The following is a 144179-nucleotide window of genomic DNA, read 5'->3' as shown; positions in this document are numbered from 1 at the left end:
GTAAGTTCTGGAGGGCACTTCCCCTTCTCCCCCAGCCAGACGACTTAGCCCCAGGCACCAAGACAGCGCACAGGTGTGCGAACAGCCAGGCCTCATGCAGCAGCCCCAGACTCTGACCAAGTGCGCATACAGCTGAGCCTTACGCAGCAGCCCCAGGCACCACCACTGCTCCAGCAGCCGCCGCCTGTGACCACGCAAGGAGTGGCCACTGCCCCGCAACCCCCCGAGGAGCAGCTGCCCAATGGGCAGCTGCCACCCTGCCACCACCTGAGGAGCAGCCACCAACCATGACCACACAACCCATCATCAAGCCCACCAGTGCAACCTCAGGCTCCACATGACTCAACACCTAGATCCTTTGGAATCGCCAGAAAAGGGACTAATGAAAAAGAGGCATGCTATATGGCAGAAAAAGAATTCAGAATAAGGGTCATATGGTTCATAAACTGGATGGATGAGAAAAATCAACCTATGTAAGAATCAGGAGGAAATAAAGAGTGATATAGCTACAATAAAAAAACAGTATGGAAGCTTTCAACAGTAGACTAGAAGAAGTGGAAGACCGAATTAGCAAATTAGAAGACAGGGAAGCAAAACACACCTAATCTGAACTGAAATTGGAGAAAAAAAATCAAAAGACAGGAGGAGAGCCTGAGGGAGCTTTGGGAGAACATGAAACGAAGCAATACATATAATAGGAGTGCCAGAATGACAAGCAGAGGAGAAAGGGTTAAAAAACCCATTTGAAGAAATAACGTCAGAAAACTTCCCCGATTTGGGGAAGAAAAAAGTCACACAAGCACAGAGAGACCCAAACAATATGAACCCCAAAAGACGAACACCAAGGCACCAAGTCATAATTACAATGGCAAACCATAACGACAAAGAGAGAACTTGAAGGCTGCGAGAGAGAAAGAAAGTTACCTACAAGGGAGCTCCCATTAGATTATTGATTTCTCAACAGAAACCCATTAGGCCAGAAAGGAATGGAACGTAGTATACAAAGTGATGCAAAGCAATGGACTGAATCCAAGAATACTCTATCCAGCAAGGTTATCATTCAAATTGAAGGGGAAATCAGGAGCTTCACAGACAAAAAAAAAAAAAAAAAAAAAAAAAAGGCTAAGAGAGTTTATCACTACCAAGCTAACAATGCAAGAAATGGGAAAGCGACTATTGTAAAAAGAAGAAGAAGAAGGAACACAGGCAGAATAGATAAAAATGGATACAAAAAAGTACCTATCAATAATAAATTTAAAAGTGAATGTCCTAAATGCTCCAATCAAAATACATTGAGTGACTGAATAGATAAGAAAACATGACCCATATATATGCTGTCTGTAAGAGACCCACCTCAGAACAATAGACTCACACAGGCTGAAAATGAAGGGATGGAAAAATATCTCTCAGACAAATGGAAATGGGGAAAAAAAAGCTGGGGTAGCAATACTATATCTGACAAAATAGACCTCAGAGTGAAGGCCATAACAAGAGATACAGAAGGCCACTTCATAATACTAAAGGGATTGATACACCAAGAGGATATAACTCTGGTAAACATATATGCACACAATGCAGGAGCACCCAAATACATTAAAAAAACACACAAAAAAACTTCTGGACCATATTAGGGGAGAGATTGACAGCAATACCATCATAGTAGGAGACTTTAAGACCCCATTAACATCACTGGACAAATCCTCCAGACAAAAAAAATCAGTAAAGAAACAATCCTAAATGACTCAATAGATCAGATGAACTTAAAAGACATCTTCAGAACATTCCACTCCAAAGCTACTGAATATACATTCTTCTCAAGTGCACATGCGATATTTTCAAAAATAGACCACATATTGGGTCACAGGCAAAGTCTCCCCAAATTCAAGAAGGTTGAAATCATATCAAGCATCTTCTTAGAACACAATGGCATAATATTAGAAATCAAATACAATAAAAACAATAAAAAAATTCAAACATTTGGAGGCTGAACAGCATGCTATTAAACAATGATTGGGTTACCAAAGAGACCAAATAAGAAATTAAAAACATCCTGGAAACAAATAACAATGAAAACACAACAATCCAAAACCTATGGGACACAGTGAAAGCAGTCCTGAGAGGAAAGCTCATTGCATTACAGGCCTACCTCAAAAAAAACAAGAAAGACCAGTAATAAATTATCTAACTCTTCAATTTAAAGAATTAGAGAGTAACAAGAAAAGCCCAGAGTGAGCAGAAGGAAGGAGATAATAAAGATCAGAGCAGAAATAAATGACAGAGAGAGAGAAAAAAACAACAACAATACAAAAGGTCAATGAAACCAAGAGCTATTTCTTTGAATGGATAAACAAGATTGATGAACTTCTAGCCAGGCTCACCGAGAAGCAAAGAAAGAGGACTAAATAAACAAAATCAGAAATGAAAGAGGCAAAATAACAACAGACCCCAAAGCAATACAAAAGATTGTAAAAAAAAAAATACTATGAACAACTCTATTCCAGCAAACTAAACAACCTAAAGTAAATGGGAATATTCCTAGAAAAATACGACCTTCCAAAACTCAATCAAGAAGAATAAAAAAATCTCAACAGGCCGGTAACTATGGAGGAAATTGAAGCAGTCATCAAAAAGCTTCCAGCAAACAAAAGCCCAGGGCCAGATGGCTTCACTGGAGAGTTTTACAAAACATTCAAAGAAGAACTAAAACCTATTCTTCTCAGAATATTCCAAAAAATTCAAGAGGAAGGGACATTTTCAAGCTCCTTCTATGAAGTCAGCATTATCCTATTCCCAAAACCAGATAAGGACACTATAAGGAAAGAGAATTACAGGCCAATATTCCTCATGAACATAGATGCTAAAATCCTCAACAAAATTCTTGCAAATCGGATCCAGCATTACATTAGAAAGATCATACACCATGACCAAGTGGGATTTATTCCAGGGATGCAAGGCTGGTACAATATCCACAAATCAATAAACGTGATGCATCACATAAAAAATTCAGAGACTAAAATCACATAACCATATCAATTGATGCAAAAAAAGGCATTTGACAAAATCCAACACCCTTTCCTGATAAAAACTCTCAGCAAAGTGGGAATAGAGGGATCATACCTCAACATAATAAAAGCCTTATATGACAAACCTACAGCTAGCATCATACTCAATGGACAAAAACTAAAACCATTTCCCCTAACAACAGGAACAAGACAGGGATGCCCACTTTCACCACTCCTGTTTGACATAGTACTGGAAGTACTAGCCATAGTGATCAGATAAGAAGAAGAAATAAAAGACATACAAATTGGGAAAGAAGAAGTAAAATTGTCATTATTCACAGATGACATGATATTGTACATATAAAACTCTAAAGATTCCATTAAAAAACTACTGAACCGAATAAATAAATTTGGCAATGTAGAAGAATACAAAATCAACACCCAGAAACCTATGGCTTTTTTATACACCAATAATGAACTCACAGAAAGAGAAACTAAAAGAACAATCCCATTTACCATTGCTACATTGCTACAAAAAAAGTAAGATACCTAGTGGTAAATTTAACCAAAGAAGTAAAGGACCTGTACTCAGAAAATTACAGGAGCTGATAAGAGATAGAGGAAGGCATAAACAAATGGAAGAATATACCTTGTTCATGGATTCGAAGAATCAACATCATTAAAATGTCTATACTACCCAAAGCAATCTATAGATTCAATACAATTCCCATTAAAATACCAAAGGCATACTTCAAAGACCTAGAACAAACTCTCAAAAATTGATCAGGAATAAAAAAATAGACCCCGAATAGCTGCAGCAATCTTGAGATAGAAGAACAAAGTTGGAGGGATCACAATACCAGATATCAAGCTATACTACAAAGCTACTGTTCTCAAAACTGCCTGGTACTGGCAAAAGAACAGACATATAGACCAATGGAACAGAACAGAGAACCCAGAGATCAACCCAAGCCATTATGCTCAATTAATATTTGACAAAGGAGGCAAGAGCATACAATGGAATCAAATCAGTCTCTTCAATAAATGGTGGTGGGAAAATTGGACAGATACATGCAAAAAAATGAAACTAGACCACCAACTTACACCATACACAAAAATAAACTCAAAATGGATAAAGGACTTAAACGTAAGCTGGGAAACCATAAATATCCTAGAAGAAGCCATAGGCAGCAAAATAGAAGACATTTGTCATAGTAATATCTTTACCAATATAACTCCTAAGGACAATGGAAACTAAGGAGAAAATAAACAAATGGGACTACATCAAAATATAAAGCTCTGCACAGCAAAAGAAGCCATCAACAAAACAATAAGAAAGCCTACTGCATGGAAGAACATATTTGCAAATGTTATCTCCGATAAGGGTTTTATCTCCAAAATTTATAGGGAATTCATACAACTTAACAAAAAGAAGATAAACAATCCAATCAAAAATGGGCAAAGGACCTAAATAGACACCTTTCAAAAAAAGACATACAGAAGGCCATGAGACATATGAAAACATGCTCAGAGTCTCTAATCATCTGAGAGATGCAAATCAAAACAACAATGAGGTACCATCTCACACCTGTCAGAATGGCTATCAACAACAAATCAACAAAGGACAAATGCTGGAGAGGATGTGGAGAAAAAGGAACCCTGGTGGGAATGGGAATGCAGACTGGTGCAGCCACTGTGGAAAACAGTATGGTGTTTCCTCAAAAAAATTAAAAATGGAACTTCATTTGACCCAGTAATCCCACTTCTAGGACTATACCCCAAGAAAACAGAAACCTGTCAGAAAGGATATATGCACCCTATGTTCATAGAAGCACAATTTACCATAGCTAAGATTTGGAAACAGGATACGTGCCCATCAGCAGATGAGTGGATTAGAAAACTGTGGTACATCTACACAATGGAGTACTACGCTGCTGTAAAAAAGAAGGAATTCTTACCATTTGCATTATGCTAAGCGGAATAGGCCAGTCATAGAAAGATAAATATCACATGTTCTCATTTGTGGAATATAACGAACAACATAAACTGGTGAATAAAAACAGAGTCATAGAAGCATCAAACAGACTGTCCAACCTATGAGGGAAGGTGGTGGCTAAGGGGATAAGAGATATCAAAGGACTTGTATGCATGCATATGAGCATCACCAATGGACACAGAAGACGGGAGATGAGGGCATATGCTAGGGGGTGGGGCAGCCGGGGAGTGGTCAATGGGGGGAAAAGGAGACTTGTGTAATACTTTAAACCAGTGGTCGGCAAACTCATTAGTCAACAGAGCCAAATATCAACAGTACAATGATTGCAATTTCTTTTGAGAGCCAAACTTTTTAAACTTAAACTATATAGGTAGGTACATTGTTATTAACTTAATTAGGGTACTCCTAAGGCTTAGGAAGAGCACACTCAAGGGGCCAAAGAACCCCATGTGGCTCGCGAGCCGCAGTTTCCCGACCATGGCTTTAAACAATAAAGAATTTAAATTAAAAAATAAAAAATGTAGAAATAAAAGCTCAATCTCTACTAAAAAAAAAAATAGAGGATTGGAATTTGAGAGACTTAAGCATTTGACATCATTTAGGCCAGTGGTTCTCAACCTTCCTAATGCTGCGACCCTTTAATACAGTTCCTCATGTTGTGGTGACCCCCAACCATAAAATTATTTTCGTTGCTACTTCATAACTGTAATTTTGCTACTGTTATGAATCATAATGTAAATATCTGATATGCAGGATGTATTTAGGCGACCCCTGTGAAAGGGTCGTTTGACTGCCAAAGGGTCATGACCCACAGGTTGAGAACTACTGATTTAGGCAATCTTAATGTTTTTCTATTTTTTAATTCATTCTTTATCAAATTTATTGGGGTGACATTGATTAATAAGATTATATAGTTTCAGGTGTACAATTCTACAATACATCATCTGTATATTGTATTGTGTGTTTACCACCCCATGTCAAATCTCCTTCCATCACCATTTATCCTCCATTTTTTAATTTGAAACAAGAGATTAAAGGAATATGCTACCCACTGGTGTTACTTGTACATCAGACATGAAGGGCTATAGATAATTTGGTATTTAAAAGAATATTTGAGCTGAAGTCAAACATGAAAACCAGAAGGCATGGACTTAAGGATAGGATGAGTCCTGGAAGAAGGTGAATATTTTTCTTTTCAAATGATAGCAGTCACCCTGCAACATAAATGGCTAAGAAAAGCAATTAGTATAACGAGTTTTCAAATGTTGTTTAAAATGATCATAGTATTTGAAGGAGTCATAAAGGTTTCATTCATTAGAAAGACTATAAACAGCACTTACATATTTTCAATGCACTTTATGGTCATTATCTAGTAATTAGCAGAAAAAGTTTCTCACTCCATGGAAATAAATGGAAATGTATTCCCTGCCCTCCTTATCATAGAAAATCCCCTGTGGATCTTTATTTAGCTTGTAGTGGACTTAATTCCTTATTTTTCTCAGTATCTAGTGGAAGTCTTTATGATTTGTACTAGTGTATTTACAGAATGATTTAAAACACGCTTAAGAAGTTAGTATTCAAACACCATTAAATATTTAATACTGAAGGGATATTAAAAGTTAGCTTCTGTTTTATGAGGATGGCTTTCAAGAATACAGCAAAAAGTTATTAAAACTGCAGAACCAAAGCGGCACCAAAGGAAGGGCATCGGAGATTAAAATCATTGTCTCAGAGAAAACAATGACTAATGAAAATGTACCGGTCATTGTCCTGCAAGTGAACACAGAGTCAGACAAGGGGTACTGGGAGTCATAGAAAGGAGAGAAACCCACACAATCATTAAATCTCACAGCAGCAATAACTATTTGAAGTTAATTTACAGATGAAGAAACGGGGACTAAGAGGGTTTGATTTAATAGTCCAAACAACAGAGTAAGTCAACGTCAGCACAAAGATTCCAAGTTTATCTGATTCCAAACAGCTATCCTCCTGTTGCCACTACATCATCTCTGCCCTTTCTTAGGTGCCCAAGCAGTGTCTAAAGCTGGGTCATGCTCTAGGGATTCTGTCTCCAGAAGAAGCTGGCATGTCTTCCTATCCCTTTAATGTAAGCTTCAAAACAAGTATGTTTCAAAGTGAGTGAAGTCATAGGATAAAAAGGGAAAACCAGAGTTATATTGCTGTTGAAAATTCTGCTTTGTGGCAGTGCCTCGCGATTTGCCTGCATATTGTCTTGTGTTATTTATACACAGACTGGAACATGGGGCCACATTCACACAGAAAACTGGGATGTTATATGGAGCTTCAGAAATGATTAGCCAGCTGCCAAGAGAAATTCACATCTATTAATTCTTGAAGTGACTCAAACATGGCTTTACACTTATGCTGTCTTTGTAGATTCATGCTCATGCCATGTATCCAAGGGGATATTCTGATGGATTGACCAGAGCTCCGATTTATATAGCTACCATTTCTCAGTGTATTGAAAGCTGCTAAATATTGGAATCAGCTGTACTGACTTCACCCTTTTAGGGAAGTATATTGAATTGGATTCTTTGAGATACTTGTGTTCCAGACAATGAAAGGACCAAATATAAACCATGCCTGACAAGTAAAGAAAAGATGGAGATCAATAGCTTGTTAAAATGACTTTGATGCAAGTTATTATATTTTTTTAAAAAAAATTTATAGAATAATTGAGCTTTGTCATCATCACTGGACAACATTTTTTATATCTTTTCATCATTTAGGGCATATATGTTATTATTATTATTATTATTATTTTAAATTGAACCGTTTTCACCATTGAAATGATTTCTAGTTCAATATTTAAATGTACTCAGTATAGACTGATCTTGGATTCACTGCTTTAATATTCGGAAACGGTGAACCTTTAATCAATCACTTAATATTTATTCAGATTATGTTAATAGCCTCAGCTCTTTCCTACTAGTTTGCTTGTTATAAACAGTAGACTTCAGGTATATGCTACATGCAACTCAGAAGCATGTCTTCATGTTTATTGAGTGGAAGAGGCTATAACAGAGGGCAGCTTTGCTTCCCTGAAGAAGTCTGCCATGTAGTTGAGTACATCAAACACATTACACTAACTTTCAGAATTTTTAACCCATGAAACAATGCACAAGGAGAATGCACGTTTATTAGTCATAAGGTTTGGAAAAAGGAGCAATTTCCATTTTCAAAATTTTATCTTCTCTTATTCTAAATTAATGTAGTTTTAACCTAGGACTCTTGAAGACTACTCACTAGTGAGAATTTTTTATAAATTTAGGATTCATGCAAAAGGTATATTGATAATTATTTAAACTGAATTAAGGCCTTTAAACTCTTTGACATGCTTCGTAGAAAATCCCAAAACAACTAAAGCAGAAGTTTACTCATATTTTCAGGGGAACGTGTGCATTGATTTCTATGTGTGTGTTCGAGTTTGGAAAGAGTGTGGTGTGTAACCTCTAACCTCTCTGTGTTTTTCTGTTAATTGTCTGTTACCATTACATTGATAAAAACAAGAAATAGAAGGAAAGTAGTTATTCAGTACATTTACTATTCATTTATTTTTTGCACTGTACCTGCATAATTAAATGTTATTACATGGTGATTATCAAAGAACGAAAGCATTTTCTTGGACACATGAATTTAAAATATTTTATCCAGAATTGAAATATACTTGGTAGGTACAGCCCTAACCTGAAAACCCCAGTTATTCACTGTAAATAATAGTCTGGGTACTTCTGAACTGTTTTTTACAGTGTTTGTCATTAGGTGGATGTGGTTTTCTTCTATGATTGTCTGGTTTATTTATATTACGCCATCAAAATGCAAGCACAGTTTCAGAAGGTGATATGCATCATGCATATAACCCAGTTCCTCCTTAACACATTTTATAGCATGTGCATCAAACTTATTTCAAAGTAGCTTAGCTTAGCTCTTCACTGACTGGACTGAGAAATTATAATATAAAAGGTGAAAGAGCACAAGACAGACAAAAGAATCATGGGCCACGTGAACCACCTTATATTTTCAAGTTGCTAAGGGGCCAGACAGCCTTGTCAAACTGGCAGTTGCCCTCCAAATGGTCTCTATTCAGCCCTTTGTATATTTTATGCTTATTTTAGAGGCTCAAAAGAGCTGGGTTTATTTGGTAGAATACAATTTATATTTTAGTCTCCTGTGTTTAATTTTCCATTTTCCAAAGTGCACTAAATTTAATAAATCTAAGGTAACAGTTCTCCAGTGACTAGAGGCAATTGTCAACACAACATGCTATTTCTGATTTGTTCAGAGGTTGTGGCACCAATGTGTAGAAGCATGACATTGGGGATATGTAGGGTGTCCCAAAATATGTATACACATACTTTGAATAATTATAACGGCAGTGTTTATTAAAATACATTTTATTTTCAAAGTTAAGCTATCAGCTATTAAAATGTATATACATTTTTGGGACACCCTATATATACACAGTAATCAAAAAGGGTTTCTGTTGCTAGCAAATGGTATGCAATTGAAAATTAAATTATTTGATTTTGTTTAAAATATAAAGCTTGAAAAACTACAATAAAACATTTAGAAATTGAAGGCCAAGGACTAAGGATAGCAATAGAAATACACAAAAAATATATCAATAAATAAATTTTCAGATAGCTCTATTATATGAATGCCTGAATTTTGCTCTGCACAAAAATATAAGTATACTACTTGAAACAGTATGCACTTTATACAGAACAAAAGCCTTTAAAGTGACCCATACCACAGCTTCCAAACAAACTTGGAAAAAAAAGGAGAGGAATTTCTTTTGTATTCATGTAGAGAAGTATCTAGAACAATATTCATATCAGATCTTTTCAGTGTGATGTCAAAGTTTATCTTTAAAGATATTTTTAAATCCTTAATAATATAAAATAAATTTTGAGCAATCTACTAGATAAATATTGTTCCTAGGAATAAGAAATGGTAGTCTCCCTTCCTCTCTGAAATCAATAAAAATATATGAAAAAAATAAAGCTCAGCCTGGTTGAGCATCAACCCATGAACCAGGAGGTCACAGTTGAATTCCAGGTCAGGACACATGCCAGCATTGCAGGATCGATCGCCAGTGGAGGGCATGCAGGAGGCAGCTGATCGATGATTCATTGATGCTTCTCTCTCTCTCCCTCTCCCTTCCTCTCTGAAATCAATAAAAATATATATTTTAAAAATTGTAAGATATCATTAGGGGCCTTTTAACAAATGGTATTTACATAATGGCCTTTACACTCATGTGATCAGTTTCAGTAAGAAGGGTTTGCTTTATTCTACCTGAAATCTAAATAATTTATATAATTATCTTAGCAATTTGCAAAGGGACAACTACTTGGCTTGCAAACTGCTCCACTGCTTTTGATTCAGAGTTGAATCTTGAAATCCAATTTGAACATAATAGCAAAATACACACACACACACACACACACACACACAGGCACAGGCACATCCATCCATAAGAAGATGAATATTTGACATCCAGTTTCTTTTCTTTCATTGGTAATTCTGGGGGTGCCTAAAACATTGGAAAGCTCTCAACTCTGGTGGTTTGCACAGTCTGAATAAGTAAAATAGCACATTGACTCTTCAATATTTGCAGGCTGGAAAAATAAACAATTCTCAATATTAAATATTTAAAATAGCTTTTTAATTGCCTTTTCTTTCTTTGTTTAGGTGATATTTCTTATTTTTAATTTGTTTTCCTGAAAGCTAACTTTCTATAGTTTAGAAAAGATTTTTTTTCTTGAAGACAATATCCCAAAGGGTTTGAAGTTATTATTTTTCTTCATTCCCATATTTTAGCCTACTTAGCCAATTAAGCTATATGTACTCTCTACATAACAAAAAAATAAATAAATGAATAATTATCAATAAGTTTGCAATAATGTTTTAATACTGTTGCCATCCTCTCTTGCCTTAGCAGGGTACTAGATATGGAAGAACAAAGCCACAGACATTGTTCAACCTTTTATTTGTTCCTGTGGGGGGAAAAAGCAATGTTTTAATTTTTATACACTTCACAAATCCTTACAGCATCCTCGACTATAAAATTCAATGTAGTATCACACAAAGTAACCTTTTTTCTCTGTGGGCATTGCCTGCAAAGCAAGGCAAAACTCGTTGAGAAGCAAAAGGAAACATTGGAATCATTTTTTAGAGTAAAAAAGCACTTGGTCAGTAATACTTACCATCGAACACATTTCCAAAGATAGTAGGTCAGTGCAGTAAAGTGCCTCATGTTATTTTCACAGGAGCCTATTCTCCTGGGTAAATCTCAGCTCCCCTGCAAGGCTGCTCACAGGCACTGTGCTTTGTCATCACTCTTTGCTTCTGAATTAGGTGAACTTGGACAGCTTTGGTCTATTGTAGCCCCAAATACTTTATTAATAAAAGTATCACATAATGTTTTAATTATTTTTAGAGAAGTTATGTATTTGGAATGCCAGGGTCAAAAAAATCCCTAAGAGAAATCATTTCTTTTAGAAGTCTGATTATTTGTATTTTAATAGCTTTTAGTAAGACTTTTCATTCAATAGACCTGGTCTTTTACACTTTCCTAGACTCTGTGAACACAATGTTTCTTTAAATAAATCTTTAGCCATACAACAGCAGATATTTAAGCACAAGCAAAATTAAATATCTCAAAAATTTTCAATGTAATATTAAAATTGGATCAGTAAAGTAGTAATGAGTAGTAATTTACACTTTCACATTGGGGCTGTCTTAATGATATCTCACAGTAATCCTTAAAGCATGTCAGTTAAGTGGACACATTCAAAATAAGATATTCTATTTTTAAAGGGGCTTTGTTTTGGTGGTCATGCAGAGAGTTGTTGGACAATAACGTCTTAGAATCTCTCTCTCATAGAAATAAAAAAAAAATAAAGTTAAGAATGCATTTTTTACCCTTAAAATTGACCAATTTAGTAATGTATTAATAATTGATTGCTGCCGAAACCGGTTTGGCTCAGTGGATAGAGCGTCGGCCTGCAGACTGAGAGGTCCCAGGTTCGATTCCGGTCAAGGGCATGTACCTGGGTTGCGGGCACATCCCCAGTGGGAGATGTGCAGGCGGCAGCTGATCAATGTTTCTCTCTCATCGATGTTTCTAACTCTCTATCTCTCTCCCTTCCTCTCTGTAAAAAATCAATAAAATATATATATTTAAAAAAAAAATAATTGATTGCTATCTTATTATCTGAAACTGATAGTTTCTCCAACTTTCCACACAAGTTTCTGTCAATACTTTCCATACATAATTTTTTGAAAATAGCGCAAGAATTTTTGAGCAAATGGAAGGAGTGCTTTCATTCGTGAATGCGTCAGTGTTAAATGATTAATTCACTCAAGTTGCCAGCCATGATCTGTCCTAATGACCACCAGAAAGAATCATGTTAGTAAAGGTCATGATGATATGCTACTCATTTGACTTCATTTTTCCCCCAAACATAATTCAGGAAAAAATGATATAAGATTCCTGCTTATTTAGCAAATGTAATGCCTGTTCTAAGTGCTTTGTAAGTATTTAACTCTCTTATCATTCATACATAATATATTCCATTGTAATGCCAACTACACAGATGTACATTATGAGCCACAAAGAGGCAAGTCTTTTGCCCAGAATCCCTCAGATAATTGGCCTTGGACCCAGGAGTCTACCTCTCGCGGCTGTACCTTGTGGTGCCATGCTGTACCTCCTCATGACTACTTCTGAAAAATCTACCTTCAGGAGTGTGTGTGTGTGTGTGTGTGTATGTGCAGCTTGTTAATCTTAGTAAATTAGGACTTACCCACCTTTGTTTTAAAGTTATATTGAGTGTATTGGGATTTGGGAACATAAGAGACAGGTGATTTCCCATCATGATCAGTAAGTTCAAGGGTGCTGAGATTTTACTACTACCACAGGTCCTGCTTTTGCTCCATTTCTCTCATCCTTTCATCCTACTGTCTCTCTAGAGATTTGCTTCTCTCCTTTGCTCTCCTTAATCCAAAAAGGTGCCATTTCCCCTCCTCACTTTCTGCTGATGACTTCGAAGTCTCTCTTGTTCAGCAAAAACAAGAGAATTAGAAGAGAATTTCTACATGCTCCCACTACTACATCTTTCAAGCTACCTGTGCTGGTAGCAGTAGGCCCTACCTTTCCTAATATTACTATTTATGGACTCCCCTTTTACCTATGTAAGGCCAGCCCTGGGCCTTCAACCCCTCCCTCTCTCAACTCAGAGATATATCTTCAGCAATTATCTCCCCTCCATCAGCTTACAGAAATATTGCACTATCATCCCATCATTGAAAAACACTCCCTTGGCCCTACATTCTCTTCCAGTTACTTCCTCATCTCTCCATCATTGTCTGCTATGTAGCTATCAATGCCCTACAGTCAAAGGCCACCAGTAAAAGACCTGTAGTTCACCAAAATAGTTCAATTACTCAATGCAACAAAGAAGAAGCGAAACGCAGAATTGTGGGGCATCTCAGTAAGAGGGTGTTAGGCAAGACTTAGAGCTTGCATTATATAATTGGGGGAGAGTTTCAAGAAAACAGAGCCTTCTATGAAGTAGCTGTTGTAGGAAAATTCTCAGTGTGAGTATCTTAATCTTATCTAGAAGGCATAATGAATAAAGCAAAGGTAAAATCATTGAGTACATTATACATATTGATATGTAATCAGGGGCTAAGAGATAATTTAACTTCCTCAGTGAAATATATTTAAAGATATTAGTAGTAGTAATTGCATATAAAATTGTAATTATGACTTATCTTTTGCCAGCCAGAAAAGCAGATAAAGTATGGAATCCCCCCCCCCCCCCATTTCATTTTAGTTTGTTAGAATATACTTTGTCAATTTTATTCTCTGATTAAATATAAGCACTTAAGTTTCTTAAAATATTTAATATAAAAATGTTTAACTCATACACTCTGACTTTGTAGAGAAGGTGTTTGACAACAAAAACTTGAGTACCTACTTAACAATGGCTCAAACCAGACATTTATTATATTATTAACAAGTACAATGAATGATAAATAAACCACTGAAAAATCACATCAACATTGTTGCTATATCACCTATAGTTCCACTGTCAACATTTTCTAAAGAAAATTTCTGATCTTTAATAAATACATAGATTTCCAGTAAGTGAGTCTATACCAATCCAATCAGAAAATCTATGTCATTCACATCATGGGATAAAAAGTGGTAATGTTCTTTACAAATTTTATAGACAGTTATTTGAAAAACCATTGGTTTATATGAAAATTAGCTGGTGCCAACTCACACTCTATTGGTGAATATAAAGCATCTCTTAAATTTTATAACAAAAAATATACTGTCATATGGAAAAAGGAACTAGAGCTTAGCAGCAGCTTGGTGATCACCATAGAAACTATATCCACGCCTGCATTGTCCACATTAGCATTGCTATGTGCAAGTCTCCTACTATGTTTTATTTAATCTTTTTTTAACTTATCTTGGCAACAAAGATAATGCTATCTCTACTTAATATTCTGTTTCTACTATAATCACAGATGCCTTTTGTTATTCACTGAATAGATAAAAAGGATTTCACTTTGTGGTCTGGGGAGGCTAAATTGGCCTTCAGGTTGTAGCTTCAGAAAACAATTTGCAAAACGTGCCTTGTAATTCTGAAAGTAGGTGTATTGCATTTATATATCTTTATTTTTTTTAATCTGAAATTAATTTTTAATTCACTTTTAAAATTTCGAATCTTGCCATTTTTAAAAAAATGTTATCATTTTTAGCTTAGTTATCTTAGAGATTTCCATATCGCCATATAGATATACCACATTAAGTTTCATGATATTTTTAAAACTTAATTTTATTGTTGACACCATTCTTCCCCCCATTCCTTTCCCCGCCCCTTTGCCCACCTCCACCAGCCCCCACCCCACCCTCGCCCTCTGGCTATCACCACACTGTTGTCCATGTCTATGGGTTATGTATATATGTCCTTTGGCTAATCCCTTCACCTTCTCTCATCCAGTCCTCCCCACACCACTCCCCTCTGACAGCTATCAGTCTGTTCCATGTATCTATGCCTCTTTTTCTATTGTTCATTAGATTCCACATGTGAGATCTATGGTATTTGTGTTTCTCTGATTGGCTTATTTCACTTAGCATAATAATATTAGGCTGAAAAAGAAAAGTCAAGGAAACAAAGGATAAGAAAGATATAATTAGTATGACATTTGTTTTTGTCTTTTTTTGGGAAAATAGTACATATATTCTTGTCATGCAAAAACTATCTCTAGAAGAATTCCCAAGAAATTATTACTGGCTGTCTGTGGTGAAAAGAAAGGAATTCAGGCATTCCAAGCATGAGTTTATATTTTTTATTATGTTTGATTTTTTAACAGATGCATGGGTGACATTTAAAATAATATCAGAATACTGCTAAAATAAAATTTAAGATAAAAAAAAAGATGGACACATTAATTTGGAGAATATTTCTCAGTTTGTTTTACACTGAGTCTTCCATTAGAAACATGATACATATCAGTGCATCATATCAAAATGCATTTGATAACAGTCTGTCCTAGTTTTAGTTAGTGATCAGGTCATTTGCTAATTAAGGCAGTATCTGGCCAGACTTCTCCACTTTAAGACTATTATTTTCCCTTTGTAATATGTCGTGAGAAGAAATCTTGAGGCTATGTAAATAATAGATTTATCATCATCAAACATACACAGTATTAATATCAATGATAACTTCCTGGCTTCATTATTCCTTCAGTATTTATTTGTTATTCTATTGTAAGAAAGTACTTTTACTCCTAATTTAATTTTTATATTCATTTATGCCAGCATGAATTCATGGATTTTTTAATTTAGTAGCTATAATTCATACTATTAGCACTTATTTTAATATTTCAATTGCAAAAGACAATTTGAAGTGCTTCAAAATCACTGATGATTATAAGTACGTCCTTGTCCAATGTAGAGACCAGTTGAGTCCATGGGGAGTGTCAGCATTACCATATAAAGAATATTATTTACTGGCCTCCATGGTGGAGAATCTCACAGAGGTGCCTGTTTGCACTCTCCTGTAGTAACCCTCGGCATTTTAGATGATGACCATCATTCAAAGATGGGAGTCAAATGAGACAGTGAAACAGTCTATTTAATTTTTAAGTAAAACATCACAATGAGTAAAACATTTTAGATCTCCTTGTTCCTTATGCTTTTGCAGATTATATCTTTTTTAAAAAAATCTATGTCACAGCCTAGGTAACTTTTTTCAACCTATCTTCCAGTTTACCAAGTCTCTCTCATTCAGTGTCAAATGCAGTACATATTCTCTCCACTGAAAGTTTAGCTTCAAAGAATACATTAGTCATTTTTAAATGTACAATTTGGGTCTTTTACAAAAATATACCCCTATCACTGATAACCTCTATTATAACTATAAACCTATTTTCTCTAGCCTCTATATGCCTTCTCTTTTTATGTTTTTGATAATTACAATTTGTGAAAATGCTTGGGGTTTCTGTGAATCATCTTGTATTTCATGATTTTAGCTGTTCACTCATGCTTGATTGAAAATAACCTGGGAGCTAGTGGGACAGCTATAGCCTCAAATGATGTCAGTACCTTTGGGTCCTGGCTTCGCAGATGTCCCACTGTCTTCCACAGGTGTGGCACTGGGTTGACAGCTGTCCATAGCGCAACTTCTGGGGCCCTGTTGGTTTACATTCACTTCCATGGTATCTGCTTTTTCTCTTTTTAAAATTATTTTATTTCTTTTGCAAAGTGTAACGCTTGTTGGGCTTTTTCTTACCCTCTTTTGAGTCAACAATGTAGTAAAAGGTATAGGAATCTACTGAAAGGATGACCCTCAGAATAGCTAGTCTGCCATATTGCTGTGATACTGTCCTTTCCTGGAACAGTGGACCCTCTCACAGATAACAAGCGACAGATTAGAACATAGTGATGAAATGTTCTATTTCAGTTTTCTCAATACTTTGAAACACCAAATTTAATGCCATTTTCCCAGTTAGATTTAATTTAAAGAATAAAGAAGTCCCGCATTCTTTGCCAGGAAGTGAAAGTCGAATTATGATTGGAGAGTCTGATTTTGAAATGTTTCAACTCCCTTCTTATCCTCCCAAACCAGAATACCATTTTTTTGAGGGTTTACATGTTTCCTTGAATAATTTATAGTCATTCCACAAAAATCATAGTGTTCATACTACAAAAAAATATAGCATGAAGTAGTTAGAAAATCATATAATTTTCCTGCTTATAAAAATTTAAACCATTTGCATAATTGCATTATATAATGCAATAAAAAATGTAAAAGTTGACATTTTGAGTGTAAGTATGCTGTACTTCTCAACATTTTCAGTAGTTATATAGTTATTAATATGTTATTTTATAATGCTTGTTCACATGAGATTCACATAACTAATAGCTAAAGTGGAGTTGAAGTCTAATACTCATTTATGAACAGGCGTTCACTGACAAATCAGCACTATCCTGTGTATATTAATCTCCAATAGCTTCTTCACTTATAAAAGCCTATGATAAGCTGCTGTGAGATACTGGAAGTGCTTTCAGGTCATCAAAACAAGAGCACAAGACAGCTTTCACTCGAAGTCAATGTTGTACTAATTCTTCGGGGCGTATAAATTATTAACCACACATACACCACTTGTGACTGACAGAATTATTGAAGTCTCTAGAACCTCATTTTCTCTATTTCCTCTGGATATTGGGGATCTCCCTTAACTTGTCCTCATTATTGCCGTTTAATAGTCTTCTCTATTCTGGTGTGCTTGAGATCTGCAATGAGGCTGGGTCATCAAAGACTGTTCCCTTCCCCTCAGTCATCTGAGCAAGAAAGAACTGAACATTGTTTGTAATCTTGTCCATGCTAAGAGCCTTCATTCTTAATAGTGCGGACTAGACTCCAACCTTTAAAGACCCGATAAAATGACTGTTTTTAGATAGTGGTTTCAATTAATTATGCCAGTTGTCTCTTAAAATATTCCTTCCCAACTGTATGCTTTCCCCCCCTTCTTAATGCATATTTCCCCAAACAGAAATCATCTGTTAACCAAATAACAATAAATAAGGGCTGGGCAATGGTAGGTTTATACTTGTGAGTATGTGAAACAGAGAGATAATAAAGCTGTAAACCTATTTTTGCCCACCCCTGTATAAACAACCTTATTACATGATTTCCATAATTTTCCAATATAAAACCTTACATTTTTACAGTGATTTACAGTTTGCACAGCATTTGACTTAATCATCTCACAAGCCTATGAAACAAATAGAATAGTAGTTAACTCAATTTTCATCATGAAGCCATAAAGTTTCAGAGAACTAGAATGGCATCCAGGGCAAAGCAAAAGTGTCTGGACTTGTCTTCTGACCCAGATTCATGACCACAGATGAAAGGTACTTCCTAGTACTGATGGTCAAAAGGCCAAAGCCTGGTGACACCCCACCATTGATAGTTCACACACCATATTGTGTTAATAATGAGATCGTATACACACAATAAAAAAAAATTGAGGCAATTTTCCAGATAGTTCAGCTAAAGGCTATCCCCTTAGCACCCAAATCCTTCTTATTTAAATTAAATTAGATTCATAAAGCAAATAAAATATTGCTCCCTTCAGTTATTATCAAATTTTCTGGTCTTGCTGCCTAACAGGCACTTGCTAAATGACAATATGCTGGCATTCACAAGGAAATATATTAGACAATTTTTAAGGTCACTTCAAACATACTTCTCAGTGCTCCCCAATCACACACACAAAAATATACAAACAGGCACATGTCCTTTTCAGTTAAACTCTGAGTCACTACAAGTTAGCAAAACAATGAAAAAGTGTCAGCATATCACACACATATGGCTTGATCTGTGGAAGTTCCCTTTCTTGGTAAAATTTAGTTTTTATATTCGTTATGCTGGCTTAAAATTATGCCCCAAACTCCCATTTTGCTTAAGGGATTATCCTACTCCTCTGAAACAATTTCAGTTACACTCAGAAGGTGAATGCTGTTACAACTTTCTTGCTCTTTTGATTATGATGATGATTAGTCAGCTAAAATTGTATGTTTCCCTTGCCAAACTTTCAGACATCATCATCATCATCATATATATGTGTGTGTGTGTATATATATATATATATATATATACACACAATATACATTATCGTTATCAATAACTTTAATTTACTATATACTTAAGATCAAATAAACACCACAGACCAACAGAAAGCAAGATTCTTTATCTATTGTCATTTACATTGCATGTAACCCAAAATAGTTAAGAGTAAGTTAAAGCTTTCTTTCATTCAAATTTAATTAGATCAACCATAATTAAACCTTTAAATATTGTTTCAGAAACAATTAGGGTAACAAAGACAGATTGTAAGTCCATAGATCTCATAGTAAAATTGAAAATTTGAAGATTATTTACAACTAGTGGTTATAAACTAAAATATTTAAACTAGATGGTTTTTGCCAACTGCAATATATTTACCTTAACTTACTTTTGGCTTCTTTAGATTTTACATTTGAGTGTAATGCTAACTAAGTCTATTTGCATGTAAGATTCTTTGGGCATGTGGGCCATCGCACAACTATCACTCATACCTGGTATAACTACACCACTTACGTGAGAATAATTGCTGAAGCCTGCTCATCATCCAGTGTAGTAAATGTAATTGTGCATGAAGTTAAAATAATTTAAAACATTCTCAGAGGGCAGAGTGAAAAGGCATGAAAAGGCAGCTATCATTACTGAAACGTTATTACTGCCTGCCTGTCTTGTAGTTATCTCACCACAACTGCAGTCAGCCTCAAGCTGAGCTTCATATCAAAGGAAAGTTTCCAGGGTTCATCGAGGTACCCTGTCTACTCATTGTCTCCATATAGCTCACCTTTTCTGATTATCTCCCTCCTAATTTTAGTCTCCAGATGAACTTGGAGAATTGCTTTGTGAATCCAGAATGATAATTTAGGCTTGATCTGTGGAAGTCCCCTTTCTTGGTAAAATTTAGTTTTTCTATTCGTTATGCTGGCTTAAAATTATGTAAAGATAACAGTTTAGAAAGGGAGCTTCTGTTGTGGGTGGGGTGTCTTCTGTGGCCCCACCGGTTGCTGGTGGAAGTGGGCTTCTTGCGATGTCATGAGAAAAGGAATTTTCTGAGACTCGCATGGGAGAATGAGTGGCATTTATTGTGTGGAATTAAATTCCTGTTTCCAAGGTCCTCTCTCTCAGTCCTGCCATGGGAGTTCAGCTGTGTCTTCAGCAGAGCTAGAATTAAAGCCAGTGCCCAGAGTTTCAGTTCCATATTTGCACAGCCCAATCCAGCATGAGGCTGGCTTATTTTGTGTTCCCATCTATACTCCATTGTGTGTGGGGTCTGCATGGCCATGGGCCCTGTGGCTTCTAGGGCCACATGGCTATAGAGGGAATACAGATGAGTGCAAGAAAGCAGGAGCAAAGCCGAAGGAACAGGAGAGAGAGAATTCACTTGTTTGGGGATTATGTATTCTCAAATGTTTGCAGGCTTGCATTGCCTCCGCTCCTCTAGCCAATGGTCTCTGTTCCCAGGGCTGATTGACAGACACCTTCCTGTCTCAGCTCTACTTCACTGCACATGTGCTCATCTTCCCCTTTGTCCAGTCCCTTCCCCTAGTGATTTGCAGGGAATAGACCAGTGGTTCCCTTGGAAGTGTGATATTGCAGCTTCCTGGTGAAGCTGCCCATGTGACTATGTTTATAATATCTGGCCTTCCCTTTGCCTTCTGCCTATCTATAATAATACAAGCATAATATGCTAATTAGACCAGACATCCTTCCGGATGTCCTTCCGACCTTCCGCACGAAGCCAGGCAGCAGCTGCCGTGGCTGCGAAGGCCTACTCTTGCATAAATATCATGCATCAGGCCTCTAATTATTAACACTCCGGTGTGGGGTGAATTTCCCGCCAAAATATAAGATGGCGCGGGCAATTATTTAGGTTTCCCGCGCAAAATCAGGGATTTTTATGATACCTATTACCCCAATGGGTATGAAACGGTTCGCATACGCAGGTAGGTATCTTTGTGAACGGCAAACAAACAAATATTTGGTAATACGCAGTTACAATCGGCCCGAGTTTACACGTTTCCCGCACTCCACCGCAAATCTATATGAACCGAGTTAAGACGGCTCCCGCGGAGTACGCGCAATTCACACGAGCCGACTTAACTCGTTTCCCCCACTCCAAGTGTTAATAAGTAGCTCATTACAACAGTAACACTTGCACATATTTCCTTGACATGGATAGTCACAAGTGAAATGGAAATACTTTTTTAAGAAGTTAAATCATTCAAAAACCCGCATTACTTTGGGCATCTTAAGTTTCTATTGATGGCCCCACATGGACAAATAGAAATATGTAAATTTATTGACTTTCTGAACTGTTATCTGCACTTGAAATTATTAAGCCATCACTTTCATATTGAAATGGACCCTCTTCATTTTTTCTTGTAGCTCCAAGAATTTGCTACCAGGAAATAATTAGCACATGCATTTATATTAAGAAGTAGGATAGAGCAAAAATTCCTTCATGTTACTATTTGATAGTCTATTCATTCATATTGCATTTATAATCATAAAAGTTCCTTTTATAAAATAACTTAATCAGTGGAGTGTTGGCGAAAATTTAACAGATGGTGTTTGCTGATTTCCATAGTGGTCTAAATATGACCATCCTGGCTGACTTCAACCTACCAAAATGGTGTCACTCGAAGTGGAGTTGGGAAGAGATGACATCATTGGTTCTTGGGCGTTGGTTCTAGCTGGTTCTAGTACACCACGGAATTTTATTGGCTAGATAATAGGTATTTATTTAAATGTTTTTGGAGAAGCTCCTGACTTGTTTTAAAATTGATTTTTTAAATCGGTCATCTGTTGTAGTCTGTGGTTTTAAAACATAGCCCATCTCTCAACTATTATACCAGATAATCATATATAGTGTCAGATTTCTGAAAAAAAAGGACACTAAAATACAGTCACCTTCATAATAATTAAATTTAGCTAGAGAACTTTGTAGAAATTTTATCATTTTTTCAGTCATGTCAAACATTTTTTAAAAATACCACTCAATTGAGTTCAATACTGTATTGATATAATCTTTCACACATAAAATGGCAATTGGGTATATGCAAGAATTTTAAATCTTTATTTAAATTTTAGTCTTTTCCCAATATATTACTGGCAAATATGAAAAAAAATAAAAACCAAGAAAATATATTCTTTATAAGGAAAGAAAGTAAGGTGAATAATGTGATATTCCTTTTCTAAAATACATTCAAATCTCCATTAAGTGATATGTGCAACAATCAGCAGTTTTGACATCATCCAAATGTACTAAACTATTTTATCTTCTTGCAGACAATAAGGGAGTTATTACAAAACTGTTTTCTCAGCACCCTGCTGATTCAACACCTACCTAATTCCTATACCACACTGTGATTTTATTAAAGGGTAGACATGTACTAGCTTTTTGTTGAAAAAGTTACATATTGACTAAAAGTAATGAATGGGATCTTTTACTCTGTTATAAAATTGGTTTTTCATATATACGTATATTAATACAGCAAGAAGCATATCTATCTAGGCATGAAACAATGTCTACAAAACTTTATTCAAATGAAAGGACTGTTTACGGATAATCAAATTTATTGAATTACTGATTTTGATAAAGCTGAAGGCCACTTTCACATACTTCATTTCAAAAGGTGGGCTGCAAGTTTACACAATCCTACACAGTTTCTCCTAGTGTCATCAAAATGTTGATGTTCCAGTTCCAGTGGTTGTCTTTCAGAAAGAAGCACTTTTAGAACATAATCTTGTATACAGTGTCCATTATCTATAGATTTATTGGGAACCCAACAATAACTCTTTCTAAAAGGAAAAAAGAAACTAAATCCATTCTTACTTGAATATATGCACATTAAACTAGTACTGTTGTTTAATAATAGGTAGAAATATTTAGTCATAAAATTATTCTTTTTGAAGAAGCCCATCACAAACTTAAACACACGTGATCCCTTGAAATTACTCTCCTCACTTTGGCACATCTAAACCAGTATAGAAATTATACATTGCCAGGTCTATTCTTGAAGAACATATTTGCACTGGAGTTTAAAGATGGGTTTTGAAGTTTGTAACAAGACATTAAGACATATTTTAAAAATCAGTCTTTTGCTCTATATGCTTACAGCAAAAGAAGGTGGGGTAAAACAAATTCTCAAAAGTCTTTGGAGCATATAGAACTCTTGACCTCGAAAAATAAATCTCACATCAAAGGAAATCTCACTTCTCTCTAAAATCTTTTTAAAATACAAATATTTCATTCCAATGTTTTGTACGTTCCAATGACTCAGACCAATAACTCATATGTCCTTTTAGCTGTGCTCCTCTCTGAGATGCTCAATTGCTCTGTTTTTTTTTTCTCCATTTCCATGCTTCATTTCCTTCATGGAGCTGTGACTGGCGAAAATCTGCATGTTCTGATGAGCTCAGTATTATGAGGCAGTAAGATGGACCTGAATTTGGTGGAGATTGGAGCTCCAAAATTAATATAAGACCATGTGTCAGATAAAAAAGAAAAGATATTCTCCTGTAAAAATCAGAAGAGGTAATAAAAAAAATCAACAAATAGACAGCAACTTTTTTTATACCTACACAAGCATCTCAAAACGGTTGCACACTTTCAGACTGATTAACCTTTTTCTTATTTGGAACACTTCATATTTATTTACTAAACAATGGTTTACGTTGCCTTAAATCCAATTGCATTGGCTTGTATTAGAGGACTGGGGAAGATTTTTCTAAGAATTTATATTTTGCTAAATGAAATATATTTGCTAAACCAGAGCAATAAGATTCTGCTGGATTCTCTAATCTAGCAAGCGTAAAGCATCACCATCAATTAAATTTGTCCCACGTTTGTATATCCGAGAAGTTGCAGAACTTCTCAATGGAACATCGTGTTGTTCTCACTGACAGTACCATGAAGGTGTGCACAGGGCATCCGTGGTTCACTGACAACACAGGGCACTACTTACTCATAGAGGTTAGGTGCCTTTGCAGGTATTTGAGAGTTGCTATCTATTCACAAATCACTGAGCATTTCTTTTTATCAAAAGCCTTCAACTGCTCAGAGTCTGTGGTCAGTGTGGTCCTTGGATCCATCGAACGACCGTACGCTTCACCAAGGTAGAAACCAAACCATTAAAAATGGAGACATATTTACAACCATTTCTCTAGCAAGGGGAGTTCTTGTTTTGTGTTTTGTAGTCTTTTTTTTGTTTGTTTTGCTTTGACTTTGTCTTCAGTACGTTCCCAAGGAAAGTTCCAAGGCTAGGAGTACAAAGTCTCCTGGCCGGTCCCATACATGTCCGCAAGTCGTTTGAAACGGGGCCCCCAGTCACTCAGGTAGTCATAGTTCTGATCAGAGTTTGAGCTGATGGACTCCAAGGAGCTGAGGGACTCGGCCACGGAGCCGTTCCCTTCAAACGCATACGTCTGCAGGGAGTCATAAGGGGGGGCACAGGGATCCACGTCGGCTTCCTTCAGTCTCTCCCAAATAAATTCCCGAAAAATGACATTGTCTGGGATGCTTTTAAAAGTCGGTCGACTCAAGAACTGAATTTCTGGAGTCACGTCCCTCCGGGTCTTGGTGTCTCGGATGACGTTGAGGTTTCTCAATGCTGCCATGTCAAAAGCTTCCGTGTCTTCCTCTCCTCCACCCTCATCATCGTAGCGAACGATATTCTCTCTGATATCTCTCTCTTCATCGAAAATGAGGGGCTCTTTTTTCCGTCTCCTCATGGTGACGATCAGGAGGATCAACACTGAAAAGCAAAGGGAGAGTTTCTGTAAACGCAGTGACTGTCAAGCTGCCACCATTAGGGCTCTGATGTTGACTCAGACTTTCTGCCCTTTCAAGGAAAATGAATTGGCTGCCTACTTACATGGGAATTCACAGCAGTTGATGTGTTAAATTGCTAAAATGCCTTTAAAATAGAACACTTTAGTACATCAAAAGAAATCGTTTTTCCACACCTGTTCAGAATTGATGCCTCCCTCTTTAACATGACCTCCTAAGCCTCCTCGGTAACATTTGATAGAGCAGAGTGGAAGGCCAGTTCAGGATAAATACAATAATTTCAAAGCTAGGAATCACAAAGGGATTTTTTGAGCTCCTTAATTGCTGGAAAGGCAAAGTGACACTTATAAATGTTTTGGGTATAATTTAGCAGCTGCAATTTCAGAAGGAAATGGATTACAGCATTTGGTCAGGTTCTTTGAAGAAATGCCTAGTACTTGTCTCTGGAACTCAGCTGTTAAATACAATCTGGCATGTCAGAGTATATACAAAGATTAAAAGCTTCTCTCTAGAAAACTGATCTCACTTTTCGTATGAAATACTGAACTTGGTCTTTATGCATTATACTGAGAGAGAGAATATAGGTTGTGAAATTTTCAGCGTTAGCTAATGACAGATTTAAGAAATCAAACACCCCTTTAACATTAGGAATTTTGCTTCTTATAACAAAATGAATAAATGGTAATAAAGCACATGGTTGCACTAGCAAGTAAAAAAGAGCAAGTACCCTGGGCCATGCCCTATCTGGCTCTGCTCTAGTTACCGTGAATGAATGACTACAGAACTGCGAACACTGTAGATTTCATGCCCCTGCATTAAGTTAAAATAAAGTAGAAAAATTTAGAATTTAAAAATATATAAGTTAATGAATTATCACTAGTTATCTATCTACAAATAATGTATGTTTTTAAATAATTTTTATCACATCAGCCAAATTTTTTTGGAAGATCTTAAAGGTACAAAGGTCATTACTCTTAGCATATGTTTTAAAAGAAGTTTAAAATACTTACATTTAAAATATCTTGTGAGGTGTTACTTAAATAATAATGTAAAACCCACGAAGAAGGGTATCAATGTAACACAGAGAAATTAAATGCAATGGTTAGGGGGTAAAACATGCTCCATTCTCCACCTTAATCTGCTTTAAATCACAAACCTTCAAGTACTTAATATTTTTTTTAAATAATTTTATCTTCAGTGAAAAGTGTATGCTTTCTAAAGAATTTGTCTGCTATCTGCTTTTCCAAACATCAACAGGGATGTGTCTGGTGAAGACATTTTTATTGAGCCTCTTTGGAAATAGTTGTGAAACCAACTATTTATTGTGCATTTTCCTCTCCCCCCCCCGCCCCCTTTCTTTTCTTTTCCCACTTCACCCTGACCTATGGCTCAACCATAAGCTTTACTGACAGCCTACAACTTAGAAACTGAGATATATTTCTGAGTTTTTTTGGTACCTTCTCATGTTGCTACGGCACAAATATGCCTATTCTCACTTTTACTCCTACTTACTACATTTGAATGTCTTCAACTGGCTCCATGGCAGATATGCAGTCCAAAATCTTGTGTACAAATAATTCATTTGCTCCCATAAGCAGTCTGGTACGCACCTCCCTTCCCTGCTAAATGGATTCCCAACTCTTGTCTTCTGAGAATTCTCATTTGCACCACTGCAAAGCCTTGTGGTTCTCAAGGTCCATGACAAAGTTACAGATCCATTACCACTACTGTAACATTCTGCCATGGACCTTACTCCAATATGAAACTTTAGTGTCGAGAAGACTGTGGATACAAGTCCAGCCTTTGCCACATGTTAGATGTGTGACCCTGGGCAAGTAACTTAAATGAACTGAACCTAGCTATCCATGATAATTACAGACAACTTCAGTGTTCACAGGGTGGATTCCAGAGGTAAAGAGTCTGGGGAATAATGTAGGTAGAGTTAGCTGAATGCCAGGCCTTTGGTGGGCAGGATTGAATTTTTTTCATTGTGATAAAATTAATTCAAAATTCCATGAACACAGCAAGTGAAGACATCGCATTTCTCCTTTGATCAAAGGAAAATGAAGAATAAGATTAGTTAACAAGTGAAGTTGGAAGTGTACCAAATACTATATGCCAAAGCCTGTGAACTAAAGATTAATGGGAGAAAGAAAGGTCAGTAAGGTAAGAAATGAAGGTCTATACACAGGGTACAGTATTTTATATTCAATTATTGTCTTAGACATGTGAAACAACCCGTCTAGTGTCACTGTCAAAAAATGCAATAATTAGGGGTGAGACATACCACCTCCCTCTGTCAGCTTCAGCCTGTGCACTTCTATAACACTGAGTTCAGTGTCTCCATTGTAGGTAATGCAGCGATTCTCAACCTGTGGGTCGCGACCCCTTCGGTGGTCAAATGACTCTTTCACAGGGGCTGCCTAAGACCATCCTGCATATCAGATATTTACATTACGATTCATAACAGTAGCAACGAAAATAATTTTATGGTTGGGTCACAACATGAGGAACTGTATTTAAAGGGCCAGAAGGTTGAGAACCACTGAGGTAATGGGATTACAAGCCAAGAGCTCAAGTGGCAATTGCTAATTAAGAAAAAGACACATCAGTAAGTTTTAAAACATAGGGATAAATGAAATAATTTTAGATTTAGGTATATAACTTCAGTCTCTGAAAATCTTTACATAGTTCCACAAAGATAAAAGTAATTGTAACAGAAGGAAAGTGGGAGCAAATAAGACTTCTTATTGAGAAATCAGACAGATTGAGACAGAAGGAGAGTGAGTATCAAAGGGGATCATGATGGGTGGGCAGGTGAAAATGAGAAATCTGTTACATATATTAGGGAGCAAAATTGAGGGGGAACCTTTCCATTTGAGTATAAAAGGCCATAAAAGTGAATGAAGATATGAAAATATGTAATAATTAGATACTCTCTTAGTTTAAATCAATGTCAAAGTAGGCAGAAGATGTCAAAATTCTCTTTCCTTCATAAAATTACAATGAATCTTTCTCTCTTACACACACACATTTGACTCTTGAACAGCTATACATGAACTTTTAATTTTTTTTTAATTGTCCAATTACAGGTGACATTTTTAGTTTCAGGTATACAACATAGTGATTAGACATTTATGACTTACAAAGTGATCGCCCCAATAAGTCTATTGACACCAAACATAGTCATTACAGTATTACTGACTGTATTCCCTGTGCTGTGTTTTACATCCCTAACACTTTTTATAACTGGCAATACTTATTCCCTTTAGTTTTTTCACCCATGCAACCACCCCTCTCCTATCTGGTGACCATCAATTTTTCTGTGTCTATGAATTTGCTTCTGTTTATTTTGTTCTTTAGATTCCACATATAAGTGAAATAATATAGTATTTCTTTCTCTGTCTCAATTATTTCACATAATACCCCCTAGGTCTAACCATGTTGCTGCAAATGACAAAATTTCATTATTGTACAGGGGTGGGCAATTTATAATTGTTTGTATGGAAAAAAGACATGCAGGTTATGATAAAGATAATGGGTTTATTAACTCAAAAGAATGTCACAAAACCACTGTATGTTTCTTTTTCTCCTCCTTTTGGCTGCCTCCCCATGTTATTTCTATGTATTAGGTAGATTTGCTACTTCTCCCACTCTTGGCAAGGTGGCCATATGTAGTAGTTATCCTATGAGGCCTGTTCACCTGAGCTGCGGGCTCCAGTTGTTTCCCTTGTGTGGGTTGTGTGTGCTCCCCTGCTGTAGTTGAGCCTTGACTGCTGTTGGCACGTCAGTGGGTGGTATTGATTGACTGACTGACTGACAATGAGGGCTGGCCATGACTACAGCAGAAAAGCTACTGTGTGGGGGCTGGCACAATAGAGTGGAAGTCACTTTAGCAGGACTGTGGTGCCAATGAAATCCACCCTTAGGGTGTGTCATTTGTGCAGCTGGTTAGGTGGTGTGCTGGTGTGGTCTGCAGCTGGCCACCGGGTGTGCTGGTTCTGGAACTGCTTTGGAGGGACTATGCTGTGACCCGAGGGCAGATGTTACTAGTGCCAGGCTTGAACCCTTTGATGAGCATCACAAGATGAGTTGAGATCAGCTGTCACTTATGCCAGGTTTGTTTCCGCTTGGTTGAAGCTACATTCTGAGCTAACACTGGCTGCAGCTCACAGTTGGGAATGACAGTGAAAACTGAGACCCTTCATCACTTGCATCAGGCTTGGAGCGACTTAGCAACAGGTAGAAGACATGATGAGGCCAGCCACTGCTTATCTGGGGACGTTTGAGAGATTTTAGGGAAGTCCACAGCACGAGCTGAGGAAGGCCTCTAGTGTGGAAAATCCACTGGCAGCAGTTCTCGCTGGGAATGCGAGTTGAGTGAGGTGAGGTCTCAGGAAATTACCAGGGTGGAGAAAACTGTTAGCCAGGTTAATGGAGAGCTCAGATTTGGCATATGCCTACTGGTCGGGAGGTGGAAGGGCTGACTGGGTCACAACATGAGGACCCAATTGAATTTAATCATGACAGCCAGCAATTCTGTCCCTAGAGAGAGCCATTCTGCTCTCCACCCCTCCAGACCTCACTCTTCAGTTTCTCCCATATCCCTTGCACTTTTTGTGTTGGGGACAAGAATGAGTGAGTTTACAAGTGAGCAAGTCTGTTTGGGGCCCCTCAGGAGGAATGCCTGGGTCTCTAGTAGCCCTCTAGTTTTCACAGCAAGAAGTTATGGGGACTCCTCTTCCCAGCATTGCTGCAATGGGATGAGGAGCCCAGTGTGGGACTGGGACTACTTGCTCCTCAATGGTAACCTCCATAGCTGAGATATAACTCCAATTCTTAATTGTCACAAGTGGATGTAGGACCAGCCTGTTCTGCATATCCCACCCCCCCAACAGACTTCTCTATATTCTGAGTTAAAGTTCTGTTCAGCTTAGTCTTCAGGTGTTTCTCAATTATGCTTGTCAAATAATTCAGTTGTAATTTTGTTGTGCTCATGGGAGGAGGTGAGCACAGTAATTACTTATTCCACTATCTTTACTGGAAGTCATAAGTAGATATTTTGAATGTTGGAAAAATTTATGGAGATTTATGAAAATTTAAAAAAACTCACAAATGTAGTATAAAATGCTGAAAAAAGAAAAGAAAAAGATACATCATCCCAGAGGGAGCACTGCTTTGCTGACCAGGATGAGCGTCTGCTCCCACTGTGAACTCTGGGCTGATGTGCAGGAACTTCCTCACCCCTCCCTGGCACCTCCTCCAGATGCCCGGAGGCTGGCAGGCAGGTTCCTGGCCACCACAGGACTGAGGCCTACTCTGCTGCCTCTCAGTGCTATTATCTCTGGGCCCAGTCCCGACCAGGTCCGCTGGAGAGGTGAGTACTCTGGCTCCACAGAAGATGCTGGACCAGAGAGCAGCTGCTCAGAGGGCAGGTCCACAGCCACTCGGCTGACTGGGATAAGTAGCGCTCCCACAGTGGGCCGATCCCTGCAGGCCATGCCCCCCACTAGTGCACGAATCCCATGCCTCTAATAAATGTATAAAATGTGTCAATTCTAGGCTAGTTTATCACTTACTACCATAAAACATAAAAATCTATTATATAAATGTGAAATTTACCAAACTAAAACACAAACACTGTGAATGGCACCATTTGCAGAGAAATGTAAACAAATATGAAGATGCATATTAGAACATAATTGCATAAAAGTAGCTGTATTCCTACTGCAATAATTTCATAGCCACATTTTGCTGAGGTTAGCCCAAGTGCTGTGAGCATCTGCTTAAAATTCCATGTGACCCTACTCATCTCCACGTGAGCACTGTGTATTAGTGAAAAGTGATCTGTCGCAATTCTTACGTATTTTCCCCCATGTTTATTGTAATGCCATACACCGTGAATACCACGGTGGGACCCATAAGAAATGCCACTAGAAATGGAGAAATCAGTCCCAAGAAGCAGAGAAAAGTCATGATATGTACCTTAGGATGTGGTCAGTAGCTATGTGGTTGCTCACCATTTCAAGATAAATGAATCCGGTATTATAGAAAGAAAAAAAAAAAAACCACAACAGGAAATGTATAAAGGTATTTCAGCAGGTAAGTAAACCTTGTGTTTTGCGAAATACCTTTTTATGCAATACCTTCTATTTAAAATGCAGCTTTTTATGTGGTCACAATCTACACTAATAAAAGAGAAACATGGTAATTAGCGTACGACCGCTACCCTTCCCATTGGCTAATCAGCATATCCTTATGCAAATTAACTGTCAGCCAGGATGGCGGCTGGCAGCCATGCACTGAAGCGAACAGGGAGGCTTGCTTGCTCCAGTGATGGCGAACTCCAACGTTCCCCGCCTGACTTGCCGGCCTCTCAGCTGCAACTCTAAGCAACTATGTTGCAAATATAGAAGCTAAACAAAACCCTAGAAACTGGCTTTCAGTCAGCCGGACCACAACATTGTATCAAATACAGAAGGTAAAGGCCAGAAACCTGCTTTCAGCAGCGAGGCCTCAGAGCTAAAGCTGGCCCAGAATAGAAAAGAAAAAAGAAAAAAAGGAGCAGTTGGGAGCTTCAGTCACCCGCCAGCCTGAAAACGGCCCTCAGCCCCTCACCGAGACTGGCCAGGCACCCCAGTGGGGACCCCCACCCTGATCCAGGATACCCTTCAGGGCAAACCAGCCGGCCCCCACCCGTGCACCAGGCCTCTATTCTATATAGTAAAAGGGTAATATGCCTCCCAGCACTGGGATCAGTGGAGCTGCAAGGCCGCCCGGCACCGGGATCAGTGTGACAGGGGGCAATGCCCAAACCCCCTGATCGCCCTGTGGCTCTGTGAGTGACAGGGGGCGGGGCCACAACCTCCCTATCTGCCCTGCTCTGTTCATCACAGGGGAAGGCGCCCCAACCCCCTGATCAGCCCTGCTCTGTGCCTGATAGGGGGGAGCTCCGCAATACCCTGATCGCCCTGCAGCTCTGTGTTTGACAGGGTGCGGTGCCCCAACCCACCCCGCCCCCCCCACGGGCCCTGCTCTGTGTGTGACAGGGTAGAGCCATAACCTCTCCATCGGCCCTGCCCTGAGTGTGACAGTGGCGGCGCCCCAACCCCCTGATCGGCCCTGCTCTGTGGGTGATAGAGGGTTGCGCCCCAAACCCCCTCCACGGGCCTTGCTCTGTGTGTGACGGGAGAGCCATAACCTCCCCATTAGCCCTGCCCTGAGTGTGACAGGGTGCAGCACCCCAACCCCCTGATCCGCCCTGCTCTGTGTGTGACAGGGGGCGGTGCCCCAACTCCCCTATCTGCCCTACTCTGTGAGTGACAGGGGGGAGCTCCCCAACCCCCTGATCGGCCCTGCTCTGTGAGTGACGGGGCAGCGCCCCAACCCCCCTGATGGGCCCTGCTCTGTGCGTGACGGGGTGGCGCCGCAACCTCCCCATCAACCCTGCCTTGAGTGTGACGGGGCGGTGCTCCAACCCCCCAGTAGGCCCTACCCTGAGCATTACTGAGGGTGGCATCCCAACCTCCCTATCCGCCCTGCTCTGTGCATGACGGGGCGGCACCCCAACTCCCCAATCGGCCCTGCTCTGAGCCTGACCAGGGGCTGCACCTAGGGATTGGGCGTGCCCTCTGCCACCCGGGAGCAGGCCTAAGCCAGCAGGTTGTTATCTCCCGAGGGCTCCCAGACTGCGAGAGGGCACAGGCCGGGCTGGGGGACCCCCCTAGCCCCCGAGTGCACAAATTTTTGTGCACTGGGCCTCTAGTCCTATATAATAAAAGCATAATATGCAAATCAAATGGCAAAAGGATCGGTTACTATGACATGCACAGACCAGCAGGGGGCAGATGCTCAATGCAGGAGCTGCCCCTGGTGGTCAGTGCGCTCCCACAGGGGGAGCGCCACTCAGCCAGAAGCCAGGCTCACAGCTGGCAAGCGCAGCAGCAGTGGCGGTGCCTCCGCTGTAGGAAGGTGGTAAAGAGCAAGGAGTCCCGGATTGCGAGAGGGTTGTCTGTCTGCTTGCTTAAGCCTGATCCCCTAAGCTGGCAAGCGGACATCCCCCGAGGGGTCCCGGACTGCAAGAGGGTGCAGGCCAGGCTGACAGACCGCCCCCACCCCGCCCTCACCCCCAGTGCACAAATCTTGTGCACCAGGCTTCTAGTATTGTGATAAGAAAGGCATACCTAGAGACTGGTACGATTTTAGAAAAAGTTATTTTAGAGAACTTATAGCAAAAGAAAAGTGAAGGATCCAAAGCTGGCAAAGGAAATGCCAGCAAATGATGGTTTGATCATTTTAGGAAGAGGTTTGGCTTAAAAAATGTCAAGGTAACAGCAGAAGCAGCTCTGCCGACCAAGAGGCAGCATAATAGCTCCTAGACCCCATTAAAAAATCATTGAGGAGAAAGGATATCTGACTGAAGAGGTTTTGAAAAGCAGACAAAAGTGCCCTGTTTGGGAGGAAAAATACCACATAGGACATTTCTTAATAAGGAAGAGAAGCAAGTACCAGGATTTAAAGCAGGAGGGGATAGGCTAACTCCGTTTTGTGCAAATTCAGTAAGGTTTATAATCCAGAGTGCACTTATCGATAAAGCTGTTCACCTACGAGTCTTGAAGGAACAAGAGAACGTGGACAATGAGAACCCTTTCTCTAGACTGGTTCCCTTGATGCATTGTCCCTGCGGTCAGGAGGTACCTGGCCAGTAAGGGGCTGCCTTTTAAGTTCTTTAGATATTGGACAATGCCCCTGCCACCCAGCACTTAGTGCATTCAACACCAAAGGGGTCATAGTGGTCTACTTGCCCCCAAACACAATCTCTCCAATTCTAGATCAGGAGGTCTTAAGGACCTTGAAAGCTCGTTATTCATGGCATTCTATGGAAAGGATTGTCAAGGCTATGGAAGAGAACCCAAGTAGAGAGAAAAATCATGAAAGTCAGAAAGGATCACACCATTGATGATGCCACTGCTGTGATAGCCAGAGCTGTGAAGGTCATCATGCCCCAAACAATAAATTCCTACTGGAGAAAAATGTGTGCGTATGACATGCAAAGCTTCAGAGCAATTATGACAGAGCCAGTCAAGGAAAGCTGACAGAGACTGGGGACATAACAAAAAAAGTTGGAAGGATTTGAAGGTATGGATATTGAAGTTCGAGAGCTAGTAGACACCACAGCAGAGGAATTAACAGAAGGTGAAATGAGTGAACCTGAGTCAGTGCCAGACGATGAGGAAGAAGATGGAGAAGCAGCAGAGCCAGAAATAAACTGACTTGACAACCCCCAAAGAAGGTCCTGATGACTCCAGAGGCTCTGGCTTCTTTTAGGACAGTGGTCAGCAAACTGCGGCTCGCGAGCCACATGTGGCTCTTTGGCCCCTTGAGTGTGGCCACGAAGTTTCAATTGCTCTGTACATGCGCACCCACATGTGGTATTTTGTGGAAGAGCCACACTCAAGGGGCCGCAGTTTGCCGACCACTGTTTTAGGACATGGACCCTTTGGTGATGCAGGCACTGGAATTAAAGCAAACAGTGAAAAGGAGGAGTGGTGCCACATAGAAACATTTTTAAAGAAGTGAAAAAGTAAAGAAATCAGAAAGAAATTATGTGTACTTCCATGTTTACACTGAGTGATCTGCCTCCACCACCTTGAGACAGCAAGACCAACCCTCCTCCTCAGCCTACTCAACGCAAAGACCATTATGGTCATCCAAAATCATCATGCCATCTAGTGAATGTATCTGTTTTGTGTGTCTGTCTTTGTGTGGAGAGCAAATAACCGTAGAAATGTTTTTGTGTCATCATCACCATTGCCTAAGTATTCATTATGTAGAACATTGGGTGCAATCCTTTAAGTGGAATGACTAGGCATAAAGTGTGTGGTATTTCATAAAAATTAATAATGTGTTATTTATTTTTCTTACTATTTTATATAACTTTGCTTTCAACATTATATTACTGTACAGTATGCCTCACTCATAATTGGAGAAACAGCATATTAACCTATCACTACAGGTAACTAACTGTTTTTAAAAAAATATAACAATCTTTCCAATACTGTATTATGAATATGACTGTAATAGTGTATGCTATAAAAATTTTATAACACTTGATTAGGCTACCATAATGTCATCATATTGCTGCTGCTTAGTTATCAACACATGATCGTTATACCTAAAAATAAGTGAATTATTTTTCCATTTTTGATGTCTAGTGTTAGTAATACATATAAAATCTACAGTGTTTTGTAGCATATAAGAAAATATTGATGTAGGTATTAAGAGATGATTCATTTGTCTAAGGCAGCATGAACTTATAGTATAAATACAATACTGTAAATGTATTTTCTCTTATGTTTTACTTAACTTTTTTTCAAGCTTTATTATAAGAATACAGCATATATACAAAATATGTGTTAACTAATAGTTTATGTTATCAGTTAGGCTTCCAATCAACAGCAGGCAATTATAATTTTTTTGATTCCCAAAAAACATAACTAAGTGGATTTTCAACTGCACCAGGGTGTTGGTGCTCTTAACACCTGTGTGTATGTATAAAACAATTATCTTTTATATTTTAATGAAAACATTTTCACATTACCTATAAAGTTGCCTTTTGATGTTCAAATACAGTGTTCAGTAAAGGTGAAACACCAGAGCACCCATAGATAAAATACACATTAAGGATACTGATATCTTATGGAGTTTCTAATTTCCCAATCTTGCCTGAAGCAATGTGAAGTGTTTAACATTTCAATGACTTGGGGGAGTATTTTTTTCTAAATACTGGAGCATGTATAACAATAAATTTTAACCTTTATGTAGAATAAGTATTAACTGCTCTTCAGGATCTATAGATATAATCTCTATATTAAAAACTATTTCCTGATCTAAGTATGTACAAAATTATATAGTTTAAGTGCTTTTATCATCTGTCTTTTTTGTCATATGAAATATAATTCTGAGTGGAGAACGAGGAAAGAGCAGGTATAGTTGAAGTCTAGACATGTGGATTTAAATATCCAGTTAACAAATGTGTTAACCATTTAGTATATGCATTAGGTATCTACACTAATAAAAGAGACATACAAATTAACCATCATTCTGCTACATCCACAAGCCTCGCCCACCAGTCAATCAGGAGCGAGTATGCAAATTAACCCAACTAAGATGGCGGCGGCCACAGAGATGGAGCGAGCAGGAGGCTTGGGTTGCCCTAGGCGATGGAGGAAGCCAAGCTTCCCGCCTGCCCTGGGCTCTGCTCAAGGCTACAAAGTTTCAATTATAGAAGATAAATAAATCCCAGATACCTGCTTCCAGCCTGTCATGGCCTCCACTCAAGGAGGCGCTGAAAAAAAAAAGAAAAAAAGGAGAGACTGGGAGCTTGGGTTGCCGGGGGCATAGCCAGCCAGAAAATGGCCCTCAGCCCCTCACCCAGGCTGGCCACATCCCCATGGGGTAAGGGTCCCTGCTGGGGGGCTTGGCCAGCCTGCAAACAGCCATCAGCCCCTCACCCAGGATGGCCAGGCACCCCAGCGGGAGCCCCACCCTGATCCGGGACACCCTTCAGGGCAAACCAGCCAGCCCCCACCCATGCACCAGGCCTCTATTCTATATAATAAAAGGGTAATATTCAAATTGACCCTAACAGCAGAACAACTGGTCACTATGACACACACTGACCACCAGGGGCCAGCACAGCAGTGGTGGCGGGAGCCTCTCCTGCCTCCTCAGCAGCGCTAAGGATGTCCGTCTGCAGCTTAGGCCTGCTCCCTCCTGGCAAGTGGACATCCCCCGAGGGTTCCCGGGCTGCCAAAGGGATGTCTGACGGCCAGCTTAGGGCTGATCCCCCAGGGAGTGGGCCTAAGCCAGCAGGTGGACATCCCCCGAGGGATCCCAGACTGCGAGAGGGCACAGGCTGAGGGACCCCCCTGAGTGCACATTTTTTTGTGCACCAGGCCTCTAATGATAACATAATATTGCACATAGAGGCAGGCATAATTTCCTTCTGGACTTACTAGTAAATTAAATGGGACAGACACATATTAGTTAACTAATAAGACAACTAAATGTATTTTTCCCAGAGGGAAATATTTAACTGCGGCTGGGATTGGAGGGCAGATGTGATAAAGGAGATTATTCTCAGCACAGTCAACTGATAAGCGAAGGTCTAAGGCAGTGCAGCTAGAGAGCTGAGCACAAGGAAGGAGAGGAGGTGGGAGATGGAAGCACCAGAAAGAGATGGCAGGCCCAAGAATCAACAGGTTTTAAGGAGTGGGTATTAGAAAAATAATTAGAATGTTAATGCAGCAGAAAAAGCATAATGCTGCCCTAAATTTCTGGTTTTAGAACTCAGTTTCATAACATTCAAGTTAACGTTTACTGGGTATCCCAATATGGTAGGAAACAGTGCTAGGTAGTGGCAAAACTGTAACAAGAGAACCCCTGCATCCACAGAGCTCAATCTTTGTAGACTATCTGTACATATAGCATAAATCATAATGCAGTTCATGTACGAAGGTACAGAGATACACAGGTGTAAAGAAACTTGCAGGCCAAAATGGCAGCATTCTCCCCATACTGAGAGAAATAAAAGAAAGATGGAGAAAAATATAAAAAAAATGTCAAACTAGTGGGCCCCTTCATTCTCAACTTCTCGGGGATCTGTAACAGACATATAAAACGGAACATGGTTTTTGCTTAGTCATCTTCAAAGTACGTATTTCAGTCCTTTCCTAACCAGCTTCCTAGAGGTTAACCATAGCATCACTGGCCCTACAATTAAGAAGCCCTTCTCTCCACTAAACTGCTATCATCAAGTGTCTTGTCTTCTTAAAAGTCATCCAGATTTGTTGTAACATAACTTACAGTGTAGTTCGCAGCTCAGCACCTCATTGTCACCCTGAGTACCCTGCACTGAGCTCTCTATACTTTCAAATGTCAGAATTCTTAATATCCAATTTTGGTACCCATCACCATGAAGAAATCTGTGGATGTGGTACAAAATGATACCACTGCTAGATAAAGCTACTTAAAGAGGGTCAGTTTCCCTTAATGCATTTAATTATGTTTTTACATATTTCAAATGTTGAGTCTGGGATTCATTTAAAACAGCTCTGTCATGTGAGCTATCAAGCCACTTCCTTTCTACCCTAAAAAAAATTTTTGTTTTAAGACTGTTAAATATCACTTCCTTACATTTATCCCGTTGTTTAGAGATTGACACCAAAAGTGTAAAAGCTCAATTTTGTTTAATTCAACAATATTTTCTACTGACCACTGATTTGCTAAAAGTATAAGCCCTATAAGGACAGTGGTTTTTAATCTGCATAGAACAATACTTGATGCTAAGTATGCATCCAATAAATATTTATTAAATAAAGTCCAGGCACGGTTCTGTGACTGAAGATATTCTTGCCATTAAGAAGTTCAATATTTTGCATAAGAAGAAATAAATTAACTATTATATAATGCACTAACTATATGGTAATAAAACATATGCTGGGAGAATATATATGGGAAGTATGTTCTGGCCAGGGTGCTCAGAGAAATTTTCATGGAAGAAATGGCATTGAGGTAAAACTTGAAAGATGAATGAGCCTTCATCAAGAAACACTATTTTCTTTTTTTTTTTTTAAATATATTTTTATTGATTTTTTACAGAGAGGAAGGGAGAGGGATAGAGAGTTAGAAAGATCGATGAGAGAGAAACATCGATCAGCTGCCTCCTGCACACCTCCTACTGGGGATGTGCCTGCAACCAAGGTACATGCCCTTGACCGGAATCGAACCTGGGACCCTTCAGTCCGCAGGCCAACGCTCTATCCACTGAGCCAAACCAGTTAGAGCAAGAAACACTATTTTCTCTATGGTCTATATGAACTATCAGAATTTCTTATTAGTCACAAAAGATATGTCTAACTCTTTGTTAGGCATCAGCTACATGTGACCATTTTGAATTGAGATATGCTGGAAGCATAAATACACCTGTGAGGTTGAAGACTTAATTTTTATAAAAACGTGAAATATTTCTATTGCATATATGTTAAAATAATAGTTTGCTTTAAAGAAAATATCACTAGCATTTACTTCACTTGTTTCATTTTTGCTAATGAGTATCCTTGAAAAGTTTAAATTACATATGTGGTTCACACTTTTTAATCATGATATATTTCTTTTGGACAGCGGATCAAAACAGAGATTTAGAAATACTAGAAAAAAATTTAATTGCATATGGTCCTAGGGAATTCTACTATAAAACTGTATTGCCAAATGACATATTGAACAGCGAAACAGCAATTACACTACAATTACTACTACATCTATAAGGTGTTAACTGATACGACCTTTTCTAAATGAAAAATCTGCCAGCACAATCAGTGTACAATTTCAGCAATTTATTATAAATAATGACACACATCAGTGTGCAAGTAGAACTTAACCTTTTGATAACTTTCTATTTTTTAACTCTCTGCTGTTCTTTTCTATAATGTTAATTTGCATAAATATTACTAAAAGTCAGTTTACTAAGGTGATGTACTTTCTCTCCACCTGCCTCAGTTTCCTCCTCTCTAAAAGAGATATAATAAATAAAACTTACCTCAAAGGAACTACCCCATAGCAACTTAATAAAGATTAAGTGGGTTTATAGTATTTGTAAATTGCTTAAATAGTGCTATACCTAGTAAACATTATTTGGTTTTGTCAAATTCAATTCTAATTCCTTGGGCCTTGCTAAAATTTGAGTCACAGCTGACAGGAACAAGCTTTACCATGGACTTGCATGTGATTTTGCTAACTCCCTATTGATTTAGTTAATTAAATATCTATTCTATTTATTAGATGATAGGATAATGAAAAATAGAGGTACTGAGTCTATTCCAAGGCAGTAAAATAAACAGTAGAGTGTGATAAATACCCAAATTCATCCCAAAATATTTTTCCTCCTATATGCTCTATGCTAGGCTCTGAAAATAAATTAAGATCACAATTCTCAAGGTGCTTTATTTGTGTAAAGCAACCAAACCTATTTACAAATTGTGATATGTGCCCCAAAGGTTCTATGTAAGAAGCAGAGATATATGTAGATTCCTAGAAACAGAAGGCCAAAATCTGAATTTCTCCATATGAACCCACTATATTATTTATAGTCACAAGGGTAAGTAAATATTTGTAATTGATAAAATACAAGTGATTAAAATAAATTAGATGATATCATTTAAAACTTGAACTGAATTTTAACAAAAATTTCTACTGTATTTTTTTCCTATATTTAGAAGGAGTCTAAAAATTATACATTCTCATTTTTCTTTCATGAGCCCTTATATGGCTTCAGGGCTATAAACCTGTGCCATTTGCAAGCTTGCATCATAGTTTTTACCAAGCAGGAATAGAAGGGACTTATCTCAACATAATAAAGGACATGTATGATAAACCTACAGCTAGTATTATACTCAGCAGTGAAGAGCTAAAAGCTTTACCCTTGAGATTAGGAATAAGATAAGGTTGCCAACTATCACCATTTTATTCAATCTAGTACTAAAAGTTTTAGCTACTAGTACATCAATCCAAAAAGAAATAAAAGGCATCCTAATTGGAAAGGTACGGGTAAAGTTATCATAATTTACAAATGACATATTATAGAAAACCCTAAAGACTCCACTATAAAAACTATTATTACACAAATTCAGTAAGCTTGCAGGATACAAAATTAATATACAGAAATTAGTGGCATTTCTGTACACTAATAATGAAATATCAGAAAGAGAAATTTAAAAAAATCCCATTTAAAATTGCATCAAAAATAAAGTGACTAAGAATAAATTTAACCAAGGAGGCAAAATATCTGTATTCTGAAAACTGTTGAAAAATACTGATGTCAACACAAATAAATGAAAGGATATACCATGTTCATGGACTGAAAAATTAATCTTGTTAAAATGTCCATACTACCTAAAGCAAGCTACAGATTCAATGAAATCTCTATCAAAATACCAACTAGAACAAATAACCCTAAAACTTATGTAGAACCACAAAAAACTTGGAGTAACCAAAGCAATCTTGAAAAAAAAGTACAAAGCAGAGTAACACATTCCCTGATTTCATACTGACATAGATCAATGAAAAAGAATACAAGGCCCATAAATTAGCCCACACATATATGGTAAGTTAATCTATAGCCAAGAGGTGTTAATATCCAAAATATATAAAGCACTCATACTACTTAACATAAAAAAATCCAATTAAACAGGCAGTGGACCTGAACATTCTCCAAAGATGACATACAGATGACCAGCAGACAGCTATTCTAATAAAAGCCTATGTGGTTGTCACGCCTTGACACGATCACTAGGAGGCTGCGTGCGCAGCGGGCATGCGGGGACTTGACCAGGAGGTGCACTGGGGGAGTGGATGGTGGCTACTGCTGCCCAGGGCCAGCCCGAGGCTCAAGGAACCTCGTGGCTGGCAGCAGCAGAGGCATGATGGGGGTGTCACCTTCCCCTGATAGCCTACCGCAGAGGGAGGCCAGAGGCAGCAGCAGTGAGGGGGTGACGGGGGCGGTGCCTTCCCGATTGGCTGGTCACCTCCTGAAGAGGGAAGCCAGACTACGGCTTAGGCCCGCTCCCCGGGAGAAATGGGCCTAAGCCATCAGTAGGACATCCCTTGAGGGCTCCCCGCCCACCCAGTGCATGAATTGTCGTGCACCAGGCCTCTAGTATTAAATGTTCAACATCACTAATAAACAGAGAAATGTAAATCACAATAGGTAGCACCTCATATCTGTCAGACTGCCTATTAATAAATCAGCAAATATGTGTTGGTGAGATTGTGAAGAAAAGGGAACCCTCATGCACTGGGGGTAAGAATATATACTGGTGCAGTCACTATAGAACTACCATATGATCCCAAAATTCCATTTTGGAGTAGTTATCTGAAGAATACAAAATCAGTAATTTGAAGAGCTATATGCATCCTATAGTCATTGCAGCAACCTGGGTATCTCCTGACAGATGAGTGGATAAAGAAAATGTTATATGTATACATACACACACACAACGGAATATTACCCATAAAAATATCTTGCCATTTGCGACAATATGGACTTAGAGGAATAAATAAAATAGAAACAGACTCATAGATACAGAAAACAACACACTGATGGTTGATGTACAGCAGTGGGTGAGAGAATGGATGAAAAAGGTGAAAGGGAGAAAGAGGTACAAACTTTCAGTTATAAAAACATATGTCATGGGAATGTAATGTACAGCACAGTGAAAATAGTCAAGATTGTAGTAATAACTTATATGGTGACAGATGGTTATTAGAATTATTATGGTGATGACCTTGTCAGGAATATAAATATTGAATCACTATGTGGTACACCTGAAACCAGTATAATATTGTATGTCAATTATACTTTAATAATGCTCTTGCCCGACCTCCAAAATCAGGAGTCCACTGCGGGAGATAGACAGAGAGACGAAAGATGCTCCTGGACTGTTATACATAAGGTCATGAGGCCCATAGGTACCACACTCAACCTGGACTCAGAAGCAAAGGAAGTGAGTATTGAATAGAAAATGGAGTTACCACTTGCTAGTAGTGGTGAGGGGGATTCAGGCAGAAGGAGCAAGACAAAGCAGGCTGAATCTAAGAAAGATCAACCCATGTAGTCTGGGTCAAGTACACTCTGGAAGAAGACAGATAAGGCTGACTGGGAGGGAACAGCTAGGTCACAGAATGCCAGTGATTTCAGTCTTGGGAAGCCATGGAAATCTTACTTTAAGCTGAACTGGGCCACACTCATTTTCTTTCAAAGAGCTTACTCTGTGGCAGGCTCAGTTGGTTGGAGCATCGTCCCAGACACAGAAAGAGCCTACTCTGTGGTACTGAGGGATTGGGATGATAGAGACTGGGGAAACTGCCATAATGCGGGAGGGGACAAACAGAGCCTGGATCAAATCGGGCACAGCATCAAGGGAGAGAACGGAGCAGGTTCAAGAATGAACAAGTTAAGTTAGCAGTGCCTGAGGACCAATTGGCTATGGGGGATGGAACAGAGGAGGAAGTAAATCTGCGTCCACTAAAAAAAACACACAAACATAAGTAGGAACTAAATTAGGGAAAGAGGTAGGAATACAGAAAAATGGTTCAGTATTTGACAATTCTACTAAGATTTCTAATGTCAGCAGACCAAAGACCACATCTATCTAGATCTTCCATGAAAGAGCCTAATCAGAGGTTTGCAAATCCTGCTTTCCATGCTTCATGACAGGAAAAAGTTTAATTATTAAAACTGAAACAAGTATTGCAAAACTCCCCTCCGTTATATGTAAAAATTGGAAAGATTTTTCAGTGGATCTCAAGTTAAAAACTGACCGAAGCAAATGGCCATTTTGTGCACAAAGACAACTGGTACACGTCAGCTGTACTGACGTCTAATCTCAAATGTAACACACACCATTCTCAACATGTTCTCTCACAGCTGGAAGGAACTGGAGGATACTTTAAATTAGACACTCAGAGTTAACCAAAGGAGTGGTAAAGCTACTATGTGAAACAGATAAAATATATTGTTGCCTCTAATCTGTCAGTACCTGGACCACATACCCACACACTTACAGGCATGTCCCAGAGACGCACGGTGTCTCATCAGAAAACCCACAGGGAAATGTACCTCAGAAAGGACATCAAAAGGCAGTCTCGTCTGTGTTTATCCTGGCTCTGACACTCTATCTTTCTGCACATAACCACTAATTTATAGTTTTCTCATATAAAAAGAGGGCATCATAATAACACTAATATCCATCCAGGAATTGTGCTATTAGAATTAGATAATACTTATAAAGCAGTTGGTTAATGTCGAGCACTTAGTACAAGCTCCTTAAATGTAATTCATTTTATACTGTGCTCTCACTTGCTTGAAAAATGAGCACATCTTCTGTTGCCATAAATTAGCCACTGTGGTCTGCCCTTCATGATCAGTGGGACTGCTGTGACAAATAGGTGCTATGGTTATACATCACGATGGGCACAATCTTTACCAGTGTTAACACTTTTTCTCAGCAATGGAATATATTTTCCAGTTAGGTATATTATATACTATCACTCACATAACCAGGGTTTTTTATTCCTGTTGAACAAAATCAAGAGGATGACAGTAACAGGGAAGACAGCTAAATGCCATCCTTGCAGAGCCTGAATTCCACGCAGTAAACAGTGGTCCCACAAATGCCTTACTGAATCTGACGCTGGGCCAGTCTAACTAATCACAGCTGTGTGTGAAGAGCCAAAAGTAGGAGGGAAAGTTATAGAACTTCAGTTTCAGTTACTTGGACCTATAGGTCCAAATAAAGAGTAAACAAAACTTAATATAATAAATTCAGTGATAGTTTTAGTGAATAGCACAAAGCTTCATGCAGAGTAACAAAGAATCTAACTGTCATGTTCTCTGAATAAATGTACATTGTTTAATATTGAAACCATATTTTAAAACAAAACAGAAAATTATTTCTGAGTATTTCTTAAAATCTACTTAAGTAATAATTTAATGTATCAGTTGTTCATATAATTTGGTTTTTCTTAAAGTGCTTTCAGCCTGGTTGAAAAATAATCAAAAATTATTATATTATGATAAAAATGCATAAATGAAATTATGCATTTGCCCTAACTCAAACAGCATTCAAACATTGGTGAAGTTTTAATACATGAGAAACAACTGAGGCATCTGAGTGCTGCCTTCCTATGAACCTTGAACATAACAATGTCTCCCATTTAACTTGTACTTGGTATAAATAAAGGAAGCCTGTCTTCTAATTTGGGGATCATCTCTTTCATTTAATAATTCAGGGATGGGTAAATTAGAGAAAGAGGGTAAGAGCAAGAAGACGAGAGAGAAAGCAGAAAAGAGTTAACCCACAAAGTAGAATACAGATATCTGTGAGGACTCACAAATGCAGCTTTAGATACCATGGACTTCAAATCTTGAGACAGAAGGACTACATGTAAACAACAGTTTTTACGTTTGCAGTGTGTAGGCCCGTTGCCCTTGAATCAAACAGCAGTGACTGAGCATAAGGAGACCTAGAATCTTATGCCTTAAGGCCACTAACCTTTATATGAACTCCTGGAAATCATCTCCCCCAGTGCGAAGTGCAGGGGCTTGAGCTGGAATGGATTTCTGGGATGCCTTCCAGTACTGACACGCTGGAAACGTCAGAGCATCTCCTTCTGTCACGTCACAAGTAGCTTTACTTTGTCACATCCCTGGAACACACACTGGGCATGCCGGGAAGCAGGCATCTAAAGCCCAGATGCTTCCCCCTTTTCACCTGTAAATTAACCTGATCCTCAAGTTCTTCCCCACTCCCACCTCTTCACTTTGCTCTTTTCTAGCAATATCTGTTCAGAAGCCTGAAAAGGTTTGGGTTAGAAACCCTGACATGTAGTGGCTAGAAATAAGATTCACACCACTCGTTGAGGTGTTTTAAAAAACGAGTCATTTGTGCCCTAGAAGTCAAGTTCCAAATCAGGCTGTGCACTCCCTCTGAGGACTGTCCCATTAGCTTCAACACCTATCGTGAAAACCCAGAGTTTATAATAGAGGAGACAGAACCAAGAGAGTAGGAAAAAAAAGTCCTGATTGTGTCTGCTTCTAAAGACAGGGAAAAAGGCATAAAGAGACCCACTTCTGAACTGAAATGTTAATGTTTTTACAGACTGATTACTGGGCAGAGAGTCCTTACAGGAAAATGGAAGCTGTAGACAGAAGCTTCTGGTTCCAAACAGTATTTGTTTTGAGTTATGGGACATAAACTCCTGACCCTTAGAAATGGAAGAAGCATTCCTCACCTGGTGTCTATTTAAGAAAAAAGTTCAAATTTAACAAAAAGAAGAGTCATACTGAACTGTATTTTCGCCAAATCCCGAGAATATTATGCTAATATTATGACCTATACATACGTCATATGCAAGATTGAAATCTAAAACTCTATTTCATTTCCGGTAACCAGTAGGTAATGATTCTTAACTAATTAAACTCATCAAGCAACCTAAATTGTAAAGAACCCCTAAGTCACTGGTGAAAATATTTTCTAAAAAATGAAGCTATCATTAGATAGACAGCCTTAAAAAACTCAAAAGTTAATTACCTGTTGGGTATAATTAAATTCTGGGGATTACATTTTTTTCTTATTCCTTTTAAGTGCAGTATCATCTAAATTTTTTGTGATGAACTGGTCAAGTTCAAAGAGAGTCATTCACACACCATCTACCCCACCTTTCTTCCCTGACCCTTATTCTGAGCTCAGAATATCTTAAATATCTTCTCTTCTAGGTTATTCAACTACGAAATAAATATGCGATTTACATCTTTACTATTAAGTATTGGAAACTGGTAGAACATTCAAAATAGTTTTCAATGGTTCCATCTTTTTCAAAATTTATTCTAGTCCCTCACATTCTAATCAGGCCATAATTGGGAATTACTTGCCATTTCTAATTTCTGCCACCTGCATGAAGCTATATGAGAACATAGTTAATTCCCTTTTAGATTTATTTGGCTAACTGAAGTTATTAAAGATAACAACTTCCATTTGTAATGAGACTACTTACAGTATATTAGTAACTAAGGTTTAGGTTGCTTAATAGGTTGAGAACTTGCTTCATCGGTAATGTTTAAATTTTATGAAATGTTCACTCTATGGAAGGCACACAAATTACCTCATTTAATTTTCACAACCCTATGAGTCTAGTTCTAATACTTGTCCCTTTTAGATTAAGAAGCCAGCCTTGGGAGAATCAACGTTACCCTGGTGAAGAAATAGTGCATGTTGGAGGCAGTAATAAAAGCTAGGTATACCTAAGTCCAAACATATTTTTTAAAACATTACACAATGATGACTCCCATTGCTAAGTTCTGTTTCTACAACACTATGTTATAACTGGATTTAAAAATTATATTAAATCCCAAGAAAACACATGGTACAGTCTCAGATGAAATATGAAATGCCTGGTGCCCTTGCTGTAGGAAGTTAAACACTGTGAAGGGGAATGTAGCTGAGGAATAAACCCATTACCCCATGCCCACATTGGATGTCTCCCAATTTTTAAAAGGATGCTGCATAATCCCTTATAAAAATGGCAATTCTAATATGAGTTATAAATCTAATTTCACCACACAGTAATCATGAAAAAGTACCATTAAATATGTTAGTTCTTCTTGAGGAATTATCACTTTTGCACTGATGAAATTGCAGGCTTTTAAAATTGGTAAATAATTATAAAATCCACCTTAAATCTTTTCTGAAAAGAGCTAGGATAGAAAGCATAATTTCTAATATAAGCACATTATCAAAACAACATAGAAAAAATTATCTCGAATATATCTCCTCTGCAGAATATTCTAAGGCAAAACAGGTGACTGACCTTGAAAAATTCAACATTAAACATAAGCTATGTATCTTCACTGCTGTTTTAAAAAAGAGACCTGACATTTTTTTCTGAGTTACATTTTTAAATATACCACTGGAAAGTGTAACTAGTGACCATGGGTTGCTCAGTGAGCAAAATACCATCAAGTAGAATATTTGCATAAGTTCTTGAAAAATATACTTAAGAGGGATAGAGGGATAGAAAAGAGTTGTGATGTGGCTGTGACTGCTCTTACAGCACAAGCACTGGAAACAGCACCTACCCAGTAACGTCAGGACACAGGCGAGGATTGCGATCAGGGCTCCGGTGCTGAGGCCGGCAGGTAGGACGTAGGCTTCAGCGTTGCAGGTCTGGGCAATTCCATCTGCATCACAGTCACAGACTCGAATGGTGAGGGTGTTGGTGCTGCTGAGTGAAGGCGACCCGCTGTCCATGATGAAGATGGGCAGATAATAAACAGACTGCTCCTGCCTCCGAAAGCCATTCCTCCTGGTGAGAATGGAGGCCGTGTTGTCTGGGAGGAAGACAGCAGAGCTATTAACATGTGATTTCTGATGGAATCAGTCCTGCCAACTTTCATCTTACTCAAGTCACTCTATTTAGTTTCTTTGGACAGAGAATCATCCTATATAATAAAAGCCTAATATGTTAAGTGTCTGGTCATCTGGTCGGCCATTCAACCAATCAAAGTGTAATATGCTAATGATATGCTAAGGCCGCTCAACCGCTCGCTATGACGTGCACTGACCACCAGAGGGCAGACGCTCCAACAGGTAGGATAGCTTGCTGCTGAGGTCCAGCAGGTCGGGACTGAGCGAGATGGGCTGGACACACCCTGGTGCGGTCCCTCCCAGGCCCCAATCCTGCACCTGTGGGGTCCCTCGGCCTGGCCTGCATCCTCTCGCAATACGTGCTGAGGGACCTTACCTCCCCACCCCACCCCGGAGTGCAGGAATTTCATTCACCGGGCCTCTAGTATTAATATATCTGTCATGCTAGACAATTAAAATCAAAGAAGCAGTTGTAAAGTAAAATTGAATATAAAAAAGCTTATCATTTCTAACCTGCAACTTTGTAAGAATTACATATATCTTTTTAATTATCTTAAATTTCAGACCATACACTTACAGGATGATAAAAATTAACAGGTTAAGTATGTTAGGAGCATCATCAGATAGCATAAATGAAATTTCAAATACATTCCTCAACAAATTCCAAACCCGTTACAGAAACAAGTGAAATAAGCTACTCTAGTTTCATTTGAATTGAGTGCGTGCATAACTATTCAAAAAAGGAATTATCTTATAGTTTTTAGCATTCATATTGGTATACCAAAACACATATATATATATAAACATTTAGTGATAAAATAGGTCATTTGTGCTTAATTTATACTCAATGTTTTATTTCATCTAAACAATTATAGTAATTATGAACCGTTTAACAGTGATCAATAACGCTGTATTACAAAACTGATTTCTATACCTGAAATAGATTTGTTTAATTGCTAGCAATTTATGCAGTTAACTTGTCTTAGGTAACTAAGAATTTATGTGATTCTTTAAATTGACAGCAATTAATAAAGGAAAAGAAGGAAAACCAGGACCATAGTTTCGTCCAGTGCTTTAATATATTGTTCCTTTCCAAGCTGTCAAAAAGATGCTTATCCAGTGTTACCATGAAAGAATAAACAATATTCTAAACAGCAAGCTCACATGAGACTGCATAAAGTGTATAACACGCAATTACAGATATGGCAGGAATAAAACTTTAATTTTCAGGTTTTACCTGGTAGCTTTTATTTATTTATTTATTTTTATTTCTTAATATATTTATTGATTTCAGAGAGGAAGGGAGAAGGAGAGAGAGAGATAGAAATATCAATGATGAGAGAGAATCATTGATCGGCTGCCTTCTGCACACCCCCCACTGAAGATGGAGCCCACAACCCAGGCATGTTCCCTTAGCTGGAATCAAACCCGGGATCCCTCAGTCCACAGGCTGACGCTCTATCCACTGAGCCAAGCTGGCCAGGGCAACCTGGTAGCTTTTTATGTACACAAATCTTATTTTAAAACGATAAATTTGAGAGGTGTTCATTAAAAAACTATATATGGAGTTGTTGAAGAATATTGCCTTGACAATGTTTGTATACAGTTAACAACACATGTGCGTGCACACACAGGTCTATGTCTTGTCTTCCCATTCAGATGTTGTAGTATTTGATACACAAAGTTGTTAATTAGTAATCTAACATGCCTGATGTCAAATAACACGCTCAAACACAGAATGAATTGAGGAGCTCATACTAAAATGCCCAATATGTAAGATGAGAACCCTGTGTTCCAGAAAGAGGTCATAAAACTCACCATGTGTGTTATGTGCTTCCTAAGATGGAAGCTGATGTAAGAACTAACATGTTTATCCCTTTCATGTTCTCTTTCAAGGTCCAGGGGAGGGAGCTCTGGACTTGACCTGGGGAAATCTTTCAATTGTGTCCTGAAAATCCAGACACTTTAGTGCTCATGTTGCCTCCATTCACAGTGGTCCTGGGGGGCGGGGGGTGACACACGGGAAATCCTCACACACTTCTTGGGAAGGTCACAGACCCTCTGCCTTGTGCTGGATGAATGGAAGTGCTGGGCACTGTCCCCACCAACTATGATTAGATCAGAGAGTCTGGGATTCCTCACATGGATAATGTTCTGTCTTTTCTGTCACTCAGGGGATATGACAGTGTTCTTGAGCAGAGAAGGGAATCAGAATAAATTATTATTTCACAGTGAATTTTTCAAACCAAAGGGTTTTTTGCACTGAAGAAGATAGTGGCTTTAGGTAAAAGTTCTTATAATGTCCACCTTCTGAGAGCAGGTCTTTTTAGATAAGCCAGGATTTGACTAGTAAATCTATTTCTACATTTTTTTTTCTGAAACCTGGTTCACATATTCAATCTAAAATAATTACATTTTCTATATTGTTGGGGAATACTTCTCTTTATATTGATATTAGGTACAAATGCTCTTCCTCTGCTAAAATAAATACCTTGAATGAAAACACACATGAATATAAAAATTTGAATTTACACGATAGCAGGTTCTCATGCTTAAAGTTATTATAATTTATACTGTCTTTATGTCCACAATTATATATATTTAAGCAAAACCAGAATTTATTTGTAGGTGTTTGCAAAAATGTTTCTATAATGACATTTAGGAAAGTGATAAGAGTTATTACTTTTGAGCAAAAGAATGGGATTTGGGATGACAGAGAATTCTTTTGTTCTTTTTAATCTTTGCACAGATCACTTATTTTAGGTTAAAATAATTTCAATATTAACATTAGTTATTCTAAGTCAAAACTGATTTAGGTTGAAATATGTCAAGTGCAATTAGTATTGTCCTGATGTCTCAAGTCATACCTGTGCAGGACAGTCCTAATTAAGGCATTTAGGCAGCCCTCAGCCGATTCGATCATTTTAAGGAGCTTGGTAAACAAATAAGGAAGCAAATGTCTAGAAGAAAATGACAGAGAGAGATGGATCTGGCTTCCCCCCTATTTGGATTTAGGCCTAAAATTATTTAAGTAGCAGCTTCTTCATGACAGTAAATCCATAGATAAAAATTACCTTAGGGGCTTATTGCCCTTAATTAATGTCCTTGCTGGGGGAAAAAAAAAAGTCCATAATCAGCATTCCTGAGTGAGCCAAAGCACTCGCTTAGAGTTTGTACCTGCTGTCTCCACCGTCAGTGACAAACCCTTACCTTTGTTATCTTTCAGGGAGAAGTTGTGGTTGTTCGTTGCATCAGTGGTGAGGCTGAAATAAAACTGGTGTCCGTTGGACGGCTCATCTCTGTCCACCGCACTGATTTTCTGGATGACCTAGGGCGAGGAGGGAAGCATGAGGGCACGGTGTGCAGGACAGAGCAGTTTTGCACCACAGAATAAGCACTGACTTCCTCAATGAGGTGGGAGCTGGGGGCAGATGTACCAACGTGAACCCAGTCTAAAAGGGCTCTGAAAAACAATCATGTCCTTTTCAGAGCTTAGATTTGAACAAACCTTCGTGAACCTCAGAAATGAGCCAACTAGTTATTCCATCCCGGGAAAGATCGCACAACCCTGGACAACATGGATGAGTGGAACAAACCACGCTGGGATGAAACTACACTTAATTCTCAGAACTTCAAGGCACTGAGCCCGCCTGTGTAAGGTGGGAAACGGCCCAATCAAGCTTAATAGGCTCTATTCCTCCATTTGTTAAAGGAGGTTAAGCCCTTAACCATTAGCCATGACTTTCACAATGTTTACTTTTCTTCCAGAGGAATTTTCATCATCCCAATGAAATCACGATTTGAAAGTTCCTTTAATATTAGTTTATGCTACACATCAAAGCATTCGTTGTGCTGAAACATGCTGATTATATTTTATCTTACAGCTGGCAGGATTTCAAAGGCAACCACTGCTGGCTCCTTTGAAGGAAATGAGAAACCAGAAGCATGGTGCTCAGAAGCCTCTCACCTGCCCCGGTGGGGCATTCTCGCACACAGTGGTCTCATAGTCCATGGCGAACTCGGGGGCGTTGTCATTGATGTCCAGGATCGCGATGGTCACGTAGCCTCGTCCTACTTGAGACGGATTCTCTAATCAAGAGGAAAAGCTTTTGTCACTTACTCTGGGTAGAACTGTTATTCCACTGCCTTTCACTTAGTAAAAGGGTTTTTACTCAAACTTTTAACTGTTTCCTTTTACTCATAAAACTCCCATTAAAAATAGTTAAAATCAACTCTAATTATTCACCTATCAACCCTAACCCTTTTTAATCTCTGGCATGGGACCAATAGCAGGGCTGTGGTTGGGACCAAGACGGTACTAGATATAGGAGTATTTTGAAATCTATAAAGGACTTTACTTAAATAAAGATATAACTGTTGTAAAAAATAAGTACAACTCTAATAAGAAAAAGGTCAGGCCTCAAATAAATCTGGAATCATAACATTATAGACTTTAAAGGGAGCTACAGAAACTCTGATCCAATATCATATAACTGAATGTATATAGAAATATAGATAGTATACCTGTGTATTTTTTAGCCCCTGGTAAGTACTGTTGAAAGTATGTTCTATGAACTATGTATTTTATTATTCTTTGATGCTAGAGCTCATAATTATTATGAAGATAAATATATATTCTATATGTACATAAAACAATGCATTATGATTATGCACGGTTCTTTTAATGCTTTTCTTATTAGGGCTAAAATGATTTTATTAACCACAATATGCAAATCTGGCATCTTAGGTAGAGAAATCAATTGACTCATTTTGTAAGCTATTTGACCAACTCCACATCAGCATAAACGCAGCATACGAAATATGACCACAAGACAAGACGCTCTGTGAGGATGATTCAGGCCCACTATTTGATAGTCATCTCTTTTCATCAACTTTATAAGTATTAGCATTTAAACTAATGAATATAAAATATATTTCACAGCTTAAAACTAAGGATTTTCAAGCTTTTGTTCAATTGAAATAAGCACCTAATATAACTGGAGTTCAAATTATAACTTCATGTCATCCCATTGTCCTCCATCCTAATTCAGTTTTAAACCTTTCAACTTACGGCTCTCCATTGCCAGGACTGTGATATTATGAACAGCATTTGTCTCCCGATCCAAAGATTTGGCCGTTGTAATCACTCCACTGTTGGCATCAATGTTGAAGTATCTCTCCAAGTCTGTGTTTCTGTCAATTGAATACCTAATTGAATAAAAAACAAAGCAAAACAAACAAAAAAACTTCAACATTTATGTTTATAATTTACTAAATGTATTTCAGTAAGTGCATAACCAATCTCCGAGTCCTGGTAACTCCACGATCTGTCATATTAATAACAATAAATGCATGCTTAGTTTAAACTTCACTTTTGTTACACTTGGTTCTTATCTAATTTCTTTGCTTTTCATTTAGTACAAAATAAACACCACTGTACAGTTATCTTCACAGATGTTTTGAATATGCCATTATAAACTTCAAATAAGTCTTTATTATCATTATGATGTTGGCTCCTAAAAACCATTTACAATCAATTTAGCAGCCCTGGTCATAGTTATAGGTCTCTTTACAATGAAACATACGTAGACATTTGCCCATTCATATATACTTAGTAACGTCTCGTGTCAAAAATACAAGCCTGATCTTAACACTTTTTTGAATGTGTATCTCTCATTCACGGGTCTTGACCAGGGTACCATAAACATATTTCAAAGGAGAACCCCTCAAATTGCATGCATATTTTGGTGTGTAGAAGCTTTTCACAAAATATACTATCCAAACATTAGTGGGAAATCATTCTTATTGGATCTAATTTTTTGTTCCATACATAAAATTCACTCTGTGCTCAAGAATGACTAGATTCTACTCAAAGTCTTTCTAGTTGGGTGAATTAAGAGCTCTCATTTAAAAACTTTCTAGTTAAATAAAAAGTAAATAAACACACACACAACTTAGACTAAGCCAATATTTTACATTTATATAGTACTTCTCAACTATTATTACATAGAATCATCTACTTCAAGTCTACTGTACTATAAAATGCAAGACACATAAAAAGAATAGAAGCAGAAAATATTAGAAAAGATAATTAACCATACAACAACAAATATTATTGTCCTTGTGTTGGAATAGGTATTTTGGTGTTGATAATCTGAAGTTATTTTTTTAGGGCTTCTATGTTCTCAATGGCATATGAGAAAAAGAGGAGAAGGTTGTTTGAGAAGGGGAGAGAAGTACTTTTTTAGAATAGACACACACACACAGACACACACACACACACGAAGTATATTGGGATTTGTGGGCATAATGTGAAAACAGTCTTTCTGTTTGCCTGTCTTGCTCTGTTCTCATGCACGTATTTGAAGGTGCATAAAAGCAGAAGGTTGGATTTAATCAGTTGTGGACAATGGAAGGAGAGAGGGGTCAGAAGGAAAGGGGCATATGCACCAGAGTGATAACAATAAAGGCCCCTGCTACATAAGTTGGTAAGAGAGAACTGGATAAGTAACAGGCAGATTTTGAGAAGCTGTTAGTAGCATCACAAGCGTATAGATCTTTATCAGAATGCAAAATTGCTGTGGAGGGAGGTGGTGGGCAGAGAGAGAGATACTTATTCGTTTAATTTCCCGCAGAGCTAAAGTCAATGACCAAATCATTTGCCTCTATTATCGACTGCCTTAAAGTTTCCAGGATTAGAATAAAAAACATTTGAGAATTCATTTAATGTTAAATGTCTTCAACTTCTATTCACCTCATAGAAAAACCCCTAATCTTTTGGAGAACCAGTTATCATCTACACCTCAATATATTTTGAAGAAGAATGGACAACAAAGTCTCTATCATCCTAATAGTAACCATTTCTATATCATAAACTATGTAGCACCCACTTACAGCTGTGTGTCAGTTAATAGCTGTAATTCTCACATAGGCCTCCCTAAATCGCACAGCCTCATATATACATATCTGGTAACTTGCTAATTATTCTGACATCCTTATATCTCCCTTCCATTATTCATGCCATCAACAATGACTCGTAAGCACCTGCATGTGACAGTCTATCTCAGGAAACTAAATTTATAAATATTTTTTTAAAATATAACAAATTACAATAAACAGTAGGAAGCCAACACATTGCTATCCTGGAGTCTGATGAAGGAAATCGGGGCAGATGTGGGGAGAGAATGAGGTATTGGCTTGAGAAGAGAGGGGAGACCTCAGCAAGAACAGGAGTACAAACTGCCCGGAACAGTTGCGGTGGTGATTATGTCTTCATCACAACAACTTGGGATCACCCAGTATTACAGGGGCTCCTGTTTCCTACCAACCCTCTGCATATTCAAAAGGCTAGCGTTTATGTATGAGGCATTAGCTAATGTATGAAGTTAACCTGAGAAAGACCATTTCTTAACCAAAAAAATGTGGGCACCTTTTAGAGAGGTGAGAAATGTCTCTGAATTAAAATGGGGGGGTGTGTAACTGAGCCAAAGAGAAGACAGGCCCTGAAGAAATTTGGGGGAGCACCCTCTGCTGTTCTGGGCCCACTGGCCTAGGAATGGAGAAATGCAGTTGCCTGAGTCAATGAGAGGCTGAACAGGAAAAGGGAATGGAGTTTCTCTAATTGTGAACCAAACTTATCATCACTAGTTTCTGAAAATCACAGCCTCAAACACTTGGCCTGCTTCACCCTATGCTACAGTGACCAATTCAAGAGACCGCTTCCATTTTTTTGCAGCAACAGCACTTAAAGCTTTGGCCTATCTGTTTACTGTGCAGACAGATCGAAACCTTGGTATCCAGCCTCAATCCTTTTCCTGAGATTCCGTAAATTACTGCAGACATCTTCAACCCAAGCTAAATATCTAAAAGCAGGTTCATCAACCTTTCCCTGAAACTGTCCCTCCTTCTAAACTTTCTCATCTTCAGAAAGTGCTGAGTGTTTGAAACGCAGTTTACTTTTGGTTCCTAATCCTCAAACAACTATGCAAGGTCATGTATGACAGAGACGTGTCATCCATTTGCCCTTAACTCTTATTAACAGAACCCTGCTTTCGTTGGAGGCAGCCATGTGCCTCCCTGAAAATCAACATTTGCTGGTCTCCCTTGTAGGTTGGGTGTCCTTATAGTATCTAAGTTTTAGCAAATAAGATACAAAAGAAAGTTGTTGCGTTGAGCATCATGGAATATCTCCTTAAAAGACAGGAGCAAGTTGCTAATTCAGCTGGCACGTGATTTCTGCCCCCTCTCCTCTATCTCACCTGGGACATGAACACAAAGGGAACATGTCCAAAAGCCATCTGGTAAATATGAGGTGATGAGTGCCTGGTGTAAGAAGCCAAGGCCCTTGATGACATTATACTGCCAAATTATCAGTCCTTGAGTGCAGAGCTCCAGACATCTCATTAGTAAGTCATTAGTGTTAAGCTCTGTTGCTACTAGCCAAGCACAATTTCTAACTAAGGCAAGCAGGCATCATTATTGCTGTATTTCAGTCCTGGACTCCAAAGTCTCACAGTTGGTGGCGGAAGGAGCCAAGATTCAGAAGCATGTCTGTCTGAGCCATCTTTCCAGTACACACCTTAGAACCTAAAAATGAGCTTGTAGTCCCTGCCACCTACAATTCTATGATCCGTATTCTTTGTGTTTTTCCCACTGCTCTCCTATCTAAAATCCTAGGCTAGTCAAACTGATGTATTACTTGATGAATAAAAACATCCTATGTATCTTCATTTCTGTGCCTTTCCTCACATAGCTACTCCTGGCAATTATTTTAGTCCTACACTTCCTTGAGGACAATCACCCAGTATTCAAGCAGCAAGCCCTTCCAAGCACGTCACAAATCATGCCTCTTCTTGTACTTGGGGCCTCTCCAAGACCCCACAGTGTGGTGGGCTCCGAAGGGTTGTCTTAGCCTCTTCTCCCACTCAACCCCCAACTTCCAGTGCCCTTGGAGCCTGGGCATCTGAGACTTAAATGCCATCTCACAAGACTGTACTCGTGTCTCAAGTCAGAGGTCCTCAGTCCACAAGGGTTTGGAGCTCTGCCTGCGGAGATGAGCAAGTGGTGCAGAATGTGGCTGATTAAGTTGTGATGAAAACGAAGGCTGCCATACAACATTTGGTGAAAATGGATCAGAAAGCAGAAAGATTCAATCCTAAAAGCTAACGCCTTTTAATTTTTGCCAACCCAGTAAGGCTTACTTGACAGAGATTTCTTTATCCCGAACTCATCCCCCTTCTCAAACTATCAATTTGCTTTTAAATCACACCATTGTTAATTTTGAAAAATATCATCAAAAATAAGTGTGATGCGATGTGAATAAGAAACCACAGGATTAGAAGTGAAAAGACCCTGGGATATTGGTAACAGTGTGACGTGACTCCCTGTGGGAACTACCAGTCACTCACTCCGGGCTCAAATTCATTAATCAGGAAAGTAAGGGAGCTGAAATAGAGATCTCCAAAATCTTTCTAAGTGTCTGACCTTCGAAAGTGTTCTACATTGCCACATAGTCACTGCATATTTTTATAACTGTAATTTCCCAGGATCAAACCAGAAATTAGAGCACTTTGTATAGGGAAATCAAGGACATACCTATCGCATATTGGTAAGAAAAAAAAAACAATTTTTAATCCGTTCTAAGTCTCTAAAGTTTCCAGTAAGCCATTCCGTTTCAAAAACACAACAAATAAATAAAATTCAAAATTGGCCCTCCCTGGTTTGTAATAAGTAATGCAAACTTGCTAAAATTCTTCAATGCTTAAGGTACTGAACAACAGGAGATCACAGTTAGATATCCCTGTTCCTTAGATCCTGCTACTTTCATTTTTCAAATAAATTCTTTTATTCGATTTATTTAAACTAAAAAATGAATCCAAAAACAATTCCCAAATCGTGCATAAGATCAGTCTGTATGATATGTGGATACCCCTACATCAGCAGTTCTCAACCTGTGGGTCGCCAACCTGTGGATTGCGACCCCTTTGGGGGTCGAATAACCCTTTCACAGGGGTCGCCTAAGACCATCGGAAAACACATATATAAATTACATATTGTTTTTGTGATTAATCACTATGCTTTAATTATGTTCAATTTGTAACAATGAAAATACATCCTGCATATCAGATATTTACATTATGATTCATAACAGTAGCAAAATTACAGTTATGAAGTAGCAACGAAAATAATTTTATGGTTGGGCGTCGCCACAACATGAGGAACTGTATTAAAGGGTCGTGGCATTAGGAAGGTTGAGAACCACTGCCCTAAGTGATCCTTGCTAAACCACCATGAACTGGACACTAGAAATTCAATAGCCAGGACCCTGCCCACTGACCTACAGTACTAACCTGGGCTCTCCAGTCACCATTTGTTTTCTCTGTTTCCTTATCTGCAAAATGAGAACGTTTTGCAAAATAATTTCTCATTTCCAGATTTAACATTGGGTTTTAAATAAGTTTTTGTGTAAGATCTCTTGAACAGCTAGATAACAGGAGGGTTGGGACCAGAACTTACATATCTGTATAGCCTCAGGGTTCTGCACATCTGCCACAAAACAAATGCCTGTTATTTTCATTGCTGCTTTTAGATAAACTACGGCGATCAATTAAAATGCTCTTTATTCATATTCACAAGAAGCATTCTTATCGCCTGCCAGGCTGTTGATATGCATGTCAAGGTTCTCAAGTAGAATGTTCAGGTGAGTGGGAGAAATGAACACAAATGTGTCCTTGCTACTCTCAAAAGGACAAAAGCCCATGGAATAAACATGGAAATATCTGAACAATAGATATAGCTCAATCATTTGATTTGAATCCTTAACCTCTTAAAAAATTTTGTGCATGTGTCCCGGTGTTGCTATAAGGAGTGCTCAAGTTTTAATACAGTACTTGCTAAAATCCTGGAACCACATATTCTAACTGTGTGATAAGGAGCATGTTTATTTATAACAAAGGAATGGAAATCCTTGCCTTATAGGAATTTAATGAGAAATAAATTCCTTCAGCATAAACTATTGAGTTTAGTGCTTGGCGATGTCTCTGTTCACATTGTCACCCGCCTCTTCTGATAATGGCAACTCAGTTTTCCTTTGGGGACTGAAACTTTCCCAATGTTATGCAACCTTAATGGCACTCAAAACCAAGATGCCCAGACTTCCTGAATAAGAGATGGACACTTTCCCTAGGAGAGGCCAAGAAACTTTGCAAGATATGTGAGCCTTAAACAGAAGGTCACTGGATAAGAAAAAAGTTGGCACACGTCTCATGGCCACATCCACAAAGACTGAATGCTCATTCTTACTGTTCATAATTATAGACAAACCTTACTTTCCTCATATCTGAAGACTGACTATTCAATTTTTCTTTTCATTCTGTGAGTTATCCCCAATTACTTCAATGAACTCATTTTTCTCCACTTACCTATGGCCACTTTCTGTTGACTGCAATTAAAGAATGCTTACAGTTGAGTACAACATAAACAAACATTTGCTCCCTAATCTTTCAACCTTATGTATAGCTCCCAAAGTCTCACACCAAAAAGAGTATGGATTTTGTATTCTTCTACTAATAAGACTTTTCAATAAGAATTTTAAATGTGGAAAATATTGCAGGGGACCAATCAAGAGAAATGTAACCTTCAATAAACTCATTTCACCTGGAGTCTTCCTAAAAGCTATCTCAGAAGATGTTTGCTCAGAGTAGAGTTCTCATTCTACAGCAATCCAATAAAGATGAAACAATTTCCCACACAAGTTGGGAATTTCCTACTTAACCAGTTTTGAAAACTAACTCTCGATATTAACTACACTATTTTAACAAAAATTTTTCTTTTTACTTTCACCATACTTGAACATATACTTCTCCCCCCCCATTTTTAGTGATAATTACATTAAGTTCAGCAGCATTTTGAAATTTATTACAGTTCATATTTTCCTTTTCAAATGAACTACTATTTTTCTGTATTTTCCTGGATCACTAAGTTTCTCAGAATAATCAGATATTCGCAAATAATTTAGATCAAAACAATATGTACAAATATATGCATGTATACAAGCTACTTAAACATACACACTGAATTATTCAAAACCCCCCATGTGTTCATACTAGTCACACTACATAATGTAACATCTCATACTATTTTATCACCTTTAACTGAGAACATACTAGCAAAAAAAGCCTATAGGTAAATGTTATTTTTCTGGTATCCTTAAACATAAATACAAATATACTTCTGGATTTAAATTGTTAAAAATGCTGAAAATTATCCTCATTTTTATCACCACCCCCCCCCCCCTTCACATCTATCTGACCTTACTTCTAATAATATTATGCAGCAATTCATTGGCTATTTTGGGCATAGGGACTTTGGGCTTGTTGTTGCCGGCCAGAGAAATAAATTCTCTGATTTCAAAGTATAGCACTAGATGCTGAAGATATAACTAAATAAAACATAAACAGACTTTGCATAATGTTTTCTTGGCTGCTCCAAATCCTGCTATCCTTCACCCCTGCTTATACCACCATTCTTTCAAATGGAGTCTCAAGTCCGGAGTGGTGATTCTTTATCCCAGTGTTACAGCTCTGACATTTTCCACCTCACACTGTTTAGCTTTTATGGAATCGATTCTTTTTTCCCTCCAAACTGTACGTTTCTTGAGGTCAGAGGAAATGTTTTATTCATCTCTTTCCTGCCAGTTTTTTCCCTAGTGTCATGCACAAAGCAGGTTTTTAACACGCATATGAGGATTCATTGATCCATGTATTCTTCTGTTGCATTATATCTATTGTTCAGATTTCCACTGGTTTTTGTCATTCTGAGTGTAGCAGGGCCACATTTGTGTTCATCTCGCCCTCTCACCTGCATATCAGCTTCCAATGCTGACCTGGGAACCGAATCGTCCTCTGGACTCTCAGATGCTAATACAGTTTTTAACATCTTTATGGATGACAAACACAGAAGGGACGTTTCTGCCATTCAGAAAGATGATCGGAATCAGCAGAACACAATCTGTTCTTGGAGTTCAACAGAAAATCCTGATACATCTTTGGTATTCAGGGCCAAAATGTATAGGAAATGGTAAGTAACTAGTACTTTAAAAGGGGTGGGGGGAGGGAAGCCAGGAAACTTCTAGCTACCAGTTATCCAGTTATCCACTTTGCTTTCAAAATGCCTTTTTTGGGGGCGGGGGGTGGGGGGGAGGTAAGTAACCTCAGGTTTCACATAATTTTCAGCTTTGGCTTCTAGTTTCCATGTGGGAAAAGAGGAAACCAAAGTATACATGACATGGTGGGCTAGGTACACCAGCTAGCTGTTGGCAAGTGATAACAAGCGCATGCATTTCACAATGCTGTTCTATTCTGGCCAATCACTAGGCTCTGCGTTTGTTTAACCTTTCCACCTAATTGCTACTATACTTCAAACCACCCAAATGTCCTTCTGTGCTATATGGGCCCCAGTACTTTCTTTAAGGAAAAGGCAGATGCATAGAGAAGACTTATGAATAGTTTTTGACTGGTGCCAAAAGTAGGTAAATTTTTTTTTTTAAATATATATTTTATTGATTTTTCTACAGAGAGGAAGGAAGAGGGATAGAGAGTTAGAAACATCGATGAGAGAGAAATATCGGCTGCCTCCTGCACACCCCCTACTGGGGATGTGCCCGCAACCCAGGTACATGCCCTTGACCGGAATCGAACCTGGGACCCTCGAGTCCGCAGGCTGACGCTCTATCCACTGAGCCAAACCGGTTACAGCAGTAGGTAAATTTTTAAGAATTCTGGGCAAGGCAGGAATCATGTGGGAAGAGGCAAGTCAATGCATTTCTTTCTAGAATTCTAATCTCTTGCTCCACCTATCAGAAAATATTCCAAATATAAATAGCAAATGCTAGATTTCAGTATTCTACTACAAAGAATGTGAATAAATTCAAACACTAATTATCCAACTTCCCATTCTGCTTTACAATTCAAATACTATTGGTCTAATTTTAAACAATTGCAATGAAACAAATACTGCTTCTCCATTCCTCTAAGAACTGCAATATTTCTGGGGGAATCAAAGGCCAAAGCTCACAACTGTTAAGACTCTTAAGGTTCCATCTCAATCTGAGGACACTTTCCCTAGGACCTCAGAAAACTGGCTACCTACTCAGGCATTGGCATTTGCTAAAAGAGGATTACTTACATTTTGCTAGTTAGTTGAGGGTGCAACTACATGCTTATGCCCATTAACCAACTACCTAATCCTTTCTATGTATTTCTATGTGAATACAAAACAATTTTCAATATAGAATGCCAATATGGTTGCTTGTAAAATATGTCTCCTGTCACTGATGTTACTGACTTTTAAATAAAAATGGCATGAAAACACAATAAGGTATAATAATAGCAAAACATAATGATACTACTTACTAATGCTATTCACAGTTTAAAAGCATCAGTTACTGCCCAGCCTGCACAGCTCAGTAGTTGAGCATTGACCTATGAACCAAGAGGTCACAGTTTTATTCCCAATCAGGGCACATGCCCGGGTTGTGGGCTCGATCCCCTGTTGGGGTGTGTAGGATGCAGTCAATCAATGATTCTCCTCATTGATGATTCTATCTGTCTCACCTTCTCCTTTCCTCTCTGAAATCAATAAAAAAAGATTTTAAAGAATTTAAAAATGAATAAAAGCATTAGGTACTTAATCCTAAAAACAAAACAAAACAAAACAAAAAAACTGGGATAAAGCAGGGAGAAGGGTTGCTTTTCCTTTCTACTTCCTAGGTCACTCTGCAAATAGCAGTGCTGGGAAGAGGACCAGTCTTTTAGAGGATGCATGGGAGTACATATTACTCGCCAAACTACAAAATGAGACTGGCTTGAAGGATATCATAAATAGACAGGAAGGACAAATCCAGAAGAGACAAATCCAGAAAAATGTCAGCTACAAATAACTTTGCTAAGCTTATACAAATAAATGTCTCAATAATTCCATTGTTAAATGTAAGCCAATAAATCAATTTTACAAATGCAAAATAAGTCGTCACATGAAAAATCACATTTAAGTTCACTCTAAACAAAGTCTGTATCTCCCGATTTGTGAGACTCAGGGATTAGAAAATCCTAAGTGGACAGTACTAACCTGAACTTTTAGGTCACCTTCACTAGATTAAAAAAAAATACGACGTAGAAATCCACTTCTCTTTCATTAATTAAGCCCATCGAGATTTTTATGTAACAAATCGTCAGAGTTCAGGCCTTGTCCCTTGTATCTGTCTCTGTGCTTCTGGACTCACTTCATCTCTAACTCAAGTCGCCAGTCACTTGGGCCTACTCTTCCTTCTCCATCCCCAAGTTACTATATAACACTATATTTTTTACAAATAACATATTATACAAGTTGTAATATTTACTCGGAAAGGCTTTAACAGGATGGCACACAAAGACATGAGAAAAAGCAAACAAGATTAAAATACCAATGCAATAAATCAAAATTTCTGTAAATCTTCTTATTCAAGTACTGAATTATAATATTTATTAGTGTGTCTTTTTTTTCCACATCCCCAACTTCATGCAAACATTCGGTATTTCTCCCCATGAAATGAAATCATTTAAGCAGAAGTCAAACTATCCCGAGGAGCTGATCTATGCCTACAGTTGTGCTGTGGGAAAGTGTGTCACTAGAGATGCGATGCTATAACAAAACCCAAATTCAAGCCTGTGCAAGGTAAGAAGACTAGGCGGATGTAGCTGAGCTTAAGCCAGGGAGCTGCTCTGATAAAGAAGGTTGGGCTCTAACAGGAAAGAGAGGGAGGCTTATTCATCTGGTATATTTGTGATTTACAAATATTCTAATGAACAAAAGATTATTTCTTAAAATGGTTTATGAGCACTGCATTTAAAATAATACAGCCATCTGAATGGTCTGAATTTCTTATATAGACAGGGAAACAATGATTATGAGTTCAGTTTTGTAATAACAATTATTTTATACCAATTCTTAACTATGCTAAATATTAAAATGTCTGACAAAAGAGAAGGAAAAAGAGCACTAATACAGATAGATAGATAGATAGATAGATAGATAGATATGCTTATAGTTTAAGGGAGATACACATTATGAGCTTTTCTTAAGAATCAGTGCCTACATTACAGATATTTTTCATCACACTTGGTAGTCAATGTCCAGACTTAGCTCAGAATTTAACCCAAAAGGACTTAGAATTCTCACATATGGGTTAAATCTAAAAGGCTGTGCTTATAAGCTGAACATATCTGAATATAAAACATTCACTGATTTTTATACTTTGCAGACTGTATAATCAAATCCAAACTGTCACACTGAAAAGTTTTACTTATGATCCCAAGTTAAGATGTGTAATATAATATTCACTTAAGACATTAATTTATCATATGTGCACACACACAAACACATGCATACACAAAAACATACATGTAGACTTCGGATTGTAAATTACAGGCAAAAAGTGTGAAATAGAATATTGTGACATGTTGAAATGCTTTAGGAGTAAATTGTTAGACCAAAGAGGTTAATTGATTATAATAATGTTTCTCCTCTCTGTACAGGATGACTGAAAGGACATTTAAAAATAGTCCTTATATATATATTAGGTATTATATTATTGTTTGTAAGTGAAAATAATAATAATATAAATGAATATATACTATCCAAATAGACCAATATGAAAAAATAATTTAAAAATATCCATCCCTGGTTTCAATTATCTATAAATTAGTATTCTAATATATGCATGTATCCTATAACTAGGACATGCATCACTACACCTTTGAATACAGTTTGCTTTGAAAGAGCTGAGGATAATTGGATGAAGGGGCTCATCAGCTATGGCTTGTGGATAATAATGGATGCCTCAGAATACCGCTACGTGATAATGGCTTTGGAAGATCAGGTGGCACATTTTGAATTAGCAAAATGTTGAATTGTTCTGATTCTGTTTCGCGTCTGCTGTTATGGCTCAATACATAGTCAAAATTGGTTTTTATTTGCTATGAACCAAAAGCATAGACATGTGAACTGTGAATAAAGTGCATTGTTGTGAAACTGTAGAAACAGACAGCAAGGAGCTGTTACCTCACAGGGCTGTTAGACGAGTCTGGGTCATGAGCTGCGACAGTGCCAATGATATTCCCAACTTGGGTAGCTTCCGACACTTCCATAGGGTACAAGGGGGAGGAAAACACGGGGGGCTCGTCCACATCTTCCACAATTATCTTCACAGTCGTCGTATCACTGAACGGCCCCAAGCTCAGAAAGCGAGGGTCAGCATCTTTGTTTGCAGCTTCTATCCGTAGTGTGTAACTTGTTTTGGCTTCAAAATCCAGGTCCTGCAAGAAAGTTATTAGGAAAATTAAATTGCCAATTAAGTAGTCAGTAAAGCAGAGCGTTTTCATGTATGAATGTCAATAAGTATGGGAAGGACTCAGCCACAAAAAATGCACCATCAGCATTCAAAAGTAATAGATAATAATGCCAATCAGAATCCTTACTGCTGTCCTGGCTCACAGAAAACTCTAAACGCTTCTTTCCGCTCTGCTGCCAAACACTGCATGGACAAATACAGGACTTTAGAGTATTAGATGAAAGACAACAGATAAGATTTTAAAATCTTTTCCAATAGGGACATCAATGTAACCTTCTTCAACCATGTCATTTAACTGCAATATCCCGGGGGAGGGGGGGATGAGGGGAGCACATTGAAAGGATAGAGAAATGTAACTTTCAACTGAATTTCTCATTGAAAAGGACATTTTCATTGATTTCAGGGACTTCGTTATAATTTTGACAGTTCAGGTGCTCCAGGTACAGAGACAGCAGCCGAAGAGGCAGGTGAGGTTGGGCAGCCGGACAACACAGGGATTCTTCTCAAGGAAGCACCCAGAGTCCGCCTCTGCCATTTTCCCTCAGCATACACACACACGCTCTCTTTATTTATATTAGATGGCTCTCAGTTATATTCCAGGATCTTGATTCTGTAACTTTTCAAGAGGATTACCATGCCAACACAATCCTCAAAAAAAAAAAAAAAAAAAAAAAAAAAATAGTGACCCTAGTCAAACCAGATGGTAGCTGAAAAACATGTAAGGGGAATTAAATGTATTAGTGCGGTGGCACCAGGTGTGAAGAAAAAGGATTCTCCTCTCAATATGGTGACTTTTTACAACAATAACAGGCTGCTCTTTCTTCAAGGGATATAGAGGCTCGTGGTTTCTCATGATTTTTAATCTCAATTTCAGCAATGAAAACTGTCCCAAAATATTCTTTACATTTAATGATGTAAAACAAAGATTTCAAAAAGTGAAGAAATACTATCAAATATAAAGCATAATTTACTAGTCAGTATTTAACAACAACAAAAAAAGCACTAAGAAAAATGGGCTAAAATGTAATGTTGAGATGTAAGCCTTATTCAGCCTGTCTGAGTATGCCTGTGTGCACACATATAGGTGCACAGGTATTACACCTCACCCCACAAGGATGCGGCGCTGATTAAAATAAATAATGCAGTTATATAAATACAACAAAGGGTATATATATCTGTGTATACATGCACACGCACTATGTGTATATAAATATGCAATGTGTGTATAAATATGCAATGTCTATGACATATGCCAGGTATATATAAAATACAAATTTATACATTGTGTGTGTTTGAACATAAACAATACATAAAGAGATTCCATGGCTCATCTCTGATTAATACACAAGAGAAATATGTAAATTAATACTCAAAATAAGTTTATGACACCTAGACCAGTAAGCACTTGCTGAAATATTTATCTTCTTAATGTCTCATCCAGTAGAATGTAAGCTCCAGATGTTTTGCTCATTACTAGCATTCTCAGTGCCTATAATGAATATGGTACATAGAAGGGGCTCAAAAAATTCTTCTTTAATTAGAAAAAAACTGGAACACTGGCATCCAGGCCATGAGAGCCTTAAAACTGAACTATACCTTTGTCCCAGAGATTCCTGATGGCTGAATGGGAGGTGGGGGAAGAAACAGGTATATTGTTTTTCTTGACCACAGATAACGTCATAGAATTACTGTGAGAAAATTCTCAAATCTTATCTGAGGTTTCATAGAAAAATAGTAGCACCCTAAACCAACGGTCGACAACCTTTCGGACCTCATGGACCACCAGTGGTCCACAGACCACCGGTTGGCGACCGCTGCCCTAAACAACACTTTATTAATGAATCCCAGGACATGTTTACAAGGCTACCTTTTTGTCTATTACCTGAAAGTACTTTGAGCCTAATGGTTCTCAACCAAAGGTGAGAATCAAGACCACTCAGGGGAACGTTCTAACATATTCCCTCCCCTTCCAAGATTTGATTTAGCAGATTCAGGAAAGACACAAGCAGACATATTTAAAAGGCACCGGGTAATTTGATGCAAATCCTCCTGCAGAAAACCTGACCTTGGCATTCAAGTTTTCTTGGGTCTACACAAGGAATCTAATATTTAACTTGGGTACTGCTAAGAATAAAACAAAGCATTCTTATTTACCTACTAGTAAATACCTTAGAAACTCTCAGCCTAACACAAACAGCCTGGCTATTAGCCTATTGCATTTTTTCTTATACTACCTATAAAACTGACAAATTATATGAGAGAGATCTTACTTTCACACATTTTTGTCTACGTATAACAGCTTGTGTTTTTCAAAAATCCTGTTGACCATCTCCTTTTAAAATAACTGAAAACCACCACAACTTTTAAGATAGTCATGCAGGCTTACCAAAAGAGATGCCAAGTATTTCTGTATTCCAGTCGAAGTTTGACTGACTTATGACAGAATAATTTCAAGTTTACTGCACAAATGAATGCAATTATTTTAAAGCAACTTGAGTTTTTAAAAATGTGTCTAAAAGGCAACAACATGAGGTACAGACATCTGGATGCCACTAAATCATCAAGAAACACAGCATCCTACATGGGGATTGGCTGCCTAAAAGCTATTGTGAAAATAGAGCAATAAAAGAATTCATATGAAGGGCTATGAATCAAAATTACAGACAAAGGAATTGCTGCACAAAATGATCTTCAGAGCAAATCAGAATCAGCCAGACAGCTAGTTTTTCAAAGAGGGGTGTGGTGTGATGGATAGGATTGTTAAACTAATTGAAGAAAAATCTTATGCAATAAAACATTAACTCCTGTTTCTCTTTCTTATTGATTTTTATATAAGCAATGCACTTCATAACTTTGAAGATTTAATGAGCAGGGTTATACTTGGGGAAATTTGTTAAAATGACAATTGAGGAAAGACAAAGGAAGAGGAAAGCGAAGGAAACAGGTAATGTCTAAACAGGTCCTATTCAATATTTGAATCTACATATCATTGGAAACTATATGTAATTGGAAATTTAACTTCAACACTTCCATGCTGTTGTCCACAACCGTAATCAAAATGTAGGAGTAATAAGAACCTAGAATCAGATGTGAGTCACGTAGACCCAGATAGGTGATCCCCACAAAGCATCCTCAGACGCTAAAAGCTGCTCTGTCACTTGTCAAGTGCCATCTATGCTGGAGACAGTGGAAGAGAGAAGAGCTTGTTTGGCACAGTCTTCCCCAAAATACAAAACTGGGTTCTTTAAATTAATTGCCATCGTCTGTGTGGCCTGCAGAGCCTAATCGTTTACTATTTGGTCCTTAAAGGTGGTCAATCCCTGCCTTAGTTATAATGTTTAGTTGTTTAAATCCTAAAGTCCTTCTTTCTCATGTAACTTTTTCTTCCATTTCTTAACGAAATCTTTATGAGTGTTCTGGCAACCCCCTCACCTAATAATAAAACTTGATAGTAAGAGCTGAGTACCAACGGGGGGTTTTACACACATCTTTTTTTTAATAAATTCAAACATCTAATAAAATTGTGCTTTTATTTATTTTTATTATTTTTTATTGATTAACCAAATGTGTGGTTATCCCGCCACTGCCCTCCACCCCCCCAGTCCTGCCCTCACCCTCACCCTCTGTTGTCTGAATCCACTGATTATGCTTATATGCATGCATACAAGTCTCTTGGTTGATCTCTCCCCTTTCCCCCACCCTCCCTTACCTTCCCTCAGAGGTTTGAGCATTTACGTGCATTTAAAAATATCATTAATGCAAAAACTAAATAGCAGAGCATTACAGTGAAAGTCCAAAGCTGCATGTGTACTGGGGTAGACAGACTATGGGAACTCAAGGCCATGTCCATCCACCACACATCCCCTTCCTCTAATCAAAAGGAAAGACTATGTCTTTTTCTTCTATTTTCTCCAGGACAACAGGGTCTATGTCTTTGGCAAAGTCAGTTTATAACATATATCTCTTGAATTAAAAAAGATAACTGTGACAAATAGTTAACAATAGCTCCTACTGCCATTTAAAGCTCTTTCAATAGTACAACCTCAGCCCTCGCTGGTTTGGCTCACTGGATAGAGCGTCGGCCTTCGGACTGAAGGGTCCCAGGTTCGATTCCGGTCAAGGGCACATGCCCGGGTTGCAGGCTTGATCCCCAGGTATGGGGTGTGCAGGAGGCAGCTGATCATTAATTCTCTCTCATCATTGATGTTTCTATCTCTCTCTCCCTCTCCCTTCCTCTTTGAAATCAATAAAAATATATTTTAAAAAAAATAGTACAACCTCAGTTGAATATCATTTGAATTCGCTTAACAAAATCATTGCACTGCATTTTTTCCCATCCATAGAGTTTGGCTTTTGGGCTATAGACAACCATGCTGACATTAATCTCAATGACTTGCTTTTAGATCTTGCACTTTGGGTCAATGCTGTTGTTGATGTTTCTGGAATTTATTGAAGTTAAATTCTGGAAATTCTTCACTCTGTTTTTATGTGTGTGTGATGCGTGTGTGTGTGTATGTGTGTACGCACATGTGCATGCATATGTGTATGTACAAATGCATGTGAGTATATCTAATTATTTAGTGTCTTATATTTAATGTTGATATTGTACAAAAGAACTAAGCCTGTTTGTTATCTGTAAAAACATCTTTTTCTCTCAAGATTCCACCTGTCTTTTGGATCAAAGCATATTCTGTTGCTTTGAATATACTCCCAGCTGATCAAATCAATGACCAAATGATACTGTGGGAGAGAGGTCAGATCTAGACATGGGAATTTCTATGAACTCCAGGTCCTTGATGCTTCCAATCATTTCTTTTAAAAAAATATATATATTTTATTGATTTTTTTACAGAGAGGAAAGGAGAGGGATAGAGAGTTAGAAACATCGATGAGAGAGAGAGAAGCATCGATCAGGTGCCTCCTGCACACCCCCTACTGGGGATGTGCCCGCAACCAAGGTACATGACCTTGACCAGAATCGAACCTAGGACACTTCAGTCCCCAAGCTGACGCTCCATCCAGTGAGCCAAACCAGCTAGGACTCCAATCATTTCTTTACTGGTTATATCCTATCTCCACTATCTAACAAATATTCCAGGATACATCAATTCCCTCCATAATTGATAATATATTCAATTCCTCTTATTTATCTGAATGTGAACAGTTATTTATTTGCTTTGTTGATCAGTTATTTTTAAACTCTGTAAAAATGCCTTAATCATGGAAGAATTAAACAATTAGCCTTCTCTAAATCTCTCTGCCCTAACTTAAATTTTTCAGTTTCACAAAGTAATGTCTAATGCATTCTTTCCCCATTTTATATACTTGTCTTATGGAAGTTTTCAGCGATTGTTTCTTTACTTCCTTTAATGTATCTTTATTGTTGAAAGTATTACTGATGTCCCCTATTCTCCCCCATTGACCTCCTCCACTCCACTCCCACCCCTCCCCTTCACTGCTGTCTTATTTTTAATTGTCATGCATATACTTATAACTTCCAAACCCAAGTTTGTAATCTAGGCCTCTCCTTTGAGCTACAAACGTTTATTCCTGACCTCCTAGACATATTTACCTGGTATCACAGGTACCTCACATGTAACATTCCAAACTACATTCATCATTTCCACACTCCCATTATGAAGGAACGACACAATTATTCATCTAGTTACCCATACTGGAACATTAACTTTGTCCTGAAATTATCTCTCCTACTTTCCTTATACAATCACTAAATTATCTTTTCTCTCTTTCTTAAATGCATCTTATTAGGAATCCTACCTATTGAAACTAATTTATGTAACAACACACCATGGAAAAATAAGCAACAAAAATTCTTTATTATCTTTGACTTGTACTGAGCAAAAAAAATATAATAAAATAAAATTCATGATCAATTCCCTAGAAAATGCCGTTGATATAACACACATTCTGAGAACATTGCTCTAATAAACTGTCGAAATAAAAAAATTTAAAAACCTGAAATATTCCTAAGCAAGCAGGTTAGTCTCTTTAACGAAGTCAATTATGTATTTACATTTACATTACTATCAACTTTTTTCAAAGAGTGATTTCTTACTTTAAAATTGTTTTTAAATTTTATGATTGAACTAGAGGCCCAGTGCATGAATTTGTGCATGGGTGGGTCCCTTGGCCTGGCCGGTGATCGGGCTGACGTTGAGGAAGGGAGGGCAGCCACCTGGGGGTGGGACTGCAGGAGGTTGGCCCCAGCAGCAAGCTAATCAATGGCTGATTCCATGAGGAATTGGGCTCCCACCTCCCTTCTGTCTGGGTCCTGGGTGCAAGTGAACCAGATTCGGGGATGTCAGGGCCCCAGAAGCAAGGTCTGGGTAAGTGCATGTCATAGCTACCAGCCAGTCATCCAGTCGTTCAGTATTAACGGTCACTTAGGCTTTTATATATGTAGATTTAGACAGAAGTGGGGAGAGGAAGAAGGAGATGGGGCGGGGGGAGAAAGAGAAATATCAGTTTGTTGATCCACCCAACCATGCATTCATTGGTTGATTCATGTATGTACCTTGACTGGGGATCAAACCTGCAATCTTGGTGTGTCAAAATGACGCTCATAGCAACTGAGCTACCTGGCCAGGGCTTTACGATCCTATATTTATATCTAATCTTTACTATCCAAACACAAGTAAGTTTTAAACATTAATACATAGATGACAGCATATATACATGCACATATGTGCATAATGATTAAAATGTTAGGATCTACTTATATATCACACAGAAAAAATAAGTTTAATACATTGGAAAATATAATCTGAAATTCAGAAGTTCACCAAATGAGAGTTACTCTATTAATCATATTACATCCAACCTTTAAAACTAAAACAAACCACAATTTATGGCTTTTCCATCAAATAGAAGAATTATCTTTGCTCCATTTTGAGAAATGTGCATCCACAGCAGCAGGATTAATGAATGAAACACATAATGAGAAGAAGAAAAATCTATTGGAAATGTTGGCTTGATTTCCCTCTACTGCACATCAGCAGCATTTTATGAAATACTGATACACATGCTTGACTCTGGGAATTAGTCCCTCATTACTGCAAGTCATAGAGAAAGGACACATTTCAGTAACAAGATAGTTAACCCCAGAGCTCAGAAATCTGTGTGGCTGAGTTGAAAGTTGACAGGACCTTGCATATTCTAATCTAACTCTTCTTCCCGGACAGTGAATGGAGGCTAGCTGTATTGTCAATACCTCCCAACAATGCTCTATTATTTGATGGTTCTGACTTCATTTCATCTTTGTTAGGGTATGGATATAATGAAATTATGAAGATAGTACAGCACAATTGGTCTAAAGAAGCTTAAAAACATGTGAGCCACCATAAAAGCCATCCACAGATCCAGATGCATGTGTACTTATGCTTTAAGAAAATGCATTTTAAAAATGCTCTTTTTTTACTGCACTGTAACTCTATGGTAATGTAGTTTATAGAAGCAAAATTCCATATTCTATATTTAACCCCAATTGAGGTCTTAGATTGAAAACGGAGGTGCCATAGAGGAAGAAATGCCATATCTGAAAGGAAAAATAAAAGACCACAAAGCTCCTAAATTCAAAACTGTGGTATGGAAATGTAAAAAGAATTCCAGGTGGAAAGACAGTTTTCATACACATGGGATAATATTTATGTTTACACTTGGTGAATTTTGAAGCCTTATGTTGCTGGCTATCATCCAATCATTCATAAATGGCCATTAAAAAGTTTGTACATTGTTTTAACTTTCTAAAACTGTAGTTTTGTCATCACTTTAAACTATATAATCAAGTTTATTCTTAATGTATAGAAAAAGTAATTAAATTACAGAAAAAATAGAACATCTATACCAATTTTTAGCCTGTAAATCTTGCATATTTAGTCATATGAATAAAAACTATCTGCTTAAGAGTATTGGAACAATAACATAACTGAAGGTAATATTTTACAATTCTGTACTTCTTTTTGTTTTTCTATCATATCTTTCTAAAAGACTGCTTTTATATTCTTCTCTCCCTGCTCCTAAGTTCACCCTATGTCAAGAATGGCGTGTGTGTGTGTATGTGTTTCAAAATATAATAGTTTTCTCAAAGTGGAATAAAGCTCACTATAACCATGAGGGTACATTGTTTATGAAAAAGCAATGGACTCAGGTTTTATTATACTGCAGAGAAAGAATAAGTTTGGATGATTATCAAGGAAGGTTCACAGATATAAAATACCCCAACTCCAATAGAAATGGCTTTATCTACATGGGCAGTGGAACTCCAGGGCTTTTAAAGGGTGGATTTCAGGAATGTAGACAAGGGAGATGGCTACTCCATCCACAACTCCTAGTGGGTTGACACCCTATGGTGGACCGAAGGGCAGAAACATAACAACTCTTCTCATTAGCTATCATGAAGCTACTGATCTTTAATAAATACTTTTAGAATTTCTGTTATGTAACCCCATTAGTGATCATTTTACTGTTTCCTTTCAATTTGCTCTATGACTCTCCTTTATTTCCTTGGCGTAAGGTAGATTCTTTTCAAACTAGTTAAGATTATAATAATAAAATGGTGTTGTGTTTTTGAACAGACATTTTTTTTAAGCACAGATTTTTAAGAATTGAGAGGCTAGAGTCACAGGTCGTGAGCTCAGAGCTAGTAAAATAATAGTTTTGGAGTGAAGCAGTGATAACCAACCTTAGGATAATGTTGAAGAAAACAGAAAACAAAAACAGCCAATAGCTATATGGATCAAGAAAAGGCAAGACAAGAATCTAGAAATGACTCCAATACTTTACATGTAATAATAACGAAAAAAGGTGTGCTATTGGACTAAAACCAGAAAAATGACATGTTCAATAAATATTGATATTATAATATAGTCCTTTGAAAGGAATTGAAATGCTTGAAATGAATTAGAATTATCACAGATAGTTTCAATAATAAAGGATTAAGAGAAATTAGAAAATACAATTTTCTATTCTGTCGTGTATTTTATTATAGCGTACCTAAAATGCCTTTTAATATTAACTTATAATCCATTCCTATTTGCAATTTATTATACAGTTAGTTCCTATTCACTAACTGTGACCTTGGGAAGGAGACATAAAGGTGGGAAGGAGCCTCTCCACATACATCACCTTGTCTGATGCCAATATCCCTTCCCCATTTTACTAGTACTCATAGTTCTAACTCTGAACTTCACAAGTCATCGCATATGGTTAGTCTGCACAGGTGGCACCTCTTTGGAAAATCTCCCTTTCCCCGTCTACATGGGGAACACTGTTATCCATCCACTGTTCAACTCCTTCCTCAGGCCATGTGCAAATTCAGACTAGGTGGGACTGACCAGTTGACTGGCAGACGGGATCTGAGTTCTCCTGGACACTCTTACACAGCCTTGGTTATTTACCCACATCCTCGTGGCCATAGCTAAGTCTATGAAAAAGCCACAGTGTTTGTGGAATTGAGACAACTTCATTGCATTTGTATTAGACCAAGTGTCCATCATTGAAGGGAAACACACACACAAAATACACTCTTCCTTGAACAGGAAAAATAGTTCGTACAATTTTACTTCCCCAGTTTACCTATTTGGTTTAAAGACAGAACAACAGGAACACTTTTCCAGATTTAAAAGTGAGTGAAAGAGGGCACGGGGGCAGAGCATAGGAGACTCTCACAGGAGGTGGAGTGTTCGAAGAGCTAGAAAATCCATCTTGCTTCTAGGAATGAAAAGAGGCTTAGTGCCTACTCTGGCTCTTCAAACGGAACTGGGGAATAGTGGGATATATACTTGGCAAATGCCAGTTTAAATAATTCAAGAGATCCAACAGTTTTTGGATGCTTACGTGATAAATTAAAGCAGTGGTTCTCAACATTGGCTGTACATTAGAATCACCTGGGAATCTTTTTAAAATCCTGATTTCTGGGCCTCATCCTCCGGAAATTCTGTTTCTTTGTTATGGGGTGTGGCCACAACATTAGTAACAAAGAAACAGAATTTCCAGAAGATGAGGCCCAGAAGTCGGGATTTTAAAAAGATTCCCAGGTGATTCTAATGTGCAGCCAAGGTTGAGAACCACTGAATTAAAGTATAAGCCCTATTTAAGGTTTGTAAAGAGAACAAGCATCAGATTAATAAAAGACCTTATGACACTATGAAGTCTACTAGCTACATATTAAATATTAATTACATTTTGAACAAATTGATAAAATAATTCCTGAAAATGAGATTGGATTAATAGTTTCTCACCTAAAAACTAGAATCTAGTTACTAGATGCATCTATAATGCCATGTCACAAAAATAGTTAAACATTCTTGAATATAAGTAAATTGAGTTCGAATGAATCTTTGAAATCTTTGAGCAGCAGTGTACCTTGCTGCATTCCTTTTATTTTAGACAACAAAACAAAATATTTTACCAACAGTTGGCCAATCCTATTTATTTTAACTTTTTACATAGACTTTCACCAGCTGAGCTACAACAGCAGCTGTCCACTGGAAATAACTACAGAAATGTTTTGCCCACTGGCCCAAAATCAAACATATGTTTTCCTATAACAACAGAAATATAACTTTCTTTTTTGATATGTGTTAATTATCTAGAAGAGTTAATTACAGAGCTTTACACCTGGACTGTCAGAGTGACATAAAATCCCAGCCTCTTCAGAGTGGGGATTTTCATTTATATTTCAATTTTTAGTGTTTCCAATATTTGAGATAAGCAATAATTCCTTTTGACACTTTTTAAAATTTAACATTTATTAAAGATCATGTCTAAACAGAGCTGAGGGATTAAGTAGCTCATTTTCCCCATATCTAATCAGTGTCAGGAGCTACTTAAAAAACACCCACAGACAGCCTTCAGTTTGGATGATAATGATTTGCTTTGCACTCAGATGGAAGGCATTATGGGCTTCACAACTTACCTTGCTCTGTTTGAATAAATTTTTCAAGCATTTCAATTAATACAAATTAAAAAATTGATAATGTAGCAAGCTTTCAAAATTTTGCTTTTTTAAAAATATGTTTTATTGATTTTTTACAGAGAGGAAAGGAAAGGGATAGAGAGTTAGAAACATCGATGAGAGAGAAACATCGATCAGCTGCCTTCTGCACACTCCCCAGTGGGTATGTGCCTGCAACCAAGGTACATGTCCTTGACCGGAATCGAACCTGGGACCCTTGGGTCCGCAGGCTGATGCTCTATCCACTGAGCCAAACCGGTTAGGGCAACATTTTGCTTTCTGTTTCCAAGTTTATCTATATTATTTTCAATATGTGGAGTGCTTATCTGGTTTGCTTGCAAAGGCTTTCAGTTAATATTAAGGTTTCATTACTGAAATAATCAATGAAGAGGCACAGTCATCTCTCCAAATAGGTCACTTAAAATGAGTAAAACATTGGCCAATGTGCCTATTGTCACAGAGCTATGGATAGGGCGCAGTTCACTCAGAGAATAGAATTGATGGAGTATGATTACACGTCATCAGTAGGCCCCAAGATTATGATACCTACAAATAAATTCACATCCTCTCTTCCTAAAATTAAAACAACAACAACAACAACACACACACACACACACACACACACACACACACACAATGATGGTTCCATGTGGCCATTCAGTTTGTCTAATACATTTTTCCTTCAAAGTAGACATGGCTTCTCAGTAATCTCTGTGAAGCTGCCATATAGAAAATACAAATAAATAAAATGTTACCTTCTGTATGGTAATGATTCCTTCCTGTGTATCTTTGTCAACAGAAATCTTGAAAACCCCCAATCCATCACCATCCACAATTTTGTATTCCATTTCAGCATTAGCCCCTATATCTGCATCAGCAGCTTTAATCCTGGCCACAACAGAGGCCACTGGCAATGACTCAGGGACATTATATTGGTAAGATCCTGTGAAAAGTCAAACAAAAATGAGCCAGACCTTACACCAAGCTAACAGAGGGGAAACAAGTAACTAGTTGGCTATTGTGCATCATCGTTGCTTAATTTGTGTGTTCTTTTTTAATAATGAAGACACTAGGCAATATGAGACTAGTTTCATTTAGTCTCAAGATATTTCAGGAGGATGATTAGATAATAATGAGTATGTATCAGCAGAAACATATGGCCTGAGAAGAGATAAGAAAAGAATCTCCATTCCTGAATTTCTAGTGGTAGGAACTATGCTACTTTAAGTACCAAAATACATGTAAAATAACTATACAGTTAATTCATATACAATCATTGAATGTAAACAACTCAGCTATAACTAACATAAGTATTTAAAAATAAAAATAGTATAGCTTAGGCTTCACATTGGCAAATACAAGCCTCAACATTTCTGATTACTTAATGTTGGAATTTACATAACTTCTTTTACTAACAAAGTTTCAGAAAACTGGACAAGAAAGTTTATGAAAAACAGTATTAGTCTTGTTTTAGCTCATAAATTTACCAAGGATGAGAAGTAATTCTGTGGGTTGTATGCAGGACTGACGGGGGTACAATGATACCAGAGCAGAGGCAGTATCATAGGAACAGGAGGAAAGAGAAGCAAAAGAGAAAAGATAATTTGTCTTAAAAAAATTCTCTTACCAAAATTCTTTTTCAATATCCCTCAACTCAAAAAAAACGAGAAATTAAAAAGTGAGGGAAACAGATGAAATGTGTGGACCAACCCTCCAAAGCTATGAAAGTCCTCTGAACAGATGCTCCTTCACTGTTTGCGCTGATCACCTACTGTCTCCGGCTTCCTCCCCCTAATCCATTTCCTTCAGGTCGCCAAATGTGGTGCATATTCACTTTCTTATACAGAAGAAGGTTTCTCTGAGAGGACTACGTAAATAAAAAATGTATCTATAGGAAACACATTTTAGGCCGAGAACTGTTGCTGTTTGCAATTTTCTAAATTTTGTGAATAAGTTACTGATTTTTAAAGAAATGATTACAATATATGCTTATCATTTTTGAGTGACTCTTTACATATATCCAGAATTTTCCTTAATAAAATCCAAAAATTTTAAGGTTAGGATAGTAACCAAATGATAGAGAAAAATCCCAGCAAAAACTGAAAAATCTAATGACACAACCTTGGCTTCCTTCACTTTTATAACTAGGAGAAGATCCAATGAGCTAGAAAATCGGTGCTGTATCTTATCAAATATTGAGGACTGAAACCACAAAAATTCTAAGCATCACTTTTTACCTTTGTAGGCTTAAAGAGAAACATTTAAATTTATTCTGAGCCCAATATAATTACATTATTGTTTGTATATTTTTAATCCTACAATCCTCACCTCCCCCTTTATAAGCCATCAAGGGGATAGGTTTAAGGATAGGTTCATTTTTTAAAAAGAAAAACTTAGGATATAAATGTTATGGTTGTTGTTTGGTTTTTTTGTTTTGTTTTGTTGTGTTTTTTTTGCGGGGGGTCCCAGGATGTATTCAAATGTTGGCTGAATAACATAAATATTAAAAATATATAAAATGAAAATGAAATATCTAAAGAAGCAGTATTTGAAAGAAAACATAGTGGCATTCATATCTGCAGAGAAAGCCTCTTTGCTTGCCATTATTCGCTCCTAAGGTCTTTGTGTAAGGGAGCTTAGTTCCCCATTTCTATCAAACAAGCATTTTAGAGCCATTGTAGTCTGTAAAATTTCCTTACATCCTTGAACATTCTAAAGAAGCACCACATACACTTAACAAAAGAGGGGGGAAAAGGAAACTGAAAGAGAGCAAGATAAAATGCTTTTTTATAATCAGAACATCTCTACATACAGAATTTTTTTAATCTTTTTTTTGGTTAAGTCAAAAGCCATTTTGCTCAAAGAAACAAAATTGAGGGCCTGTGGTTTTCTGGTTCTTTAGACTGATTTCTTTTTGGAACACCAAGTGTTCGCCCAAGAAAGATGTGGTAGAACTAGAAAGGATTGTTCAATGTGCATGAGGTGGTTAAAAAAAAAGGAGGCGAATAAGAAATGAAAGAGCTCAGGAATCTCCTACTTTGTCTTTCTAATAATATAAAGCATATTTTATATTACTCATTGCAACGATCATGTAAATTACAGATTGTTTAAAAATGTCTTAGAATAAAGTGGTTAATACACCCGGCCAGCGTGGCTCAGTGGTTGAGTGTATGACCAGGAAGTCATGGTTCAATCCCAAGTCAGGGTACACACCCGGACTGCAGGCTGGATCCTCAGTGGGGGGTGTCTAGGAGGCAGCGATCAATGATTCTCTCTCATCACTGATGTTCCTACCTCTCTTTCCCTCTCCCTTCCTCTCTGAAATCAATAAAAAATGTATTTATTTTTTTTAAAAGGTTAATATGTAAACAAAGAAAATAAAGTATAATATTCAGATAATGTGAATGAAGAAGAACCATGTATTTTAGAGAGAAATAATAGAAATATATGATCGCTTTTATTTATTTCCAATATCCTCCTTATTCTATATTTTTGAATTAAAATCATGCCCCTGATAAAACAAAATCGTGGAAGAGTATAGTAACAGCAAATTATCTGTTTGAGAAGAATTTGGAAAAGAAATATTTATAAAGACATTTTTATAGATGGGCAAGGAAAGTGCGCACACCTGGCGCCATTTAACAAAATAGCTTGCTTACTGCGAGGAAAGCGAGGTGGGTTATCGTTGACATCAGTGAGGGTCACGGTGACGGATGTGGTTCCTGAGAGTCCTCCGTTTTGACCAACCATATCCTTTGCCTGAATAACAAGCAAATACTGGTCTTTAGCCTCTCTATCCATGTTTGGAAGGGCGGTCTTGATGACTCCTGTAAAATTTCAAATCCCAGTAAAAGGCATCACGATTCACTGAATTCATATGAGTGAAGCACACTGACATAGGTCATAAGGCCCTCTTGAGATGTTGCCTTTTGTTGCTTTATTTACTTTTTAATAATTTTAATGCATATTAAAGACCAAAGGGATATGATAGTTACATTCAGTATTACAAAACTGAAAAAATGCTGTAATGTGGATGAGTAGGGCTTTTCAATATTGGACAGGAAGGATTATCTTCAAGTTTTTAGAAATGTGGTTCAGGAAACATCACGTTATAAAGAAACAACATTAAATCCGTATCTAGAATAATGGGCAGTCACCTGTACAAGTATATGACAATAAACCCATCCTTTTCTTATCTTTCACACTCTCCAACAACTTAATTCCAGGTGATGTGAAATCACCATGACACCTTCAACTATGATCTCTACTATCCATTTTTCATAAAAATAATGGAAACATTCTACAAAGAAAACACTGAGAGTTGTTCATGTTTAATAAACAAAACACCATTTCAAACTGTGGCTTTGATGCTGGGTGATATTATATCTATAGGTCTGAGGAAAATTACCAAAAATAAGATGACTATGCTAATGGCATCAACAGCACTAAAAATATTGGCATGTTTTGTTGTTATTTCTAATCAGTTGCATTTAGTATTGATATCCCTCAATAATTTAGATGGATGATGAATTGATTTCAGAATTTCATGTTGCTTGATTGGGAAATTTAACTCAATAATCATTATTGTAGTGAATAAGTTATTTTATATTAATAACTATATGATTTAATTATTATGTAAGCATATTAGGCAGTAATATCTAATTATGAGGTAGAATTTAGTTTAACTATGTATGATGTAAATATATAAAATGGCATATATACCTAATATACTTAGTATATGTACATCTAGTTAATATTAATGAAAATGTATTTATTTAATATTGGTCTATAGAGACCTTGAAACTATCAATATGAGATCTTTATTAATTATATATAAGGAATCCAGAATCCTACTTAATCATTTCTTGCACTTTCATTTTCTCCAACAAAGACAATGTCTGACCTATGCACCTAGGACACTTTTGTTTATTGACTTACTTTGAAATAAAATGTCTAATATATTTTATTAAAATATATTAAATATTCTAACTTTTAGGAACAAGTCCGAATTTAAATCCTCTCTGACTCCTCAAGCAGAGGAAGTCTTGTGTCATGGACTTTTCATGAGAGAAACTGGGTTTTATGATAGCGGATGGGTCTTTAGGAAGAAAACAATTATATACAAATCTGGATAAATATCCTTTTTCCCTCATGTTCAGCATAAAAATGGTTTCATATCCTCCAAATTTTTGTATTTAATTTTAAATTGTTTAAAGGCTGTTTCTTCAGTGGTCTGCATATCTTACATTTTAGCTCTAAGTATCACTTATAAGCCTAGGTCCGTGGTCGGCAAACTGTAGCTCGAGAGCCACATGCGGCTCTTTGGCCCCTTGAGTGTGGCTCTTCCTAAGCCTTAGGAGTACCCTAATTAAGTTAATAACAATGTACCTACCTATATAGTTTAATTTTAAAAATTTGGCTCTCAAAAGAAATTTCAATCGTTGTACTGTTGATATTTGGCTCTGTTGACTAATGAGTTTGCCGGCCACTGGCCTAGGTAATACTATACTAGTCCGGCCCTATACTTCACAATATTCTATAGTTCAACAACTGTTCTTGGGATGGGAAACAGATGAGAAAAACCTTTCAATATTTAAGAATGACTTAAGCAATGAATTATGGGTTCCTAAGATTCCAAGTTAGATAACAGTCAAACTATCTTAAGTAACCACATTTTTGCTTAGATCTGAGCACTAGCTGTCAAATACAAACACACAGACACACACACCAACAATAACATCTATATGTTAAGCATTTAAATTATACTTTAATTAGGCCAGTTTCTGTTGTTGTTGTTGTTAGCGATCACTTATTCTAATGTACTAACTGTGTTGGACACTGTTGCACAATTATTGTGATAGAGAGAGGTTCACAGCATCTCAACATGTCAGCAAAGGAAACACTATAGCCTCATTCCCTCAGAGACTGACTTAGAGACATTTATTTTTAAAGAAAATATAGAATTATTAGGAGAGAAGTCCAGTAGTCAAAGTCACTCACTTATTTTTCACACCTCTAATTGTCTCTTTATAAGCGATCCTATAAATAACACTTTCCCAAAGCAAAAATCATGACATAACTTTGCAAAGTAATGCAGATGGCAAAGGTAATTTCTCAATACCTCAAATATTAAACATATTTTTGACAAGAATAAAATAATTGGGAGAGAATTGAATTTAAATAGGGACACTCAAAAAATGATAGATTTATTGTTCTATGACTTTTGCTAGTTCTTCGCTTTTATGTGTAAACTGTAGACATGTGGAAAAGAAGTCTCGGATGCTGGATTTGACTTGCGTTTTGCTATGTATTTTATAGACACACATGCACATGGCAAGTCCTTAACACTATAGCTCTGAAGTGGTAAAGGCCAATCCTGCTAGTCGGATCCCTACAGTTCGGTGAGGGTTTATGCAAGGCAATACTATTTAATTTCAATAATCAATACTTTTCAGCTACTCTAATGAGAAGAATATGTCCTGCAGTTCTCTAGAAAAGAGACTGGATCAGATTTTGGGCTTTCTGAATAATTTTGCATCTGACCCAGTAACCCAGAACTTTTCATGTATTTATAATCCATGTTCACAAAAAAAGTACTGTGCATATGAAACATACATTTATCACTGTTACTGTTCAGCAACAGCACGGTGTTTGGTCGGAAATAAAATTTTAGATGATTCTCTAATGTTCTACCAGTCATGGGGTTTGTTTTTGCATGTTCTGTTACCATGGAATCTTCTGAAGCATTTATGCATGTACCACCTCAGGGTAGGGAATCAAACAATGTTGGCGCCTGCATTCTGCTCATTCATGCTTTGGATTAGTCTCAAGAGTCTGTACTATCACATAACCCAGGGAATATGTGGCTGAAGATATTCATGCTGTCCAGGTGCATTATACATTAGGCATGCAAGGTGAATCTCCTCCTAATAATTTATATTTATTTCTAAATTTTCTGTCTGTGCCTTATATTATTGGGTCTGTCTACCTCTTGGTGAAGCATATAATAGAACCATAAGAAGATAGAGAAGAGCCAATAGTAAAGATGAAAGCTTCTGGAACATCAAAGAATTCCAGAGCTGGCATCAAATAAAGAGACTGAGGAAGAGACTTGCGTAAGCTGCGAGGGGAGGTTGGCAGCCCTGACACACGTGAGGCACCTCCACACCAGGAGCCATGACGCAGAATGGATCACGTGTAAGGGCAGTGGGAGGGGGGTTCTGCTATGGCTCTTACTTACATAAAATTATGAGGTAACAAATATACATGTAATATACAAGGTGGGACAAAAGTAGGTTTTCAGCAGTGAGTACACCAAACACAGAGTTTATTCTTGTATTATCACTTACTAATTACTGTATTATTTTCCATATGAACAACTGTAAACTACTTTTGCCCCACCCAGCATAACACAGGTACCAAGTAGTCACATCTCTATGCCTACAAAAGACCTCCAACATGACAAGTGGTATTTAACACTCAATCCACTGTCCAGGGCCAGCTCTGTGGCCTTGTGACCTGTGCAGTCACACTGGACCCAAGCTGGGTTTCTTGCTCTGCTGATGACATCCTGAAATCCTACTAATTTTAGAACAAGACACCTGCACTTTCATTTTGGACTGCATACTAAGTAGCCAATCCTGCCATATGTGAAAGAGACCAAAACGGGGGTCTGTTTGCTTGCAGGTTTACAGAATAGGTGAACACTCTGAAATAACCTCAGTCTCTCAGTAAATTGGGGGACACTGTGAAGATAGGTGACAGGAATCTCTCAGTTTACTATGACATTATCTTGTCTCCAGTGTGTTCTATTGGCTTGTTGCAGTCAATTGTCAACATCGGTTTTTGCAGGTACTCTCATTCCTGTTTTATGAATGGAGAAATTAAGGTAGGAAGTACAGTTTCCTTTGGTCATTGGGCCTGTAAGTGGTGCTATGATGAACCATGAGCTAGAGGTTTCAGCAATGCTCAGTTATTGATATGTGATCCATAAATAGTAATAGTGATTAATAGTGATTATTAATATGATCCCTGTTAATAATAAACTTAATATTTTTTTCTTTTTAAAAAAGAAATTGGAAGTTAAAAACTTAGAAATGTACCTAATAGTGATTTCCTGGTTCTTTTCTTTAATTTTTTTTTTTTTTTTTTTTACATAATCTCGAGTTAGTATGTATTCAGCATGGGTTTTTTTTTTCTGTCAGAAATGTTACTTTCTTCTCAAAAACTTTTAAATTTAGAGATGAAGAAATAATGTTATTTCTCACAGAGAATAATACCAATACCAAGTAAGGAAGCCTAACTTAAATTAATTTACAGGTCTTCATGCCCTTAAGTACTAAAAATTTTCCATTTTTGTCAGAAAAATACATTTAGGGGGTAAAAAGTGCATTCTCCATCTTATGAATTAACAAAGAGGGTAAAAATTCCCAGAAGAGCTCTGCACTAATGACTACAGATGAGAAGTCCCAAAGATTAGAGGTTTAAAAACTCTGAACAAAATAAAGTCAAACTCTCTTCATCTCTGGTCATACAGAAGCCCTTAGATTCTGAAATTAAACTTAAGTTTGAAGTACTAATAATATGATCCCATGCAATAGATTACTGCCCAGTTAATCAACCAGGGAGACCTTACCTACACAGGGCTTGTGAAAAACCTGTTAGCTTACAACAGAGTTAAAATCAAAAGCCTACCATTAAGAGAAGCAAAATATTTAACCCTTGGAATTAGTACATGCTATTTTTAGAGCGCTTATATAATACAAGAGTATATAATTTGTTAGCAAAATGTCAGAAACTTGTCAATGTCTTTCCAGGCTATAAAGAGTAGATAGAGAAGAGAATGGGTGGGTGTTTGAATTTAAGTTCTCAGGTCTATCCTGAAATCAACCACAAATATGCTTTCTACAGTCACAGGCTTCATATCATGAATAGAATCCTTTCAATTGCTTCTCCTTTAGTACTTGCTTAATCACAACTATTTCTTCTCTACTAGACTTTGCAAGTGGCGTTAAAACTCCACCACCAAATATACAATGCAGTCTCCGAAAATTCTAATGAATGACAGGCTAGGATTAAATTCACATCTCTGTTCATGCATGATTACAACTGCCATTCTCAAAAGACATTTAAAATTTTTATCCCCAGCAGTGACTTGAGAATGAATTAAAACTGTCATTTTTTTAAATATGGAAAACAGGATAAGTGGAATTAAAAATTCATTTAGAATCACAGGTACTATCAAATACTCATAATCATAAGCATGGCTATTTGAAGAATTCTCTGTGATAAAGGCAAAATTCTTAAAACATAAGGAACTTTTGGATTTTCACAGCGATGAAGAGAATCCATGGCACACACCAACCATCTTCACACCCACCCACTCTTCCCTCCACACTGAGCCAGAAAAGATGAATTGATAAAATATTATTTTATAACTGATATAGTGCTCCAAATTATACTCTTACTTGATGTAAACTGTATCAGCTTAAAAGCAAAACACAGCATCTAGCCAAACAGCCACATATTCTATCTAGGCAATCCTGTAACTCATATTTTTTTTGGCTCTTAATATTAAAAATTAGTCATTTAAGTTAGTCTTTGATTTAGGAGAATTCATCCTATCTGTGATGTTTAAACTAATTTCCCTAAGAAATCTGGCCTCTGAAGGATAAACTGAACCTACCACTGATTTGGCTGCATAGCAGGCAGATTTCTTCTTGAGAATTAAATTTCACTGTGTATAATTCCTCTGTGAATTAATTAAAGAATAGAGCCCAGCCTGTATGGCTCAGTGGTTGAGTGACCGACGGTTCAATTCCCGGTCAGGGCACATGCCTGGGTTGCAAGATCGATCCCCAGTGTGGGACGTGCAGGAGGCAGCCGACTGATGATTCTCTCTCATCATTGATGTTTCTGTCTCTCCCTCCCTCTCCCTTCCTCTCTAAAACCAATAGAAAATGTATTTTTTTTAAAAGAATAGAAACAAAAAATAAAATTATATGTAAATAATCAAGATTTTCTTATACAGTCAGGAGATAGTAGTGGAAATAGTTTTAATATATCTTATAATTAGGAATACTGACAAATATTTTTAAATGTTCTTAATAGGTGCTATTGACTTTATAAATAATATGCTACTTATTACCATAATATGCATATTGAAAAAAGCACCATAATATGGTATCAGTGCCAACTATATGGCGTAAAAATCACTAATATTAATTCTATGCCAAGGTAGACATGTTGACTTTCTGAGGAGTGTTGCATTTCAAGTTTTACCTGTCTTGGGTTCCACCGAGAAATAGGGCTGTCCTTGCAGAATACTGTAGACCACGCGGGCGCTGTTGCCATATGTAGGATCATCAGCATCGGTTGCTGTCACTTGTACCACTGAGGTCCCTACATGCCAACCCAAAAACCAATGAATTAAAAACTTCCGATGCCACAAAATGTAAACACTCACAAAAGTCTGATGATTCTGCACTAGATTTGTTTTTAATTTTGCATTTTTGTTTCAAGGCACATTAAAATTTGATAGAAGTATGATAAATACTCATTAAGCCCTCAGAAATATTTAAGGGGCATGAAAATAGGTTGGCAAAAATATAAGATTGATGATGCCTATTAGACTGGGATATGCTCAGAATTGGATGGGACTCAAATTTTTGGCATCTCATCCATCAGGGCCAGGTAACAAGTTTTTAGCAGCAGCAATCTCTCTAAGTCTCAATCACTGTCCAGGAGGCAGCCTGACAAACAAGAGCATCTGAACACTGAAATCATGAAGGGGATCTCACTGCTGCAGCTGAGCAAGCCCAGACAGAAACAGAAACTCCATTAATTGAATAAAGAATATTGGATTATCCATCATTTTAATCTCCAGGTCCAATGAAATATGCCAGTCAGGGAAAGACAAATACCATGTGATCTCCCTCACATGTGGAATCTAATGAACAAAATATACCAACAAACAAAATAGAAACAGAAGCATGGATGGGCACGTTGAACAGACTGACAGCTGTCAGAGAGGAGGGAGGCTGGGGACTGGATGAAAGAAGGTGAAAGAATTAAGCAGAAAAAAAAACACATATATATTCTATAACACATAGACACAGACAACAGTGTGGTGATAGCCAGAGGGTAAGGGGGGGGTGGTTAGGAGGAGGTGGACAAAGACGGGAGAATGAGGATGGAAACAGACTTTGCTCTGGGCGATATAGTATGCAGTGTGCAGATGATGTTTTGCTGAGTTGTACACTTGAAACCTGTGTGGTTCTATGTCACCCCAATAAATTCCACTATAAAAGAATATTGGATTAATATTTAATTGGGTATTAGTTGGCTCTTCTATCTCTTTAGTAATAGTTTTATTTATTTTTTTATTTGTTTCTACTAATTGATTTAAAGCAAAAGCATGAAATGAACATTTCAACCAAACCCCCAAAGGAGGAAAAACATGACAATTTTAATAACTGTTTTATTAGTTGTTTTTCTACAATTCATAAGACAGATGTCATATTGCTTCTTCATTTTATCACATATCTACCTATTCCCTAGAGAGAGCATTTAGTGTGCTCTGTTCTTTTTATTTCCATTTGGGATGTAATCTTAAAAACATTAGATATGTTTTCTTAGTTTCTACATTAAGCACTTGTTATTTTATCAATTATTCTCTATCTAATGGGGATGGAACAGATCATCTTTTTAATGCGTTTTTCTAAGATTCAAGTTTGGCTCTAATAATTTATTGAAAATATGGCATTTTTCATCTAACATTTCTTTTATATGTATTCATACATAGATCTTCCTTTCTAAATGCCTTAAATAAGTCATTAATGTCCATTTTGTAATAAATCTATTCTTTTCTTCACACTATGATTGCCTTTAGCAATTCCATTTTCTTTAAAATTAGGTTGAAATTATGAAGCAAAATAGATGGTGCTGTCCTTTTTTTTACGCTGATGATTTGTTTTGCTTGCTTTCTTTTTTCTTTTATGATCTTGGGTGACTATCACCTGTGAATGCCTGCTAAGTCCAAATAGTAAAAAAATGCATATTTGAAAACCATTTTTAAGAATTAAATTTTATTTTAAAATGTTAGACTCAATGACATTGATATTATCTATTTTCTCTATAATGCACCATCTTACAGAACTATTCATTCTGATGATATTAGTATTGATTTTCTACTTCATTAGAAAAGAAAACAACTTTAAACAAACAAAATGATGAAAAGTATACTTCAGGAAATTTGGTTGTGTACTATATATATATTCTTCTAAAGTGTTTATTACTGTATACACAGACATATTCTCAAATAACTTTAAATTTCCCATGCTTTTTTTATGCTCTTCTGGCAACGAATAAACAATCCTAAGGGCTAGCAAGTATTTTAAATCTTACAATTAGTCAGCATGTAATGAAAAAAAATTAGCCCTCAATATTAAACACTGAAAGCTTGTGTTATATATATACACCATACTACTTAATGGTTATCATAGCTACTTAGTTAGAATAAAATACTCTGATAAACTATGACTAAAAATCCATATAACCTATTTTACATAGAACTTCCTTATTCTTATTTCAAATGTTGATAGTAACCCAATGATCACAATTAGTGTCAATTAAATCTTGAAGGCATTAGAAAATCATTTTCTAAGAAGTTCTGAACTTGTTGGAATCAATCAAAAAAACTAAAATAAATTAAGATGTGCAAAAAATCATGCTGTTTGGCACCAGAGTGGCACCACTGAAACCAAAGCCACAGGGCATCCGTTAGCCTCTGAAACAAAGTTCCCCTTCTGTTCCAGGTGGGAGAGGAAAACCTTAGCAAGCCAATGAAGAGCACCCACCATGCCCGCGGGAATGATGGGGTTGAACTGAATTGCTCTAACACTCCTCGAAATTCCTGTTTTGCTAAACATTACCATCCTGAGGAGGATAAGCTACCTTCTTTTTCTCTAAAACCTCCAAAATCTTGTTGCTGCTGTCGTCACTGTTGTTTTTGTTATTGTGGTTAAACAACAACAGCATGAAGCACTCTGAAGAGGCAAGCTCTACAGGGAAAGTGTGGAAAAGCTTCTTTGGTCAAAGCAATCTGTACACGGAAGCTACTGGAGTGATAATACCACCACTGTGGTTCGGATTTTTCCTGCCCACAAGCATCGATTCCTCTGGCTCATCCTCAATTTGGATTTCTTTGGAATCAAGAGCCATGTGCCCCAAATAAATTTCCCTCTCCCATCTGATAAGAACAGAAATCTTGGGTCACTGAATTCTGATTTCTCCTAAAGGGCACACACAATACACATCTTTGAAATTACACTTCCCAGCACAGTAAATGCGTTTATTGAATCCTGGATGAATGGAATGACCTTTATTGAAAGTAAAATCACACAGGGTAAAATTTTCCCGTGTTAAAATACAAGTTCAATTATTATTTTAAATAAGCATCCTCTTTTGATAATAAAAATAATAGGAAATAAACATATAAAGCTACTATCTCCATTCCAACCCCATAATGTTTTATTGTTTTGTAAGGTCATCCATATTTAAATTAAATATTGGCTGAAACTATTCCAAAGGTACCTGAATATATTGAATTTAAAATAGAGTTTAATATTATTTGATATAAAGTATATACTGGAAGTACTTTACTTTCTATTTTTGCAGAAATGGGGCAATGTCAAAGGGTCTTGGAACAAAACAACCTTCATCATTCTTTTATATATCTCAAACTGAGGATCACTTTCCCATTATTATAAATTCAATATAAAATTCCATGCACTTAAGTTTCTGGAGAAATTAGAAAAAGATTACTGGTGGCATGTGGATGGACCTTTGTCATTCAAGAATACTCTACAGAAGAGACCACCAGATCTAAATGACAGTCTGACTAGCCACTGACAACCTACCTAATACCGTGACCACAGAGAGATGCTTACAATAGTTCATTATCCTACTATCAGGAGAGAGAAAAATAAAAGATCGTCCCACTGCTGTGTCTGCAAAGATTTTCCTTTTTAACTTCTGAAGCATCTTTTTAATTATTACTTTTAAATTGAAAGTGAATGTAAAAACTAAGCAATTTCCTGAGAATACTGAGGTAGCTGTGTAAAAGGAAAAACTTGCTAATTTGTCATAAAATAAACTAACATGCTGAATAATAAGTATTCAGGTCCTGGTTACTAACACATCTCCAACACTCCCCTCACCCTAATTGTTATGTTATGCAAACGTGATTTTTTTTTCCCAGGACATATGATGATTTAATTTTAAAGCCAAAGCCCCTAAAATCAGACCCTGCAAAACAAGTGCATTGTTTACTTACCCACAGGAGACATTTCGGGGATCCCGGCGGTGTATGGGCCATCCAAGAATTTGGGCTCATTATCGTTGATGTCCTGAATCTTGATGACGAACTCGGACTCGGGCTCCACGGGCTTGTTGGTGAGCCTGTCCAGCGCTTGGGCTCGGAGCGTGTAGTAGGCCTGCTCCTCGCGATCCAGCCTCTTGGTGGCATGAATATCCCCCGTGTTCTCATCAATAATGAAAATGGAACTTGCCCCTTCGCCTGACAAGATGTATTTGATGGAACCATCTCCTTTATCAACATCAGAGTGAAGCTGGTGAAAAATTCATGTGAGATGAGATTAACTTACAAGGGAGTCAGCAATATGGAGATATGTAAAAATAATTCTTATGTTGGGCAGCCGCACACACCATTTTTTTGGTTCTTGGAAAGATCAGCTGGCGCTCACTGTGCACAGAGGACAGGCTATTAGAGCATGTCCGCTTGCACTAGTGAGCAAGACAATTTCATTTCTTCCTGTAAACAGCCTCATCTCCAAAGGTATTTTATCTCTCTCCCAAAGTTAGGAACTCGTGGTGTGTTTTTTGTTGTTGTTGTTTTAAATATATTTTTATTGATTTCAGAGAGAGGAAGGGAGAGGGAGAGATTAAAACATCAATGATGAGAGAGAATCATTGATTGGCTCCCTCCTGCACGTCCCGTACTAGGGATCGAGCCTGCAACCCAGGCATGTGCCCTTGACCAGAATCGAACCTGGGATCCTTCAGTCTGCAGGCCAACACTCTATCCATTGAGCCAAACCAGAGAGGGCCGGAACTTGCGGTGTTTTTTTTTTTTTTTTTTTTTTTTAATGGGTCTGTCCTTGCCTGATTTCCTAGTAGACATCTCCTTTGAACTGAGCAGATATCCAGTAAACACGTATAATGGGTTGATTTGGTCTTGCTCCAAGCAAAGGGACTTGCTATAGAACATTTATAAATCTCGGTCTAATAGAGTATGTATTATACTTATAAATACCAGAATTCTTTGAGGCTGCCCCTCCCTCCCACTCCACTCTCTTTTTCATAACTGTCAAATATGGATGTATGTCCATCACTAAATCAGCCCCCAGATCCTGTTCTATACTTCAAAATTTGAAGCTGGAAAAAGAAAGCACTGCTCTCTGAAGTAGGAATTTTAAATTAATACGTGCCTGAGACTTCAACTAAGCCCTTTCTCCAAATACCAAGAACTGCATTCCTATTTGCATGATTAACCCTGGCATCAAGGAGCATGGGTAGTGCAGCCGATTTGCATTTTCTATCTCGGACTGTCTCTTCTGCACGTCAGAACATTATGTTGAACAGAGGAACCTTAGGAAACTCAGAAACAATTACACATTTTTTCTGAACTTCATCACCTGGGAAATCCAGGACTCAACCTGCCATTTCAACAATCATTCATTCTCTAGAATGGCCATCATTCTGGACTTGGATAAATATGAATGCAAAAACCCGATTTACCAAATAACACAGCTTCCCGCTGTCCTACAGAACTGTGTCTGCAGTCTTTAAAAGACGAGGTGCTAAAAATATAAAATATGGCAAACTGCTTCGGAAGGTGCGTGCAGGGCATATGTTCCTTCTGTGGGGGCGGTTGGGGAGAGCGCTGGCTTGCACCCCGGATTTCTGTTAAGTGATCCCTCCACTGTGCCAGAACAGCTGTGTTTATACTCTGCTTCAGAATATTCAAATACCTGATTTATGCCTTAGTTTCTGTAGCTTTTAGTCAGGACTAAAAAAGTACAAAAAGTGAATTTCTGGCACCAGTTATAATTTAAATTTATTCAACGTGGAAGCATCAGGTGGATCACTGTGCTGCATGTTTATCCAGAATGTGGAGAAGTTGTAGTCCTGAAATACAGTGAATTACTTCACTTTCTTCCGTCATTCTCAGGGTTACTACTCCATATGTATGTCCCTCTAATTTAAGATGAAGAAAGTTGAGAAATAGTATAGTTTGTGTGCTCCATGTGCACAAAAACTGTTCTTAATGTTCTCTGTGCAATAACTCATTCTGTGTTCACATAATGACTCCATCATCCCTACTAACAGATGAGGAAACCGGTGTAGACAAAGACTAAGGATTTTGCCCGAGGTCCTGAAGCCACTCTCTGTGGCTGCACCAGGATTACAAATCCCTGCAAGCTGGTGGAAGCCCATCGCCACCCCCTCCTGTGGGACCCTCCCACTGAGAGACTGGCACATGCCATCTGCCCACACCTGACAGCTCCCCAAATTTTAAAAAAATCTCAGTGCTTCAGGTGGTTTCCATCCACATGCTTTATGACTCACCAGAAGGCTCCTTTCTTGGCATTATATAACAGCACTAACCTCTACACCAGTGATGGCGAACCTTTTGAGCTCGGTGTGTCAGCATTTTGAAAAACCCTAACTTAACTCTGGTGCCGTGTCACATATAGAAATTTTTTGATATTTGCAACCATAGTAAAAGAAAGACTTATATTTTTGATACTTATTTTATACATTTAAATGCTATTTAACAAAGAAAAATCAACCAAAAAATGAGTTCGTGTGTCACCTCTGACACGCGTGTCAGAGGTTCGCCATCACTGCTTTACACCCTCGACAACACATACCAAAAAGTCCAAGTCCTGAGACAAAGGCAGATGATGAATGAAAATAAGTTGTTTTCTAGCTGCTGACACCTCAAGTACTCCCCCTGTAGATACTTGTCACAGTCACCCTCCAAACCATTCCTCTCCTTCACCTGAGCCTCTGGGTTAGGAGTGTCTACACGCTGCGGCTGGCTGTGGTGGGAAATGTTAAGGAAGAGTTGACGACGACAGAAATACATACATAATACACAGGTCACTCCTTCAGTCACAGGCCTGCTGTATCTCTAAATCTTATTAGGGACTCCCATTTATAGAACCAGCCCTTATGATTCATTTAACTAATCCCCGTCAAAACCACTGCTGTTTTCATTGCATCTCCAATTATGCGAGGATTAGATTCTTTCTCCTCTAACCCCCACCACACACACATCTGTTTCAGGGGCCCTTGAACTTTTTACCATCCTCTCCATCACTGGCACTTTCCCCCCAGCAAGGACCATCCTAGGCTTATCATCACTGCCAAACTTCACAAGTAGAAAAGGGCTTTTAGTCTAAGCTCAGTGACCTTGCAACTGTACAGACACGTACAGTTAAAGGTGATGACCAACACTGAAGTGTTAGGGTAGATATGTGATGGATGATCAGCTACAATCAGACATTGGATCTGTGAGTCTATGCACATTATAATAATGTTAATAGGTAGAGGAAAACCCATGCTGTTAGAGAAAAACTACCATCCTTCTGTTATGAAAAAGTACACTCAGCAATGAAAAATGTTACAAGTGTAGAATTACCAAATGGTATTCTTAAATTGACACATGTGTCTATGTAGGTGCAGGAACACACACACACACACACACACCAGGCATGCACATAACCTTTGTCAATGACTGAGGTAAGTACTACTCTCCAGAGTGAAAACCTCTGGCCAGGAATAAAAATAAACATTCAATGATCCTACAACATGGTAAGTAAATCAATAAACATTATATGAAAAAGCACACTCAAAAACAAATATTTGTACTCTATTTGGGGCAAAGTAGAACTCAGGATGCTATATCTATTTCACTAGAAATAACTTTGTAAACATCTTGTGATCCATCTAAACAACAACAAAATCTCGATTCATTACTCACCAGACAAAATTCACCTATACTGCCTGGGTTCCTAAATAATTTTCAAAATAAGTGTCATGACACCACAGTAAATATTTACATCATCATTATTATTATTATTATTATTATTATTATTACTAGATGCCCAGTGCATGAAAATTCGTGCACTCGGGGGGCGGGGGTCCCTCAACCCAGCCTGCACCCTCTCACAATCTGGGACCCCTCGGGTAGGGTCTCTAGGCCTAGCCTGAGATCATGGCCTATCGGGGCTTTCCTTCCCCAGACTGCAGGCAGCTGGCCCCACCCCCACTGCTGCCACTGCTTGCCATCTGTGGTCTGCCCCTCCTCAACCCCCCGCCCCTCCCCTCCACCTGCCGCCACCAGTGGCCTCCCTCTGCAGGCAACAGGCATGGGGTGCGATGGCTTGGTTGGCCTGGGCCTCCCTCTTTCTTTGCTTGGGGGCTGGGCCAGCCCGGCGAGGGGCCATCTGCCTACCTGATCGCCACTAACTGCTGGCCTGCCTGCCTGATCACCCCTAACCGTTTGCTTGGGGGCGGGGCCAGCCCTCGAGTGGCCCTGGTGGTTCTGGTCTCTGGTCGTTCCAGTCCTTATGCTTATGGTGGCTGGCCTTTTATTACATAGGATTATTATTATCATTATTGCAAATGAGCACAAACAGTGAGGAGCACATAGCCCTGACCTGAGTCTAGCTCCTAAGGGGCCAGAAGAGACAGGGAAAGAGATAAGATCATATGTGACTCCCAGAACTCACTATATGCCAGCACTGTGTGTGGTAACAAAGTATATACCCAATCATGTTGGACTCTTCATATCCTACAAAGGCCACGAACACAAAGTACACTGTACAAGGCACCCTAAAACATATGTTTAATAATTCATTATAGCTCCATCATCTCCCACTTGGTAAAGAACCCACCCAATATCTCTTATTTTATCAATCCCTTCTTTTAGATTTCTCCAAACAACAATCCTAATTTGGAATCTTAAAATCTTTCACTTGGGCCATTACAAAACTGCCCAGTTATTCCCCTTTAGTGAGTCACATCATCTAGGCTGTCACTGTGCTTGTCAGAAAACATCTCCCTAAAATATGCAATGAATTATATCACACCCTCATTAAATACATTTAATTGCTACCCAGGATTGATGGATTTAACCCCAATTCTAAGCACAGGGCTCCATGTGGGGGTATGCTATCACCCCGGTCTCTCCTTCCTGTGCTCCAACATGGACCTGGTGTTCACCACTGCCTGAGCATGGCAAGCATTTCTATGTTTTTCAAAACACGTCCTTCATCATCCTGCTCACCAACGGCATCCTACTCGACTTAATGCAAGTTCTCTGTTACTGAGGTCTTAGCAACCTTACTGTCCTCCATGCAATGCTGCTTGAATTTCTACAACAGAACGCATCAAATTCCGCTTTATACTGAAAGTCTGGTTTCACTGTTCGTCTATCCAACCCCTCCCTTAACTTATAAACTCCTTAAGAGATGGGTTCTTTTAATCACCATAAACAATAAACAATCTCAATAAACAATTTGTTGTATTAAATTTAGCAAATGTATGAATCCACTTCGTAAAGCAGTCATGCTTGTTTTATTTCAATTTCTATCCTTTTACATTTTAATGGCATTAGGCAAAAAGAAAACAAACTCAACAACAACAAAAACACATCCTGTATCTCTGGTGTGTTCTCCCTACTCCTCTAAACTATCTAGATGGAGCACAGACACCTTGTTCTATATGCCCAGGGTGACACTTGGCATGTTATATTGCACCAGCAAATTTGCACACCTGTGCTCCCCCTGAGACAGAGCCCTTTAGGAGCAGATAAGATCACATACACACACACACACACTCCAGGAGAGTTTTATACACCTTTCGATGGAAGAATCTCCATGTTCTTGATTAATTTTTACTTTTTTTTTTCTTGAAGACTGCAAAGACCAAAATTAAAAATGGTTCAATGCACTGCAGTTCTGACGATTTTCTTACAGGTATTTAATCAACTAGGGCCTGATACAAACTAATGAACTACCTGGTCCAGCACTTTCAATTCATCTGCTTAAAGAAAAGTCTGCAAATGGTGATAAAGACTGAGGTTAAAAATTCAATTAAGCGTGCAGGAGGCAGCCGATCAATGATTTTCTCTAATCATTGATGTTTCTATCTCTCTCTCCCTCTCCCTTCCTCTCTGAAGTCAATAAAAAAAAATATTTTTAAAAATCAATTAATTCTACAGATGAACTTTCTTCCCTCTATAAACAGCTTAAACTCTGCTTGGTATCATCTGACTGGTGACCTGGTCATTATGCTCTGACTCTTAGTCTCGTCTGTGAAATGGAGAGAAAAATATCTACACATGGACTTGAATGAAAAATTGTGGCAACTACTGGCGATAACGCAGCAGAATGTGACTGATTAGGGTAAATGACTATACCATCAGAATTGTACTTTTTAATGTTTTTGCCTTTGAAAACATACTAATTTCATGTCATGAAAAAAGAACAAATCTAGACATAAGATGAAACTATTGGGAAAGAGATAATGTTTATCTTGGAAGCTCTTGACACTGATAAAATATCTCTATGATAATCCTCACTGACCTACATATGGTGAGGACAGAAATAGTTATAGATTTGCATTCAATTTTTCCTTGTAAGGAACATTTGAGAATAAGAAAAATGAAAAACACATTATTATATAAATTAAAGTCTATGCTGCTGCTACATTTGTTTATAAAAAATCAAGTAATGATGTCTAAGTAAAAAATATGCATATTCTCTTTTGAGGAACATGTTAATAAATCTGTGGATGGTTTTTATTGAACATAAGCAAAGATTTCTAAGGTGAATTTTCTACCATAGGTTTACTTATTATAGATCCCTGGAATTTTCGAGTTTAAAAATATATTACAGATTGTTAGAACTGATGCAATTTACTTTTACTAAACTTTCACAAGGTTAAAATTGTAAGTATAGAGGGCAGATTTAAACAATAATTGGCAGAAATAAAAGTGCTGGAATATACATATTACATACAAGTTTTCTTTTCTCATTATGCTTTCTAATAGATTCTTCCACATGCCACTGGGCACCTTGTAATTATCAAGCTGTTGAGGAAATATTACACATGAAAACAAGGGGATGGGTCCTTTTTTTTTGCTTGAAGTACTCCTAATTTATAATTATCACTGTGGTCCAGGATAACGGGACACAATTTTCTCATGAAACCTCTTTGAGGAAGGCGCATGGTTTAGGAAGTATTGACATTAATTTCTACACAGAGAGGAATACAGGAACAGGATCTAATGCAGGAAGTGCTTAGGTAATGTTTAAATTGCCAAGAAAACCCCATTTCTAATTTTTTTTAACCAGCAATAAATAAAAAGAAAGGAGGGACTACCCAGATTATGTTTATTCTCGGAAAAAGTTCACACTAATTCAGTGGCGATAAACATCCCGTGCAGGGTCTCAGTTCATTTACTTGGTAGCTGAATGCCACCACTGTTAGGTCAGTGCAAAGGAACCAGGGGCATGCCCGGTGAATCTCCACTCTGCTCCTGGCTGAGCTGCCCTTTGTGGCTCTTTACTCTCAGTTGATCCATCTGTTATAGATCAGCATCTGCAAATGGACACTTGGCCTTGAACGGTGATGTGAGGATAAAAGGAAGGAATACATTTGGAAGTGCTTTGTAAAAAGTAACTTTCTATCCCTATGTATAAAGTACAGCAGAACAATCTGCATTCCTTATGGAGGAATGCTCCCGCTTTTGTTTGAAAGCTTCTACACGTGTGCCTGTGGCGTGGTTACTCACAGCTTTCCATTAAGAGGCACATCTTGCTCATCAGGGAGCCAGCGATAACCACGCAGAAAAGCATTCCCACTTCCCCACAGCGGCCTGCGCCTCCCTAAAAAAAACGAACGGCACGGTGCTCATCTCCTCCTCCCGCCAGCAGCCATCTCCAGGGGCCATCCCAAACTTTCCAACAACTTCCTCTGCCGTGACCAAATTTTTACTGAACAAAACTGCTCCTGGGCTGATGTCCCTGTGAGCACATCACATTCTCTACTTCAGGATCCTGTGCAATACCTGACTCACTCAGTCCTAAACGCCAGGCAGTGAACCGGAAGCTATTAGTTAGGAAGCAAATCCCTGGGAATTGTAAGCTTTTCCCTCAGGAACGTAGCTTTTAATCTTGCTTTTTCACTAGAGGTTGAGCAGGCAATGTAGTCACAAGAGGTGGAGCGGGGCTACTCAAAGTATGGTCCAAGGACTGGGTCCGTGTCTCCAGGTCCAGATAATCCGAAAAATGAGAGGAGGAGCTCAGCAATGTTCATGATTGTACAGAGTAACTGGAAGTGGTTGAATCTTATAATAGTAATAAATAGGGATGGAATTTTTTCTAAGTAACTCCTATGAAATGTAGTTACAAAGTTATTAGGAGGTCACGACAGAGCATGTACTGTGTTCTGAAAAACAAATAAGCTTGTCAATAGCCCTTAACCCAGATTAGCTAAGAAGTGCTGGGTCAGTGGACAGAACCTCACAGGATAGCTCTGTGACTGCTTCTAGGCACTCATCCCTTTAAAGCTCGTGGCCAGCCCCATCATGAGGGGAAACTGGAGGGTCCTCGCCACCCCAGTGGCACAGGCCATCTGCAGGGCCATCCTTTAGACTGAGATGCATGTTTCACACCTGGCATTTTAGAGAAGGCACTCAGGTAAATCCCTAATGGGTTTGCAAAATATTTCCTGAAGTCTTCCGCACTGCGCTGCCTTGCCTTATGCACTCAAAACCAGAAACCAGAATCGCGAAGACGATGGAAATAAAATTTTGGAGTTTACATTTGGGTGAGAAAATTCCAACGCTTGGTAAATTGCCAATTGGCAAAGAGAGCGAGCCATTTTGCCAAAGGTGATACTTTTTGGGGGGCCATCCCACACCCCATGACCAGCTGAGCTTTTTAGCTCCTCCTCCTCTCCTAATTCAGGACAATTTTGAATGAAGACCCTGCCTAGCTCCAGAGCTCCCCCTGATACACTCTCCTTTTTCCATGCCTCCAAATGCTTTAATGTCTATAAACTTCACGCTATGAGTGAACCAGTCACAAGAGTGAGGAGGATTCACTGTGATGTTTTTCACGGGGGAAGAGAAAGAAGCAAAATGGCCTTCACTCGGCCCCGCGGCCACATCTGTAAGCATTTGTCCCCACATGACACTCTCCTCACTCCATTCTCCTTGCCCAGGGTGAGCACCTCATGTTCACTCAAGTGGTACAGTGCCAGATCTGCTGCAGAATATTTCAAATGGAGTATGTGTCCATAGGCTCAGACCTCTTTATTTTTATTTTTAAAAGCTCTCCAGGTCATACTATGATCCACCCAATGTAAGAACCACGGGCCCAAAGGAAGAGAGGAATACAAGAAGAGCCTAGGGAAATACCCTTCCATTTTACTGACATCATTTTGAAAAAACAAGAGAAAACGGTTTCTTAACTAGGTAAAAAAGAATATAAGCAGGTCTGCAGAGCTTTGGCAGTAATTTGCTGAAAAGGTACAAATTTAAAAAACATAACTCAAAAAAACTTCCGGCAAAAATTCAATAAACACAGAAGTCTCTTAAATGAAGACAATAACCCGTTTCACACAACAGACCCTCCAGGGGATATGGGGCTGTCTCTTCTAAAATAGAGTAGGTATGAGAAATAAGACCATACTCTGCCTCAAGTGACCTCAGAAGAAACTAAGACACATTTTCTTCTCCAAAACAAAATAGCATGTGGAATAAATGAGGCAAACAGAGTTCTTCCCTAGCCTTCCTGCACCCTCAGCAACCACAGTGACTTCAATATCCTGCCTTCCCATCGCTGACAATCTTGACTGCATTGTTTAATGCCCTAAAAATAAAAGTTTCCATAAACACATGTAATACAATCAGTAAAGCTACAGGAAGAAAAGGAAAGGCAGAGAGTAAAGTGGAGGGATTGGCAACATGGAGTGAGGTTAGTAATAGTTGACATAAGGGTGAGCCAGACTTGGGAAAGGCATCATGGGTTTTCCTGGGAGAGAGGGCCTGGCCTGTCCGTCTGCATTTACAGGTTGATCTGGTGTCACCTGGAGGATTCCACCAGCACCATCTCGAGGGAGGTGGCGCATCCCAGCGCTAAGAAACAAGCAGGGGAGAGTGAGTAGCACCATTGCTTAAGACTGATTTTTTGCAAAATTTGGTTTGGCTTTTAAACTAATGAAATTCTGTCCCTTCTTAAAAATGCAATACATTCTCTGAGTATTTTCTTTAACAGCCACATTTATTTCATAGTATGATTCTGTCCCTTCTTCTCAAATGAGTACCAAATACTAGCACTCTGCTCTCCATTAATCCACGAACTGAGATTCAAGGCAAATAAAACAAGCTTTCTGGCAGCACAATCAGAATCACTAAGGTGAGTCAGAATAATACTGACACCGACTTCACATCTGTATTAAGCATCTGACAAAGGACAAGAATCAGGGGACTGGAGGCGAAGAGCCACAGATGCTGCTCTAATGTTGAACCCGAGGCAATTAGTACCTTCTTGGGACATTAGTTTGTTCATTTACAGAATGGATCGGAGCAGGGAGTTATCCTGACAACTCTCTCTAAATCCCCTCCAAAGAAACCTGGTGAACTATAATCACCCATCCAGATTCCTCATACATACTGAGTCCTGGGGGCTTTGTTGTAGATGGATGATAATGCCTTAGATTACACAATTTTATAAAATCACATATAGGAATTGTTGGTTATGTGCTAAAGTCAGGACTGTTGTAGAATATTTTCAGATGATGGCATCCTCAGAAAATCCCATAGATTTATTTTGTAACATGCTTTTCTATAATTTCAAAATGTCTGTTTTGTAATGGTTTGTGGGGGAGAAAAAGACATTAAGACATTATTCTAGGGAAGTTGCAAGTGAGGACCTGTTCTCCCTATGTATACCAGCTAGAAATTTGGTTAAATAACTCAACAAACATAATTAGCTTTTGATTAAAAATGTATGAAGAACATACACAACTTATCTTTAAAGGGAACATCAAAATAATATGCTACTGAAACACAATTGTCAGGTCAAGTGTACTTATTTGAAAGGAAATATTAATAGTCTTACAATTTATAGCATATTTTAGGCACAAATGCATTAGTATCACTTACAAATATACACACTCAGAAGACCCATCTGCTCTCTTTCCCTGAGATTTACAATGTTATACATTTGCTCTGCTTCATCTAGTCACATTATAGACACCTGGTTAAAATGTATTGTGTCAATCTGAACTACCCCACCCTCCCTGCAGTACTACTGGAGTGACAGTAACTTCCTGGTAGAAGCCTGCTACCCAGGGCTCTTACTAAACAGAAACATTCAGGAGGCATCATTTTGGTGGGTGTCTCCCCCTTGTTTCCTATGTTGATTATAGTAACTAAAACTCTGACTACTGTGGACCAATAAAAATAAGTAATAAATAAATAGCGCCAACCGAATCTCCTTTCTTTTATATTATGTGTTTAAAATCCCATAAGAAAATGGGCGCATGGTGTCACATGTCAAATATAAAACAACTAGAGGCCCGGTGCACGAAATTCATGAAGGGGGGTGTCCCTCAGCCCAGCCTGCACCCTCTCCAATCTGGGACCCCGTGGGGATGTCCAACTGCCAGTTTAAACTAGGACCGCTGGCTCCTAACCACTCCCCTGCCGGCCTGATTGATGCCTAACTGCTCCCCTGCTAGCCTGATTACCCCCAACTGCCCTCCCCTGCCTGCCTGATCACCCCCAACTGCCATCCCCTGCTGGCCTGATCACCCCCAACTGCCCTCCCCTGCTGGCCTGATCACCCCCAACTCCCCTCCCCTGCCTGATCACCCCCAACTGCCTTCCCCTGCCACCCTGATCACCCCCAACTGCCCTTCCCTGCCTGCCTGATCGCCCCCAACTGCCATCCCCTGCTGGCCTGATCACCCCCAACTGCCCTCCCCTGCTGGCCTGATCACCCCCAACTCCCCTCCCCTGCCTGATCACCCCCAACTGCCCTTCCCTGCCTGCCTGATCGCCCCCAACTGCCCTTCCCTGCCTGCCTGATCGCCCCCAACTGCCCTCCCCTGCTGCGACCCGCCTCCTCTGCCAGGACCCGCCTCCTCTGCGTGAGGCAGCGGAGACACCAGGACTGGCCTCCTCCACACTGTGCAAAGCAGCAGGACCCCCAGGTCTCACGGCGCAAAGTGGCTGCCGGGCCCCGCCACTGCTGTGCGTGCGGCCATCATGTGATGGCCATCTTGTGATGACGTGAGGGCGTGATGCCACCTAGGCTATTATTAGTATAGATTAGTAGTCACTGTGACTTAGTAATCACTGCCAGGAGTCCCATTCTAGACTGCAGTCCTATGTGAAATGGAACCATTTTAATCATGATAAACTTATGACAAAATTCTCCCACAGGCCCGATCACATTTAACTCGAATCTCATCACTCCTGTTAAAATATGTAGCTGCTCTGTTCCTTTCTGTAATCGAATACTTCTTCACTGTCTATTTGCAATCCTGACTTTTATCCACCCTGTTTTATGTATTTTTTTATAGCTCTCTTATGCAAACAGCTAATGGTGAGAGCTAATATTTATTGCATAATTATGTGTCAGACACTATGGCAAAAGAGACTTTAATTCTCTTATCAAACTTCTGTGGTAGGTTTTATTGGCCTAATTTTATACACTAGGAAATTATGTTTTAACAGATTAAATACCTTCACCAAGCTTACACAGTAACCTCACAGACACGAATCGAACTCTCACCAACAAAGTCTGTATTCAACCCATTCTTATCTATATATGCTGCCCCCATCCATTTCCTCCCATGAGAGATGACTAACTCTAAACCAGCGGTTCTCTACCTGTGGATCGCTATCCCTTTGGGGGTCTAACGACCCTTTCACAGGGGTGGCCTAAGACCATTGGAAAACACATACATAATTACATATTGTTTTTGTGATTAATCACCATGCTTATGTTCAATTTGTAACAATGAAATTGGGGATCACCACAACATGAGGAACTGTATTAAAGGGTCACGGCATTAGGAAGGTTGAGAACCACTGCTCTAGACAATCTTAAGATTCATGCATTCCTCCATATGAAAAATCCAACCTGCCCTAGCTGTTCTGGCTCAGTGGATAGAGCATCTGCCTGCAGACCAAAGAGTCCTGGGTTCGATTCCAGTCAAGGGCACATACCTTGGTTGTAGACTCCTCCCAGGCCCAGGCCCAGGCCCTGGTCAGGGGCATGCAGGAGGCAACCAATCAATGTGTTTCTCTCACATCGATATTTCTCTCTGTCTTTCCCTCTCTAAAAATCAATGGAAAAATATCCTCAGGTGACTATTAAAAACACACACACACACACAAAACACCCAACCTTAATATGGCAGACCTTGAGTATGCAGCTACTGAATATTTCAGTTTTGGGCTCAGATCCCTCCTTGTCTTCCTTTGACCCCCACCCCCAGTCAATCATCAGTCAGCATGTCCCACCTCAATAGCCTAACAATGTTTTTGTCTCCAGGTCACCCTTTGCAGCCCTGAATCGGGGTTTCATTATTTCCCACACACATTAACAGCACAGCAATTGTACTTTACAAAAGCCGGGCAGACACTTGCCTGGTCTCCCTTCCTTTAACATCACGAACACACAGTTTTATATGACTGTCATATGATCTTATCAAAGTCCAACTATTTTACTGCTCTCCGGCTCAAGACCAAGAGAGTGGTAAGGTGGCTCCCTACGACTTTTCACGTTAAAAGGCAGCTCAGTTTCAATGCCTTCAACGGTATGAGCTCACGGGCACCATAATCATTTACTACCACAAAAGGAAAAGAAACCCAGATATTCTAATTTGAAGATGTCATTCATTGTACCAGGTATCCTCATACTTGAGGGGAAAAAATGTGGGGAAAATGCAACTTATAATAAGTGCTGTTTTTGTGGTTATCTCCTTTTTCTTTATAATTCGTCCATATTTCCTTCTTCCTTCCTTCTGCCCTGCAATGTACCAGGCTTTGCAAAGCAGGAACGCATTGCCTCAGGCTTTCTACAGTCAAATCCATCAGATTCCCATACCAAAATTATCCCTACTTTGCATCTGTCAAACATGAAAATCAAGAAAGTGAAAAGAGCACATGAAACATTGGTTATTATATGTTGCTCAAAGAAACACGATGGCAACAGCCTCGATAAATGACAGCATTTCGTTTGGTTTTGCTACTTCATGGGTTTTCTCTAGAACGTCTTTAGAGAGGATCTCATTCTTATTTCCTTTACAAAATCAAGCCTCCATTGCCGTCATGCTGAGTGATAGTACACTCTGGTGATAAGTACAGTGTGATGAGATGCTGTAAACACAATTTATAGTTACCATCATTAACAAAATATCTAATTCTTAGAGCTGCAATCTACAGGCTGGGTTGTAATAGTCCTCTTATACAGTCTTTTAATGCAGTAAAAAAAAATGTTTCTGTTTTGTAATGAAATGGAAATATGTGTATTCACTGGAATTTCTCATATGTCATCTATGTAGACAAACTGTCTCCCAAACTTTGTGGGATGAAGATTGAGACAACCACCTCTTCCTCACAAGCACTGAAGTTATAAAAGATAATTCCTGGGTCCGCCAGCACAGATCAAACAGAGAGAAGAACCAGAACTGGAGGCTCCGCGGAGAAAGCAGAGAGGGAAAGCCTTTAAGCCATTTAAGGCCAGGCCTCAGAGGTGGGATAGGCAAGGCCAGAACATCAGAGGAGAATCTGTTAGTGGAACACCGGATGGCACTCCTCAACGCCTCACTTAAGTTTAATGATGATTTTTTTTTGTTTTTTTTTTATTTTTTAACATATTTTTATTGATTTCAGAGAGAAAAGGAGAGGGAGAAAGAGAGAAACATCAATGATGAGAGAGAATCATTGATCAGCTGCCTCCTGCACGCCCCCTACTGGGGATCAAGCCCACGGCCCCGGCATGTGCCTTTGACCAGAATCAAACACAGGACCCTTCGGTGTGCAGGCTGATGCTCTATCCACTGCGCCAAACCAGCTAGGGCAGATATTTTATGGAAACCAGTCAGGAGCTGAGTTGTGATGCAGGCTACACACACTCAGTGTGCATGGGTGAGAGGGCCGGGGCCTGGGTAACAATGAAAACAGTGAAGAGTGCTCTTGCTCCTCTGCTGCTCTCAGGGCACAGAGCTACGACCTTACAATGTGACTCTCAAGCCTGGGAGGGGAAAAAAGTGGAAAACCAGATCATTCTAGAATGCAGTATGATTACCTTAGGAAGAAGGTGCACAAGTTCTCCCATCTGCATTCTTTTTTGAATAGAAGGCGAGAAAATGAAAATATAAAATAACTCACACAGAGCCCTAGTGTGGTATACTGGCTGCTGCTTCACCTACTTTCTTCATGGTTCAGGTGTTTTGATTATTTACACTTATACCCAAGACACTGACCTCCTTCTGACCCTTAGAGGACACACCGAGTCACTCCTCTGGAGGACAGACACCAGGAAGCCCTCCCTTTTCCTTCTCTTCCCTCTCTCCCAATTCTCAGATGCCTCCATATAATTAGCCACTCTAGAGGAAAGACTGTCTGCAGCAGTCATTCTGAGGCTCCATGGACGGGGCTACAACTCCTCAGAGCCTATTTTTTAAAGCATAGGATGTCAGCCTCGGGGACGCTTAAGAAAAACATCTAATACTCCACCATAAAATGAATAGTTAATGTCATTTTCAAAACTCAATATCCAAGTACCATATAAACAGATTAGCATACTAAACAAAGAGAGGTTATTAAGTCAAATGTTTATAATTAAAAGCCACAGACATCCATTTACAATAAAGGTCAAAGAGAAACAGATGACGGATTAGGAGGATTGGAGAACACTGTACATACAACAATTAGGGCAGATGGAATCAAACCTGGTCGCCTTGTGTTTGTTTTCCCAATAATTCTGTCATATTCTAAACTAATTATAAGATGTGGGACAGGATTTGTTGGAGAGAATCCCAGAGCGAACATCTAATTATTATATATTTTGTCATTTAACACGGCCCCTAACAATACTAGCAGAGTGCCTGCATCAGTCTAAATAGACAGTGACCAACAGTAGCGAAGAGAAGATGGGCTATGGTCAGAGTTTGGGGGCCAAGGCTTGGCTCTATGGCTTATTAGTTACATATATAACTTCTCTTGGCTTTAATTTTCTTATAGAAATTAACCAGTAATAATCATGTTTCTCCCAACCTCAAAATGTTTCTGTAAGACTCAAGTGAGATCATGTGAAATACATGGCTTACAAAATACCAAATACTAAATAAAGAGCAGTTTTTATTATGTTAGTGCTATTTGGTGAAAAACACTGTGAGGAAACGACAGTGTCTTAGACCAAAATATTTTACTAATTTGTATGCATGTGTGCAAAAGACGCATATTACAACTATGCATACAAATACATATCTGAATATATGCATATACACACTATATGTGTGTGGGGGGGGGATGTCCGAAAAAATATATGCAGACACTTTGAATAATTATAAAGGCAGTGTTCATTAAAATACATTTTATTTTCAAAATTGAGATATCAGCTATTTCAGTGTATATACATTTTTTGGGACACCCTGTATATACGTACGCACACATATACACTCATAGATGTCTTATGTTTCAAGTGAAATGATAAACATGGAGACATAACTATAGAAGTGTCCCTAATTTTTTAGATTAGACCCTTCTAAAAACATTTTACAATTTTATAAGATAGCTGCTTCACAAGCAAGAACACTAAAGAAATCTTTAAACATTTTTTTCTCACGTCTATTTAGAGGCTGCATTCTCATGCTTCAAGGCTCAGCCCAAGTGTTACGTCCTCTTTAAAGACTTGCCTGGTCTCTCCAGTCTGCTTTTTGTATCTTTCCTAACCTTCCATTGCATATTTATGAAATCCACCATCAGCCAACACTGAGATTATGTGCACATTTCCTCATCATACCGTGACCTACAGGAAGGACAAGAATTTTTCTTTGCATATTTATATCCCCAATATATAGCCATATGAGTGTACAGCCCATGGACAACATGAATATTTGATCAGAGAGTAAATTCATGCATGTCTTAAAAACTATTCAGAATGACATACCTTTTTACAGGACCATTAGAACATGAATTTCTTCTTTTTTGTACTTCTTTAGCCCATAAGTTTGGTTTTCAACCAGGTCAGCTGGCTTAACTACAGATAAAATCTAAACTTGGAAAAAGTGGAATAGTCCCGAGTAGATTCTTATTGAACACTTTGACTGTCACTCTCTGGCTAACCAGCCGGGATGTCCATCTTAGCTCCTCTTTCTTCCCCCTGAGGACAGGGTATCACATACTCAATGCTATTCTCAGGATTGCGCAAATGTCTGGCAAGTGGCATCAACAGAGAGGGACGTGTGGTCAGTGAGGTAGTGACTTCAAGAAGTTCTGAGCTCCTAGAAACTCAAACATCTGTATCAGTTGAACAGCCAGGCAGTGGCCCTATGAGGTATGAATGGGTGATTATCTGTAAACGCACCTGCTCATACCACCCAGCACGGCTTATAGCTACCAAAATGAACTTTAAATATAATGTGTCAGGTAGGGGTTCATCTCTCTTTCTACCCCTCTCTTTTTTTTTCCATTTCCTCCCTTCCCCCCACCCCCCTTTTTAAATTTCCTATTATTTAGGATGGGCAGATTAGAGAAAATACTCAAAGTCAGCTAGTTTAAGGTTCATGATCCCAAGTGGTTTCCTGGTTTTAAGATTTCTGGTCTTTAAACCTCTTTGATGATTTAAGCCAGTAATGTAGAATTTGCTATGTGGCCTAGTAGGCATAGCTCTAAGTAAAAACTTCCACTGGGTTCAAAGACCTTTAAGGGTACATTACTGTCCCTTAATAAATGCTTACTCAATTAAGCACTAGTCAGACTGCCCATTTTAAACCATCCTCTGCACCCAACTAGCCAGAGTGCAGATAGTTTAATACATTGTTCACTTGAACCTGGATCAAGTCCTGAATAAGAGCTTGTTTTCAGAATGTCCAAATGAAGGACAGAGTTCAGTAAAAATATTATAAAAATAAAAATGCTCATACCTAATATCTGCCATTCTTCTTAATAGTTTAAATCATAATTTCAGTGCTTTAATTTTGCTACGATCTACCTGCTAAAAATTAAATCTGATTTATTCTCTCCATTCTTCACACTAACTGATTACTTCCTTTGTCCTGAATTTTACCAAGTTATCTAGGAAATAGGCTGCCTATATATCTACTGAGTGCATGATCCTATTAGTCTCAGTCTACTTAGAAACTGTAGTTTCTTGGTTATATTCATCTGTGTAATATATTTAAAAAATACTCACGGCAGACCATCTGTTCATTGTGGAGAAGGCACAAATGAAAGGCACAGCCCCTCCCTCCTAAAACCCACCAGGAGGAGTGAGTCAGGTACACACTCAATTACTGCTCTGCCTCATTACATTGTTGTTTCTGCTTCGATATATCCGGACAGCCCATCTGGTCTTGCATGGTATAGAATTCAAAACTCAAGCAGCTCTAATCTTGTTCTTCTATCTATACCCTGCTCACTTAGCCCAAATTTCCTCAGATTTAGACAGAGACTTCCTTAAAATATGTTCCTTTAATTTGATAATTACTCCTCATCCTCATGCCTGTGAGGAAACTCCTGCTGTATCTTGTAGAATGAATAGCAGGCACTCTGTGAATTTCCGTGGAGTTACACTGAGAACTGATACCACCCCAGGCCCACCAGCTGTGGCAGCAACAGAAACAACAGTGCAGGCCGCTGACAACCACCTCTCCAAGGCCAAGTTTCAGCGGTCCTTCCCAGACCGCTGAGCCCCAAGTGCATTCTGCATAGTTCAATGAATTTTAAACATGAATCACATGACATATTTTGCAAGAAATGCTCTTTCCACATATTCATATGTACATGCATATATATATATTTATACACATAGATATCAAATATCTACTAAAATTTTAAATTCAAATTTTTTCGATAAAAGTTTTCTAAGTATTTCATACATGACTTTCAACCCACATGTATCAATAAATATTGCTTATCATAATAATCCTTAATTTGGGGAGGGAAGACACAAAAATATGATAGTCTTGTGTCAGAAACAATGGGTTTGCACAAGTCATTTTGAATAAGAAACCAACCCCTTCACATAGTATTAATATCTTCAATTAAACATTTGCAGTAAAGACCTATGGTTAGCTATGCAGGGAAAGTGTGTGTGTGTGAGGGTGTGTGTGGGGGGGGGGGGGGGGGTGTTTACTCAGAAGCCTGTTCAGCTCATGGCTTGGGACCCTGGACAGAAAAAAAGCCATTCCTAAGACCCATGTGCTATGCTGAGGTGGTGGGCTCAGCAACACAATCACAGCTTTGTAAAATGTCCACAAGCAATGCTTATGCTTCTGTTTTTGTTTTTTTCTTATGCAGCATTTCAACCCCACAAAACTCTTATCTTGCCTGGGCTGCCACTTTTTTTTTTTTTCCTCAATGTTAGGTATGCTCCTGAAATGTCATGTGTCATATCAAAATGTTCAGCTAAAAAGTCCTTCCTCATCAATCTCCATCACACAATCCAGTACATTCACTGTAGACATCAGCCTGGATATGTGTTAAACGCTACAGTGAAAATGTCATCATTATCCATTCATGTTATAACCATATTAATGGGCAGCCTTAACTCAGATTAACGACCACTATTTACTTTATGCCAGGTAATATTTCTGGGCCTAGGGAACCAAAGACTCTGTATGCTAACATAGAAAAATATGGAGTAGCAGTTATTTATAGCACATTTTAAGGTGAATGTTCAGTGTCTTATTCTAGTATGGTGCTTTAAATATTCTGTCGCTCTATTTATGATTACAATTTTTATTTCTTATAGTATTTAAAAGTTTAATTTTGTTATAATCTTTATTTCCTTGTATAGGAAACATGTCTCCTACTAAATCATAATTTTTAATATTTATTTAGATTATCAAAATCAGGATAAAATTAATAAATGCCCCTTCCATATAGACAATGAACTCTAGTGATGCTGGAAAATGATATAGATTAAGTTCCCTAAACACTATTAGATACTTTTTCATTGTCTTGTCATTTTGTTTTTTTCCCAAGGATTTTAGATTTTCTCCTACATATTACATAATATTTTTTGCACTGGGCAAAGCTATCTTGGAATGCTGGTTAACAATTGACTGTCAATGTATCTTCTACAAATAAGTATTCTGAGTTAGAGAATATGGTTCTTAAATGACCAGCGATTACCTCAATGACACAAGGAATTTCATGCTTTCACTTTAACCAGACATATTTTTACTAAATTGCACTGCACATACTATATAATCTTCTCTACCAGATTGTCAGCATATTTTAAGGAAATGATCCCGTTTTCATACTGTCTCTATAGATAGCTAGATGTTATATTTGTCCCTTTGGTATGAGAATTACCTAATACAAGTACGTATACATTTAAAATGACATATTATATGATGCTTGTTTTGTGCATTCCATGGTTCTCTATTAGTTTCTTTAAAGTTATGGTCAATACAATATATTGGATTCAGTCAAATAATAGTTCAAATGTACTACTTTGCAAGTGGATTGCAGCAATAAATTAACCGAATTCTACCTAACTGAGGATCAGCCCAAAAGCCATTCATTGAACTGCAGGTGCTAAAATATCATAAAAGAATACAAGGTCAATTTCCTCATTATCTATGTATTTCTCCGTCTATCTACTGACTGCCTTGTTCCAGAAGGGACTTAGGATGGCTTAGGCAGATACTAAATACAAGACAGCAAGGGCAACATTACACTAGAAAATAAGGCAACACAAAACAAATTTAGTGATAAGAGGAAGTCAAAAGATGCTACCAAAACATCTTGACATTTGTTATCATTGAACAATAAATTAAGGGCTAAGCCTTCTGGCAGGTCGGGGCAATATCTCTACAGCAGACATGGAATATGTTACCTGGGACTTTTTTTCTTAAGATGTGTTACCCTTGAACTGCAATTTATTGTCATTACATTAAAGAACACATCACTAACTGGATTTACATAACTCTTCAGTATTGTCCACTATTGCTATTCTTGCTTTGTAATTAATTATCTTACTGTAAAGTTATCTTCATTATCAAATTACTTTTCCTTGAGTTTACTTATTTAGGGAAATTAGTTGCCTAATAACTAATGTTAAAATGTTCATGCAATATAAAGTACGGAAAATACAAACCACAGAACAAATACAACCATCCTATATAATAAAAGGCTAATATGCAAATCGACCAAACAGCGTAACAACCCGTCGCTATGACACGCACTGACCACCAGCGGGCAGACGCTCAATGCAGGAGCTGCCTCCTGGTGGTCAGCGCACTCCCACAGGGGGAGAGCCACTCAGCCAGAAGCCGGGCTCAAGGCTGGCGAGCACAGCAGCGGTAGTGGGAGCCTCTCCTGCCTCCGCAGCAGCGCTAAGGACCCCTTGGGAGATGTCTGCCTGCCAGCTTAAGCCTGCTCGCTAAGCCAGCAGACAGACATCCCCTGAGGGGTCCCAGACTGCAAGAGGTTGCAGGCCGGGCTGAGGGAATGTTGTGCACCGGGCCTCCAGTTAAGAATAAAAGCTATACAATAACATGGAAAAAAAATGTTCATGCATTGTATCCATGACTCATGGATATCCTTTTTACTAAAATATAGTTGATTTTCATGACTCTAGACTCCGTATCTGTGAGTTCTCCTCCTTGCTAATGTTTAGTTGGTGGTAGTCATTTGTTGACATGAGCAGAGCAGCAAATAATGTGAGTCTCCTGGTTTGCCTGATCCCACTGAGGCTGAGCAGGGCAATGCTCTGGCTTGTTGCAGCTCAGTCTGTGAAGAAGCACCCATTCTGCAGTCTATTCAGTGCCACATTTTTTGTATATTTGTGCTGTTTGGTGGTGCTATAGCTGTTTAAAATGGTTCCCAAATGTAGCGCTAAAGTGCTGTCTAGTGTTCCTACACACAAGATGACTGTGTAGGAGAAAAAAAAGGTCTCTGCTAGTTAGGCTTTGCTACGGTGCTAGTTATAGTGCCAGAGGCTGTGAGTTCAATGTTAATGATCAGCAATATATATAAATAAGTAAAGTAGAAACAGAAACACACACAAAGCAAGGTTATGGGTTGATCAGTTGACAGTAATGTTATGACTAGAGGCTCACGGGAAACTGACCTTGTCCTTCCCATAGGAGGAATGGGTTCAGTATTTGCTAATTCAGTGTTCGCAGCAACAGTACAGCACATAATTATCATAAATATGAGAACAGACATAACCATCCTTCCAAAAGAAAATTCTGCTCCACTTTCACACTCTAGTTGTCCTTTTAATTCCATTTCTACTCATAAGTAAAAATCCACCCACAGGGTGTTAGAATTCAAGGTCGTCTGCCCTATCAAAGGTAGTAGCTCTCCCTCTTAAGCATCAGCAGATATGAAAATGTGGCAGAGGAATGAGGAAAAAAGGGATAGAGGGGAGAGAGGACAGGGTTTTGGCAAGGTAAAACTAAGAGGGATTCGAATGGCATATATTCTTTGTTTTATATTCCCTTCTTTCTGATAATATCACCTTTGAAAATGTCTAAATGGTTAACATATAAACACAAAATTTTTTCTCAAGGGAAATAGCTCTAAATTTGTACCGAGAAACCACATTCAAGTATATGAAATGCTTACAGAAAAAATAGTTATTGTGTTACATTTGCATGTATTTGCATAAAATTGAAATGCATGGTCAAATTATATTTTTTCTGTTTTAGAGAAAAATTTAAATGGTATTAACCTGATTTCTTATTTAAATCAATGTTTCTCTTCAATTATTTTTTTTGTCATCTGCTAACTGTGGACGACATAAAATCCAGTAGGTCTGAAACATGTAACAAAACGAAAGTTTGAACAGGGTCAACCTAAGCACAGGGCACCAAGGACCACCACCAAATATTTCTATGGATTCAATTAATTCTCTGATAAAATGGCAAAGGCATAGTCATGCGACAGGTTTAAATTCTAGTTTGGCCAATGTTCTAAAATACTGGAAGAAATGATCAATTCTTCCCATTCTACCACCATCTTGGCAGTTACATAACTGTATTTTATAGCTCCACTGAGTTCCAGAATCACTGTTGAGGACCATGTGTGACTATGTGGAGACCATAACCAGTGCAACTGAATTAGTGTCAGAGAGTTGGGAAGGGAAATCCTCTTATTTGCTTCTCTGCCAAAAGGCCAGGAGTAGAAGCAAGACTATTCCGGTGCAACTTTTAAGAATGAACTCACTCACAGTTTTAGGCAACTGCCAAGCCTGTCCTTGTGTTTCCCTGAGAGCAAGAGCCTTTCTAAGGGTGAGGTGCCGAGTGCACAAAATTTAAAGAGGTACTCACTCTCACTGTGTAAGTTGTGATGAAAAGAAAAAGCTGGATAACACGCATCCCTGGGAATAAAAATTAACCAGTTTTCTCTGCGCAGTTTTTCCTGTTCTGGTTTTGTAATTTAGCCCATCAGGTTCACATCATTTTGTACTAGTTCAAGTAACATGCTTTTGATTCAGCATGGCACAAGTTTTCAGAAAAAAATAGAAAAACATTCACTTAGATATACTTAGTATTTTGTTGTAGATCAACATAAATATAAAGGGAAAATAACTGGCTCCCTGAAAATATATAGATTAAAATCACCAAAAGGCTGATGACACCTTTCAATGAGATGATCACAGCTAAATCAAATATGAGTAAAGACTTTAATTTCTCTAAGCAGACATTGTTACAAAACCAACAAAACGGTTACTTGTCAGATTCTTATGTACACTTTTTAAATATGTTTTAATTGATTATTTTAGAAAGAGAGAAAGGGAGAGGCATAGAGAGATAGAAACATTGATGAGAGAAGAACATCAATTGGCTGCCTCCTGCATGCCACCTACTGGGGATCGAGCCCAAAACCTGGGCATGTACCCTGCCCAGGAATGGAAGAGTGACGTTCTTGGTTCATGGATGGATGCTCAACCACTACGCCACACCAGCTGGGCTGTACACTTGTTTTTTTAATCTAAGAATATGCTACACTTATGCATCAAACTCTTATATACTTTTTTGAATAGTGATAATTTGGGGGGTTGTGGGAGCAGGGTATGAATTCTTATTAGAGTTCTCCCTTCATTTATAGCATGAAGTGAAGGGAAAGAAGATAACCCCAAGTCATGGTTTCAAACAGTAGTGAAGCATTTTTTTGAACTCAGGATATGTATTCTCTCTACTGAACTAGATGCTTCTATTTGGTTGAGTAAAACATAAATTCATCCATTTCAATGGACAAAGTTGCTCCAGGCTGAAGAGTTTTTCTTTTCACCTACAAACTTGTCTTACTGCAGGGACCATATATGAAGCCTCCTATGAGCTTTTGGTTGGGTTTAACATTCATTTTATCTAGGAATCATGAGGATTTTCACAGTCAAAGGCAGCTGCTTTGCCCTAAAATGAATGTAGCTTTCACTTGGATATAATCAACCAACACGATTATTTTTGCACATGAATACTTATTTTAGCTACAGACGCATTTCTACAGCTTTACGTTGTAGAACTGCATTTCAGAAAGCCTTCCTTTCTTTGTATCACATAGCCTTTGGATGGTTTATTTCAGCATCCTTTCTTGCATTTTATTTAATTTATAAAAAAGGGGGGGTGAGTAACCTCTGGCCTTCTTTTTTCTCCTATGGTTTCTCTTTAATTATACTCAAGGTTACCTACCTACCTGAATGATTCCTTTACAATGGCAACTTCTAAAAGCCTAACATTTTCTAATGTGAACTCTGGTGCCTCTCCTTCTGTGTAGAAGTAAGGCTATCAGAATTGCAAAATATTTGGTTTCTCCTTACTTACCTGTCCAATTATACAAAGCAAAAAAACCAAACACCTGTTTATACATATAGCCTAATTATATCAACATATTCAGTAACCTTTCTTCCCTGAAACGTTAGGCAAGCAATATTAATTCTCAACACAAAAGCTGGAGATGTTAAAATGCTACCATTTTTAGAAATAAAATGAATCAATCAAATTCAGTTTCTGAAATTAGAACTTAATGAAGTATAGGATGGGTAAAACCTAGCAATAGGTTTGAGCCAAACTTTAGACTAAATGAAGCTCTGACCTAAGGCACGGTCTTAAAAAAGAAAATTAACTGAGAGATGAACAAGCAATCCCATTTATCTAGTTCCATTAAAGCACCACTTTTCTTCAGCAGAATCCTAATGGCACTGGAATCTCTTGCCTCCTGGGAAACTCTCAACTATGTCATTAGCTTTCTGGATTTAGAAAGTATCTGAGAATAAAACAATGATGTGTGTATGTGTGTGTCCTGACCTATCTTTTCAAATACTAGTATGTGGTTTGAAAAACTGTCCTATGTAATTTGAAATCTGAGTTGCTTCTAAATACATAAAATTGAAAATAGCAGCCAAATCCTGAAAGTGTTTTGATGATATATATCAAAGAATTACTCTTCAATAAATACCAAAAAGAGAGTGTCCAAGTATCACTCATCAATAATTACTGAAATAAGAGGGTATGTGTTGTAAACTCTGTTCCTACTCTAATACTTTATAAATATGACTAGCAACTGCTTTTCCCATCAAAAATAAGTTTTATTTAAGGCTGAACATTTTATATATTTCAAAGCACACTGACAGATGTTATCAGCTGGAGGCTCTGACTCAGACTTGCGAGGTGCAGGGATATCTGATAAGACTGTCCCTTCGTGATGGATGAGAGATCAAGGAAAGGTCACTTGAAGGACTTCTCTGTGGTCATGAAGAGTGCCAATGTGAAGAATCTTGCTTGGGTTTATCCTTGTTTTCTCCTTAGACTATACGTTGATTTTAAAAAATGCTTTAAAAAGAAAACACTTGACTCAGATCAGTTATAATAAGTAGTGTCTGATTGCAGAGTGATAACATCTGTCACCATAACTAACAACTAGTGGCCTGGTGCACGAAATTTGTGCATGGGGTGGAGGGGTGTCCCTCAGCCCAGCCTGCACCCTCTGCAATCTGGGACTCCTCAAGGGATGTCCGACTGCCGGACATCCCTCTTACAATCTGGGACCACTGGCTCCTAACCACTCGCCTGCCTGATCACCCCCTAATTGCTCCCCTGCCAGCCCGATCACCCACAAGTGCCCTCCCCTGCCTGCCCGATTGCCCACAAGTACCCTCCCCTGCCGGCCCAATCGCCCACAAGTGCCCTCCCCTGCCTCACCAATCGCCCCTAACTGCCCTCCCCTGCTGGCCTGATCACCCACAACTGCCCTCCCCTGCTGTGACCCGCCTCCTCTGCAGGGACCCACCTCCTTCACGCAAGGTGGTGGAGATATCCGGACTGGCCCCCTCCACATTGCACGGAGCCACGGAACCCCCAAGCCTCATCGCATGGAGCGGCCCCCAGGCCCCGTCTCCGCTGTGCATGTGGCTATCTTGTGACGGCCTTCTTTGTGGCGGCCATCTTGTGATGATGCCATGAGTGAGGGCCACCTAGGCTTTTATTAGTATAGATTACAGCTAAACCTTAAGGAATGTTATCTCAAATATGCAGTACTTTACATATATTACTGTATTTAGTGCACATATAACAACTGTATTACATAAGACCCATTTTAGAGAGAATATGCTAACAGAAGATGAATAATTTCCCAGTAAATGGCGATATTGAAATTCACTCAGATCTCCCTGATTTATGAACTTGAGAGATAGAGTTTAACAACTTGCTCAACTTCCTCTCAATGTACTGGAATAATCTATCAAGTCATTACCACTTATAATAGGTAATATATCCAAAAATGATCACATAACATGCAAATTGCCATAAAATTTCCAATATCCTATGAGAAAACAAAACAAAACAGAAAGCTTCCATCCTACTTCTCTAAACCCAGTTCTGTTTATCTTTTGCATGTTTCTTATCAGAAAACCAACTGAAATCTTCCTGCTATTTTTCACACTGAACAGGCAGCTCCAAGATAACATCTAACCCCTTCCCCAGACCTCTTTTCTCTTTATTTCCTTCTGCTGGGTTTATGGTAGGTTTCACAACAGGGCCAGGGCCATCACAGGGAGTCTAGGGATAGTCAAGTCCGTGGTCCTGGGTCAACAAGGTGGTATTATTACCATTCAAATCCAGGCCTCTGTGCCTCCTGAGTCCCAGCCCTCCAACCATCATTCACATAGAGTAAACTATGCCGGAAGCCAATTCTAGCATGTCATAATTTCAAGAGTTTCATCAAAAGGTTGATGGAACTTGGGGACTCAACAGAGTTGAGTCACACATGTAGTCACCTGTTGGGAATGGCTGAGGGCATTTCCCCAAACCTGAAAAGGGATAATTGCTTGGATGCCAGAGAGCTCAGGGCATCTTAATCTACATGTTATTGCCTCCTACTGGCCAAACACCTGAACAGCCGTAGGCTAATTCTTCCATTCTGACAATGCCTCTGTATAGGAAAACCTGAGCCTTTGATGTGTATATCTCTGCCTCGCCTCAGGACAATTTATGTTAATAAAAAGCATGGGGTCCTGAGACAAGGAGAACTTAGAACTTAGATCTTAGTTTCCTTTAAGCTAAGCTCCTCTGACCCCCAATGCCTTTCAAAATTATGCTTCGTCTCTGGACTCCTATTTAATCTACACACAGCCTTCTCCAGATTGCTGAACCCTTCTTGATGCTGGAACAAGAACCCCGGCAAACTATATCCAGGAAATGGCAGTAGCTTCAGACACCCCCAGGACAGCCCTGAGGAAATCGTGCCCACTTAGATGCATCGGATTCAGTCACATGTGGGAAAGGCAGTGCCCTGGCCCCACAGCTGCGAGGTCTATCAACGATGCAGGGGCTGTCTCCTGACAGGAGGAGAGAACCACAATTTATTTATACAGCTGTTTTAACTTTTAAAATCAAAGGAGAAAGCTGAGAGACCTGGAGGGAGGGTTAGAGAGGCAAATATTTGCAGCCTACGCAGGAAGTTTTCAGTTTGATTAAAAAAACAAAACAGAAACAAAACTAGGCTCCTCATTTAACATTTTTCTGAGGAAAACAATATTTAGAGATCAATTTGGGCTTTCCTAGTTAATATTCAATTTTATTATAACTTCCTTTTAGTGTATTGAGCCCCAAACCCTAATTTTCTCTTACACTGTTTTCCTCAGGAGTAGATAATAATGCTAATGACAGCAATAATCTTGGTAATGTAGTCATGGCTAATGTTCATGACAGAATTCACATCAAGGGAAATAAAAATCTCGACTTTTCTTTTTTGGAACTGACAGATTGGTTATAAATTATTCAAGTTCAATCCTGATCATCATATTTTGGGACATCCAAAAACAAGCACAGCTGAGCATGAGGACAGGTGTGGAAATGAGGAGTTACTTCATCTTCTCAAGCATTCCTTTTAAATGGGGGCAGGGGGTGCAAAAGAGCTGCCTTCGGAGATTTTAATAGCAAAATGTAATTCAAGTTCCTAAAAATAAGAGTCATCCTCCCAACATTATGCTTTCATAGTAACTCTATTCCACTTTTTATGCTTACAACAGCCTTGTGATTGTTATTGTTGTTCCTATTTTATAAGAGAATGAAATAAGAGAGCAAGCTATTCACCGGAAGTCACACCATTGGTGACCGGTGGAGGCTGTACTCAACATGACTCAAATCTGTGTGTTTCCCCTAGATCCTGCCCTAAAAATGGACCTGAGGCTGCCAGATCACACACATCAGGGATACTGTACAATCAACTCCCGAATTCAGAAAAGGACTTGAGTAAATGAGCTTTAAAGCCCCAAGCTTTAATTTTTTAAAAAATATATTTTATTGATTTTTTACAGAGAGGAAGGGAGAGGGATAAAGAGTTAGAAACATCGATCAGCTGCCTCCTACACAACCCCCACTGGGGATGTGCCCGCAACCAAGGTATATGCCCTTGACTGGAATCGAACCTGGGACCCTTGAGTCCGCAGGCCGACGCTCTATCCACTGAGCCAAACCAGTCAGGGCTTCAAGCTTTAATTTTTTAATTTAAAAAAATACATTATTTTTCTTTCTGATTAAAAAAATCTATATTAATATAAATATTTAAATTTCAATATTAAAACCACAGGGAATTTGAAAAAAAAATCATTATAGGGGTACATTCTATGGGGTACTGTAGCGCACAACTGAAATGACATCAAATACTTTATTTTTTGCTAAATTCCAAGAGGGGTTATTGCTTGGAAAAAGAATAGAAAGAGTGACTGCAGGACTGCTGAAGCCTCTGACGTAGCTTAGACCCCTTCCTCCTGCCACCTCCAGTTCTCCCACACCCCCTGAGCTCTGGGCAGGACGTGAAAATGCAGTGCCTGAAAAACGGCTTTATCAACGTGCCCAGAGTTTACAGCAATCAAACTTAACCACAAATCAGCAGCTGTGGGCAGCGTGCAGAGAGCAGCACTGAGAAAACAATACACGTTACAAGATATGAACCATCTGAATATTGGTTCCCTATGTTTTTATCATAAATTCCACTGTGAAATCTTAATTGGATCTGAAACAGAATGCACTTCCTCCTCTGACCTTAACCCTGAATCCTCATTCATTTGTATATATTTTCCATCCTCAATTGTACTCACGTCTCCAACAAACTAATCAATGGGGAAAACAGCCTTGTTTCAGATCATTACATGCCACAACTGCTCCCCAAGATTCACTGAACGCAGCTGCTGTGCCATAGGTAAAAGTCTACTTGCAGGTTTTCTAATGATCACCCAAAAAGATAACTATCCTTGTAATAAAGCTTGAGTTTCTAATTCCAACATCAAGATTTATGCCATCCCACCATTTTACACCGATCTTTATAAAAAGCACTTTTCCACGGTGTGTATCTGCTCTACAATTTAACTGACTTTTATCTCGGACACAGCTCTTTCTTTGCACACCCCGTGTATGATTCTAACATTGCAAATAACCTTCACTATGCGCTTTCGTCTTGTGATAATTCGCATCTAACTGGTTAGTAATCATTTTCAACTGTTGATAGCTTCACTTTTCTTGAATATAATTACACTGAACCCCACTGACTAGAATTTACCAGTACCTATTTCTCCTGAATAAGCAAAATTAATGTGCTGCATACATTCTGTTCTGTTATGATTCAGTTGAGAAAATTACATAAACTGTGTCAGGGTAGAGTGATGTGGGATGCAGAACAGAGTTTCTCAGATATGTTATTTCTTCTTCATTTCAAAGAACCAAGTGCAGAATGTGTAATCTTCTCCTCTCCACACCCACCCTGCGCCACTGTGGACCCTCAAATGACTCACACATCAGAAACATCTAATTTAAGCATGGTTTGACTAATTTCACCAGTGATCATCACCAGTCTTTCAAACTCACATCTGTTGAGCATTATGTATGTGTTGTCCAAATCTTGATTGTGTGTTTTCAGTTAAATACCTTAAAACATGTCAGCATTTTAACTAAGAAGATAAGTCAACAGTCTAAGGGAAGCATTCTTATCAGATAATTGTGCGCTGTTTACACACAGAACTTGCTGGAATGATGTTAGTCATTTTGGCTCATGTAATTACCATTCCTATAACACAGCCCCATCTTGAAAAACTGCTCTTCTGAATTTATCCTACAGAAGACAAGGATGCCAGCTGAATCAGCAATGCAGAAGGCCTTGCCATGCTATCCTCCCCGGCCCCCCTCAGTGTCTTTGGGGTTCTCTCTTGTTTAGGCGACGGCAGCAGGTAAATCCCAGGTTGTTGGCCTGAGAAGACTAAGGCTGGTTGAGTTCAACATGAGTATTTTCCCGGCAATTTCATGTTCTCTAGCTGTTATTTACTGGAATGTGTTCAGACCCTCCCATATACTGAAAAGTTAAGCCATGCAGGGCAAAAGGAACCTTCTGAGCCTCTCTTGATCCAGGCCAACCTCCATGGGTCCAGACCAGCTCACTGGAAAATGGCACCACAGTGTAGGGCCAACTAGTTACAAATGGTCCTTTAGTTGTTAAAACCCCTCCTGGAATGGGCTACTGGTCTTCCTGCTTACTTGAGAGTATACTTCTATCAATTAAAACTCCTTAAATGTATTGGATACTGCATATACCAAAAACTAGAATTTTTAAAGGATGGGATTTTTAAAGAATTGAATAAAAGTCCTACATATTGTTTCCAGAATTTCAATAATATGTTATTTCTGCATACCCTATCCTGAAAATGTCTATTCTAAGAGACATGTGTAATATTTCTATATCTAGGCTAAATACCATTGTAATCTCTCCAATAATACCACTGCTTGTTATTTTTACTATATTCACTTTCGAGATTTGTTAAATTTCAAGAATATGTAATGATTAGAGAACCATGTAAGTTTATATATTCTTTCTTGAATACATGCTTTTTAAAGGTAAAGGTTTCAAAAACATATGTTAAGAGGGTTTGATGATAATGCAACTAACCCTGATACTTCACGGAAAACAAAATATTTTCATAGTCGTAGAACATCTTAACATTTTTTTCAGAAATGTATTTTCCAGAGTGGATATAATCATCCAGACTTGCTGTCTAATTCTTCTAACGTATAGCTCTAATGATTGTTCCCTTACTTTATACTTATTTTATTTTCAAATGTATCTATTACCTCACCTCTAATATAAGAACACCTCCTTTTTAATTCAGACAGCTTTTCAAAGATATAGTCAGTATTGATTATGAAACAGAAATGTTAGACTCTATCTAAATAAATCATTTGGAGGAATTAGCATGACTAAATCTTTTCAAACATTAATTATAATTCTATTCCTCAAATAGATCCCAACTCCCTTGTTAATATACTAAAATGTTAATATATTAGATTGCATTTTCTTGAGACACTTCTTTTATGTTAGCTGACTGTGTATTATTTTCTAAAACCATGTTTTACAATTATGAGGGCTAAATTTTTGAGAAACATGATGAATTACTACGTAAGATTATGGACGTTACTTGATAGGGTTATGAATGTAAATTTGACCCACATTTCAGATGGAGCCACTCCTCATCCTTAAATTGGACCATGGACCTTAATGAAGCCTGCAGAGCATCCCCTTGCACCAGAGCTATCATGAATTCCAACCCATAAGGACAGTGTAGATTCAAAACTTTCAGATATGATTCTTCAACAGAGGAACCTGGAGGACATCACCTGACCCAGGTGATCAAAGTCAACATCACTACCAATGAGTCATATTGACGTCCTGTACCTCCTGACAAGATGTGGGGGGAAGGGCATCTTGTCAGAACTACATCACCTGAAATGCTCACATTAGGAAGTAACATGAGACTAACCCAGGTTGTGAGATGTGCTACCAAGTTACCGGTCAAGAATGACAATGTGAAAGATGGAGTGACTACCTCAGGCTGAAAAGACTAAGGAGACAAGACAAAGTCAAGATGTAACACTAGACCGGCTCCTATCAGAAAAACCACTTTACTATAACAAATGGAAAATGTGAATTCGACTGCTGAATGGTAATCAGTATCATACCAATGTAATGATGTAGTCATCATGCGGTCTACGTAATAGATGTAGTCATGTAAGATTAACATTTGGAGAAGCTGGGTTCTAAAATAATACTTTGCAACTTATTTGGTAAGTCTGAAATTATGTCAAAATGAAATGTTTCAAAATTTTACCAATTGATCCCAAGTTTACCAATGAGAGGATAGAAATTTATGTTTAAGGGCATTGTTCAAAATACAGAGAAACTTGCAAGTATAAACTAGGCTTTCTACGTACTGATCTTTCTACTATATAAAGCTTCCTCTAATATAGATTTAGAATACTCTGTCCTACTTTCTAAGATAATTTTTTCTGTGTTGATGTGAAGATTGTATAAAAGGATTATGAAATCACAGAGGTACATCTTATATCCTCATGCAAGCCTTTGTTCACGGATCCATGGCTCCATTCCTCCCTCCTACCACTTCCACAGATGTAGATTAGCTATAGAATTTACTGCTTTCCACTGCCATCTGGTTACCCGCATGGCTTATCAACCAGATGGTGAATTTTATGAAGAGGATCTTGTTTTCTTTAAACTCTCCCATCTAGCACAACACCTACCACAGAGGAGGTACTAGGTAAGCACTGAAAGAAGACAGGAGATTGGGGAGGGGGATGTAAGTGAACATGGAAGGGGATAGGCCGGACAGCAGCAAAGGAGAACTTGGGGGATATAGTGTTAAGCATATTTAGAGAAACTACTGTTTCCCTCCAGTGATCACAATTATGATGACAGATAATCAATATAAATCATACAAGAATCATGCAGATTAGGGTGAAATTTCTCCCAATATAGCACTTATCTATCTATGCTTGAGCCGGCAAAGGCTCGGGGACTGTCCTGCTGCTTGTCTAATTCTGTCATTTATCTTGGTGAGCTACAGAGACTGCTGCAGATTCTGGGACTCCATGTCAATGAGCACTGCACGCAAAGCTTGTCAAACAATCACAGAGGCCCAGTATAATCACTTGAGTTTATCTCATTTTTCACTTTCAATCTCAACATAAACACAAGGTAAAAACAGGACTAGCATAGACCTGTGTGTTTTTTTTAATTTTTGCTTTTCCCATCACAAAATGGGTGACAAGTAAATACAAATAAAAGAGTTCAAGAAGACAGCATTTTAAAATATTTTGATCAATATGGATAGACAATCAAAAAATTCTGAGCCAATCTAGAGTATCTAGTTTTTCATCAGAAGGTTTATAACAGTAAGCCCCTCTCCTCCAACTTGCAGTTATGCAGTTTCACTGATGAAGCCTTAGGTAATGATAATTTCCATTTGTAACCTAAGATAACTTTGAAGAGAAAATGGGCAACATTAAACTGAATTTATGGCAAGTTTGTGCATTTTAGTGGCAAAATCAGATGTATTTTATTTTTGCTATGGTTGAAAAGAAACCAAACAAAAACTGAACTGTTGATTTTATGTGGAGGAAGTGCACTGAATACTTCAGAGCTACTAGTATACTGAAGTACAGTAAGAGCTAAGAACACCTGCCAAAAAGTATGTCTGAGGATCTGAACTTATTTAGATCCACAGAGCTGATCCATGCCCAAATTCCCGCCGGGCATTTCTATTGCAAAGTAACAAGGTAAGAACAAGTGTCTTCGCAATTCACTCTGGTTGTAGGGCTATTGTGAAAATGGGATTTCTACACGTGCGTAGGAAAAACACACTGCCATTGCTTTCTTCTAAGATAGGTGCCAACTTTAGGTAATCTACATATTGAGAGGGCACGTCTGCAGGTTTTCCCCTCTAAAATCTATAAAATGTAAATTGTACCACGAAGAGTAGGCTTTTCCCTAACCAATAATAAATATTTGGGATTCATTATTGTCTTTGTGTGTATCTAATATAAATCTGCCTAGTTATGAAATCTAATTCCTACCTCATTTTTTTTAACACAACCTCTTTTCAGGAAGAACATTCCTTTTCTGGAACACCGAACCCAGCTTTAGTTATCAGGAGACAGAGTATCTCTTGGTGAGAGATACTGCTCAGGTGTAATTGGCTGCATTGAGCATGCTCACCACCACGTTCCAGCAAGCTGACCTGAAAGCTGAGTGGATCCCACGCTGAATGTCTACACATCTGATGCTGACTGGGGTAATAGTAATAAATTCTCCCTGAATAAGCAGGGAAGAAAAGGGAGTAGCAGGGAAGACAAGAGTGATGGTCACAGCTAGAGAAGCCGACTGTGGAAGAGGCACGGAGCACGCATTTCAGGGAAAGTAATGGCCCGGAGCGCAGCAATCGCTGGCAGCCCATTATGGTTAGGAGAGATGAAAGCCACTTAATGCCTGGAACAGAGGCCGGGTGGTTTGCAGACACATTTTTTGTCAGCTAGTTGGAGGACATTAGGTGAGAAATGCCAAGGTGAGGAAAAGGCTGGACTTAGAAAAGTGCAGTGCGATTCAATGCGATAGATGGCTGTGAATTAACAGTCAGTTCAGGGGAGACAAGGAGGGACTCCTATAACAGGACCGGGCGACAGGCATGATGGCAACTAAGAAACACTCTTGGGGAAAGGCGCACTATTGTTCTTTGAAACAGAACTCCATACAGCATGGTGACTATCTACACTAATAAAAGAGAAACATGCAAATTGGTGTCACTCCGCTACCCTTCCCATAGGCTAATCAGGGCGATATGCAAATTAACTGCCAGCCAAGATGGCGGCCAGCAGCCAGGCAGCTTGAAGCGAACAGGAGGCTTGCTTTCTTCAGTGACGGAGGAAGCCAACGTTCCCCGCCTGCCGCTGCCGGCCTCTGAGCTTGCAGTTTGAAACATTGTTACAAATATAGAAGCTAAACAAAACCCCAGAAACCTGCTTTCAGCCAGCCAGGGTCTCAGAGCTGGAGTTGAAACCGTGTTTCGATTATAGAACCCAAACAAACCAGATACCTGCTTTCAGCAGCTGAGGCCTAAGAGTTGGAGCCAAGCCTCAGAGCTAAAGCTGGCCCAGAATAAAAAAAAAAGAAAAGAAAAAAAGGAGCGGTTGGGAGCTTCAGGCACCCGCCAGCCTGAAAACAGCCCTCAGCCCCTCACCCAGACTGGCCAGGCACCCCAGTGGGGACCCCCACCCTGAAGGGGGTGTGACCAGCTGCAAACAGCCATCATCCACTCATCCAGGCTGGCCAGGCACCCCAGTGGGGACCCCCACCCTGATCCAGGACACCCTTCAGGGCAAACCAGCCAGCCCCCACCCGTGCACCAGGCCTCTATTCTATATAGTAAAAGGGTAATATGCCTCCCACCACCGGGATCAGAGGAGCTGCAAGGCCTCCCAGCACCGGGATCAGTGTGACAGGGGGCAGCACCCAAACCCCCTGATCGCCCTGCGGCTCTGTGTGTGACAGGGGGCGGGGCCACAACCTCCCTATCTGCCCTGCTCTGTTCGTGACAGGGGAAGACAGCCCAACCCCCTGATCAGCCCTGCTCTGTGCCTGATAGGGGGGAGCTCCCCAACCCCCTGATCGCCCTGCGGCTCTGTGTGTGAAAGGGTGTGGCGCCCCAACCCCCTGATCGGCCCTGCTCTGTGACAGGGTGCGGTGCCCCAACCCCCCCCATGGGCCCTGCTCTGTGTGTGATGGGGTAGAGCCATGACCTTCCCATCGGCCCTGCCCTGAGTGTGACAGTGGTGGCGCCCCAACCCCCTGATCGGCCCTGCTCTGTGGGTGATAGAGGGCGGCGCCCCAACCGCCCCCCCACGGGCCCTGCTCTGTGTGTGACAGGGTAGAGCCATAACCTCCCCATCGGCCCTGCCCTGAGTGTGACAGGGTGCAGCGCCCCAACTCCCCTATCGGCCGTACTCTGTGAGTGACAGGGGGGAGCTCCTCAACCCCTGATCGGCCCTGCTCTGTGCGTGACAGGGGGCAGCGCCCCAACCCCCGATTGGCCCTGCTCTGTGCGTGACAGGCGGTGGTGCCACAACCTCCCCATCGAGCCTGCCTTGAGTGTGACAGGGGGCGGTGCCCCAACCCCCTTATCGGCCCTACCCTGAGCGTGACTGAGGGTGGCATAGCAACCTCCCAATCCGCTCTGCTCTGTGCATGACAGGGGACGGCACCCCAACTCCCCAATCAGCCCTGCTCTGAGCCCGATCAGGGGCTGCACCTAGGGATTGGGCCTGCCCTCTGCCACCGGGAGCAGGCCTAAGCCAGCGGGTCGTTATTTCCCGAGGGGTCCCAGACTGCGAGAGGGCACAGGCTGGGCTGAGGGACCCCCTCCGCCCCGAGTGCACAAATTTTTGTGCATCGGGCCTCTAGTCTATATATATAAAAGCCTAAGCGATCATTACAACCGGTTACTGAACGACCAGTTGCTATGACGCACACTGACCACCAGGGGGCAGACGCTCAATGCAGGAGCTGCCCCCTGGTGGTCAGTGTGTTCCCACAGCCAACTTCTTGTGGCCAGCCAACCTCCTATGGACAACCAACCTCCCACAGTCCCTCCCCCAGGCTGGCCAGCCCAATCAGTCCCAATTGGGACTGGGCGAGACGGCCCAGATCAGCCCCAATCGCCAGCCAGGCTGAGGGACCCCACCATGCATGAACTCGTGCACCAGGCCTCTAGTCATTAATAACACTGTACTGCATATTTGAAAGATGCTAAGAGAGTCGATCTTAAAAATTCTCATCACAAGAAAAAAAAAATCTGTAACTATGTATGATAATGAGTGCTAACTGGACTTATTGTGGTGATCATTTCACAATACATACAAATGTTGAATCATTGTTATACACCTGAAACTAATGTTAGATGTCAATTATACCTCAGTAAAAAAAGAATTCCATCAGAGTAATAACTAATGACTCTTTCCTTAAGTCTATAACTTTCCGGTCAGCAGTTTATTAACTCATATCACCAGATGAGAGTAAGATTCTCATGATAAAGGTCAGATTCTAACACAGCCCAGAAGTCCATGCCCTGGAGATCTTGTGGTGAAGGTTCTACAAGCACTCCTGGTCCCTTCAACAAACTGTTCTACTTTGGTCTTGAGTTATCATGTTGAATAAAACCAGTAAATAGGCTAAAATAATAAGGTCACAAGTCATCTTGTGACTTAATTATCCTCAATGTCTTAATGACAAAATGTTATTTATTTATTCATCTCATTGGCTATCAGCTCTTACCATGGTCTCCAAATTCAAAGGCCTAAAAAATATACGTACATATGATTTCTCTGGCATTTGAAATCCCTATGTATAAGGAATGAATCATTCACCCACTAACTATATTTCCCACTAACTCTCCATCTCAAATTATCTCACTGCATTTTCTCTAAATTTTAGTCATTTAAAGAGTTTTTGTGTTTAACCCATTTGGATCCTGAACATTTTACAGTGAGCATCTGTATGGAATGCCCAATACACATCAGACAAGAAATAAACACAAACTTGTTTTTCATCCCATACAATCTGCCAAGTGATTGTCTCTGATTAACTGAAAGGGAAACACAGGATATTTCTTGTTATCTAATCAAGGAACCCCACAATTTCTGAGAAAAACAATAAAAACGCTGCCCAACAGCTTCATAAGCATTTGAAATTTAAGTAACCTTAGCGGCATGTATTTTCATAATTTTAAATTGACTTAAGATTATCTAGATACAAACATTCTGAATTATTATGTGAAGACTAAAATGTACAAGAAGGGTGTTTTAAAAATTTTTAAGTTATGTTTACTTCAAAATGTCAACTTCACTGTGGCAACCCCATTTAAAACGAAATTAACGGAAATATTTTAGTTGTCTTTAGAAAATGTTATATTCTCATAAAAGTATGATTTCACCTAATCACTACTAATTCTTTCTGAATCAGCTGAATGTTATATAAAACTGTCCACTGAAAAAAAGTTTGATGTATTTGTTAAATGTTCATTAATAATGAAATTAAGTTCTAAATTCTTAGTCATTAACAATGCATAATTGTGACTGCTCTCACTTTGTTTATAAGAAAACAGAAAAAGCTGAGAGAGGAATTTAGTGCATGTACACTGTATAAGATGCTACAAATAAAATAGTACTGGCTCTAATGATATATATGCACATAAAACACGTGTGTACTAACACATCTTAGTGAAAAAAAAAATGCTATGGCTGGGCTAAAAAAAAAAAAAAGTTCTAATCCACAACCTAGAAACCTTGAACTTACTCAAATCTCTTTTCCATAAATGCCCATCATTATTTCTAAAATATAGAGGCATTCAATGAGAACAGTAAATACAACACAAACCACCTTGACTTATATAGATACCCATCAACAAAAACAGATTTTCACCTTTATGTAAGGTGTGTTCAAATGAAAACATAACCCATGAAATAAAGAGCAAAGATTCTCCCTCGATCTTTCAAAGTTGGAAAATCACTCAGGCGTAAACTCATCAGCTTTATTAGGAACAGCGGTCTAGAGCTGACAAAGTGCCAAGTAAAAACGCAGATGTATAGATTTCTTGTCAAAACTTACTCTACGAAGGAAACATTCACCAGTGCTCATCACCAAATTGAGAAATTTAGGAAACCTTTGCAAATATCTAAGTATCAGCCCTACAGCATGCTAGGCACTGGACCGGATATGGGCATGTTGAGGGAAAGGCCCTTCTCCTGATGGGCCCCTCAGTGCAGAAGGCACTCAAATGAAAAATCCTGCCCAAATAGAACAGAGCTGTGAAAGATAACGTTCAGTTTGGCTCCCACCTGGCCACCTAACAAATGCACCACAAACTGCCCACCATTGGTTTAATGAGTACCACTTCTAACTGACTTCTGTTCATATTCATTTTTAACCAGAAAACAATTTTAAAAAGCAAATCTTAAAAAATCCATCAAAACCAGACCACCTCTAGAAAGAGTAGGTTTGAGTTGCTCATAATTTAAAGATGACAGAGTGAGAGTTTCATGTTCTCTAACACCAAAGCATAAATGAGCAGTTCTCCATCCAACCACAGACATTCCCCGTAACCACGAGTGACTTCGAAAGGCCACATGCCCTACCTTTCCGACATAGAGGGGGTCCGAACCCATGTACTCCTCCAGCACAAAGAACTGATTCCACACCCAGCTGCGCTTGGTCCTGGGCCTCCCCGACTGGAAGTAGGGCTTTGAGCTGGACCTCGAGAGTTCTGCTTGACTCATCCCAGAAAAGCACAGGACAAGGGCGATCAGCTGCAGGAAGTGGCAGAACTCCACTTTGCCCAACTTCATCTTTTTTTTTTTCTTTCTTTTTCCTGTGTAAGAAAAGAACCTTGACAACAGAAAAGGCACAGTTCCAGTTGGCTTGGCAGCTCTTGCCTCCGGCAGGGTGTCAGCTGGGAGTCCAGAGATGATAATTTGTAGAGCGTCCGGTTGGAGGCGGTCACCACCGCTGAATCGCCTTCGCCAAAGAATGGTGTAAGAGTTTCCTATCGGGACAAAGCGACAACTGGTGTCAGAAACCAGGACACACAACCGGGAACGTTCATTTACTAACTTCGCACTGATTTCCCCAAGATGTCATCATTTGTATAATTGCTAAACTAAAGATTATGAACTTAGATGGAAACTGGCAATCACCGTGGTCCTATGTGGACATCGCTGAGGCAGAATGATTCCTGTTCCATAATGCAACCTTAAAATTCCACGCTGCTTCTAAGGCATTCTATTTGAGCATATGGTTTATTGCACACAAATGGAACCACATCCATTAAAAAAATCATTTTAATGCTAGCCTTTACTTATTTAATTTTTTTTATATTGCAGGCAGTTTCCTGCGCTGGTATTAGGCTATGAAAGCAAAGCAGGGATTTAGGAGAATGGGAAGGACATATGCTGGTTTAAATCTCTCCTGTGAAACTGTAAAGAGAAATAACGGAGCACGAGGTGCTTCGACGCTGGGTGATTGATTCTGAGTCACAGAACACCAGCTGCTCTGACGTGTTCCGAGTTGATTGTGATCAGCTGAAAGCTCAGACGTTTCCAGTTCCCACTCTTCAAACTTACTGTCACAGATGCTGTGGAGCAGGTTCGGTTATGCTATTTCACTGCAGTGATTTGCGACTCCACAGATATTTACTGAACATCTCACAGCTAGGCTTGCGCATAGTAGGGCCTTCCCCCCAGACACACTTATGGGATTGAATTATATGGACCATGTGAGGGGTGAGGAAACTCAAGTGTATTTGTAAGCCCCGTTCATTGTTGGCATCAGCACAGAAAAAAAACCTCTCATTCTAAAGTCTACTTATTTCAGTTACAGAATCCTGATTATGCAAGAGATAAAAAATCAGTTACAAAACAAACTTCCAAAAACAGAGAAATGATAATTTATGAGAAACTGCTCACGTAAATCACTATGCTACACTTTGCTTTATTAATTCCTTTGACTATAAATAAATCAACAATTGGGAAGTTACAGTGAAGGATTAACATTTGTGTTTTCTTTTGAGAGAGGAGAAAAATACAGTTTTAAGAACATGAAGCCAAAAGATAGCTCCCTATGAAGGCAGAAGCTACACTGCCTTTGTATTATACGCTTTTCCATCTTTCTACCTGTCTCTCCTATAACAGGGGTAACAGTTACTCCTGTTAATTTCTTATAGAAAATATATATAGAAATACTTATAGAAAATGCCACGTAAGTAGAAAAAAGGTGGATTTGTTAAACATGTTGGAATAGCCCGCACCACTGGAAGAAATGGATTGCACTGACTTTGAGCTCCATTCGAGGGAAGATGTTCACATTAAAATAGCTCTGTAAAGTTTTGAAATTTCAGAGGGCACTGTGGAATAACCCAGCTGCTTGCAGAACGGACTTGGTGTACGCCGAGAACCAGAAGAATGATAAACCATTACTGGAGCACACTGACTGTCGTCTGTGCACTGAACACATCTCCCCAAATCCAGATCTCCCATCTGAGGAGCAACAATGAAATAGGTCCATTTAGAAACCACTCTAGAAGGTCAAGTTGTTCTAGACTTAGAATCATAAGAAGTAACTTGGAGTCAGGCACTAATATTCCAATGTAGGCCCCTCAATGAGGTTGAACGTTCATTGTAGGGAGGTCTGAGCTAACCCACCTGAGACAGGTTACCTGTAGGTAAAGATGGTGGGTAGGTGGTTAAACTAGGCAATGGTGCACCAGGGTATTGGTCTATAATCAGCCAGGAGTTATAGCAGGGGTCCTCAAACTTTTTAAACAGGGGGCCAGGCCAGTTCACTGTCCCTCAGACCTTTGGAGGGCCGGACTATAGTTTAAAAAAAAACTATGAACAAATTCCTATGCACACTGCACATATCTTATTTTGAAGTAAAAAAACAAAATGGGAACAAATACAATATTTGTATTTGCATGTGGCCTGCGGGCCGTAGTTTGAGGACCCCTGAGTTATAGTCAGGAGCTCAGGGTGGTGGCTTTTAGTGGCAACAGCTATCAGCATGGTGAGAAGCACAGTCATGTGACCTCCCTCATGCTAGGGGCCACCAAGTTTCCTGGGGACAGGGAGAGCTGGGTTAGCATTGTGGTGACAGGACTGAGGCTAGATTATGAAACCTGAGGCCAAAGGACATTTCCAGTTTTCCCCCTCTCCTTCCTCAAGAGTGAATAAATTTTCTCACAAAAACAGGGATGTAAGTACTTTGATCCCTGAAAGTATTTTTTTTATTTTTTTGTAATAAAGTTTATTGTACTATTTTTAAATAATTATTTATTGTTGAAAGTATTACATATGTGCCCCTTTTCCTCCACTGACCCCCTCCAGCCTGCTCCCGCCCTCCCTGCCCTAGGCCTTCAGCACCCTATTGTCTGTGTCCATGGGCTACGCATATATGCATACAAGGTCTCTGGTTGATTACTTCCCACCCACCCACCCTCCCCCACCTTCCCTCTGAGATTCCACACTCTGTTCCATGCTTCCACATCTCAGGATCCACTCTGTTCGTTCATCAGTTTGTTACTTAGATTACACATGAGAGCGATCATGTGATTCTAATCTTGCTCTGACTTAATTTCACTTAGCATGATACTCTCCAGGTCCCTCCATGCTGCCTGGGGCAATTTTTTAAATGTGATATAGCTAAATTGTATTATCTGGACTACTTTATGAATTAAGTGAACTTTGATAGCACTGTTTTAGTATGAAATGTATCCAACTTCTAACAAACTAAGTAGCGAATGAACTTTGGGAATTCAAAATTAAGGGAGTTATGATAACTATACAATTGTAAAGACTGGGCAATGCATCGGACAGAGACAGATTCTGAGTCTTCAGTCAGCTAAACAATCTTGGACAGTTATTTACAGAATTCTAAGCAAGTAAGTTGCAGAGATAAAGCCTCAAGTTTCTCGCTTATAAAACAAAAATGATAATAATGGCATCTACTTCATAACAGGATAAAATAAGTAAATCATGAACAAATCATGATAGTGTCTGGGCCAACTAAAAGCACTAAAAGAATAGCTGTTAGGGTAATTAGTGCCATGATGATATTTTTCAGTTTAATACTAGTTCTGTTAACGTTAGTTTGTGAAGTGAGGTTAGTTTTCCTTTAAAAGTTATGTGTAGCCCTCTGGTGTGGCTCAGTGATTGAATGTTGAGCCATGAACCAAGAGGTCAGGGTTCAATTCCCCAGTCAGGGCACCTGCCTCGGTTACAGGCTCAATCCCCAGTAGGGAGCTTGCAAGAGGCAGCTGATCAATGGTTATCACTCATCATTGATGTTTTTTCTCTCTCCCTCACCTTCTTCCTTCCTCTCTCTGAAATCAAGAAGAACATTTTTTTAAAAAAACTATCTGTAGTAAAATGTTTTAGACAACTCTCACGCTGAATGAAACAGTCTTGATAGTTCCTGTCCGTGCCAGAGAATACAGATCAGGAACCAAAAGAATCTAGATGGATACAAACAATGGCACCAATTTTCTTTTTTCAAAAATAATGTAACAGAAAAGCAATTTCTGTAATTCTTACAAGCCAAAGACTGATATTGGAGTTGGAGAAATTTATTCCAGCTCACTCGGGATGTTCACTGATAGGAAGAAAACAAACATAATGTGGAATGGGAATAGGAACACTGGGGTCTTTGTCCTAAAACCTCCCCTATTTCTGTAGGACCTTGGATCCCCCTGGGATTTAATTTTCTACATTGGCAAAAGAAGGGAGCTGAACTAAATTATCTTGAACGTCTGTTGTGGCGAGCCGGCACGGCCATGGCATACTCAGCCCCAGGGCGCCTTATGTGCCACGCCAGCTCGGCCAGGTTCAGTGACCCTGAGAGGGGGTGGTGAAGAATGGAGAAAAGACAGACAAGAGAATGAAAGCTGGGTCTAGGTGGGACGCTGCTCCCTGATGAGGAGACAGCGCCAGCGCCCACAAGCCGCGTCTTTATTTTATAGCAGATGCCACGAGGCAAAGTAGGGGCGTGGTCAGGATGTTTACAACATTCTCATGGGTTTCGATCCTACTCAATTATATGCACCTGAACTCTATCAAGCCCATATCACTCAGACACGTGGGGCCACGTGTTCGGACCATAGGTTCAAGCTTACAACTATAGCTGTTGGCTATAATTGTGCTGGGAGGGCTCTGCCCTCCAAGCTGGGACTTGCACGTGGCAATGAGAGGACTGTGCCCTCTCATTAGTCCGAGCCTTGAATCTGTCCAAACACTGTTGCCGCTCTTCACAGTCTGTTTTTACAGGTCTTACCTTTTATGCTTTTGACAGTTATATAGAACAGATTTTGTTGACATGTTTAAGCTATGAAAAAGTGTGCAGTGTTAATAATTAAAGATAAAGGGTAGAGGGATTTAAGAAAGTCACAGTAATATAAGAGAAACATTTGGCATATTTACGAAATGTAGCATGAATTTTAACATGAGATGTTTAACTTACTCTTCTTGACTCTGGATAAGACTGTCTCCCACACAAGATTATGGATTTATCAAACTGGCTAGAACATCCCAACAAGGTGAGTTATGGAGCATGACATGGGGTCCTTTAGTCACAATGTAACATTTGTGAATAAGAGATACCTGAGAATTTTGTATTTTCCTATTTAAGTCAAGGGTGCTTAAAGCAGCCAGTATTAACATGAACTTGATGAAGAGGGATGTCTGCCCTATCTGTGTATCACAGCATCTAGAACAGAAGCAGACACATAATTGGCAGAAAATAGTTATGGACTATTTGTTTTCATTATAATTAAATTCATTTTTATTTGTTTAAACATGTTTTTACTGAATTTAGAGAGAGCACAAGGGGAAGGGAGAAAGGGAAATATCGATCAGCTGCCTCCTGCATGCCCCCTACTGCGGCTCCAGCCAGCAACCTGGGCATATAGTATGCCCTGATTGGGAACAGGACCAGACAATGCCCACGAACTGAGTCACATGCGCCAGAGCTAAATTAATTTTTAGCATCAACACTTAACCATGTGCTAAGTCAATATATAAACTGCTTGCTAACTCTACTGTGTTTATGAGTCACAATCACTTTGAAAACAATTCCATTATATTTCTCAGTGGAGTCTGAAGTATTTGCCAGGCCCTTGAGCCAAATGTTCTTTACCTTTCTTGAAGGTCTAGGACAGTGATGGCGAAACCTTTTGAAAAACCCTAACTTAACTCTGGTGCCGTGTCACATATAGAAATTTTTTGATATTTGCAACCATAGTAAAACAAAGACTTGTATTTTTTATATTTATTTTATATATTTAAATGCCATTTAACAAAGAAAAATCAACCAAAAAGATGAGTTCGCATGTCACCTCTGACACGCGTATCATAGGTTCGCCATCACTGGTCTAGGAGAATGTACAAGGATACCTTGCCTGCCTTTGTGTACATTACTGGAGGATGGAAATTCTGTTTCATGAGGTAGGTAAATGCCTCAATAATACCCTTTTTGGAGTGCGCTTATAAAACTGGGAAACTATATGAATGGCTGTGATCCGAGTGGGTGTGTTTCATGAGTGCCTAAGTCTGCCAGGAATATACACCTGAGAGCGGGTCGGATGTCCCCTTTCTTCATTAGGCTTCCCCCAATCCTGCCCTTCCTTTCGATCTTTACCCTGGCATCTGGTTTTCAAGGTAAATGCCAGTACAGCAGTCCAACCCAAGTCATCCCTTGTTGTGATGTCATGCAAGAAATGAGGGATCCTGAACCAGTATGAGAATCTCCAGTTATCTGTGTTATCAAACACAAGGAACAAAACTTGAACTTGAGATTTCCTATAGCCTCACCCTCCAGACAGACTTCCTATCGTCTCACAGATGTTAAACACACAAAGGCACCATGCTATGATGTTTTATATATAAATGAACTTGAGCGCACAATCCATCACAATTGTTGACTTTTTCACAGTGGGTTAAATATTGCCTCATGAATTGGAGCTAAAACCTGCACCCCCCCTTCTTAGATTTCCGTATCATTCATCTTCTCCCTTCCTGCGGCCTCCTCCCCTCTCTGAGTACCATATACGGGTGCCAACAAGGGGCAAGTCACAGCAGAAGCAAGCAAAGACCTCTGCCCCGAAGCTGTATTGTGTCATCTTGTCTTCAGTGGGCAAGCGTAGGAGAGTGACCCGCCACAGGCCTGGCGAGCTGACTGGCTCAGGAAAAAAGCCAGTGCAGAGAAATGATGTATGGTATACAGTTTAGGTAACTTCTACAGATCTGTGTCAACTTCTGGACAGTTACAAATGGGGAGCATTATAACTCTGAGGAGGAAGCCAGGAATAGGTTATATCTGAAGAGAGGAGAATGAATAGGAGCCAACCACAGATGTTTGGGAGAGTCATGGTGATGGCTACAGGACTAATAATTAATCTAGAATAAAAAAATTATCTGAGTAAGATTTAGAATGTGTTGTCTTTGCTCTGATATTTTAAAGATAAAACTTGTATTTTTTTCATTTCTAACATTTACTTTTCCCCCAAACAACACATGAAAATCACAATACTGTGATCAGCACAACACACCTTAATCAAGAGAATACAAAATGAAACCTTGCAAAGGATATTTTAAATGATTGAAGCAAAAAGGAAAAAAAGAGGGGGGTGTGAATCAGTCAGGCAGTAGTTACTAACTCAAGATCACTTATTTGACCTGAAGTCACTTAATCATGCTACATTTTGCTTAATTTTTTTTGTTCAACTAAGTGGCAACCATTATATCCAAGTACGTAGACAGTTTATTATTCATTTAACCTTAATAGCCAATATTATTTAGCAAAATGAATTCATTATTATAAAATTTCCCTGGATTTTCTGCTCCACTTAACTGTGAAACCACTTTAAAAATCAGATCAAGTCACAATAATGCTCTTAAGCGAATGTTTTGTTCATACCTAAAACAATGACCAAAAATTCCTTACCTACAACAACAAAATTTACTTATGAATCAGCATACCAATCGTTAATTAGTAAAAGCACAAATCCTCCAGATCCTGTTCCATCTCAAAGGCAACATGCTAAAAACATGACAAGTAGCATCAAATGTATCATATTCAGCCACTCCCATTTATATATAACCATACAAGTAGTTTTCAACACATGCCTAATTACCAATTAATTTACATATGCTAAACTGCTTTTTAAAAGGCACCCAGTGCTATATGCCTTCTGGAAATAACTTGAGCTTTAAAATATGACTATCAATTATATTAAAATAAAATATATTACTATTTTAGCTTTTGTTGACACTTAACATGGAGTCTGATATTAAATAAAAACAATGGTTTACAGTGTATCTCAGTAAAGACTTCACAGTTTCTCCAAATTATGGGCAAGAGCAGCTCTCATGCTTCTGTGTCTGAAGTTAGCATCAGCAGTGGGCCTTTGACACTGTTTGAAAATACACTTAGTGTATATTTCACTGCAAACACACTGTTTATCATCTGTTGGTAGTACTGACTTACGGAAGTTTTGTTCTCTTAAAGGTATGTACAGTTTACAATTAGATGGGACATAACAGCCACAAAATAAATGCAATAATATGCATTTTCTAGGAAAACAATGGTAAAAATACTTGAGGACTGTCAGTGTGCTTGACAGAAAGTAATGCATGAGAATTAAAAAAAAAAATCCATAATGGATGACTGCCAGACACCTCCAGCATCTAACTGATATTCCTCCGGATGTTTGCTGGCTGATCTAGAAAACATAATTGTACAAGACTTCACAGTTGTAACAATAGCAAAATGGGGGGGGGGGGGGAATCTTTCTGTTGGCCTCCTGAGAGGAAACTGTCTCATCCCAAGACTGCTTTAAAAAAAACTGGACTATGTTTGACAAGCAACACATTTTTAATGAATCCTCATGAAGGGTGAACAATATACATGCTTCAAAGTGGGACTGATACCACTTCACAGCGGTGGTGAGAGGGCGCTGTAAAGATATCACCACTTTAAGAACAACCTTCCATTTCCCGGTTCTTTTGTACGGTCAGAGAAAAGAAGCCTGTTCTTTTTAGACATTCCTTGGGTATTAGACGATATTACTTAAAGTCAGCGACAAGTCCGCCTCCTGGTTCGCCCAATGTCTTTTTTAAAGACCTTCATTTGTCCTCGCCTTAACCAGGACAGCTGCCACCCCTTACCACTGAGGTCCTCATGTGATTTATCTCTGTACATAAAGTTAGAGTCCTGCTCTGTAGCAGGGATCATATTTGCTCATTGACACTTTTACTTCTTTTTAAAGTAGATCCACCAAATGTGTTTGGGGGAACGCAGGAAGGTGAAAAGATATGTTCTAAAGTCCTCCCCTTCGTGAATGAGCAGAGGTGCCACGACAGAGAGAAAATAGTCTAGGACAAGGAGCATGTTAACAGCTGTGGCCACCCTACTTGAAGCTGAGTTATTAGGGGCAGTACCTACAGGATAAAGATGTCATTTCAGTACTGGTTCTCCTGAGGGTTCATGTTACAGGAAAAAAAAACATAAAGACGTGCCCAATGCACTGCTCCTCATGACTGAAGATCCTGCACATGGTAGAACCACAGATGAATAACATACATGAACTGGAACACATTTTAGAAAAACCCAAGGCAGGCTTGTCTTCTTTATGAAGGACAAAATCAAAATCTAAAGAATCCAGAGCAATGCCCAAGGTCACACAGCCAGTTACTGATGGAACTGGGCATGACTAGATGCTACGGGTAATTTAAAGGGGCTATTAAGTATTTCTCACTCTGATAATGAAGTGCTTTTTAATTTATTATCTTTGGAATGTGTCAGCTTCTCCAAAAGCCAAGAAAAGCAGCGTTGCTCTCACTGAAATTGTTATATGGCCATGAGTTTGAATTTTCAAAGCAGGAAATCATCAGGATTTTCCATCCAGCAGGGTAAGGAGGGTAGAAGAAGAAGAAGAACAGAGTGACAGGACCTGTTGTTTAGGATTGCATGTCCAGGTGGAGCCAAAAAAAAAAAAATGGAGGGTGAGGAGTATCCAGCTTTAAAACTGCTTCCCCCCCTTCTAAACAACCTGGTGATTAAAAAATAACTTCCTCCTACACTGTGACACTATAGAAGTAAACTATTTCCACTGAAATTTGAACAATGGCCCATTGAATGTTTTAGAAATAGGATACCAACTTGGGGAAATATCTTAGAACGCAAGAATGTACAGGTATGATTATTTGGTTGTTTGTTGCTGCAAATCTTGAATAGGAGATGAATCTGCTCCTAATGTACCCATTATAATCATTCTAGACTTAGCAGTGCCACCTGCAGCTTCCAGTACAGAAATATACTACCATTTAAATGGTTTCATCTGTATGCCATTAAAAGTTTAGCATTAACTTCAATAATTTAAACACTGACGTAACAGCCCTCTTCTTTTGTGCATAAAAGACATAATTTTTTTACATCTTAATTAGTGAAGCTGGGGCTCTCTGTCACGTGTGACTTATCACGTAAAGAAACTGTGATCAAGTCCATTAGCTCCCAGGTGAGACAGCATTACAACCACAAACCACAACCTCCCACCGTTCACTGGCCTAAATATTCAGGCAGGGGCCCTGGAAATGAACCACACAGCCTGCAGTGTGCCTCTGGTTATCAGACCACTGTGTGAAAACTTCGCTAAGTGGATTATAGTGTCCATTTCAACTAAGCACAAATAACCTGTGTGGTGGGTAAAAGTAATAAAAGAGAAAGGGGAATCATAGTTTATAGTTAACTAGAAGCAGCCTATGCCAATTAAAAAAGAAAAGGTGATAAGGCACAGCCCTTCTGAGCTCTTTATATAATAACAAAGTGGCAGAACTATATGTAAAGGGTTTTCCTTAATACTCTTACAACATATCTTAGCTGTATCAACTTTAATTTTTCATTTACCCTTGCATTTACACTGAGCCAGGTACGGTTTATGTGACCTCACTGAAAGGCACCATGTCTCAATAAACACTCTGCAAAACAGCCAAAGAGAAATTCTACCAGAACAGAAGTCTATAGCGTAATCTGAAGTGAATGTATAGACAGATGTCTGCATATCATTTGCACTGATGGTTTCCTCAGTGAGGATTCTTGCAGAAGGACAAGGGGGGACTGATGTTGGCTGGGGTATCTTTCTGCAAGGCCAACACATTCCCAGAGGAGGCACCCGAGGACTGCTGCTTACAGCTAGATCCGCTGTGCCTGTCAGAGGCTGAGATGGTCACACACGCTCTGGTCACATGTCTCCCTTCCTTGTCCTCAGCTCCCCTGTATCACCCCATTTAAAAGCAACCGATTCCTTCACGCCAAGGACTCACTTTGCCATCAAATAATGTGTATTCATTATTTTAGAAGTTTCTGAAATTCCCAATTGAAGCTAAGGCTTTTGAAGCCTTCTGAGCAAGTGAAAAAACATTTTTGTGTGTGAGAATCATGATGTGATACAAACCACTAATGCAATAAACGCAACACTTGACAAAATCCAGGAAGGTTGAAATCACTCAGGCATACACACTCACAACACTAAACAATTTATGGGTTCAGTGCTTTAGAAAAGATTTCTAAAAAATCTGACTAAGAAAGTATGTGACTGGACACACAGATGTATTCACTTCTTCAAATCAGTAAACATTCTGAGAAGTTTACAGCAGCTCTGCCTTCAAAAACAAACAAAACACACACACACCCCCACACACACACACACAGACAGACACACACGACAAAACCCTGAAGTGCTGAATGACAGGGAGACCAGCAAAGACATTACCCCTGAGGAGACAGAGTGGGTTGATTTTTAGATCCAGGAAGGCTGAACAGCGGCCAACTCAGTATGCTCTCCACCCTCTTTTCTGCATTGGACAAGAAAAACTAGAGTCAATTCAAGGGTAAACTGCAGTCATATAGATGCTCTACAGTCACCCTTTTATAAGAAAGGGAAAGCTCTGTGCTATTAAATCAATAAAAGTGGACTTAAGAAGAGTTGTGAGCCTGTCAGCTGATTGTTAACACAATCCTAATGACCTACTGCAGCCCTTAATTACAATAATATCTCACGCTGTGAGTGCACAATGCCCTTTTATTAAAGCTGCAGCCTCGATGGCTTTGAGCAGGGTGCTGGTCTGCACTATTGATTATTGTTCCCTTTATTTTTCCTCTCACACAGACAGACTTTCAGCTAGCTGGACCAGATAAAGACTATTAACGCTGGATGCCACCTAATTGCTCCTGTCACTCCGTTCCTTGTTAAACACTCACCCATAAGTAAGATTCCCACAAAGTTGCCAATGTGACTACCTGCCTCAGTTCTTCTGAATTTTAATTCACACTGTTCCAAGTAGCCCTAAAGAGGAAGAAAATGCTTCTCGATGTATTTCCCCTTTATATATGTAACAGGAAAGAGCTTAGGTAAATATAGTCTAACTAGTTCTTTGGGAAAGTAATTTTTTGTGAGTGACTGGAAGCTTCCAATGTAATTATTTTCTCCCTTAGTTACCCGCCCCCCCCCCCCCAACTTGTCTTTATAAAGACACACTTAAAAACTATTTAGATGTTGCTGGCAATATATCAATGAAAACTTTCCTTTAAAAAAAAGGAAGGGGCTGCTACTACTCCCCTAAACTCTTTTAAAATACACTTTTTTGTGTGATGTTAATCTGATTTTTAAAATGCATAGTTGTCAGCAAGAGCCACACAGTCTCCAGTTACTTACATTTTTCTACACCCCCCCCCCCACCTCCCCGCCCCTGCCAAAGTTCTGTGCATGTACTTCTGCATTAAAAATGATCTGAACACCTATCTGGTTCCAGGGAATAGGAGCGTGCGTCCAATTTAAAGATCCTTCACTTAATAAATTATCAAATAAAGAGAAGCTACTTTTTTGCAAAATGAAACGCATTTTAAGTATATTCAAGCTCCAATTTGCAGAACTCCAAAGCTCGGAGACACCTAATCTTTGACGCTATCTTCACAGGTTCCCATTTGCCCACAGCTGGATGAACTCATTACTAATCTTGACTCACCTGGACAGTATCTAAGAAATCCTTAAGGTTAACGATCTAAACGTGCAGCCAACACAGACAATAGGCTCCTTCTCATTCATCCACGCTGGGAGGTCGAATACCAGCAACTAGCAGCATGGAGCAGGTGCACCCACGGGGAAGTCCACCCTGCATTCAGAGCGGCAGGAGGGCGCCCTTTCCCCAAAACACCCCCAAGGAACAGCGGAGCAGAGGGGGAAGCGGGGCGCCCTGCAGATGCACAGCAGCAGCAGAATACTAACTATAGCAAAAAGCGAAGCACTCTTAGATGAGTTCCACCTTCACGGAAGGTAAAAGGAGTCCAGCGCGGAAGTAGAAGGACCCGGCACACGCAGACGCACACCCCCTTCCAGTCTCAGACCGCTGCTGCGGAGCCTGGCGGCCCAGGCAGCGCAGACTTTTGCCCCCATCCATCCCAGGTCAAACGGGACCCGCTGGTGTTCCTCTTGGAGAAGAGCGGTCCAGACCGTGTTTATCGCTTCATCCTGAGCGAGCTGGAGTCTGCGCTCACCCTGAATTCGCGAACTGCGTCGTACCTGGTGTCGGGCATCACCAGCTCTCCGGGCCGAGCGCCCTCAGCTCCATCTGCACGCCCGTCCTGCCTGGGTGCGTAAGCCCCACGGCCGCACAGCAGTAACTTGGGGACGCCAGAGAAACTCTACGCGGATCCCCCCGCCCGCTTTCCGCTCGATGCGGAGTCCAGCTTCCAAATGCCCACAACGTGCTTCTGCCCGGCAGAGCCGTCCCAGCCCCCCGCAGCCAGTCACACTCACCTGGGGCCCCGCCGCCCTCCCCGAAGCATCCGGCACTTGCCACCCACGCCGCCCGGGTGTTTGCATCCGAAAGGGCGCGCGCTCAGCGACCCGGCGCCCGCAGGCGCTCCGGGACCCAGTGCGCGCAGCTCGGCGCGTCGGGCGGACTGGCGGCGCCCGCCCGGCACACGCTGCGTCCTGCCGGACGCGGGCGTCTGCTCCAATCACAGCCCTCTCCGTGGGGCGCGGGCTCGGGGCCCTGGCCCGGGCCGCCTCCGCTGGCTCCGAGGGGCCCCGCGGGCTCCCCTGGGCGGCCGGGGCACCAGGTCCGGAGCAGCGGGAGCGCGCGTCCGCGTCCGAAGAAAGGGAGAGGGGTGGGCGTCGGAGATCAAGGAGGGCGCCGGGGGTAAGGCGCGGAGCCGGTGATTGTGGTCCGCGTCGGTCGCCTGCTGTCAGCGCCTAGCGCGGCCAGCTCGGGGAGCCACTGAGACTTGGGCACCTACCGGAGACCCAGTGAGGGTTGTTGGAAAGGCAGCCGCTCCGCCGCCAGGCGCGCACACACACGCGCGCATCCACGCGCGCCCCTCCTCCAGCGCCCTCCAGACAGATGGAGTCCTTCGCAGGAAAATCCAGAGGAGCTGGGGGAAAGTAGGAGGGGCCGCAGCCCGTCCATTACTCAGCGAGGTATTTGCATCTGAAAGCGCGGAGCTGGAGGAGAGTTTTGAGAATTGTTACTAGCACCTTCCCCTCTTCCCCTTCTCCCCTCCCCTAGCTGTCCTGGAAGCCGTGATCAATTGAACTCCTGAGGCATGAAGGCAAAGTCATAAAACTAATCAGAACTTACAGTTTTGTTGCGT

At 39.1% G+C, this 144179-nt stretch overlaps 1 protein-coding gene across 4 annotated transcripts; it reads right to left on the bottom strand.

The window, feature by feature from the left end:
* Positions 1-22680: 22680 nt before the first annotated feature.
* On the bottom strand, positions 22681-143852 carry CDH7 (cadherin 7). Of its 4 annotated transcripts, none has more exons than XM_070420436.1 (12): positions 143826-143852; positions 130124-130530; positions 90639-90933; positions 86585-86704; positions 79963-80130; positions 77059-77246; positions 65040-65293; positions 53014-53150; positions 51910-52031; positions 51153-51270; positions 47654-47905; positions 22681-24925 (listed from the first exon to the last, which is right to left on the bottom strand). In XM_070420436.1, exons 2-12 carry the CDS (start codon positions 130331-130333, stop codon positions 24432-24434), a joined length of 2358 nt encoding a protein of 785 aa, XP_070276537.1. In that variant the 5' UTR covers positions 130334-130530; positions 143826-143852; the 3' UTR covers positions 22681-24431. The 4 variants fall into 4 exon arrangements, with proteins under 4 accessions (XP_070276537.1, XP_070276536.1, XP_070276535.1 ...); XM_070420435.1 differs by lacking the exon at positions 143826-143852 and adding an exon at positions 143344-143425; XM_070420434.1 differs by lacking the exon at positions 143826-143852 and adding an exon at positions 141301-141385.
* Positions 143853-144179: the final 327 nt, after the last annotated feature.

Source organism: Myotis yumanensis, unplaced genomic scaffold (assembly GCF_028538775.1).
Source record: "Myotis yumanensis isolate MYYU_CA2020_CCGP unplaced genomic scaffold, mMyoYum1.0.hap1 SCAF_7, whole genome shotgun sequence".
Classification (NCBI taxonomy): Eukaryota; Metazoa; Chordata; class Mammalia; order Chiroptera; family Vespertilionidae; genus Myotis; species Myotis yumanensis.
Note: the sequence above shows the minus strand (reverse complement) of the source record. Positions and strands in the feature narration are given on the sequence as shown.

Excerpts from the sequence above, each read along its gene's own strand:
- CDH7 (XM_070420436.1), bottom strand. The coding sequence starts at position 130,333 with ATGAAGTTGGGCAAAGTGGAGTTCTGCCACTTCCTGCAGCTGATCGCC. Across the intron at positions 86,705-90,638 it reads CCCCGAAATGTCTCCTGTGG|GGACCTCAGTGGTACAAGTG; the intron begins GTAAGTAAACAA and ends GTTGGCATGTAG. Across the intron at positions 24,926-47,653 it reads CTGTGTCCTGACGTTACTGG|TGTTGATCCTCCTGATCGTC; the intron begins GTAGGTGCTGTT and ends TTTGCTTTTCAG.